Raw genomic sequence first — 136,133 nt, 5'->3', positions numbered from 1 at the left:
ACAAGTGCAGCACTTCGTCGTGCCAGTAGCAGATTAGAGTGGGAAATGATTATTCAAATTAAGCTGCCAGGGAGCTGAAACCACACTGTAATTGTGGATTTTGGGAGGCAGAATGTATGGACCCAAATTCAATGTCAGTTGAGACAAACAGAATGCTAACTGTGGGAAACCACCACGAGAAGTTAAGTGGTTTTAAGTGTAGAGGACTTGAATTTTAAATCCCCTTGTACAATGACAGCTTGGCACTTTGCTTTCAGCTCAGGTTCAGCACGTAATGGGGAGAAAAAAATTCTAGCTAAATTATCAGGGCAGTTTCCGTAGGTCTTGTAGCTCTTTGGATGTGGGTCACAGAGAAGAGAGCAACCTGTCAGAATCACAAGACAAGGAAAGTAAGGAACACAGTGGAAAATACATGGCTAAAGAAAAAATGGTTTCATAAAACAAAAGTGGTTCCATATCCTGTAAAAATCTAGTCTGGAGGAAATTTTTAATAAACATCTGAAATTAAAAAAAACATACATGCTCTATATTTAAAGACTTAGGCATTTCTTGTTAATTAAAATTCTTCTAATTAAAGTCAAATATAGATCTAGGTTTTTTACCTTTTCCTTCAGTGCCATGATTTCCCATTAACACCTGTCTCTTGGTCATTTACATGCTGACACACTGAAACTGTACTTACATTCTGGAACACAATATCTGTTCCTCCATAGGGAATAATTTGATCTGAAAGGTGCCTTTCAATTCTAGCTTCACTATTTGTCCCTCTCTGGCTTCACAGAGCTACATGAAGGCAGGTAGCTTGGCCCTAGCCTTGCTTTGCTCCCTGGAGGGCTGTCCTGCTGCTGGCTTCAGTCAGCAAACAGGTTGACACCCCACACTCTGAACTCCCCTAAGTCACGCCTTGGGTGTGAAAGTGGCACTGATGAGAAGCCTGCAGAGCTCACTCACAGAATGAGTGATTCTTCTGTATGAAATTTGCTCCTGAAATGCATCCACGGGACATGGACTTCTGCAGAGAAGAGGTGTGTTCCTTCCCTCCTCCAAGTTCTCTTTCCTGGAAAGGAAGGAATTAGAGAAAGAAACTGCAAATAGAGAAAAAAAATCCTAGGGTGAAAATACCTGGAATTACTGCTGCCTTTGGGTCAATCTTTCCAGGTTTGAGGTTGTGCAAGTAGCTAAAAAGACATGACAAGAGAGCCAAAATCTTTTAGTCAACAAGGTAGGAGGTAGGAGTGAGTAATCAGGTATCAATTAATACCAAGCATTTTACTTTTTACCCAGCTGGAGTATCGGTAAAATTCAAAGCTGGGGAAAAGATTAGGGTGAGAAGGACAAGCCTTCTTGAGATCCAAGAAAGAGTTTAGCAAGGACAGAGCTGCAGGGATCTACAGGTCCCTCCTTTGGTGAGGATAACAGCTGAACTGGACTCTAAAGCAAAAGGGGCTGCACAAAGAAATTTGCTTTATGTTGTACCTAAATGGCTACTGTATTTTCATAAGATGGGTGTAGGGTATTGATCCCAGCACGAAGAATGAATGCAAAATGGGATAGCCATGCTCTGGCTGGCTTCATCTTTGTGTCACGTTTTAAATTAAAACCTCAGAAAACGATACAGAAGATGGGGTTTGGAGATTCATGCTGACAACTTATGAGCTTTCCCACCATATAAGCTTTCCCATCCAAGAAGGGAGAACTCACATAACACAATAAGAAAAAGAGGCTCCCAAACTAAGACTCTCCCAATGCATGTAATTTTTCTGAAAAGTGTCAACCAGTCTTAGCTAACATTCAGGCTCCCTTAGTCTAGCTGAGGCCAGCAGCATTCAGAGGTCATTGAAAACTGCTTTTCAAAAATCTGGGCACAGACATGCTCTACATATTTCATCTTCTCAGTCAGAAAGTCACAGGCCAGAACCAGAAATATCTCCCCTTTTAACTGGCAGGTAAAAAGGACAGAGGGGCTTTTTGTAGGACATCCTTTAGATCTCTCCTGAAGGAAAAGCGAATCTCTTTGCTCCTTTATCACATCAAAGGTATTTGTGATGTTCTTAGTATTTACAGTGAGAATCTAGAAAACCACACCTTCCATTTGCATAACAATACAAATGACTATTGTGACACTGAGAGAGACTGAGATCCCTGGGGCTATTTAGTCTGGAGAAGAGAAGACTGAGAGGGGATCTGATTCATGTCTATAAATATCTGAGGGGTGGGTGTCAAGCAGAGGGGGCCAGGCTCTTTTTGGTGGTTCACTGTGATAAGACAAGGAACAATGGGTTCAAACTTGAACAGAGAAGATTTCAGCTCAACATGAGGAGAAACTTTACAGCGAGGGTGACAGAGCACTGGAACAGGCTGCCAGGGGGGTTGTGGAGTCTCCTTCTCTGGAGACTTTCAAAACCCATCTGGATGTGTTCCTGTGTGGACTACCCTAAGTGATCCTGCTCTGGCAGGGGGGTTGGACCCAATGATCTCTTGAGGTCCCTTCCAGCCTCTGATATACTGTGATACTGTGACACTTAAGCTCTCTTTTTTCCTTTGTTTTTAAATAAATACCTTCTTTGGAGAGTGCCTCTTACAGATTAGACACTTGAAAAGGGAGCAGCTGCATGGCATCATTTTGATTCTATAAATCTCTATTTGCTCATTTATTGGCTGATAATGCCATGAGCACACGCAGCATCATCTAACCTCTAATTCAACAACTTTGCTTCCACCGTTCATATGAACTCGGAGGAAGGGTGTATGAAAGATGTTTAATGCTAATCCTGAAATGTTTAGTATTTGGAGAAAGATGACTAGCCATAACTATTCTGACTGTGTGTGCCCCTAACGTAGAAAGGCCATCAAATGCAAGATAATATGTACAGGCCGCATGTATTATTTCACTTTATATTTATTTTATTAAAAAAGTCATAAGGTCTATTTTTCTTCAAGTTATGTGAACTATTGTGGACCAATCATGCTGGTTTAATATCTTACACAGCAATTTCTAAATATCAGTAGATTTTTGCTCCTAGTCACCTGGAGCTGGCTTATGGAGGTTGGAAGCCTTCTTTCCTGGAGCAGATCCTCTTCTCTTACACTCACAGCTTTCAGGGAAGCAATCACAATTTAGAGTAACCATGGATCTACAGGCAGTGACAGATTGCCTGTGAGAGCAGCACTGCCCAGTTGTTGCTACTAACCTAAGAAGCACTAGGCATGTCCTAAAAAGCCAGGTTCTGCAGGGAATGATGTAACTTCTAGCCACCGGAGAGGCACTGAAATGATGAAAACCATAACAAAGGACTAATCCAAGCTTCAAAAGAAGTCAGCCCCTCTTGAGACTGTCAAGTTGTGTTGAATCTGTTATCTAAAATTGTGGAGTTAAAGTCAGGTTTTAAACCTGTGAACTCTCTGAAGATAACCTTAGCTTTTAGTTACCAAGGATCTCTATTCAAATTTCTCCATTCCTTTTCCTTCAAACATGGTTTGTTCTTGATTGAGCTAGATTGGTCCTGACTTCTCTTACCATAATCCATGATTCATTCTAGGGAATTCCAAACTGAATTTCATGCCTGTGCCTCTGTGCTTTCAGAGTTTTGGAAATGCCAGCACTTTTCTCATCAAAATTAGTACAAGCAGCACATTGAAATGCTGCAATACAAATTTCTATTTGCAGAAAGAAATAATTTCATTTAAAATGGCTCCAGTTATATTATTATTCATCCCTAAGTGTCCTGGACAGATGCAGGGGGAAGCAGTCATTGAAGTCAATTAAAACAGTGCTACATGTAAATAGCCTGTCTGAAAAGCCTGTCCTTTAGCTGTGGCTAGTATGTTCTTCAGCATATTTCCAGATCTGTTTGGTTGTTGTTTTCCAGAAACATCTCTACATTATCTGAAAGAACAGGGACTGGAGTCAAGATAACCTTTGCATCCAGATCCCAGCAAAACTTTCTTTGGCCATGCTCCAGACTCTACTTCTGATCACTATCACCTTATTGTAGATGTACACATGGTAATAAACACCCCACTCATCCTACATCTGTCTGTAGAAAGAGAATTGTCTGAACTATTTCAATCATTATCTGAAGAGACAGTGTGGATGCTAACAGTTGCTATAACAGTCACTATAGGAACCAAACTCCGTAAGTGTCGCAGGCTTCCTAGTCCTTGGCATGTGAGACAGTGATTTTTCTCACTCTGTGGGGAATAAAAAGCCTTTAGCTAATAATGTTATGCTGGTCTTATTTTAGAGGCATCTTTTGGTAGCATTTTGCATATTTTATCAGAGGCAGCCTTGGCAAAAGTTAAAGTTATGCATTATCCAAATTAAATGTCAACACCTTCTCCTTCCCCTTTCCTTCTTCAAAACATTATTGAGAAACGTTCACACATTGCTGCTCTGCTCCCTGTTGTATCTCAGGAACAGCACACAGCAAGGCAAGAAAGCTCATTACCCAGGAATTACAGAATGGTAGGGGCTGGAAGGGACCTAGGGAGGTCATCGAGTCCAACACCCCTGCCAGAGCAGGATCACACAAAGCAGATCACATAGGAACAACAGCAGGCTGAAAGTCTCCAGAGATGGAGACTCTATCACCTCTCTGACCATGATAACTTCTAAGAATGTCTCTTAAAAACAGTGCTTTTAGAAGAATAAACTCTAGTAAATGTTAATCACCAATGAATTAATGATTATTACATATCAATTAAATTTTAAAAACCCTAAAAAATTACTTTTGATTAATACATCTTGTATAATAAATAATGCATTGTTCTGTAGAAAGAGGTCATGCACTTCTTTATTCATGGTCATGGACTTTGTACTCCCTGTATTCTCTGGGCACCTGTAGAACAGAGATAAAATAAAATCTGTCCAACTAAGGCAAATGAGGAGCAGGGTCAGAGAGCAGACTAAAAGTTCAGACCCCTTGGTGCTGCACTAGAATAAAGATTTTCAGTGGACAGGAGCAAAAAAAAATGCTTGAGTAGAACCTGATGGTGAATATTTTTCACTGGGCCCTGATGTAAATCCCAGTGTACCATTGTCCAAACCCAGTATTTTCAGGTACCCTTCTACTTTTCTGGAAATTCAGGAAGAATTTCTCATGAAAGTTAATGGAACAGTAGATGAGCATTAAATAAATTTAAGAGTGTTAGTAGATTAAATACAGGTGTCACTAGTTTCATTAGGGCAGTGCTGACGTGCACCAGTCAACATGCACCTTAACAAGGAGCTCAGAGGGACTGCTGAGAAATACTGCAGAGGCAGGGGTCAGAGCAGTGATAACACACAAAAGTAATTATTTCAGTGTAGTTGATGTCTACCCATGAAGAAATCTTTGAAGGCTGTACTACTTCTGTATGTTAAGTGTGAAAAAAATGTTTATTTTCTGATCCTTCGTGTCTGCCAAAAAAAACCCTTTCCTGTTAGCCAGTATCTGCTAAAATGCTTCCAAAATCAAAAAACAAGATTAAAAGATAAAAGGAGTCTTTTTTTGGAATGTCTTTTTCTCGTGTTACAGCATCTCAGGCTTGGAGTAACATTGATTTTATCAGACAGCAGGGAGATGTCTGAGGCTCCACCTCATAGGTGGGAGTCCCACACTGAGCCTGACTCTGCTGACACACCCATGTTGGAGGTGCTAATGGGAGCAGACTCACAGCATGGACAGGCACATGATTCTGCCCCTTCATTGTAACCCCTGGGGCAGGAACGGGATGAAAAACTTGGAGGAAATGTTATGATGTCTCAAGAGTTCATGGAAAGGTTAGGGATATTAATTTGCTCCACAAGGACCAGACCTCTTAACTATTTACATAATTTTCCCCAGATGATCCCTCCATCCTTTGTCAAAAAGGCTTGGGGTGCCAACAGACTCAGATTTTGGAGACAACCATAAACCTCAAAAAATTCCAGCCTGGTGGCATATTTTTGGTCTTTTTGAAGGACTTCACTGGGACTGTGGGGAAGTAAGGTCCACCTAGAGCTACCATTGTAATCTCCACAGTATCCCTGTAGAGAATCATGATGGGGTATGGGCTCTTCATGCTATTCCTGAGCTCTGTTGGAGAGCCCCATGCAGGCAGGAGCCCACTGTTAAGCCAGGAAGAGTTGCTGCAACTGACCACAGCTAGCTGCCTTCTAGCCTAGTGCTCACAACCCTCTCACGGGATTTGAGACAAGGCATTAAGCGAGGTCCCAAAGCCACATCTCCTGTTGCAGAGTGGATGTTTCAAATGATAGACTATTACTAGACTAGTGGGGGGTAACAATCTCACCTCCTACCCTTCCCACTCAGAGGAGAAAACTCATGATTCAAGGTTCAGGCACTGAGTGCTGATTTCTCAGTGATGCCTGGCTATGCTTACATCACCTGAGGAAACCATCCCTGCCTTCGGCATTGCACAGCACCTGGCAGAGCTGTGCCTGCAGCCAGAGTCACTCTGGGAAGCCTGTTTTCAGCCCTCATCCCCAGGCTGCAGCCACCCATGAGCTGTGGGCTGATCTTGATAGAGCCCAGCTTCACAATCCGGACTCAGGAGAGCTGTGAGAAAGCACATTGACTAGAGACGTGGAAAATCAAACAGCAGGCAGAGGCAATGTCACAGGAAAAAACCTTGGTCTAAAAATGTGTCAAAATATGAGGAAAAGCAAGGACTCAGAAGAGCAACATAAAGTTTCAGCCCCATTGCAAGGAGGAGTGAAGATTAGTCTTTGGCCTGCCAAGACTCATCCAGTGCCTTGCTGGGGTCGTGGCCTGTTAGCTCAGCAGCTGCCCAGTCTTAGCCTTTAGACAATGGTGATCTGCTTTGTGCTTGCAAGTCCTGTGTCTGTGGGGTACAGTGGTACACTGTTGTTAGTTAGTCTGGGTTGCACAGCTAATGCTCTTCCTCTCTCTTTTCTCCTCAAAGCTCAGGAAACTTTGGAAACTGTCTCAGTCCCTTCTAGACCCAACTTTGCAATGCAGTGGAGGCTTTGCAGGACTGCGCTGCTGAGGTTTTTATTTGCATTTGGGCCTAATGACCTAGGTAGGAGATGAAAGGCAACAGTGACATATGGATATGCAGGGGTGAGCAGAGAGCAATGGGATGTGATAAAGAGGAGCAGAAGCAGACTGAGACAGATTGGTGTTGTGTAGATGTGAAAAGATATTTTAAGTCATGGTTTATATTACATGACTCATCAAAATATTGCTTCTCATGTAAAATTTACATGACACATTTTTGCTTGCTCTGAGATACCACTCAAAATCTTGATCTAAAAGAGCAGTGCTGCCAATTCATGGGCTCCAAAATTAATCTGCAGATGTCAGAAGGACAGTAAAATGGGACCAGCCAACATCAGGAATTCACAAGACCCCTCTGCTGACATAATCTTTTGCAACATTCAGTACTTCGAAAAACTCCCTCATGTAAAGAATTTGAAAAGGTAAACTGCACTCAAGAGAAGGAGAAGATGTCTATGCGCATATTGCAGCATATCCTGATGCAAATGAACAGAATCTGCTTTCCATATTGATTAACATCCTTATACCTAAGACAGAACACATTTAACTTAAGTACACTATGAAAACAGATTTATAAGAAAGCAAAAAGAGAGGAAAACAATTTGCACAAAAGCTTTCAGTTTGTTATGGGAAATGAGTAAGTGTAATAGTGTCAAACCCATTTCCTGGTTCCCCCAAACAAGACTGATGCCCAGACCAGGCTGGTCTTCCTTGTAATTTGATGTGATCAAGAAAAAGTCTTTGGTGAAGGACTAGGTGGAACTGTTCACACTTTTCATGGTGTTTTAATTCCAATGACAGAGAACTACTCCTTTGAAGTTCTGGGTCTTCAAAGCCTGTCCCAGCTACTATCGAAGTTAGTAGAAATTTGTTTTTGACTTGAATAAGGTCTGGCTTAGAATTTCATACTCTGAGGCAGAGGATGCATCTGTCCACGTGTTTTGGCTCTGTGCTACACCAAGCAACTTTAATTGTAACATGGGCTTCAGTACTGCCCTACCTTAATGTGCAGCTGTCTATGTAAAGACACAGAACAGTTATGCTCTGAATTTTCAGTGTAGTGTCACTTCTGTTTTTACTGTGAGTTTCAAGGCACGCATCTTTCTTTGCAAGCCAGTGTCATGAGGTGAAAGAGAAAACAGGCTCCTTTTGAAACAGAAAAGTCCTGAGCCCAAGCTCTTTAAATGTATTGCATCCTAGAGGGAACAAAATTAAAGCGTGAAGCTGGTGTTTAAGACTGTTGAGGAAATCAAATTCCTTTGAAAGCCTTTACAGTAATTATTACAGGTGAGTTTTGTCTCCTCTCCCTGCAGCCCTCTATGTTAGACCTCTGAATAGAAATTAGACTCTGTTTAGACAAATGGATGGAAGCGCTCTCCTCCTAAGGCAAATGACAACAACAGTCTATAGCCATGTGCTATGTTAAAGCTAACATTTTTAAATGGATAGAATTTGGGCTGATGAATCAAAGTCATCTCCAAGAAAAGCCACCAAGAAGATTAAAGTAAATGCCTAGCCAGGTGGATGCTGCTTAGTGCCTGAAAGGCCAAGCACTGGAAAGGGGAGAAGGAGTTGGGATGCATATCAAATGATGTTGCGGTATCTAGTTCAGCCAGTGTCGTTCAGGTAGATGGCCACGATGAATATTTAAAGAGATGCAGCAGGTGAAATGTAAGGGCAGCAGAAGTAGTACTTGTATCACCATGAAGTCCTACAAATATTGCTCAAGACCATAAGTTCAGAAGTTTTAATTTTTAAAAAATATTTTTCACTATCCCACCTAAGAGGATCACAACATCGATTTGATGCTGTCATTTTTACATTGGTGATCCATTGTGCACATGACAGTTACACCACTACATTCATAGTCGTAGAAGGTTGGAAAAGAGACATCTGAGTTTGTGAAGTCCAGCCATCAACCCAACACCACCATGTCCACTAAACCATGTCCTGAAGTTCCATGTCTACACATTCCTCAAACAGCCCCAGCGATGGGTGACTCCATCAGTTCCCTGGGCAGCCTGCTCCAATTGCTTGGCCAGAGCATTAATTCCAGAGGTACATCCCTTGTGAGACATTCACAGAAGCAGCCCAAATATTTTATTGTAATACCTTAATAAATCAAGTCATGTACTTTACAGATGTCATGAGAGGAACATTAGGAGCAGACATTTACCAATCCTATGAGATGCTGTGCATAACTCACCTGAGAGCAAGGAAAGGTAGCTGCTTGAGAGCTGACATCCTTTCAAAAGAGGCAACGAAAAGCAGCAAGCTGAACACCACTGCTTTCTTTCTACACCTACAGACATTCTTTTAAAGTGAATAATTAACTTCATTAGGAAAATCCTCTTACCAGTGCTTGCTAATTCAAGGAGTTTTTTGAGTAAAGTACAGATGAGGACACACAGCATGTGCTTGTAAGAGCTAGGTGAGGGAATATATTTAATGCATTGTAGCAGTCAGCAGCAGGTAACTGGGTGTTGCATTTAGTGCAGGATAAATTAGGTAAGAGGTGAATCCCCTTCGGTTCTAGCCATCCTCAGAGACTAGAGGGACTAAGGGCAGCTCTGAATAGGTGTGACACAATTGCAATGACTCTATGCCTGACAACAGAAGCACAAGAAAAAAGAGGAGCAGGGCCAGGATAAGCCAGAATAGGAAGCCCCAAGCAAGAGGCTTCCCTCTCCTCAGCAAACTTTTCCCTTTATACTGAGCTGTTACTTATGGTCTGGGACACATCTACAGCCAACTCAGGTCAGCCACCCTGGCTGACTGCAAACTACTAACAGCCCTGCAAAAAACTGAACTGTTGCCTTCTCAGGATCACCACTACCTTGGGTTTTCATGCTTCAGCTACTGGATTTTAATAGACATGAGTGTACTATATTCCAAACCCCTTTCAGGTTATTTCTTGTATGTGATCATGTGCTGGCAGCGTTTACTCTGAATGCTCTGAGACAACACAGCCACCATCACAACAGACAAAAAGGGAAACAGGAAGAGTTACTACTTGCTTGTTTTCCCCACCGAAAAAAAGATACACAGAAATTTGCAGTAGACCTGAATCAAATTGTAATCATTTCACACCAGGAATCAGAAACCAGATTTAGGTTTCATTTCCTGTGATTCTCAACAAAATCATCTCATCACCTGCATGAACTGTAAGATAGTAACTGAATGAATACTGAATGAATTCAGTAACCTGGTTTTATTTCATTCAGGTCAAAGGTGGTTGCAGTCAGACGAACAGATTGGCGTGAGGCACAAGGGGAGAGAGGAAGAATTCAGTACCTAGAAAAATCTGTTTAAGAAATCCTGATAATTTTGTTTCCTTTCCTAATCTCACTGTGCAACACTAGGTTTCCATCAGATCCAGCAGCATGAGCCTTTCCAGTGTAATACTGCAATGCAGCACATGGGCAGAAGCATTTAGAACCAGCTACAACTATCAACACACTTGTATTTCACAAGAGCAGCATAAAGTATAATCTCGTGAAAATGCCCTTAGAATTTTGTTTTAATACGAGTTTGGAAGTACATATTACTAATTTAAATGTTTTTCACTGTTTCCCACAATGATAAATGGCAGTCAAAACCCTTTTTGGTGGTGAATCCTATGGATGACCATGACTGTTCATTTGGGGAAAAAAAAAAAAAGAAAAAAAAATCCCTTAATCTGACTCTGAACAAATCCACAACTGTTTATTGTGGCTCTTTCTCCCCCTGTCACTGCCACCAGAGGCAGACAACTTTGCAGGCTATGGGAGCACTATTTAGAATGTGCCATCTAGCTGACATCTTGCTAAATGGGATTTTATAGCCATTAGACACCAAGACACCATTACCTTGTCAGCCTAGTTAGACTTAAATCCTATTGGGATCAGACTAAAAGCAATGGAAACCCCTCCCTAACCAACAAGTCTGACTGCCCTCTGCAGCTCCTGTCACTTTCTAGCCCTTAATTATTCTGCTACACCTCTACCTTTTGTCAGTTCCTCCAGGCTGGAGGAGTGCCAACCTCCAACTCAGCAGGTTTTTGACTCCTGTTGTTGCAGCACCACAACTGGTCCTAAGCACAACCCAGGAGCAGAAGCTACTGGCTGCCTTGTACGTTCATTTTGGAGGCTCCTGGGGGAATGTCACAGCCTAAACACACCAGAGCCTCTAAGACTTTCTCTACCACAAAAGCTTATGATGATTGCCATTTATTGAAGGCTTTTGAGACTAAATTTAGGTTGCTCCCACTATGACTCATTGACTTCACTCAGAACTTCTCCCACATCCTATTCTCTTGTGTGGTTGATGCCTCAGACAATTCAGATATCCTGTTTTCTGCATAATTTAATATTTGATTGCAGTAAAAGAAAGCAAACATTGTCTTGAAGAACAGAAAAAAATGTCATCTAGGGATTTCTCTAATGCCACAAGAAAATTAATCTTTCATGGCACAGCAGAGTAAGAAGACAGTTCCAAAAGTATATAATTAAGAGTCACTCTCTGTGTGGTACTTCAGTTCTTACAAGTCTTGTTTAAATAGTTTTGAGGGTACAGTAGTTGAATTTGAGCTACTCTTTGGCAAATATTGGCTCGAGGAGGAAGCCCTTCTAGAGAGGAAGAGCCCCTGATGTCGTTTCTAGCATTTGTAAACATGAATAAAAGTTATTCTGCATGGATATGAAGTCAGAAATGTACAAGAGAAGAGAGGGCAAACAGTCTTCTTGATACAGTGTTCCTTGTTCAGACCATGTCTTTCTTCACCACCAGGTAAGAATTTTCCTGCAAGTCATTTTTTGAACTGCTATCAAACAACACAGGTAGGGTCCTGTCCCACCAACTTGCAAAGATGACACTCTATTTTCCAAGATGGCTGTGACACACACTACTTGAATATTAAATCGCAGTATTTCAGAAGCCCAAGGTCAGCTTTTCCTTTGAGAGGTTATTTGGAATTCCAGTTCCTTTGAATTGCAGTCAGGAACTCTTTCTCACCAGAAAACCACTGTGCTAGTGTAGACAACAGCAAAGAGTGAATTGGTGCCTGCTGAAAAGACTCCAGCTGAACAGCCATTAACTCAAAGGTAGAAAGTGATTAAATTTCCCAAAAGTTAATAAGCCAACTCATGCAGTCAATACAGAATATTGACAGCCTCTATCCAGCTATCAGCCAACACTTAGAGGATGATGTTGCTGCAGTCTCCAAAGAAAAAAAAATGCATTGCAAAACGTAGCAGACAACTGGGTATTTCTTATTCTTTGCTTAATGAAGTCCTTGAGAAATCTGCAGCCAAGTCCTTTGCAGCTACCATCCATGAAAACACTCAGTTCCAATAGTAGTATCATGTAGGAAACAACTCACTTTGTCTTAGCTCTGGCTCTATAAGACAAAATCAGTGTCAGACACTGAAAAATTTATTCCTGTTTCAATGAACAACACTCACTGTCTTCAAGGTTTCCCACAGGTGAGCAGGATGCAGCTACAGCTAGAGGACATATCTTGTGTACAGAATGACCCCTGGAAGTATTGTCTGACCCACTGATTCAGCATACTCTTGCCCAAGCACCAAATACAGCTGATTCAATACACAACTGGTAGAGGAGCTGCCTCAAACCCACTGAGACACAGCTACTAGCCCATAAAACACATGAGATTGAGCTGTAGCAGGAGATGGCAAACACCAGTCATGAACCTCTCAACTTCAATGAGATCCAAAAGATCTGCAGCCTGTCCCAGTCCCTTTCAGACACTCTCCATCAGCCATGGAAAAAAATCAACCAATTAAAAAAATGAATTTATAACAGCAACAGGCACCTCTTACTCATTATTGACTACAGCCTTACTAGGTTTGCTAGCAACAGATTAACTCCTCATTTTACAGAAGTCAGCTTTTATCCTAATTCTGTCACTTTTAACTGATCTCTCAGCAGGACCAGTCAGTCTCATGATCACCAAGCCCCATTAGTTCCTCACTCTTTTGGGCCCACCAGCATCTTCAGAGTAGCCCAACACTGCCACCAAGCCTATCACACAGCACAGTGGGTCTCAAAGTAATAAAATAAAGACAGGTGAGAAAAAACATGCAAAGATTCATTATAAACAAAATTCTTTTGTCTCTTTCATGTGGCAGACCAATAGAATCACAGAATCACAGAGTAGTAGGGTTTGGAAGAGATCTCTGGAGATCATCTAGTCCATCTAGTTTAGATCATCTAGCTAAAGCAGGTTTGCCTAGATCAGGTTGCACAGGAACATGTACAGGTGAGTTTTGAATGTCTCCAGAGGAGACTCCACAGCCTCTCTCTCTGACCAGCCTGGTCCAGGGTGTTCCAGTACCCTCAAAGCAAAGAAGTTTCTCCCTAAATTCAAGGAAAACCTCCTGTGCTCTAGTTTCTACCTGTTGCTCCTTATCCTGTCACTGGCCACCACTGAAAAGAGCCCAGCCCCACTGTCATGACCTCCATCCCATAAATATTTGTATACATTTATAAGATCCTTTCTCTGTCTTTTTTTCAGGCTAAAGAGCCCCAGGTCTCTCAGCCTCTCCTTTTAAGAGAGATGCTCCAATCCCCTAATTATCCTCATTGCCTTCTGCTGGATTCTCTCCAGTATTTCTCAGTTCCTCTTGAACTGAGAAGCCCAGAACTGGACACTATACTCCAGCTGCACCCAGGGCAGAGCAGAGAGGCAGGAGAACCTCTCTCAACCTGCTGGCCACACTCTTCTTAATGAACCCCAGAATACTCTTGGCTTTCTTGGGCATGAGGGCACATTGCTGGTTCTGACTTGATGTATCACACATCCTTCCAGTCAGTTTTGTTGGTCACTATTGAAGAAAACACACAGAACTGGACGCTTCAGTGAAAAAAAACAAACAGTATTGTTAAATTTACCTTAAGTTAGAAGAACAAGCACATTAATAAATGGATTGACATCTCTGGTGAAACTGGGTAAGTGCTATTCTGTACTTTTCTGAAGGGTTATGCAACTTTAAGGCTAGTTCTTAGGCAGAACTGTTCTCCAGAAGAAAAGCTCTTGGGTAGCTGAATATTTCAGACTCTAACCTCAGACATTTTCTATGATATGAAGGTTTCCTAGGAAGAAAAGTGACTCAAAGTCAGGGCTGCACAGTTCTTGCTGAATCTTAATGAGCAAATTTGGAATTCAGGAACATGAAAAGGGTAGTCCCTGAAGCCTGAATGAAAGAAGCTTTGGACTTAGAGAAGATTTTGATTAGATTTTCATACAGCGATTTAAAATTGCTTGCATAATGCAAAGAACACGGCAGGGTATAATGCAGCATGATTGCTGCTGGCAGCAGGCTAGCAAACCCGAGTCACTGAACACTCAAACTCTTTAGGGATTTAAAGGCCAAGCTGAAATAAAGAATATACCTACATTAAATTATCATATAACTCTGAGCTACAGAGCAAAATCATTTAAGAGTAATTTGACTTTTTTCTCTCACAAGCTGGCAGCTTGTGGCCCTGCACAGTGCATTCTTAGGGTGCAACATAGACAAGCTGCTTAGAGTTACTGAGCAAGAGGGTTTTTAAAGTTTCTAAACTTCTACAGACATCAATATCACAGTGAAAGAATCCTTGAGCTCACTGGAGCACTTTGTCTACTAGGAATCAAAGAAGCTTTCTTGATCAGTGTAGTAAAGAAAAGTGAACAATCTACCAAAACTTACCTGTACTAGCTGCTGAAAAACCGCTACAGAGTAATTCTTACAGGTGAAGCTTGATGTATGCAGACTATGCTCTGCACTGCAAAGCTCCTATCCTGTTATTTCATCTGCTGCAAGTCCACAAATAATCTGCACCACACATCTATATGTGGTGCTGAGGGAAATGTTTGGCACCAGACTTGGTAGAGCTGGATAATGGTTGGACTCCATCTTAAAGGTCTTTTCCAACTAAAACAAATCTATGATTCTATTTTGTAATTTTTCCTGAGCTGTATTATCACAATAGAGTATGGTTGCTGTTTTCACAAGGTCCACCTTTTTATTGATAATTTTGTCTCTGTAATCCTGTAAATTCTACCATTTCCAATATACTTATAAGTTTTATTTTAATATTACACAGATCTACACAATTAATAACAAAAATGACTCTTCAGCTTGCTCGATCAGCTCAGCCAACTGCCCCAAGGATATCAAGAGTATAATGAATTTACACAAACTAGAAATCCAAGGTTTCTGCAATATAAATTATTTTAAGGTGTACCAAATGGGAGTAAGGTACAGAAGAACTCAGAGGAGTTACATTTTCCAGTTTACAGACACAACACAGTATCACTGTAACATCCTCAGCTTTGAAACAAGGGTAACTACTTGTTTAAACCTCACAATGTATTTTTACTTTCAAACTCCAGCTACTAAAAAGAGTAAAAATATCCTGGGAGTTCTGAAAAATTATTTTTCTTAGGGAAAAGATGCTTATATTTAATTCAATCAGGGAACATTATAAAGAGATCACATTACTATGAAATCATTCTGAAAGATCAGAATTCTTTGGATCAACAAAACAGAATATTCTCAAATTAAATGTCTTTCCTCAACATCCAAAGAGACTTATTTAACTCAGCTATTAAACAGCTAAAGGCCAAAAGAAACACCTAGAGCTCTAATCTTTGAATAGTCAACTGTGGCTTTTTTCTCCCCCTGTAATTAGAGGAAATCTAACACTACAACCATACTTACAGAATCAGTGTAAAGATCTAGTGCCAACATTTCAAAATAGTTTCTGGATGAGTTTAACATGACAAAAGCTATCTTAAAACTACAGTGTTGTGAAGATCAAATGAGAAAACAACCTGTTTATAACAGACTGTGCCTGCGTAAGCATACGACCAAAGTAAATTGCCAGTGTGGAGAATTAACAGTTGAGGAGTTTGCTAATGCAATCTATGAGTCAGCACGCAGCCAGCCCCAAGTCCTGAAGCAGTTCCACTGAAAGCAATCAGACTCCTATGGGTCTCAAGTTAAAGAGTTCACTAATAGACTAAATCAGAACTTAATGAGTTTGGTGAGCTGAAGTCACAGCAATTCATCTTTCTTTACAATATCTAAGCATTAGCCTCACAGGGCTCCAAATAGTAAATGCTTTAACTCACAGCAAGCACAAATCTCCAAACAGATTTTTTTCCTTCCCATTTTATTTTTTTTCTGTTCCAGTGTTAAGTGAGGAGCTGAGCAAAGGAACTGGACATGTGAACTGGATAACAAAGACCTTACCAGGGAGAGATTGTAACATTTTCTCTTTCCCCAAAACATTCAACAAGCTGGATAACTATAGAAACCAGGTTTAAATCACAATCAGAATTATATACAAAAATGTTGACTAACAGAAACTAAGTGGCTCTGCATGGTCCAAACAGATCTGGTGTCAGAGACTGGCATGGAGAATGAGGGGACCTATTTCTTCATCTCCAGGATTGCACTTCCTGGCCCTCGGTGTTTGGCACTGCATATGTTGCAGAACTGGACAGTAGATACCTAGAAATTAAAAAGAAGGTAAGAATCTGTTAGAGAAATGTAGCCACATTAGAATGTGGGAGGATGACTGAAAAGTGCTGCTGCATTTCTTAGCAATGCCATTCATAGATGGGCTGTTCCCTATCAACATATTTATGGATAGAAAATGTAACAAAGCTGGCTATTGGGGAGTCAGAGTGCAGTATACCTCATCCCCACTCCAACTGCATTACCACCATCCTTCCAGGAGAGGAAAGGCAAATTTGCTCCTCAACAAAATGAAAAACCACAGATTGAAAAGTATCACTGATTATCCTTGGGGGTAAAGAAGAGAAGTCGTCACTTGGTGAGATCCACTGACCACCGGACATGCTAGCTGCAGATCCATCTTTGGATAGCGCTCCACGGATTTCTTCCAGCTGAGAATATGGCCTGAATACTGCCCACATGAGAGCTAATATGCATTCTTTGGTACATCTGTGGTTAGCTCTGCATGATGCTTTAGGCATGCATTACTTTCTTTTCAGTATGTCACCAGTAACCAAGTATCAGTAACAACTGATTTAATAAGGCCAAGAAATACCATAGCAGTGGAGAATTTGGCTCAGCTATATGCAGATAACTGTGTGTTCATACATGATACAGAATACACATCATCTAATGTTCATGTCATAAAAACCCCATTTGACAAATCACCTGCCCCAGAAAATTGAGAATGTTACAGAGTTTGGGGTGGAAGGGACCTCCAAAGGTCATCTAGTCCAACCGCTTGCAGGGACATCCTCTATTAGATCAGGCTGCCCGGAGCCCTGTCAAGCCTGACCTTGAATCTCTCCAGGGATGAGGCCTCAACTACCTTCCCAGGCAACCTGTTCCAGTGTTCCACCACCCGCATGGTAAAGAACTTCCTCCTATTGTCCAACCTAAATCTACTCTTCTCTAATTTCAAACCATTGTCCCTATTCACTGCAGGCCTTGTAAACAGTCCCTCTCCACCCTTCTTGCAGGCTCCCTTCAGGTACTGGCAGGCTGCTATTAGGTTTCCCTGGAGCCTTCTCTTCAGGCTAACAACTCCAGCTCCCTCAGCCTGTCCTCAAAGGAGAGGTATTCCAGCATCCTGATCATTTTCATGGCCCTCCTCTGGACCTGCTCCATGAGGTCCATGTCCTTCTTGTGTTAAGGGCACCAGAGCTGGATGCAGCACTCCAGGTAAGGTCTTACTAGAGCAAAGCAGCAGAATCATCTTCTCTAGAGCAAAGTGGCAGAATCACACGCTCAGAACATGTTTAAATGTCCACTCTGAAATGAGTGATTTTATTTTCAGATCAGAATCACTTAATATTGTTCACTTGAGAACATATTGATTCTTATTTTTAATTAAACATACTTGAAGTGAGAGCTGGAAGGCAAAAGAATTAATAGAAAAATCAAACAGGTAATATTCCCTGTATGTCTCAAAGCTGCACTGCATATTTAGATTGCAGAAACTGATAAAGTACTTGTCAAACAGCAGCAATAAATTAGATGAACTTCAACTGCAGTGGTCCTAAACTTCCTTTCCTTAGTCATGTACTACTGTGGGCTATCATCACAAATAATGATTGGAGTCACAGAATGGCTTAGGTTTGAGAGAATGTTAGAGATCAACTACTCCAACCTCTCCACCATGGGCAGGGCTGCCTCTCAGTTAGGCTCAGCTGATCAAGGCCTTAAATCACATCATGATTCCTGATAGACTCACACCCTTCCCCACAGATGGCAAAAGGAAATACTGTCCTTTTATTTCTGGAAAAGGTGTCAAAAGAGGTTAATTAAGATAGTTCCTTACTGTGTTAGATACCGGGAGGCACTCTTTGTGAAACATATGCCTGCAGTGGAACACCACCACATTGAAGGACTTGGATGCATCTGGGAAAGAGAAAAATTAATTCCTTACAACAAGGCAGTGAAATAATTCAATGGCTAGAGCAGTAGATGCCTGCATTCTGTTATACACAGACACATCAAGTAACATATCTCTTATTTCCAAATTATTCTGGCTTATTAATAGTTATAGAAACTACAGAGAGTGATGGTGTCAGGTAACGTGCCCCAGTGATGGATTTAGAAGACAATTTGCCGCAACAGAAGTTCAGAAGTTCATCTGAATTCACAGGACAGCTTTGCAGAGGAATTTACATATGGATTACCAAATGAGACTACTACACATTTCCATGAATGAAAGCTAACAATGGTTGCTCTAAAAAAAATTAAAATAATAAAAATAGACAATTTCTTTCTTTTCCAGAAAAACATCCTACCTGGAGGAAGTATTGGAGACAGGCATGATTCACAGATATTCTCCTCTGAAAAAACAAAACAAACCAAACTTGTAACAGTTTTGTTAACAAACTCATGTTTACTGTTTTATAAAGCAGGCATGAACACACTGCTACAATAGAAACAGAGCTTGCTCTTAGAGTGTTTCTTAAGATGCCTAACAGAGTGCATTAAAAATTGAAGAGCAATACTGAAGCAGCATTTCTATTAACAGCATGAGAAATATTTAGGTCTCTGATGCTGATGATGGCAGAACTGCAGGAGTGAAGCTGGTTAGGATCAGTGCTGTAGAGGCACAAGGCACGCTGGAAAAAAAGGAGTGCAGAATGGGTGTCTGAGACCTCTGCAGCATTTTGCAGCAGAAGCTCTGTTCCTCTGTCCTTCTGTCAGCTTTTGCCTCTTGGTATCAACACTCAGCTGGTGTGAATTACAGCACTGCTCACATGCATCATCAGCACCTTGCACAATTTTCAACGATCTTGTAGCTTTTGCTTTGGTTACAGTTATTATCATCTGACTACCTGTGTTGGCACTGAACAGCATTTTTGACTCTTACATACAAACTTCAGGACACAATACATTGCTGGCTATGCAGAGACTGATGAGGGGGAAAAGCTGCATACGGAGTCTTTGAGACACAAAGCTGCTCGTATCCTGCTACACTCTACAAATAACATAAAAGGCTCAGGCTTTTAGGCAACTTCCAAAGTTCACACAGGAACACATCAAGATGGGTTTTGAAAGTGTCTACAGAAGGAGACTCCACAACCTCTCTGTGCAGCCTGTTCCAGTGCTCAGTCATGCTTATAATAAAGAATTTTTTTCCTCATGCTGAGGTGGAACCTCCTGTGCTCTAGGTTGAATCCACTGCTCCTTGTCCTATCACAGGACACCACTGAAAAGAGACTGAGCCCTTTTTCTTGACACCCACCCTTCAGATATTTGTAAACATTAATAAGATGTCCTTTCAGCCTTCTCCAGACTAAACAGCCTCAGGTATCTCAGCCTTCCTTTCCTCACCAGACAGATGTTCCAGTCCCTTAATCATCAGACACTCTCTAGTATATGCCTCTTGAACCGGGGAGCCTGTGGCTTTGGTGTATAAACCAAGTAAAAGACTTGAAAACATTGGAAGTCACCATTTTTCCTCTGTACCCACCATCTACCAGAACACCCTTCATCTGAGTTCGATGCATTTTCTTCAGTAAAGAAAGAGAATCAGCAACGAGTATCTTCTTGCAGCCTTCCCGCAGCAAGATCTGTGGATGCAAAGAACACAAAACACAGAGGTTGTTGAATAGATGGGCACCACAATCACCTTGGCAAGTCTCCACTGGGTTTCTGCTGCCAAACAGAACTGAAGGAAATTTTAAGAATTTTCAAGGTATTATAATGAAGGGTAAGGAGGACTCTCCTGTTATCACCACCTCAAGCTAAATGAAAACCCCACCATTATAAAAATATCAAAACCCAAAAACAATTTAAAAAGAGATAAATCCTTTGCAAATATATTATTGTCATAAATTATGATTTTCCTATGACCTTGTAGTAATAAAATACAATGGAGAGGGATTTTTATAATGCCACTCACAATTGGTTTCCAAACTACTTCAAACCTTCTACCTATATCTTTGCGGTCATCTTTAGGAAAGGCATTTAATGATCACAAATTTGTAAAGACCACAATTCAAAATTTTTTTTAGTTTAAACATATTTCCTGCTGAGATGCCACTTAGTAAGCAGTATTAAATGTCCTTACAACCAATTAGTTAAGCATTATTATATGTCCTTACAACCAACCAAAGGTCGAGAGTTCATTCCTTTTTAGCAAAAGCCTCAGCCTTTTTACTTATTTAATATTTCTAATATTGCCTGGTAAAGTTGTGAAACAGAAAAAAGGAACCAAGGGCATCAGAAGCATATAGAACCTTATGCCACAATACTTAATGAAGCAAGGATGAAAACATGAACAAACCCACATAAGTCTTGTGGAAGTTTTCTTCCTCTTCCAAAACTGATTGGAAGTTTGTTTTCCAAGACAATTCCTCTGAAAAGCGTTTTCACAAGAGATTCACAGTCAGCTCTGAGCTGAATAACCCAACCAAAAAAGTGGCATAAAGAGGCAATGTCCATTCCTTTCTCCTGGTTGTTTGCATTATAGGAGACATTGACCAGTCTAGTCCAAGACAGAGTTAATGCAAATACCTAAAAAGAAGTATAATAATAGACCTTACAGCTGGGTGAACACTGTCCAAACCCCCATCTTTGCACATACACGTTGTGAAGTAATAGGGACACACTGCCAAGAATGATGCACAGTTAAAAGTGGAAATCTCAAATACATTAAAACATTACAAGTGGGTAACACTTCAAGCATTTCAAACTGGCCATGCGAGTGAGTGAATGACATTCTCCAGTATCAGACACATCGAGCTATAAAACATTTCCAGGCACCAGACACTGAATGTGGTCCTACAAGACACACATTTAGAAAATTAATCATTTTTATTTATGATAATATCAGAAACTGAGTATGTCTTTGCCCTTCCAACATTATCCAAGGGCAACAGAGAATGTTAGATTTTATTTTAAATACAGAAAAATGTCACTAGCTTTGAAAAAAATACTAGAACTGTTTTGCAAGGACCATTGAATGAGACTGTCTTTCAGAATGAGTGCTTTTCTGATTCAAAATATTCTCCATCAGGAAATTATATCCCAAAGACAGGTAAATAACTTAGAGCAGATGAGGTTTTGGCATAAGGAAATTAAAAATCCCATGTTTAAGTACCAGGAGCAAAGCAAGCATGGTAAATCAGAGGGGTGAAAGGAGGGAGCATGATTTACTATTTTCTACTTAAAATACAGTGTGCCAGTAGGAAAACTGCTTTCAAAAAAAAGAATAATAAAGATTAGATATCAGATTATTAGATCAGATTATCATCAGGGTCTATTAGTTCATAAAATCTTCATCTATCAAAGGGATAGATGTGAATTGTGTGAATGGATGAATCTCTGCTAGCCATCAGAGTTACTGAGTGAAATGGCTAGTCCACAAAATCTAGAGGTCCTGCATCTAAACGAATTTGGTTTATATTTTACAACTGGGAACAGGGGGGGAAGTTTTAGAATGCCAACATTTTCTAACAGCTGTCATATAAAGGGAGAAAAAATGGACATTGCTTTCCGACATCAGGGAGGTATTTAAATCTTTTTTTTAATTCTATGATTCTATGACTAGAAATAATGGATATGAGCTAGAACACAGGAAGTTCCACCAACACGAGGAGAAACTTTGTTACTGTGAGGGTGATGGAGCACTGGAACAGGCTGCCCAGAGAGGTTGTGGAGTCTCCTTCCCTGGAGGTGTTCAAAGCCAACCTGGACGTGTTCCTGTGTGGCCTGCCCCAGGTGTTCCTGCTTTGGCACGGGTGTTGGACCCAAGGATCTCTTGAGGTCCCTTCCAATTCCTAACATTCTATGATTCTATGATCTCTTGCAACACCAATAAGCGTTTGCTAAATTTCATTCAGGTACTGACTGAAGCTGAAAAGGCATTTATTTTATATATCTGAAAAGTGAAGCAGGCTTACAACTAACTCATAAGTGCACAAATAAGGGGATTTTTCTCTCTGAGACATGGGATACATTGCTTTAGAAACCTGAAGCATGATTACATGATTTATTTCATGAAAGGTTCCTGCATTCCTCATTCATTGGTTCAGACCACTGCATAATCAGACACCACAGACTTAAACATATGTGAACCAGTTCATATTCTTTTTCAATTTAATTTTCATAGAACTGAATGAAAAAGGCAAATACAAACTTAACAAAGATGACCCTTTTCAAATGTACCATTTAAGATCAAACTGTTGCTTGACTGATGAGTTTCAGTCCAAAGAAGTTGCATAAAACCAACATCAGATGCACTGGTATCACTGAAAAAAAGTATCAGTAGTTTGAATTTATATTCTGCATAGCACTGCAGCAGTAAATGCTGATTTTGCTACAAATCACAAATAAAAGCATGACTGCCCTAATTGTATTGGCTAACAGAATTTTTAACAATAATTACACTAGTAAATTGCTAATGGGAACACAGGTTCTGGATAAGTTTTACAGAAGCAATTCCTGTGTGTGCAAACTGAATTAAAGTTACACTGACAACAGCTTCTCAGTTGCATGGAGATAAAGTTGAGTTCTGATTCTGTGCCTTTGAAAATGCTTTTAAATGCAAGCAGTAGAGATGAAAACTATTACATTTTTTTCAGGGTATCCATATGACTTGACTCAATTGGGTTAGCTTGCCAGAGATTGGAATGTATTTAGTAATGCTGGAAATGTTGATGGAAGAATGGTGACTTATTTGCCATTAAATAAAAAAATGTGCTGAGAATGTGTCATTTCTAATAAATAAGTAGGTGTCTCCAGGAATACATCTTCAGGACTTTATAAATTCAAAGGAAGTAGTCTGTGGTTTATTTTATCTACAATTTTATGACACCAAAGAATTAAGTGTTCAGGAGTTAGATATAAAATACAATAAAAAAAGTTTTAGACTACGCTTTAGATGATAAATACTGTAGAAATTCAGACAACTGTAACTTTGTTGCCTATGTCTTTGTAACTTTCTGAATGTTGCTGTATATAAACACTGTAGTGAGTGTTATTTCAGCAGTAAATAAACTTTCATCACTACAATAAATCAGTGTAATTCAATTATGTATTATGCTATTAATACATTAACTCAGACGACGACAAAGAGAAAACATTATAATCACAGAATGTTAGGGGTTGGAAGGGATCTCCAGAGATCATCGGGTCCAACCCCCCTGCCAAAGCAGGATCACCTAGGGCAGGCCACACAGGAACACATCTGGAAGGGTTTTGAAAGTCTCCCAAGGGGAAGACTACACAACCTCTCTGGCCAGCCTGCTCCATCACCCCCACCATAAAGAAGTGTCTCCTTGTTTTGAGGTGGAACCTCCTGTGTTCTAGCTTGTACCCATTATTCCTTGTTCTATCACTGGGCACCACTGAAGAGACTGGCACCTTCATCTTGATACCAACCCTTCAGATATTTATAGAAGTTAGTAAGATCCTCCTCAGCCTTCTCAAGACTAAACAGTAATAGTTCTCTCAGTCTTAAGAGAAGAAAAAAACAGGACAGGAACTCTTAAATGTGTAACTAAATCTTTTTCTGCTTAGAAAAATACTCAAGGGGTATGCCCAGTTTTAAATTCATGGCAGAATTGCATTTCCTGAAGCTGAAAAATAAAAATGCACATTCTTGAAGGCAGCTTAGTAGATCCGTGCTTGTAAAGCAGAGCAAAAGCAAATTAGCACTACGGAACTGAAGTTGTAGCCTAAGAACAAAGTCTCGTGTGAGCTACATCTTATTTTTATCCAAGAGAATACTTAATTCTATCTTAGAGCCATGGGAGGTTGGTTGGTAGTGAACAGATATTAACTCCTTTTCAAAGGTAGAAGTTAACTACATTACATTTGAGCTGAGGTGAGCTTAGAGTAGTGCACAGAGAAGCTGCAGCAATTCATCTAATGAGTGATAATTTGTTAAAGTGAAGCAATCAGTCTGCAATATGCCATCATTAATAAAAAGTTAAATAATTCAGCAAAGATCCCAGATTAAACAAAGAATTACAACCAATTTTGCTGCAGTACTTTCTTCTTGAATTCTTTAATGCACTTCTGGTAGCCACTCAATTTGATTTGCTTGGTCTTGCTGTGATGTGAAGAATTGTTTTCAAACAGACAGACTCTAAAGGCACTGCTTTTAAGTCCTAACCAATATGCACCCCTACACTTACATAAGTATAAAACTATCTTACTAGGGGCTTGCAGAAGGAGGCCACAATTAAATAATCTAATGGCACAGGTGTAATACCTTATGGAGAGCCAATGTGATGAAAGTTTTTGTGTTAGTGACTTGCAAGACAAGCAACAGGTTATACCTTCACCTGTGCTTTTTCTTTGTGGATCTTCACACAAAATATTATTTATTTTTTTTCTTCCTTTGAAAATGGGAACAATAAAACTTAAGTGCATACAGAGCTTAAGATCCATAAAGATGAAATTATAGGAAGTCCTAATCCTAGTCAAAGAAACTTGGATCTCCATATGAGTTCAAAACATCAGGTACATTAGGTAGTATTAATCAGGAATTTTTAAGCAAAAGTTGTGCCAGACCAGAAGAGAGGATTGTGGGCTTCTCACTACAAACCTGCATAGGATGGGACCAGGCTTCACACAAATACACCAACGACTAGCTTTAAGACAGCTAACAAGGCAAGAGTAAGGATGAAGCTAAGGCAGAATTACCCTCAGCAAACGGAGGTCACTTAGATGTTTACTTGAAATCCCAGCCATGTCCTGAAGCAGTAGAAACAGTCCCGCTATAAAATTTGAACTTGCCAATCTAAGACTTCTGAGGTGAGCATGCAAAGAGCTGTGATCACATCTCTAAATCTCATTGGAGACACACCATCTGTTCATAAATGGTGCACTTTACATTTCCTGCAACACTTCACAACAGTCTTATTTTAAGCTCTAGCTTACGTTTCTCTAACGAATAATAGTACCCACCTTTTTTTTCCCTTCTGCCATATTGTTTTGCTGTCACACAAGCAAGCCAAGCACAAATTACATGAAGCTTCCCTAATTTCTACTATTCCTATGAGATCTAAATTTTATCCCTAGGGCTATCAGAATCTACTTTGAAATGAATTAATTTGAAATCCATAAAGCATTTAGATGCTAACAGCAAATAATTTTAGATATCACTCTGAAGGTTAAGTACATCCTTTTCATCCCAAAGTAATTTTGTTAAAAGGTATTTGAAGACAAAACGATTCCTCCCTCCCCAAAATGTGATGACAATGCCATCAGCTTTGTCTGAATCCCCACAATAGACTTTCCATAAGCGTAAATCTGCAGCTATGCACACAGCAGTTTCTCAGCCTGCCTGCACACACAGCAAGAATTACATTTTCATTTCCAGAGAATGAAGGAAGATCAGCTGTGCAAGCAGCAGGGTACTGACAGCAGCAAGATTAGCATGCAACTGGTTAAAAGCAGCATACTATTTAGCAAGTAGTATTTTTGGAGGGTATTAGTATCATATAAAGTCTATTAAACACTGGAAACAATATTACATTATATGCAAAAATGTAGCTTTTTATCGGGGACAGCTCCTTGTGCATAACCTGTGTCAGAAGAACAAGATATGTAAAACGCTTCTTTGAAAATCATCATCTACAGTGGAAGTCGCAATTTAAAGCCCACATGATAACAAAGTAACAGAATAGCCTTGGAGAAGCTTTTCAAATGCCCTTCTGACATCACTGGAGGCTCCAGCAGATAGAGGCTATATTTGGGCTGGTAAGAGACCAGCTGTGACCTTGCTGAAAAAAATGGTTTTCATCAAGCATATCTATTTGCTAGAGATGCCCAAAGGCTAACAGCAGATGGGAAACAAACGTTTATGAGGTTCAGAAAACTGGACTTTCAGCTGCTTACTGGGCTATGTTTTCTTGGACTTCTCATAGTTACACAGGAGTCATTCAAATTGCTCTTTATTCTTACAACTCTCAGCAGAAAGGTGCAGAGCAGCATCAGAGGGAACTGAAGTCTGGGCCTCCTTTGGTAGCAGGGAGCTTTAAAGCATGCCAAGTAACTCTGTTGTTATTTCAGGAACACTGAAGGGTACATTTCTTTCAGCTTCATACAAACATGCATCAGTCAGGTACGGAACTGCAATTATCTGTATAATTGTGCTGGGATAAGAACTTCCATCATCCAATGAGCAGTCCTTTTTCTTTCTTTGCTAAAGGCATTGATGCTAACACATTCCACACAACAGGCATAAATTTTATTGTAAAAGTTCATCTTCCCTTAGTTAGTATGACAACCTACAGCTCTAATACTTTGTGAATGTTTCATGTCTCTTCATATATGAAACAGAATGAGAAAAACCAGTCATGAGACTTTTCAATATTGAACAGTTGGGGACTATAAAATTCTGAATCACCCAAGAACCTTCCAGTTCTGTTTACCAAACTGGCTCATGGCAGCATGGGAAAGATTCAGAAGGGGTAGAAGCCACCAAGAGGAGAGACTATTTGTCTTGATAAATGTCTACCCTTTTCATTGTATTTTTGTGCCAGTGTTAATGAAAGATGTCTCAGCCAAATGACCAGACCTTCATAATAGCCATTTCTTGGGCTGTTGAAAGAGGTTTTACTGTCTCTCTGAAAATGAGTATTGCAGGAAGAAGGCAACATTTACCTGCAAGTTGTAGTCCTGAAGAATTTTCACCAGCGAGTCTCTCAAATTAGGAATCTCCATGCCCTCCTTAATGCGGTGGATCAGAAGAATGGGATCAACATGGGTTCCAATATTGTTCAACAAACCAGTAATAAAAGCTGAAAACCAAGACATAAAGAAATTAAGAAGAAAATCATGCAAAATACTATGATTACTGTGAAGGTAGTGAGACACTGGAACAGGTTGCCCAGAGAAGTTGTGGATGTTCCCTCCCTTGAAGTGGTCAAGGCCAGGCTGGATGAAGCTTTGAGCAACCTGGTCTAGTGGAAAGTCTTCCTGCCCATGGCAGATGCGTTGGAACTAGATGACATTTAAGGTTCCTTCCAACCCAAACCATGCTACGAAATATCTGATTAAGGGATGCTTTGGTGACAAGCTACAGGCTTTGGCTGATTCTATGACAGTTCTGTACTAAGCTTCTTTTACACATCCTCCATGTTTCTTGCAGCTGTATTTACTTCAATACAGGCCTTTGGGGATAAGAGGAAGAGACGGTTTGGCAACTCACAGAACTTCTGGGGTGTCAGAAAGGAGCACCCAGCACAAACCCACAAGTTAAATAATGCATTTCAATTTAATATGAATTGAAGTACTCAGGCAAATAGTCAGAAAATTAAATACATTACAGTACTACTCCATTGCTAGTTCCAGGGTTTAAAAAGCACTTAATCCAACTCTGACAAGTTTCTAAGCATTGGTGAAAATGACACAAAAGAAGTCTTCTGATTTTTGGAGTGCACCTAAGTGGCTCACTAGAGGGATGAAACTCAGGGCTGCATTTTTCCTTCAGCCTCCAAAACTGAGAAATATTACTGGAGTTGCTCTGCATATGGTCAGATGGAACTGAGAGAATTCTATATGCTTTGAATCCCTTCTGCTCTGAAGATGTCACTAACTGTAGCATCCCTTTTAGTGATGGATCACATTTAAACATGGGTAACATAAGAATAGCTTTCTTCTAAAGGAGTAACAGATTTTAGTTGCTTCTTCCTGTCAGAATTAGTGGCCAAGGAATGAAAAGATATCTAATTCTGACACTAATTCCACAAGACATGCAATCCTTCAGAAGACATCCCCAGAGAAACTTTAAAGCCTTGATTTGAAGCCCCAGAAAAGGTTGCAAAACTAATGGAGTAGATAGTTAAAATAATCCCCTATTTTCTCAGTCCTCTTCTGAGTCTGCCTCCTGAACAAAACTGATGTTGCTTATGAGATGATTTCTGATTCCATTCAAACACCAAACTTGAGTAGCTATTCACATAATGGATGAAAGGCAAAACACACTCTTTATTAAAGATCTTACATTTGTGCCACAGAAACAAAAGAAAACTAGTCAATCTACCAAGGGGCAGAAAGGTGGAGGTTCTTAATTTTCAGAACAGCAAAAGGAAAGCAGTCGCAATAAACACTCTACACAACATCCTCATGAAGCCTGCAGACTGTCTTTTGAGACTGTCTAAAAATAAAGCCTCATTCTGCCAAATTAAAAGCACCGTTCTCCCCATTGTTTGTCATTAAGGACCTAACTATGCAGAGTTTAGCCAAATGTTAAATCCCTGTAGCATGTCCACATGCTGCCTTACTGGAAGTTTTTATGCACAGCAGGACAGCTATGTTGCACTCAACAAACCACATCCCTGGCCATCCAGAAATACCTTCTCTAATATGCAGGAGGATCATTCAATCCTTTAATTGCAATAGCTTTCCACAAAAAAAAAAAAAAAAGAGACAAGGCTTCTGAGAAATTATTCCTCTTACGTGGTTTGTCAATAGAATATAAAATGAGGTCTTCCCAAAGTTCTCCATCATCTTGTTCCTTGGCAAATTCAATAGCTTTATCTACATCTTGCAGCTCTTCCATTATCATCTTCAAGGCACTGCGGCTATTGCCCATCCTACCTAGAAGGAAAAAATATAAGGGATTATACATCCTAAATGCCTATCAATGCTCAGGGCTTTAAGAAGCTCTTTCAGTATGAATTTGGTAACTGTGAAGCTGCCTCAGACAAATTCAATGAAGACCAAATCTGATCTAGTCTGATATAGGAATGCAAACCTCTCAGCATCAGTTATAATCTGAACAAATGCTTGGAGAACTTTGCTGGATTGAGACTTGAAGCCTTTCTTAGGGCTGCGTTGGGTAATATTAGGGATTCTGAACTGGAGCAACATCCAGTGTAAGGGTGAGTGTGTGTATGTATGTATGTATACTATGACATGAAATGTCCCCTTTAAGAGCCTGCATGGGCACCCTTAATTTGCAGCAAGCACAGTACAGTTTACATCTGTGGGAAGTGAGAGGAGGGAAGAGGAAGAAGCAGCAGAAACACCAAACTGTTATTTAAACAAATCCATGAGTAAATCCTACTCTGCTCTCAAATGGTCCTCAAAACATCCTGCTTTCCAAAACAAAGATTGATTAAAAAAATTTCCACTCTGTTCAAGACCAATACATAAGTATTTAAACATGCAAATCTTAACCTTATAGTGTCTCCCATTCAGAGGCAGATTCCGTGATCTGCTGGAGGAGTTACTTTACAATTAATTTTAATAAAAAAAGAAAAAAGGCAACATGAGGAAATGTGCCATGTCAGCAAAAGACAAATACTAAGCTTCTGAGATATATTCAGAATAAAATGTTTTATTTCTCCCATCTCTTCAGACTGGCAGTATTACTCTTCTCTTGAAGACTGTCTCAAAAATACCTCCCCTCAACACCTCCAAAATCCCAGAAAAACACTAAAATGCAGTAACAGAAATATATGGAGTTAAGACATCATATGAACAATACTGTGCTGGGTTTTAGTTTCTACATCATGTTATTTGGTTGTACTGACTGCATGCCAACTTTGTCCCTGGGAAAGTGTTTAACGATATTAGTAATATATCATACATTTTTATAGAATAAACTTTATGACAAGATTAAAGGCATATTGTAATTTATCACACTGAACGTTACTTACTCAGAAGATAGACTGTCTCTTCTACAAAGTTCCTCTGCTGGCAGATCTCAAGAGCCTTGAATTTAAGGGGAGAAGGGAAAGAGAATACAGGGAACCATGTAATGTGCTATTTTATTGATCACAAATGATTCAAGAAACTTAAAGATATTTCTCCATGAAGCTGCATTACTCATTTTCAGGGGAATGCGGCTCCCTTATTATGCACTGCCAGGTCCTCTGGCATTAAGAGGAGAAACTCTGTGACATTAAAAAAAAAATTAAACCCCCAAATTCTCCAATATTAAACATATCTGGAGACAGGACAGGCATGTCAGGCTGGATTCTGCCAATCTCCACCTTTAAATCTACTGGCAAGTTCTTTCATCTGTTTCCAAAATTTGGTTAATCTAAAAGCATAAATGTTATCTGCTGTCAAGACTTGCTTCCTGTACATGGACTTCTGAGGTCTCCCTGGTGATAGAAGACTGCTTGATATTGATAATACAAGACTGCAGATCTCCTCAGGGTAAGCAGAACAGTTTGGGAAAGAAGAGAGAGACCTACAAACTTTGTATCAGTGACCTCCAGGAAGACAAAACAAAACAAAAAATCCACTGCCAATATGAAAGAAGGAGGAAGCATTTCTTGTAAACACTTTGCACGATTACCTAAACTGCCTAACTTTTTACCTACAAGTTTTTAAAAGCAGAAAATTGGCAGGGCTAGTATGCCATAAATGATCCCATGTCTGTTTCCAATCTGGAAGCAGAAAGCAAGCTCAAGATTCACAGCATTCCTGTGAAGACAACCATTCATCAATAAAGACATTTGTACTTGGAACCCAAAACTATAAATGCATAAGATACAGCTACAGCAAAAGAGGTATGTAGGAATTTACTTTTCTTTCATTCTCAAATGGGTCACTATGAAGATTAGAGATACAGATAATGAATTTTGAGGTAGGGGTAAGAGAATTACAGACCAGGTAATTTAGGAGAATGAAAGTGAGAATAATACTAATAAGTTAGAAACACAGCTGACAGCCTTTTTCCTCTCCACTTACAAGTTAAACTACAAAGCCCTAGGTACCGAGTGGCTCTGTATGCTACGTGTTTCCTGGCTGCCATGCTCCCTCTAGAGGAAATCAGGGAAGATTCATACTCCTCTTCCAGCTCATTTTATAGAACGTTTACTAAGCTGCTCTTGAATGAAAAGGGCTTACTTTTAAAGAACAAAAAAAGTATTTCTTCCTACTGGGTTTATAACTTCTGCAAAGCAATAATAAGCATGAATATCTTGCCCTGGCTTTTTGCAATTTATACAGGGAGCTGGGATCTGCCTAATAGGAACCGAAAACACTGTGAAACTGGGAAATTCTTAGTGCCCTTACTATTTCCTTAGGACAAAGACTTGTATGTGGCAGCAGGTGCTACTATGTGATATGTATGGTAAGCATAACTATAGAATTAGCAGTGACAGTAAATTTGATTAAGTTTTATATAGTGTTGGTATCTTTCCTACCTTCCTTAGCCTCTTACTGAAACATATTAATGTTTTAAGATAAGGTTAGAATGACACATTTTCCAACATCCTTTTCTTTCACCTCAGTGACTATTGCACCACACCTTCCACAGGCTCAGAGGTCTCTGACACACTTTTGCTCACAGCTCATAACAAAGCAGTGCCAGCAATGTGCTTGCATCATTTACAAACAGTACTTCTCTGCACTGCCCATCACTGAAGATAGGTACCTGGACCTGCAAGAACTAAAACTAGTTTGGACCAAAAGAAAACAAAGAAAGTGCAGGAAAGGTTTTATACTTAAAACCATGCCCATGTAAATAATACATAAGGCAAAAACTAAGAAGGAATAAGATAACTTAAAAACAAATCAAAAGTCTCTGGCTAGAAACCTCTCAGACTCCTTGCCTGAAAGGACCCTTGAGACAACCTATTTTTCTGTGATGGTTTCAACAAAGATCAAGCCAGCAAGCCTAACAAACTATTTTCCAATGTTTCCTGCTGGTGCACAGTAAAGTTGAGAGAAGCATGCCAAATGAGAGATGTCAGCAGCAGCAGTAAATCTCTTTAGAATGTCAGCCACATAAAATGCAATATTCAATATTACATTTAAAACTACTCTGCTGGTGTCATCACTACAGCTGCAGACAGGGAGGCTTCTTTCACTAAGTCTGATCTGCTCGGTCATTAACAGCGGCAAATACAAATAATAGAATAGTGGACCAACTAAAGAAGAACACTTACATTTCCATTTGATTCACTTGAATTCAAGCAGGGGAAAACACCCAAGACTTTCTTAACTTTTTTTTTGTTTGCCTGTTTGTTTATTTGAGAAGCGTGAGCCATCAAGAAAAATGTAAAGAGGTTATAAGAGGTGGAAACTTGGCACTCTGTAAAACTCCAAGTTTACCAGTGTTAAGTGCAAAAATGAATTACTTCTAGCTCTGATAGTTCAATGACTGTTCAACGACTGTATGTATTATTTGAAAGCAACTCAGGACTTTCGAATACAAATCTAGAAAAAACTCCAGTTACAACTCCTAATTTTTCAGGATCTAATAGTGACTAACTAGTCCTACATTCGGCAAAAAAAAGAATGTTGATTCCTTGCAACCACAAGCAGATAGTCAGTCAGGTCGGGCACTGATGAGTTGATATGCTGTTGCTACACATCAAATGTGAACTCAACTTCTGTATTAGAAATCCCCACCGATTCCTGCCCTGTGAGCTCAGAGAGGAAGGTCTCAGCTCTCAGCTAGCTCTGCAAACCAAGCATCTGCAGGTGATGGCCACAAACTCAAAGGATCCCTCCGTTTGCCAGTAGAGGGCAGTACCAGACACAGATAAACATTCACAACGCTATGAGCTACAGGCAGAAAAACCGAGGACCTGTGTTCAGGTGTTGGGGACTTACCTTCTCCAGCGGGCAGTGCGTGCTGTCTCTGAGAAATGGTAGTAAGTTTGGACGATCATATTCAGCATAAAGGCTGATCTGTTTCTCATGATATCGCTGGCCTTTATGGTGGTCTCTTTTGAAAAGCTTGTGCAAATACTAGGAATCAAGAAAGAATAATCAGAACTCAAAACCACTTGCACAGTATTATTTGTTATCTGGTAATAAAAAAAAAAAAAATCTGTTTCCTAATTTCCTCAGGAATGTGCTAACACATACCAAAAAGCAGAGAGATTAAATCCTGATACAAAGACTAATTTTATATTTTTCTGAAATATTCTCAGCACAACAACCTATAAACCAGGTTTTTGACAACACCTAAGTGACTGTCCTTTAACCATCAAGGAAACTACTGGATTTTGAGTTTTATGGGAAACTATGAAGAAATATGTACAAAGAACCTAGAATAGTTATTCTAGGTAACCCTTTGAATAGGCTGCCCAGGGAGGTGGTAGAGTCGTCATTCCTGGAAGTGTTAAAAAAACCAAGCAGACATGCCACTTAAGGACATGGTTTAGTGGGCACAGTGGTGTTGGGTTGATGCTTGGACTTGATGATCTTAGAGGTCTTTTCCAGCCTTAATGATTCTATGATTCTATACCCTTGACCATTACATATAACAATAGATCCATTTTTTACCACATGAAATGTTTTAACCAAAGCACTTTAAATAGATAATGTGGCAAAGCTTCTTTCCTCCCAGATGAGCACAGAAAAGCCTTGAGAATAATCACAAGGGCCACTTTTATTCAAAGGGAAGTAGGCTTCACACTTCAAAACTGATGCATCCTTTCTGTAACAGGACAGCCAAGACAGGCACCTCGGCAAAGGTCTTTGGCTACAGGCTGCACTCATCACAGAGCTGCTTCCTATAATCAGATCTCTAACACATAAACCTGCTCTCCACCAGATCAATGCCCTGAGCCTCACCTGTACACAGCATCAAGTTAAGCTTTCCTTCCTAATGCAGCCCAAGCCCACGGTTACATGTTACGCATTCCACCGACAGCACGCTGAAACCAAAGAGGTGCTTTTGGAATGGCAATGTGGAGCCACAGCCTTACAGTGACATTGTCATTCTGCACATAGAACAATCCTGCAGTGTATGGAAGTTACAGCCCTAGAACAAGCAGTTCGCTGTTTCTGTGGATCACTAAAATGTACTTCAGAACTGCACCCACCATTCCTCCCAATTTTTGTGTAGGGAAAGAGGAGGGATACAAGCAAAAAAGTAACTGGCCACAGAAGAAAAGTGAGGGCAATGCCATAAGGAGTACCTGACAGGATGTTAACAAGCACTGTGTTATCTAGTTCTCACAGGTACACATTTAATTTTTTTTTTATTATTGCAAAAACGCTATGGCCATGTCAAAAATGGATTAGCAAATGGATGGCTCTGATGATTTTGGGCATTTCGATGTTACATGCACTTTGACAGGATAACAACTATGAAAGATATATCCAGCAAAGACTCTTCAGCTCTACTTGAAACCAACAGAAGTATTTACCACATGCTGCAGCTCAGGCCTGTTTTCTAATTCTTCAACAACTCTGTCAATCTGAAAGAAAGCATATAAATTCCAACAAATTAGCAAATCAGTGATGCACATCACATTGACAGGATTGGAAGAAGGAGGGGTAATATAAGCAAGCATTGGACTGCCATCCCAGGAACTTGTACTCACAGAAATTTTATCTTCATTATCCAAAAGCATGTCTACTGCTTTCTAAAGTAAAGAAAGAGAACCCAGTTAAGCAACAGGTGCACACATTTGCTCACACTCTAGAGTATTATACTTGTTCCCTGACGTGTATCAGATGGATACTGCAGACCTACTCTTTTCAGCAACAGTAATTCAGAGAGCAGTTTGCATAACACCAACACTTCTCTGCAGCACAGCATTACAGGAAAGCACATCATGTATTCTTCCAGAATACTTCTAAGTTTCCACACTAACAGCAATCAATACTGCGTATTTCTATTGCAGTATGCCCATTGAATCATGGGTCACAGAAAGCCACTGCCAAATGGTGCAGAAATATTATCTGTCTCATTGCAAAAGGGAACTGCAGGGTGATGTCTGTATAAGAAACACACAACTCAACCTGCCTTACAACCGGATTCCTCCAAACTATCTGCACATTGACATCCTAACACAAGCAGACAAGACCATGTAAGCAGAGCAGCCACTGGGATTCCGGTTCCGCTTCCTCATACACAAGAGCAAACTCTGATTCACATTCAAAAAATACAAAGCCACAGACTCCTGATATGTCTTAGTCTATTTGATTAAAAAAAAAAAACCCACAACACTTTTTTTCCCCATGTAGTTTAGAATGGGCATACCAAAGACAGCTTTGGTACAGATAGCTCCATATTTTATCTCCAGTGCTTAAACAACCACTGCACTGAAAAATGAGCAGATCTACTTGGTTTCCCCTCAAGGATCATACCAAAAGTTATTTGCTGGGCTTTCATAGCCAGCTGGGAAGAAAGAAGATTGAATTCAGCACAAAATACACACTTCTTGATTTTTGGAATTTAGGTGAATACAAACTTTCAGAAGCTGATTGACTGCAGTGAAGTACATTGGCAAGGGCATTTAATGTATATTTAACATAAATTCACTGCCTCCTTTCTTTTGCATATTAAGAGCATTATTTGATTAGAAATGCAGAAAGAATATCATGATGAATGTCTACTTTACAATCACAACAATGATTCTCGATCTGGCACTCTTCTCACTCTGAGAGATAAGCAAATGAAAATAGAAAGGAGAAACTATAAATCGTCCTTGGGACAGTTACATTGCAGTCTGGGCAAACATCATCTTCCTTAGCTTAGAGCATATCCAGACATTGCAAACATTCTCAGCCTCAACACTATCTTTAGCTCATTTATTTTTCATTTGTACAATTTATATTGGAAAGCAAATATAGAATCATTAAGATGACCATACCTCTGAATCAAAATCCATGAGCAGAACAATTTTATCTCTGATAGAACTGAAAAGATTGTGCTTGTGGATCAACTGGAAGACATCTTTGTGCCTCAGGGTTAGGTAAATTTCTAGGGCTCTGCCATAGCGCTGGTCATAAGTATACCTGATAAAAAACAATGTTGTAATACATATGATACTACATATCTAAGTGTAGGAAAATGACCTATGAGGGACAATGTAAATATACTATAGGAGAAAAAGGTTGTTAGGATGCTACTTGATTGCTGTGATGCACTTTTGTTAAAGGGAAATAAAACACTGGGCAACATAAATTTCAACTCTGCAGCAGCCACTCCATTTGTGTTCTGACCTGTGGTACTCTGCATTTTGATGTTCCCATTTTCAAACCATAGGGGAAGCCACAGAGAACACAAGCTTTTGGAAACTAATTGGAACTCTCTTCAGAGGAAAAAATGTTCTGTTAAAACTTTGGGACAGACTGTAACATAGCTATAGACAATAGCCCTGCTCTGTTCTCTTTAGAGAAGTGGTATGGAAAGAACTCAACATTGGAAACATGATGTGAAAACTGAAGAGCTTTACTGCTGTATCAAGTAGCCTAGAATCGGATGAGTTGTTGCACATTTTTCAGTCACATATTTACAAACACAGAGTAAACTTAAAAATACTATTTTTGAAATAGTGGGGAAAAGATACCATTTAATTTTCCTGTGGGTCACTCTGAAATGCACACTTCACAAAAGAGTCTTCCTCTGACAGCATAAAGAGGAATTCTAGCTATTTGCTTTGGAAAGAGGAGCAGTAAATCCAGTCTTAAACTATTTGCTTTCATACTCAGCATATGCTTTATAAAGAAGAAAGAGTTGCTAAACTGTGCAATCAGGACAGTGGAGAGGAGAGAAAGCCCATCCTCTGCAGGCTGCAGCAAAGCAGAGACTCATGTTAAGAGAATAAAGCAAACATTTATAAACTACAGTGTGCTACTTCAAGTTCACTCTTTGTAAAAGCAGTTTAAAAACTGCACTCACAATTCTGCAAGCGTTCGCAGCAGAGTCCTGTTCTGTGGATCTTTCTTCAGGTGATCCACTACAGCTTGTACAATGATTGTGTTGTTGTAGAGATCTCCCGGCCACTCTTTTATCAGGGTTGCAAACCCCTAAGTGTATAAGAGATTGTAACAGAAACAGAAAGAACTGCCTAAGGAACATTTCAAAACATCAAAGCATCAGCTAAGTCTCTGAAATGATACCTGCTGTGCTTCACCTCTAAGCCACTTTCACATGCCCACAGACAGGCACAGGGCAGAACACAGATTTTCCTTCTTAGAGCAGTGTTATTAAGATTCATAACACTGAATCTCTTTCAGGTGCTGCAGGCCTTGTGCATTAAATATATGCTGCATTAAATAAACTAAAAATACCAGCATTTCTAATAAATAATCAATCTCACAGTATGTATGTGCTCTGAAGAACATTCTCTAAAATGTATTCTCTAAGAAACAAACCCAAAATTAATCTTTTAATATTTTTTCATTATTGTGGAACTGTCCATTGATAATCTATTTAAATACAGTAGAGAATATGCTGTCAGAATTCCCCACTGGTGACATTAACTGTTGCATGTGGACGTGTCAGGATGCAGTACCTCGTAGTCACTCTCCAGAAACTCATGCAGGACCATTTCGTAGATCAAAGGTTTCAAAACTGGATCCCGTCTGGGCAAGTAACGACTAATTGCCTATAGGGACAAAGAGAACGAAGTGTCAGAACGGCAAGGACATGGAAGACCCTGATAAACTGATGATAGAGGAAAAAAAAAATGTTGTGAAACAAAAAACCCAAAGCTCTTCATATGGTATTTCATATTATCAAGTATGAATATGTTTGTTTCATATTTACTTTAGGATTGCACACACTGGAATGGTATTACTTATCTGAAAGAACCGTTGTTAGAAATACAGAAGGCAAGACACTAGTTAGAAAGAGAGAATCATCCATAGTCCTTAGAGAAGTTTGAGTATTTACTGCTAGTCTTTTACAAAGCAAAATTCATAAAAGACCTCTCAAAAGAAGGAAGTTCTCAAAATTCATTTAGTCCAGTCTTGATCTTGTATATTTTGTAAAAGGGTAAAAGCATTCACCAGCTGAAAAACATTTCCTTTTGCTTTATGACTTACTGTGATGTCACTACATTCTACAGAGAGTTCTGTTTTGTCAGCTATTTTTACATGCCCAAATGAAAATCAATTTGGAATACATCTTTCCATGGAAAAGAGTGAAGGCATGTGATCTGTTACTTTGCAGGAGATGTTAAGGAACTGTGTTCTGGCAGGCAGTAGACAAGAACCTGCCATAATGAATCAGCTCATACCCTGGAATTTCAGCACAGCATCTTATTAGCACTATTATTCCATGCAACTAGAGGCCAAGGTAATTAGCACCTGCCAAAATAAACCCTACTGCTAGCAGCTGTGTTGGGACTTTGGGTGTTGTAGCTGAAGGCCAAACACTCAGAGATGTTGCCTGTTGCCCACTAATGGCATGTGGTGCAGTAGCCCTTTGGTACTGAAGTTGCTTGAACAAGGCAGGAGAAATAACATCTCACTATAATTTATTTTTTTTGCAGTTTTACAGACAGCAATGGCTATTCACAAAAAATTCTCCTAGGATCCAAATCAAAACAATTGCCTAAGTTATATATTCCTTTACAGCCTTCCACCTGTAGGTGAGAAAGGAAGTAAAGATAAAAGAGCAATAAAAAGAAAAGCAGTGCTGAAGACTTTGCAAAAATTAAAAGTTCATTGCTCACAGGAGACCTCTCCTCTCACCCCACTGTTTGAGCTTGGCCAGTCTTTGAAATGTAGTGTGCTGCCAACATCAGCTCCAATCGTCTGCCACAGAAATCAATAGCTAACTCAGGGCACGGGTCTTGCCAGCTGACCTGAGGAATAGTATCCCTGACCTGCTCATAAAAAAGCCCCTTCTGAACATAAAGCAAGGTAGACATCAGCTGTAGACTTGAAGGGAGAGGACATTCTCCAATGGCCATTTTTATTCCCACTTTCTACCTTCCTAGACTTGCCTGACAGGCTTTGCTGCAACTCCTGGCCATGGTTCAGCTGCACAGGGAGCTGTGGAGCAGTGCAGCTTCCTTGTGGTGTGGGGGCCAGGCTTCCTCAGGAAGAAAATCTTTCCTGCCTCAAGTCCCACTGCTTTGAAGAAAAATCAGAACCACCCCAAAGACTGAGAAGCATCCAAGTTATTTTTAAGCCTAGGCACAAAGGTGAGCTAAGACCCATGCTGGAGATCACAAATTCTTCCTATGAGATGAAAGAGGTCATCTGAATAATGGTGCTCTATGCTATGCTCACCACAGTCAGGTGAAGCCTTTCATGTGTCCTCTAACCAATGTTTTGGTCATTAAAGCGTTACTACCCCTGGCTGATTATCCTGCACCCCTGCTGAAAGTCACTGCTGCCACAGCAGAGTCAATGGAATGGAGAAAATCCTTCATGCCGCCACGGCCAGTGCTCGCAGAGTTGGGAGTTTTCCTTCACATTCACCTTCCTCAGCAGTCTGAGCTGGATTTTACACTGAAGGGACTCAAGCACAAGCACATATTTCCATTAACCTATCACTGCTGGAGGAGAGGAACAGATCATTGCATGGCTCCAAAATCTTGAAACTGCCATAACACAGTTTGCTGGAGGACATTCATTGAAGGCACAAGAGATGTCAAGATACCAAAATTCAGTCTCTTACAGCCAAACAGGACCTTTTAATACAGAACACTGAAAAAAAACCCTGAACCCACAAAACAGACAAACAAGACACTCACTCCACAGGCTTTTACACGGGGGCATCACTAATTAGTCCCTCTGCAGGAGGGCACATTTAAACCTTTAGGTTTAGTGCCATCTTAGTTATTCAGATTAGATTAGAAACATCAGATTTCAGGCAATCACTTATATGCAGTATAAATTCTTCACAAAAATTCCTTTTCAAAAATATACTTTGTCTCAAATACAGTCTCCTCAGCAGGATTTAAAGTTGTAATAGCCCAGAAACACTATAGTGTTTAATACCCTATGGTTGAGATAATAGGAAGTAATTCCAAATAGCATACAAGTGGCTCCAAGCTTTACAAGAACCCCTTCATTTAGATCTGCCTTAGCTTAGTTCATCCTTTATGATATTCAGGTCTCATATGCAATTGAAATAGTAAAATAAGAAAGGCATGTTCTAGAACTGGTGAACCTGCTTTAACAGGGGGTTTGAACTTGATGATCTCCAGAGGTCCCTTCCAACTCCACTCTGTGAACTGCAGCTTGAAGCTGAATAACATAATGGACTGCATCTTATGTTTTTCTAAGTCCCCTTTCAAGGGACTGAAAACAACCAACTGTTTAGAAAGGCAGTAATTCAGCAGAGATGATTTTACAGCAAACCGGCAAATATTTTTGTATTTTACACTCTGCTGGATGACATAAGTGGACTCAAGAAAAACATCCACTGCAGACACTTGTATCTAAAAAACAAAATAAACCCAAAAGGACTAAAAAGCTGTGTATGAAAATTTCACCTGCACTCAGGTCCTTTATTGAATTGAAATAAAGAGAGAGAAACATGAGATTTCATCTCCCAAGGTGGCAAAGAGCACATGAACCCACTAAGAACTCATACAAAAGCCAAGGCTATTCTTGCACTGGAGTGGCTCTAAAACAACAGTCAGACATATCTGAAAACCATAATGCTGAAATACTTTTGCTCTGAACAGAATTAAACAGCTCAAAACCAGCAAGGGAGTGCATGCTGCGAGATCTTAATAATATCTTCTTTTAGGCTCATTAAGTTTAAACAGGAAGACATAAAATTGAGAAATAAATGTACACGTGTTACCAAAGGGAGCGTGTATAACGTTTTGTACTGGTTTGGCAGTGACAGCACCATAGCCTCATGTCCTGGGCAATTTATTAACTGAGACTCCCATATGAAACTTATATAGTTATGGTAGCTGGATTGCAACCAGGGAAAACACAAGACAGGGCTGATTGCTCCTCTTTCTTGCCACCATTTCTAGCACAGAGTATGCTTTTTTCCTGCTGCTCTGAAATTTAACTTCTCTGATGCTTAAAGCTGTGGGTCTGTTACAAGAGACTCGAGTTTTCAGGAAAGGCTGGCAGCCAGAGAGGCTATTTTCCTTAAGAGTTGGGGTAGAACTTCCCTGGACATATTGGAGGAGTGTGAAATGTAAATGGGAAAGATGTATTTAACTGTGAGTATCTTTGCAAGTAAAGGCCTTGGGCCTCTGTCTTCTTTTTGGGAGCTACTAAATTAAAATAGTGCCTGCCTGTGCTATGCCTCCAACTGTTTTAAGGCATGTAAACATATATACATTGATCTGAAAGACAACTGTAAAACTATAGGTCTGGGGCAGGAATTTCAAGGGCAGTGTTTTACCCTGCTACCACTCTGGGCCACTAAATGTGATCCTTTAGATAGTTGGTTAAAACATGTAGGCAATATAGCATGCCAGTTTCTTGAGTGTGGGGACAGAAATTAACTTACCTTTAGCTGACCTATTTCTTTGAACTTGTAAACTTCAAATTCCCAGAGTTCTGTGTTTTTGCCAAGAATTTTCTGGCACTTTCTGGAAGGAAGATGAAAGGGGAAAGAACAAAATTAGCTACACAAAGTAATATACATTTAATAGCATTGCTGCAAGAATTCCTTTCTTTCTTCTCCCTAGACGTTTTCAAAGATGACTCATTTTGGCAATTATTGCTTCAATGAGAGTATACCAGGTACTCCTTCTTTTAGATCTTACAATTTTGTTGCATCCAAGAGGAGTTAACTGCTTACTTTGCATTCACCCTTATTAGCCATATTAGCTTGATGAGTGAAGTTACTAAATCTCAACTGAGAAAAATCAAGCACTTAAAAACATATGCTTACAAATAAATGAAAATACAAATCTTGGGTAATTTCTGATCCTTACTTTAGATGTCCATATTTGACATTTTTGTTTATACCCACATAACTACAAACTACCTTCTGATGGTCTCACATGTAATGATGCACTAACAACACCCAAAGAAAACTTCAGTTTTGAAAATCTAGCATGACTTTGGAAAATCAAGGCTCTTTCAAAAATATCTCTTGCAATTCTAGTTAAACCTTAGGAAGTTTAAGTAACTTTCGAATCATTACAGGCAAGAACATGAAGGGCACAGTAATTCATCTGTGTTTTGAAACTTCAGGAACTCCAGATCACATAGCAAATCAACATCACAAAATACTTCAGAATCAATAATTTGCTTTTGCTTTTTCCCTGCACAGAGACACATGTTAGCCATAGAAAACCTTTAACAATGAGTTACCGAGCAGCCAGGTCATACTCTCCTTTCTCCACTAGGTGATTTATATAGGCTAAGCCAATGTCCTGAAGGGAATAAAAATAAAGAATTAGTTCTAAAAGTTTTGAAGTCAACTACTTGACTGCAACAATAACTATCATTCCAGCTGTATGCACTGCTGTTAAATCAAGCACCGGGCCCTAAATGGATATTTCAAATTCTCCTTTAGATGTAGAGTCCACAGAACAGTCAACAAAAAAATTCCTTGTGTAGACTGCCCAGGGGTTCAAATTCAGATGCTCTTTTAGATAATTCTCATAACCTTATTGATGCTGAGAAGAATGAGCTATTTCTGCATGTTAAGCATTATTCAAAAGACATAGCTGATCATTCAGTGCTTGCATTAGTTACCCCAAAAAGAAAACTACCAGCCATTGTACGAGATACTTTTTCTGTCAACACAAAGATGACAGTATAAGGAAAGATGCTGTAGATCTGTGGCTGTTTAGGACTCTTGCATTCCATTCAAAACATGCAAAGGGGCAATGGTCATTACTGCAACCTGAAAAATCTCCAGACTTGTCAGGGGATGTGAGTGTGGTGTCACTGGTCTGATCACTGCTGAGCAGTGAGAGAATGAGTGGTTTAAAACCCTGTACCCCTAATCCTTATCTTGGTGTTAACATTTTTTTCTCCTCAACATATTCTGTGGTGTTTGCATTAGAGACAAACAGCCAATAACTCTGCTTGTCTATGCCCACACTGAATTTTATTCTCATGAAGCAAATCTCTGCAAACCTAAAGAAAAGGTTTTATGTTTCCTCCTCCTAATGTATTGCCAGGACCACCTTTAAGAATTCTTTACGTCTTTAAGCAAGGGTAACAAAGCAGCTAAATCATACCAACTGTGTGAGAGGTGACAGCAATTAGGTCTTGATTCAACTTCTGGACTACACCAGAATTTTTAAGACATACTGATTCACAATGTGTGTATTATAGCAGTAATCTGGCTAAAAATTAAACACATCTTCTAACACTTTGTACTTAAATCCAAACTTTTATGTAAAGAAGCAGCAGTATTAATGAAATACCAGTGTTTTCACACTGAAGACAATTTAAACAAAAATAACCAAAACAGCGCTAAAATGAGTAATGCTTTTGTGGCTATTACATCATTTAATCCCTTTTGTCTTAAACATACTCTGCTGCTCTGTGCAGGGACTATTAAACATGAGAAGTAACTGTAGAGGAGAAAAATAGCTTCACTATGTAAAATAATGAGAATTGCAAAGCAGCATGAAAAAGTTAGATGTGAAGCCTGCAAGTGAATTTCAATAGCATTTAAATGCTTTTCCAATTGCACCTATTAAACTCCTCCCAAAACCTTGTCACGTGTATAAGGTAAAAGTCATGGAGAAACGTGTCACCTCCCCCATCCAATTTTTAATATTACAATACTGTGTGTGACTTGAAACAACAGTAAATTTAATACAAAAGGAAAAGCAAACAGAAACCCCATCAGCAATCAGAGAAGTGGAAATCTCTTCCTTCTAATGTCAGCGGTGCCTTCACAAAATCCAGACCCTTTTGTGTTGCACATGCTAACATTTCTGCTCTGCAGCTGAAGCCAAGAAATCGAATGCTAGTTGGAGTATGCCTGACAGCTATTGTCTGGTGAGATACAGGACAGGGATTGTACTTGTAGCATCTCGCAGCAATCTAAGCAAAATCAGATATTTTGTTTGGAGTAGAAGTTTTGAGACTTACCAAAATCTTGTGCTTTTTAATGGTTTTCTGACTGATCTCAGCTGCCATCAACGCTTCCTATATTCACAAAGTAGAAAACAGAGATACTAACCAAATGCATAAAACATCCAATACAGAAAGAACTAGAACTGTATAAGCCAACTATTTTTCAGAGCAAGGTGAATTTGAAGCACTAGAATTTTTAATGCCATGGTTGGATGAACAGCTTTGAATTCATACTCAAACAAAAGCAGTCAACCAAAGAGAAAACTACTTTTGTTTCCATCTGGGTTCACTCTCCATTTCTATATTAGGATTGAATCGTAAGATTACAACACAGCAGACAATGCAATCACATTGGATCATTTTCAAATGAGAACCCTTCACTACCAAAACCTGTGAAAAAAATCATCAGGAAAGGTGGTGGGGAAAGGTTACCTTTCACTTTCCCAGCCCAAAAGTCTTCTCCAGTCAGACTGATTTATATTTAAGTGTCATTTGCTGCTGTTCTACTTCTTTCAAAACATACAGCAACAAAGCTGGCACTTTCACAAACAAAATGAAACCTTTAACATAAATCATAACACACAGGCTATCTACCACCTTGAATGGCATTCAAGAAAGCACCCACACAGCTGTCACTTGCAAATTACTGGAGTCTTCAGGGACCAAATGCTGTCATTTACATAAACTGCAGAACTGCACTCATCATATGAGTTTGCTATTCAGATTCAAAACCATCCAGAAGGATTTAAACAAATCTGCATGAGGAATATCATGACTGCGTTAACAAAAGGAGTACGTGATGAATGGATTTCCCACTTTCTTTTTTTTTCTTACAATGGGCAACGAACAAATAACAGGTGAGTAAGAATTTGCAGGCTACTTTATGCATCATAACAAGTGTTCCAAGTCATTAACTGCAGGACATCAAAATCCAGAACACTGGCTGTGTGTTGATATTGTCTGTAAGAACTTATAGCTTTAGGTGTTTAAATACACATGCTTAAACACATCAATATTTATGCAGCCACATACTGAACTGCTTTTTTTCCAAGGGGGAAAAAAAATATTTTTTTAATATAGACTCTTTGCTTTTTTGTGAGTGACACTACTTTCAGTACCAGCACCTGCAGTTTAAGACCACAACACTTAACCTCTAAAAGCTTCAACACTGAAGATAGGTCATGTGGAGCAACACACAGTATCCTAACACAACCTTTTCGTTCTACAATGGAAGTGATATAGAACAGGAAAAATCTATTATGGTCTCACCACATCCATCTTTCTTGCTTTTTTAACTGGGACAGAAAAATATCCACATAGCTCATTAGTTAACAGTTCTGCTGCTTTAAAGCTGAAACTCAGCTTTAATAATTTTCAGTGACAGATAATACATTTCATATCTGCTACTGAGAGTACTATTCGGAGCCTCTAATTCAGCTACCTCACTTGAATGCAACTCAGATGAGTTGTTTCAGTAGGAAGACTAACTCTCCAGAGAGATGAAGAGATGTATAGTCAGTGTCTACCTTTCATAAGCATTTAGTCAATGACTGCAGGAACAGAAACTATTCAGTCCAAATGACCTAGCAAAGTTCATCGCCCCACTTCAACTGCCAAACCAGGAAATCTTGAAGGAAAAAATATAAACATTACTTCATATTTCTTCTTCTCCAGAAGCCAGTCAATGTGGTCATCTTGGTCCCGCTCTTTGGCCACAACCACATCTCTTGGGCTGATGATATAGAAAAGTGATTCACCTTCTGAATACTCTGCAAACGCATACACAGTTCTGTTATTATTATATGTTCCTTAAGTAAAGGCCCGCTTTTTAGTATACCCTTGAGGGGAATTTAAAAAGAGAAGATGTAAAGAAGACAGCAAGGCTACTCTTCCAGAACATGCTTGTTTAGGAGGTCTCCAATAAATTAAAATCAGTTTAAATGGCAAAACATCTCTGAAAAAAATAAAAATCACTAAAGCTTATTGCAAATTCTGATTCATCCACTATGTGTAAACTTTATGATTGTTTAGAACACATTATTATACTTTTAGAGGACTATTAAACTACATAGTCTGCAATAAACTTATCCTCCCCATCAAGGTCAAGGCCATCAAAAGCATAAATGACAGATGACATAACCCCTGGGGACACAGCACATCATTACAGCAATGCACTTGCAATGCTATAAGTTAAGGTTGTATGTATAATGCATATGCTTATACCATAAGCCTTTATTTTTGAGAAAGCTGAAAGCAAAAATATACTTATAGGTAAAATCTAAAATGACTGTTGAGAATAGTTATTATTTCTACAGAACCCAGAAACCTTATCAATATTCTGTAAGTACAGGAAAGAAAGCCACCCCCCATGCTCTATCTGTATCTATGCAAGCATACAAATACACTCCTGAGCTAATAAGCAATTCACAAAATAATGCTTGTTTTAAAGCAATTAAAAAAACCTTAAGACTTGTCAGATTAACTATAATATTCATTAAGCATAAAAGTAGAACTGTGGGCATCAATCTTCAGCCTAGGGATAGTATAAAGAAGTCCCAACTCCACTGATAGCAGTAGAGATGTTTCTGAGATTTATTCATATACACAAAGGGGCCTGCCAAGACTATCATTTGAAGCATGCTGCCAGAAAAGATTCTACAACTCAACTTCACCGATTTTAAAATCCAGAAGGAGTCTCTATGTATAACACAGGCTATATAATCTTCACCAAGGAATTTCACAACAGTTTTCACAGAATCACAGAACATTATGGGTTGGAAGTGACCTGAAAAGATCCTCTAGTTTTGTTATGCATCTTTCTGAACTACAACACATACCTCAGAAAACCATCTCATCTGATTTAAGCTGCTGATATATATTGTGCCAGGACTCAATCTCGCTGCCTGTTAGGTAATTAAACCTAACTCTGGCTGAATTCCAGTTTCCATTTGTTACATTTTGCCATCCTGGGGTCTATTATATGCATCAGCTTTGTGAATACAGGGAAGATAAACAACAGTGTGCCCCTTTTAAGTTGGTCCAGGTGCATCATACTATTGAAACAACAGTTACTCCATCTTTGTCACTTAAGCAGCTTTTCCAGACACTGTACCACTTCATTTCACTATTTTGAAGTCCTTTGTGTCCTGTGGATCACATGTTGAATACATCTCCATCAAAAATACTGCTTTCCATGATACTGGAGAACATGTGAGATCTGTATTTCTGCCTTCCTCAATATTTCTGATTAAATAGATGGCATTACAGATCATGATGTTAAGTAGGCACATTTGTTTTCTTTCATGTGACTGGTTCCTTCCACTTTACACTGCAGTGTCATAAGCAGTTACAGATAGTTATTCAAGTAAATGGTGCAAAAATAAAAAAAGACGGTGAGTTTTCCCAAATCAAGTCTTTTTTAACCAAGTTCTGAAAACAAAACAATATTAAGAACACCTACCTAAATGATAATCTCTACATTCATTTTCCTGAAATCCTCGTACTGTTAATGCATCAGAAGAGATCTCTTCACAGGACTCAGGTAGTGGTTGTACAATATCCAGTCTAGGCCTTGCACAACACTCCACTTCCTAGAAAAACAGTGACATTTTAGTTGCCTCCTGCATGATTCACCTGAGCAATGCCAGCTGATGGTCACCTACAGACAGGGCTGAAATCCAATAGCTGCAAACATTCCCAAAGAGTTGCAAACCACTCAAGTTACAAAGTTGTGTTCCACAGAGTAGCTGTAATTGCATCTCAAATACCACATAAAATCATCTCTACTGTTGGCTTGCTTTCATTGAACAGATCAGTGCAGAGAAGATTTAGACAAGACACAGTTCTAACCCTTCCTCTGAGTTAACTCACTATTTTTTACTCCTGTTCACAGAAGATTTCATGGCTATCACAGATGATCACCAACCTTTGTGTTCAACAAGCAACAGAACAATTTAAGACACATTATCAGCTGATCTCAAGCCCTGAAGGATAGAGCTCTATGAATCAATGATACCAAAATGAACTTGTGGGGGTTTGTTCATTTGTTTTAGCTGGTGTTTAAGTTTGCACTTTTAAGTGTCCAGCAGCAATAGGGAAAAATTAAATTGAAAATAATCTAAAACCCTTGCTGATGATCTTAGAGTAACATGAACTTTCAAGTGCACTGTACATTGTCATGGTAAGACAACATCATGGATTTTCATCTTTTATACAAGGGAAGCTACTGTCTTCAGCTAGATGTAACTTTAATTAAGCCAAGACAATCCCTTATTTTGTACTTTTGGCTGTGAATTCTAACAAAATATAGAATGAAAGAGAAAGAAGGCATACAAAGTGGATTTAGACAGTTCTAGCCTACCCATTTGGCACCCGCACCATCTGAATTTAACTTCCCCAGTGCAAGTGATAAAAAATAGGAAAAAAAAATAAAAAAAAAGCAAACCCCCAAACGAAACACTAAAAAAAAAAAAACAACACTAAAAACCCAAACTAAAAACAAACAAACAAACAAAGCAAGCTACAAGTTGCATTCTGACCCAATTTTTGTATAGTAGGAAGCTGTCATTTGAAAACTATGAAATCAAGGGTAAGAATAGTAGTGTTCCTCAGAAGCCAACAGGATTTGTAGCGAGCAGCACTTCAGCTGCAATCTCAAATAGCTTGGGCTACACGGAGTCAAGACACTACAGAGGAGTTCCCACCACACCAGGACATGGACATGGTGTCAAGGACAAGAATACTTTTGTTTCCTTGCTAGAGTTACTCAGAGTACCGTGAAGTTACCCAACTCCAGCATTTAAAGTTTGTTTTAAAAGCTAATTAAAAGCAAATACATGAAGGAAAAAAAAATTCCTGTGTTCTATTACCTTTATTATATCACCTGAAATTCTCTTTTCATCTTCCCTTCCTGAAGCAGTTGGAATGACTTTAACCTTCATCAGTCCCTACCTCCTTTAAACCAGCCCCTTTCTCATGCTACTTCTTCATTAACAGCAGCTTCCCACCTTCCTTGCTCCCTAGCATTTCAACCCACCTTTTCCTTTCCTTCCCTTATCCCATTTGTCTACCTCCTTTTCTATCACTGACTCTCTCTTACTGGAGAACTACTGTACTGCCTCTCTTGGGGACCACTGCCATGACATTATTATTCTCCTTAATATAAATAAAGAAACAATAATCTGACATCCTGCAGCAGAGCTGGAAGCTAACCTTATTGATTTTAGCAGGCTCAAGCACTTGTTTGAACCTACAGCTTTTCATTGCCTAGCAACTTGTGCACCCAGTTGCTTAAGGTTACTATGGTGATGGCTGCCTAACGCAGAGGTACTATCAAAGTGATGATCAAGAGCATTTGCCATTCTCACACCACAACTTCAAGGAGTTCCTGCACTGCCTTGCCTTTCATTTGGCAATATGAAATAAATGTTGGAGACAGATGCAGCATTTGCCTGTGTGCAGTGAACACAGCTGACATGAATTTAAATTCTGACCTATCTACACTTGCACCTGGGTACACACAACTAAAATCTTGGAAGTAAGAGAGACAATGGTGCCACTGGCTTACAATCATGGACCCCAATCCATAACAGTTGCCCGAGTTGATTAACTGCACTACTCTCATTTCTTCTAAGATGCAGTGTTAGCAAGCCCCTCATAGCTTACAGAGATTCTTCACTTCTTTTGGTGCAGAAATAGCAGAAAGACAGAAAAGGAGAGAAAAAGAGAGGAAGGAAAAAGGACTAAAAGGAGAGAAAAGGACTATCTGGAGACCTTTTCTGCTTTCTGCAAGAAATAAAGGAACCTAAGCAGGACTTCTGAAACCTAAGTTCATTAGCCTCCAGCATCACCTCAACTGACCTTATTTTATACGTCAGAGATGATTCAAGCACTGTTTGCTACCAGCATACTACAAATTTTTTCACAGCTAATCAGATCTGCATGCCTAGCTTAAGGCCCAGCTCACAGGACAGTTTAGTGCTACAAAAACTCCAACACAAAAACAATTACCATCTTTTCAGAGACCTCCTTCACATACGATAGGATAACGAGCTGGTCGCAGAGAGGTGCGAGTCCACTGATATAGAACTCGGTGTCAAACTGGAAAACTGAAATACAGGGAAGAGAACAGATCACTAAATAAATGAATGTGTATCAGCCATTCCCTAAAAAAACACATAACTGATTTTTAGCAGAAATCAACAGAGTGCAGTAGCACTATATAGAAATGAAGAGTCAAGACATGTAAGAAACCTACAGGCTTCCCAGCTGGATCAGCAAGATAAATACTACATTTAACAGATTAAATGTCATTAAAGCTTGCAAGAAGAAATGTTTGTGTTCCAGGATATGCTACAGATGAAACATTTGAAATGAACCTCTAGCAGGATATGCTAGAGATGAAACATCTGAAATGAGCCTGATTTTCAGTAATCACTTCAAAAAAAAGTAAAGCTAAAATCAATCAAATAGGCAATAAATAGAACTTCATTGGTTTGCATATTCACAGCAAGCTCATGTAGCAATAAGAGAATCACACCTGCTACATCCATTGGTATGATTTATGAAAACACAAAGATCATTATTTATTTATCACCACTTTAAACGTCACAGGAAGATTTACGGATACCTTCATTACAGAGAAAATGTGGTTAAATAGCCCCTTTTTTTGTTCATAAAATTGAAAATGTAATATCCTAAATGTGGCCTTGAAATTGAGACAGTCCCATGACGATTCTTTTGAGAGGGTTCTAATCTGTATTTACAAAAAGGCTCATTAAAGCAGATGTCTGCCAAAGAAAAAGTGATTTAGTTTTATTCTGTTGGTTTTATAGTACAGTTCCTCTCTTAGGAGTCCAAATCCAAGTGCTTATGTAAGAAAACCCTAATATCTGTAAGTTAAAAAAAAAACCAACAAAAAAACCAACCAACCAAACAAAAAAAACACCCCCAAAAAAACCAAAACAGATGCATTATCATTTTCTCCCAAAACATGGTTTTATGAGAATCTAAGTTTCCTTGCTTACTGATTACCACGATACATTACTAGTATCTACTATTTACTAGAATAGTGACTAATTATTTTAGCAAAGCAAACAGAAAATGCATCATAATGACAGTAAAACAAATTTTGTTTAGCTAACGTAATAAGAAGGAATAGGAGAAATAATCATCCTCTTGCTAAAGGAGAAAAAACACTGTCAAGTAAAGTACAGATTCGACACCTGTCTCTCAATGAATAAGCAAATACTGGTTTTCTCTTAATGATTGCTGACACTTTGACATCACTGGGGGACCAAAGTCTGGTACGAGGGCAGAGCACTCCATCTATTCCAGGAGAGAACAGGTTCACATTTGTAATCCTGCAGAGTCATTTCGTTCTAGTCTGCAAGACTGATGAGATTGCTTCAACTGTGTCACATGTTGCTCTGAGGGATGATCTTGAACAAACCATGTCAGATATATCTACATAATATATCTTATTCCCAGTTTACAAGTTACTATTTTAAATTTTAAAAGAATATGGAAGGCAGGAAAAGAAAAGTCATGGAAAAGAAAAAAAGAAAAAAAGAAAGGCATATCCATAATGCTGGGTGGAAGAACAAGCAAAGAAACTTTCATCTTTAAAAAGTGACAAGAGAAAGTTCTCAAGGCTATATAAAATATCGTGGTTTGGATTTGGAGAGGGCAACAGCACAGTGAATGGTATATTTAGAAAGATTATGGGGATGGTTTTAAAAAACCATCTGTGTGTCTTTCACTGGAACTTCAGTTCCTCTGCCAGTGAAAATGTTTGTTACACAATGGTGTATATAGGGGCAAGCAGTAGTACTGCTCTGGAAACCAAAAGTAAATAAAAATCATCACCTCAAGCTTTGTTTTTAAATAGAGCTTAGTTTCCTTGGTTTCACTTTCAGCTTTCTCTTAGCTCGTCCTCCTCAAGAGGCCTTGTTGAAACACAATGCTGCTACAGCCTTGAACAAAGAATAGCTGGTGAAGACAGTGCTTTTTGACCTGCTAAAAACCTTTGATGCAGCTAATCAAAAAAGCCTTACTGAAAAAAAATTATCGAAGTTATAGCTGCACAGAACACTAATAGATGGATTTGACTTACTCTGGACACTTTGTTGTGATCAAGGGGGGAAAAAGAAAATTCAATATATAGGCATTGCAGAAATGCTGTTAATTTCAAAAGATCCAAAACAATTAAAATGAAGGTAGCATTGAAGCAAATGGGAATGACTGAGGTATGGCCATGTGTCATACATGTTTATGCCTGTCGTAAGAAAAGATGGAAGGTATGATGACAGTGGACCTACTCTACGTTCAGCATCTATGTACAGCTGTCAAACTAATTACCAGGAAGCAGAAAGAAAAAAACCTGTAATCTTTTTTTCATTGTTCATTAAATGAGATGTATGAAACACAGCATGCTACACAAATAAAACAATTTATGCAACATTATTTACCTAAAATCTATACAGAAACTGTCTCCAGAATTTAAAGATCCACACACATGTGGAGGACTAAAACTAAAAGAAGCCTATTTTAACATGAAACTTAATGTGTGGTGGTGTTTGGTTTTGCATTTTTTTGTTTGGGTTGGTGTCTTAGTTTAGAGCAAGACAGCTTGCTCTTTTACCTCTTTCAAAAGGGTAAAAGAAAAAAAACACTCACACAAAGGATTGAATAATATCGGAAAGTTTAAATGGAACTGTTATTTACAACTACATGCAACAGTACAAAGCTCCATAAAAGTATGTAAAATCCTGAGCTACTAGGCAAGGCCATTGAAGACTAGGTGCCCCATTTCACTTTGAAAAAGCATCTTATTAAATCCAAAGTGCTAATTAGTTCTTTAGGAACCAGCCTTCTCACCGGCTCCAGCTGAGGAAGGATTCCCTGCACAGACCACAAGTTGTCCAGCATTACAGCTTTTGTGCACACATCAGGAATGAGCACAGAGGTCAAGACCTCTTTAAGCAAGATCACAATGGCATTTAGTCCCTGTTACGCCTGTAATTCAATACCGATACTTTCTAATCAATACACTACTTCATAGTGGTAGCTGACAGAGCTAAACCGATACAATCTGCTCAGCTAACATACATTTAAACCTAAATAGAAACATTCCACTGGAGTTTATCTTTGACATTGAATGAAGACCCACAGAGGTAATGAACTGTGACATACAACCACAGACAATGGAAGCCATTGCTGAAGAAAAGCAGCATTGTGCTGAAAGATGTAAATAAAATAAGCAATGCCACACAGAACTCAGTGCACAAGAACTGTATAATCCATCTAATATCTCACACAAGCAATCACAGCACTATCTTCTTTAAAACAAACAGCTAGAACAGCTCAGTGGTGGTTACTTTTTCACATTATGGATTGTCTGGTTTAGCATCATGGTAGGTACTGTATTTACTTCCTGCCTCAGAGCAAGTATAGCTATGTGTCAAGACAGAGTCAGAAGATGAGGAGGACAGGATTCTACATACCTAACGTGCAATGCAAAAATTTCTCCGTTTCCTTATTCACTGGGCTACAAACCACAAAAGAAACATTTATAGACTAATGCCATCACAGTTTACAAACGTATTCTTGTGGAACTCTGAGGCCCTCAGAATGGTTCTAAAAGAACATAAATCTGAAACTGCTGAGATACGAGAAAATACTGTACGTTAGGGGTTGGAAGGGACCACAAGAGAACATCTAGTCCAACCCTCCTGCCAGAGCAGGATCATCTAGAATAGGTCACGCAGGAACACATCCAGGTGGGTCTTGAATATCTCCAGAGAGGGAGACTCCACAAACCCCCTGGGCAGCCTGTTCCAGTGTTCCACCACCCTCACAGTGAAATAATGTTTTCCTCATGTTTATGTGGAACTTCCTATGCCTCAACTTCCACCCATTGCCCCTTGTCCTGTCATTGGGCATGACTGAGAAGAGCCTGACTCCATCCTCTTGGCACTCACCCTTTACATATTTATGAACATTAATGAGGTCACCCCTTAGTCTCCTTTTCTCCAGGCTAAAGAGCCCCAGCTCCTTCGGTCTCTCCTCGTAAGGAAGATGTTCCACTCCGTTAATCATTTTTGTGGTTCTGCACTGGACTCTTTCAGGAAGTTCCCTGAGGTCCTTCTTGAACTGAGGGGCCCAGAATTGGACACAATATTCCAGACAGAGCCTCACCAGGGCAGAGTACAGGGGGAGGAAAACCTTTCTTGACCTACTAACCACACCCCTTTTAACACACCCCAGGATGTGTTGCCCTGATGAGCAGAGAAGTGACTATGAAGTCTCCTGCTCCACTTCTGGTTTTCATTCCAGAAGGAAAATTATAAAAGCAGGTAGGAGGAAGAAAAAAAAAAATCCCACACCACTACACCACTAAACAAGGTAAAATTTACGGTGCATCATGGATTCCATTTTTTGTAAGTCTGTTGCCAAAAATGTTATGAGTAAAAACATCTGAGGGATATTCAGCTGTCCTGCTACTTGAAGGATATTCTTGCCTTGCATAAAGAAAGTACCAGCTTATGCATCCACTTAGGATACTGATGGTCTCACAAAAAACTATACTGGTTGCTGGTCTATCCATTAATAATATCAGATCATCCATCTATCCCTCTGAAATGCTAAGTTGAAATAAAATTGAAATAGATACTATAGTATGACAGCTCCCAAGAAGCCCTTCTATGTGACTACATCAAAAGCTACTGTAATTTATATTGAGACTTGAACAAATAATGTCTCTCTCTCTTCACTCCAGTCTAATACCCATGTTCCAATGAATGCTGCTGACAGCATTTGGCAGAGCTGTTTCAGCACTTTGACCTGAAACCAAAATAAAAATCGCAAGCACATCATTAAGAGGTTAAATGAGATAAAAAAAAACAGTCCTCAAGAGATGATTTAGGCTGAAAATTGAAAGACGAAAAAGTTTCTTCTACAAAAATCTTTTTCAAGTCTGCACCTAAATACTCTGATGACAGCTTTTCTTTCTTTTTTTTTTTCTTTCTCCTTTTTTTTACATCAAGTTTTCATAGACAGTCAGGTAAGACTAGCTCCCTCCACAGAGACACACTTTAGCTGAAGTAGAAGTTGCCTCTCCTGGCTTTTTACTATGAAAACAAGCATATTTAATTAATATCTGAAAGTTACTTACAAGTAGAGAAAAGATTATATAGATCTGAGGCTAAAACTCTAGACTGAACTTCTTGACAAAAGTCTCTCAAATATCCTAGAATTCCACAGTTAATTAGCCTGTTGGGGCTATGTAATCTTTACAAATCACTTTCAGATCTCATTTAATTGCCACTACAGAGTTTAACAAGTCTCCTGGCTGATTTTCAGAAGCTATTTTAAAATCATTCTTTGCTGAAATCAGAAAGCTAAGCATACACCTATGCCACGGACCACTCTAATCTGACATGAGCCAGGATATTGCTTGAATACTCCTGTATCTAATCTCACGTCATTACAGTCAAGGACGTACCAAAGTTTACAAACTGTGGTCTACTCTGGTCTGCAGAATCCCAGAAGGCCTGCTTATCTTCCCAGAACTACCTCTGCATAGATTCATGTTCTTTCAGTCATCACTTTGTTTTAAGTCCCCTCTTCCCCTCCAAATTTTCTGTAAATTTCACTTCAGGCTTTACTTAATATGTAAGTTTTGTCAAGACCTTCCCCATTAATCGGCAACAATGACATTTACTCACATCACCTAGACTACACAAATGAGAAAGCAAAGAAGCACATGAAACCATATAAGGAAAAAAGGCAACAAAAATAATTTTCTAGCACTGTATTCAAGAGATATTTTCTTTTAATAAAGATAAAAAAGTTATGAGAAATGTACTCATATTTGAATAAAGAAGTGTCTATTTTCTCCTGACTACTACACTGATCATTATTCAACCATGATGAAAACAAAAAAGTTCTCTAGGAATCTGCTTGAAGGGAAAGTTAATACATTCACAGTTCACTCAGGGATCTCTGATTTTACATGATCACAGAATTTAAGAGTGTTTACAAAAAAAAAAAAAAAAAAACAAACACCACACCAACAAACCAAAACCCAACAAACTATGCAGGAGGACATTATAACAATCTTACCAACTAAAAATAAGGGGATACTTAAGCTGCTCTAAACTGCAATAGCTTTTCCAGGCTAGAATGGGAAAACAGACCTTTAAAGCTTGTATAATTTTAAAAACCAGCAGATGTCCCTGCAGGGACAGGCTATGAGAGTTGTGGCTGTTCAGCCTAGAAAAAAGAAGGGAGACTTTATAGTGGCGTTCCAGTACCTGAAAGGAGCCCACAAGAAAGCTGGGGAGGGACTTCTTATCCTAGGATGAGAGGGAATGAATTGAAGCTTGATGAGGGCAGAATTAGACTGGATATTAGGAAGAAATTCTTGACAGTAAGGGTGGTGAGACACTGGAACTGGTTGGCCAGGGAGGTTGTGGATGCCCCCTCCCTGGAGGTGTTCAAGGCCAGGTTGGATGAGGTCTTGAGCAACCTGGTCTAGTGGAAGGTGTCCCTGCCCATGGCAGGGGGTTGGAACTAGATGGTCTTTAAGGATCCTTCCATAGAGGCATGTCATGATTCTATGAACTTGTACAAACGTACCTATTTCCACGTAGCGGTTTGGAAGGTCACGCATCTCGCTGGCATGCCGTTCTTTTACTGAGCAAATCTAGGAAACAGATTTGGAGCATCATGATACTGAACAAACTGCAGTTCCTAAAATGATACCAACTTTTTCCCAGAAACTCCCTGGTTTGTTTTTTTTTTGTTTTTTTTTTTTAATTAAGGCATTCTCATTTCTGTATTTTGAAGAAAAAAAAAACAGGCTGTAAAAGAGTCATGATGCATCACTGAAGAAGAAAACCAGACGAGAAAATTGTAGCTGTAGTCCATAGCTTTATAAATATGCTGGAGGAGAAGGAGCATGGGCCACATGAGAGAAATCTGAAAGCATTTCCCTAATATGATTCTTCATTGTAGTATATATGTGAGTTTGGCTTTGGTGTTTTCCCACCGTGTGGGTCTCACTACCTTACAATTTCAGTAGGTACACATAAAGAAATGCAAGTAACCCAAATGTTGTGAAGCACATCTAGTCCAAGGGGACAGATGCCAAGCTTAGAACAAATCTCCTCATTTGTAAAACTCTAAATTTGATTCTCCAAAAGCTTTTCACGCTTCACCTACCTCACTTGACCCTCCCTCTCCATCTAGTCCTACTGTGCACTTTTAATTTCCCACTGTGCAGTGATGTGCCAGTCTGTTATTAGAAAACAGCTAACAGGTTTGTGACAAACTCCTGTCAGGTACTGGTCTGAGAAAATCATAGTCAGTCTGCAGAGCACAAGTTTGAAATGCCAGTTCCCTGCTGAAAGCAGAACAAAACCCCAAGCAGCCTGTCTCTCCACTCCACCCCATTTGTTTTCACCATAGTTGACTGAAATCATGTGGCTGTTTCAGCAGTCACAACCTCTTCAGCCCCCCACAACAGTCACTTCCAAAAATACTTCAGAATAAGTTGTTCTTCCTTAATGCTAATCAAAAGACATTAATTCAACAGCTCACTAAAAGCTTTCCAAAGAGGAAATCTCTGCAAGGCACAGAGGAGAGAAGCGTCCCTGAGGATTACATGTGCTGCATGCTCACACACAGAGATCTGTCTGACCGCTGGGTATCTATCACTCCTCCTCATGAGGGTCAGTCCAATGACATTTCTATGGCAGCAGGAGTTCCGCATGCTGTAGTCAAACTAAATTCTATTTTTTTCGATTGTCTTTGCTTTTCAGAAATAATCCTCTGTTTGTCTGTGATAACAGCAAGCATTTATTACAAAGACAGGTAATTGCACCTTTACTGAATTTCCCCAGCCAATAATCAGCGTTAAATTATCCTTCCAGCAAAGGCTGCAGGGATACATATCTGGGCGAAGGCTTATGTCATCTCGAGGCACGTTGGTAATCCTTTGCTTGGAGATCATGTCAAGTATCTTCACGCCCTAGAAGTTTGAATACAAGAGAACTTTATTCACTATGACAAACTCCTACTCACCACATCCTGTATTATTTTGTACGCTAAGGCAGTCATAGAAGTTTATGGCATAAATTTCAGAGTAGGACTGAGCATGCCAACAGAAAAAGCTGTTGATACAAAGCCTCATCTAGCCCAGGAGGTGACAGAAGGGACAACAGGGTGAGGAAGTTAGGTATTTTAAAGTTCACATGCCAAATGAAAAGATGTAATAAGGGAATGAGTGGCAGATTAGCAACTCCAGTCATGGACCTGTTCAGCTTGTTGGGCTGGTGCTAATAACGGAGAAATAAAATCAAAAAGAAAACAATGCAGGTCTTCCACAACTGCTCCTGTAGAGAAGGAGAAATTTCCACCCTGGAAAAAGAAGAGATGTGAAGCAACAGCTCATTAAGATTAAGTCAATCTGTACTTCTCCAGAAATACATTTCTACTCTTACACTAAAACAGAAAAGCAAGCAAATTTTAATGTATACTGTGATTCTCTTTTCACTGCCTCTTCAGGGAATCTCCTAACCTAACAGAACAAAAAGTGTAAAGAAAAGAAAATTAAAATTATTTGAGAGAGACAAAGAGTCCGTATTTGGATGTTTCCATGACATGCTGATGAGGTGAGCTATAGCCTATCCAACAGCAAAATGGAGATTAATATTGTGTTAGGAAATGGCTTGTTCTTAGAGATCTAAAAACAAAAGTCCTGAAAATAAACCAACGTATTTTAGTATATTTTTTTTCTGCTCACTGAGCTTAAAGAACAACTCTCATGATCACAGAAATGGGGATGGAAAGGACCTTCTAAGGTCAGCATCCAGGATGCCATTCCCTTTTAGGATTTTTCTCGTGATAAAACTGCTTTAAAAGATTCCTCTGTCTGTTCCTGATCTGCCCCCCCCCTGCGAGTTTCTATGTCTCCAGCTGCAGTTTTGTCCTTTTTTTTTAATCACAAGGGGCAGTAAGTGCTATGGGGGTGGGCCAGGTTTTTTTTTTTCCAGTGATCTTTGTCACTGAAGAACTGTGAGCATGGAACACACTCTTATTGGCATCTCTTTGGTTAAGAGCCACCAAGGTTTCAGAAACCAAATCTCTATGTATGACAAAGAAAGACCTTAAGATTTGTCTTTTCTAAGCTCTCCCAATAAAATTTGCAGTCTTGCTTGAAATGCATGTTAAAAATTGTCTTTTATTAATTTTACCACTTGGGTTTTCAGATAACTCTGATCTGTATCACAGCTTCTGATTTTCTACATGGCAGCACATCCTACATGGGATAGAATAGCTTATGTTTAAAATGCCTTTCAAATCAAGAGCGTAAGATCCTCTAAACTTATGTCATTTGCATTATGAACTGAGAGAACTTCCACTCAACTTCCTACCACAAAGGAGAAAAAAAATAAAAAACTTCAGATAGAAGGTAGGCAGCAAAACATCTCTAAGGATTGGTATGTATCTTACGTATCTCAGTTTGTAAAACTTCCACTCTTGGACATGGATTGAGGAGAAGAGCAGCAGCAAATATGGGCTCCTCAAGCATCTGACAAGCAGAATTAGACTTTGCCTAAATGACCTCAGAATATCCAACATCTAAAAACCTCACATAAAAGTGAGCCCAAAAAAACCCATCAGAGGCATAAGAAAATAAAAACAAGGTAGTCATGCACAGACTGTAAGAAGTAAGGTTATGAAAGATTTTCTTTGACTTTGAAAGAAGAAACAGGAACAAAAAAGCTTTCCAGAGAATGGAATTTTTTTTAAAAAGGTAAAGGGGGAAGGGAAAGGCCAATAACCAAATATATTAATCTTTCAGAGGGCAAGTGTCATTTCATTTTTCATTGAAAGATAGGCCCTGACCATGGCTTTTTGTTTCTGACAGATGGCTCTCAACATTTTATTAGTATTCTGTGTTCTGATGTGGCACATCACCTCTAGGGAACTGTCCTATCTATTCCCAGCAGAATCACCTAGAGTATATATTTTAATTGTATGGCTCTGAAAAGAACAAATCCTTTAAAAAGGTAATGATAGGTCAGTCAAGTACTCATTGAAGTTCCAATTCTAATGCGGTTATTAAAGGGGGTTAAATAAACAGAAGTCCATCTCTAACAATTTCATATCAAACTGGTTGTGAGAGGACTGAAAGAACAATGGCTTTAAAACATTTCAATAAAGCCTTCTCTTCCAGAGAGAAAAGCAGCAGAAGGAAAAAACCTTGTATTTCAAAAGTACTTTCAGCACATTTTAAAATAAGAGTTTGGAATTTAGGCATGATACACACTTTAAAAACACATCCCTCACTCTTGAGCTTTAAAACACAGACCTTGACCCATCAATTAGATATACAGTGATAGGTGAAATGCAACACTCAGCATGAAAGCAACATTTCCTTCTAAAATATGAATTGCACCTAGAGCAAAAAGGGTCTATTTTCTTGTAAGTCTAGTCTTTTTTACTGACCTACCAAAATGAGAAATTATTACTCTCTCTCTTTTTTTTTTTTTTTTTTTTAATTACAATCTGCAACATTAGAATTGCATATTAGAAAATCCAGACATCTTTGTTGATTTTTTTTTCTTCTTTCAGGGACTGGCAACATTCTATTATTTATATGAAGAAGAGTTACACTGGCAACCCTTCCTTACCCATTTTGCTTCAATAAACTGCACTGATCAAAAACTCTGCCATACAACAGTGTACAGCATTCCCAACAGTGGTATCTGTAGCCACTCAATCTCTTCAGAAGTGGCTACCATATGGAAAACACTGACTAGCCAACAGCAAATGCTAGAAGAAATGGGATCTAAACCACCACCCTTTAACACCTCTTATACTTGATTCTTCAAATGTCCCATTTTTCAAAGGCATATTTTGGCAATTAACATTGAAACATTTTCAACATCAGTGCAATGCAGCAGTATTTTTGTTCATTGAACTGAGGTGACAAATACTTACCATATTATTGGCCCAAGCAATTAAGTGTCCTCTCCATTTTACATTTCTTATATTTCCTTCCCCTTCGTGTAAAACCGAAGGCTTCCATCTATTCATCCAACCTCTCTCATATAACAGCAACTACGGAAAAGTGCAACAAGAAATATTTCTCTGACACTTCTGTATGTAAACTTAGGAGGTATTTTTTCGCTTCATTATCCCTTATTCTGCTTGGATTCAAGGCCAATTAAAAATACACACCTATCACAAAAAAAACCAAAAGTAAACATTTTCATAAGTAGATATGCGTTGAGAATGTCATGTACTACAGAATTAAAGTTATTTTATTAATAATATTAATGAGCAGGCCATCCATCAAATTTCTCCAAAGAGTAGTAAGTACAATTATTTCTATTTTAAGGACAAAAACTTAAGGCGTTAAAGAACTTAAGCCTACAGCACACTAGTGACAACACTTCAGAAAGCTGGTAAAGAAACCTGGCCTGTTCATATCTATTCACTGATCTCCTGATAGGCTCCTTTTTCCCTCCAAAACCTGGGTAGTCAAGAAAATTATCAAAGTACCCCCAGCCTATGACCTTTTTTTTCGCTTGGTTCTAAGGAGAGCTACATGCCGTCCCAGTGCTCCAGAGATGATGTTTGTTAATCCTGCAGGTGCAAACTGCACTGTACCACAAACAATGCTGATTGTAAAACTGGTGCCACTGGGAATCCTGGGCTCTGCAAATAAGGAAGTAATTTTAGCATATCTAATCGCACAGATGTTATGAAATGCTTTGCGGCAGCAAAGAAAAACCCAGCTACACAGAGTTTGCACAAGAGTCTTCCTCTTTTACGAGTTCTTGTATGGTTTGGGAAGTTAATAGGCTTCTAACACGGAATCACTTTGAGTGATGCAAAGTGTGGTGCTTGGAGGGCTAAGTAAGAAGCTGAAGCACCTACAAAGACAATACTTTAAGTCCTGCCAACTTCTGTATGAGTATGCTCATGTACAACATATGCATAACCTGAACCTGACCTCACGCAAGTGGACAACGACCATTAAGAGGTGCAAAACGGCTACCTGCAAGGACTGTCACAATCCTAACAAGCTAAATCAAGCACCTGTGTTGCTAATATTTCCTGTCTAAGATCCAGCTGTAGGTGCTTTTTATATACATGGTCTGCCACCACCTTGTTTTATGTAAAAACACCAAATATTAGGACACTGGTAGTATAAAATAACATCTTTTAGCAAAATAAGGGATTTTTAACAGCAATTACAGCCTTGCCTGTCTCTCCTAAAGCCACAAGATGGCACCAGAAGACAAGGAATTTCTGTAAAAGTTTCAAGCAGTCACTATCTAGGAGAATCTATCAGAAACTTGAGTGAAGTGTCCTGCAGACACCAAATTTCTCACTCTTGCTACTTTAACCCAAAATAACTTTCAATCCTTCACAACGCTGACATGAAGGCCCACCTTTTAGACAATCTAGGTTGGTTTTTTTTTCCACCTACAAAAGGCCCCCCAATAAAATTCTTAGAAAATATACCATTTTACAGCAACCGAAACAAGACGAAGAAAACAGGGCTAAGATCCACGGTCTTCAGGAATCTCCATTAGCAGGCTGTGAGGTAGATATGAAAGACAGGAACAGCCCTCAGCTTAAACTAATTAGCACCACTCTGAAGCTAAGAATGTCACTAAAAACTAAATGCTCTGCTCATCCAGACTTGAAAAATCCCTTTTCTCCTAGTGCACAAATGCCTAAGCAGAGGTTCAGTGGATAAAGAACTGTCACTTAGATGCTTATTCCAATACAACCCAGTAAAGGCAATGTTTCATCTGGACTTACTGGAGAAGGCCATGAAAACTGATGCGGATGATGTAAAATGTTAAAACTGGCTGATGCCAATTCTATTAATTGAACTTTGAATCTTTTTTGCTTGTGACTGAATCACAACTGAAGTTTAATTATTGCACAGAAGATGCAGAATAAGCGTGAATTGACACTTTGCAGCTATTGTGCTGTTCATGGTGTGTGAACATCAATGCGTTTTCATGACTCCCTACCCAAGTAAGAAACTGTAAAGAAACTAACCTGAGAAAGAACCAGGTGGAGAGAAAATAAATAAAAAAACCCTGCTTCAGTCTATGCTCAACTCTAAGCACGTGCTTAATTAAATTCTCAGACCAAGGCAGTAGAAGACAACAGTCTGATACTGCCTGTAATAGAGCTGGAAGGTGAATCTGAATCATTGCAGCACCCAGTATTCCCTGTCTTCTATCAGCACGTACAAAAGACCCAGCACTGAAGCCAAAGGAGACTCAACATCGTGGTTTAAAACAAAAATCTCCAAACATGCTTTACTAATTTATCTGCAGTGCAATGATCTGCATTTTATTTATATACATGTGATTTTTTTTATTCTGTCTTACAGTAATGACACCTGGGAACTGAGTTATGGACTCCAGAACTGTGCTATGTGCTTCGGAACAGGTATCCACTGAATGCACCTCTCTCGAAATGGAGCAGCTTAATTTATTTCTTAGTCTTCCTTCCTGTCTTCACACTGAAATGTTTATCGTACCAGAAAGCCATTTAAAACTTTGAGAGAAGCTAGACACATAACCAAAATTTGTCCTTTCTGGAGGGGTTCCTCCTACTACCACCCTCTCTTTTTTGTACAGGAAAAATATTTTAGGGCTTTATTTCCCATAAATCCCCTATTTTGGCAGTCAGCATTCACAAAACTTAACATTTCAACAGAAGCCACAAACCCACTTTCTTGCATCTTCTGCAATACAGTTTGTATTTTCCTCTTTCTGATTTGCTCAACTAAATCTTTCTATTCCTTTGTTACAATACAGTACTGCTTAGAACACACTTCCAGCATCTCTTCCACGTACCACAACATGGTAATATAGTTAAAATAAAATAAATTTTGACTTCAAGCCAAAACCTCCTCCATAAACAGCTCGAAACTCTATTTTAGAGCACACCCACTAAAGAGAACTTGCCTAGTGCTTGGATTTAGTGGAGCCTCTCATGCAGTTAGCATTACCACTAATTACATATAATCCCAGTCTTTATGTACAGGAATTCTCGATCCTCTGAACAAAGATGCCAATGACTGCAACTTTGGTAGTATCAATACAGGGAAGGAATTCAATTCAATTTCATCCCACTACCAAATATCACCTTCAAAACGCTGAAATAAAAGATATCTGTCTTTACACAGTGAAAAGTTTCAAAGGGAACACACTTTTCCTGGAGCACCAAGCACAGCATCCTTACTTTGTTTCAGCAGAGCACTTTCTCTGCAAAGAGCTGGAGGAGTCTTGCAGAAGAAAAAAGCTGAGACTTCAAATTGTAATTGAAGAGTCACCTTTCCCCATTGCAGCACTGTTGGATTAGGTTGTATTCCACAAAATAAAAATGAGGAAAAAAAATCCTGTATTTTCCTTGTCCTGTTCTTTGTTTGCCTGAGTGTGAAGATGTGTTTACCTGTGGCATTTATTCTGGTTTTTGGTACTTGTGTAACCAAATCTCCCCTTCACTCTCCCAGGCAAGATCACAAAAATCTAAAATGCTACTGCCATGGTTACAAGTGATCAGTAGAGAAATTTATTGTTTTCAGCATAAACCAAGCATTTACAGGCATAGCCAAGATTAACAGATACCTGAGAGTAACACAGAACAGCATGCCACATGAAGACTTACTGTTTAATCGTGCATCCCTAGGAAAATATATAGCAACAATAAAAAATTATCACTTCTGTTTGGAATAGTGATGGACTGGATGAGCTCAAACGAGGCAGAGAATAATGTAAACCTCAAGTTTTCAACTGAAGATGAATTTTCAAAATACTGTCACCAAATGCTGTTGTCTAAGGAGCTGAGGTGTGGATGGAGGGGCGGGCAGGAGGTGCAGTCAAGGGAAATCAAGCAAGGAGGCACTGGCAGACAACAGCACTGGGAAGGAAGGGATGGCAAGTGAGACACAAAACAGGAGCTGCTGCCCCTGTTCATGCACGGAGAAGCTAGAAAATTTGAAATGTTTAATACAAATAATGCCAACTGACTTTTATTAGGCTGTACTTTTAATAACTCGACTGCTAGATTCCAGTTGTCACCTATTCACAAGCAGCTACAGAATTAACACCTCAGAAAGTAACTCTGCAGCCTTGCAAGCAGAGACAGCAGCTCTCACACATTTCATATACTTAGATCCTCTGCTTGCCACCTCAGGCAATGAAAAAAGTTCTCTACACAGACGTTTGCAAAACACTGCTATGCACACTATGATCTATTCTCCTTTTACGCAACCAAATTTATTTGTTATAGCACAAGGAACATGTTTTTTGTTTCATGATAAAGAAGAAATGCACACCCAAATAATAATGAAGAAGAAATGTAAGCCAAATAATCTGCTTATGAAGCCAGCAGCACATTACTACATATCAAAGTCTAAACCAAATAACATGGGATGCATCTGGGCATTATACATTCCAGCAAGCAAATCACAGACGTGTATTAGCGTGGCTTGCTTGCTGCTACAGCTTGTTTCCTGCTTATGATAAATTATCCGATGCATGGACAGAAATTGCCATTGTATTTACTCTTTCTTCACTTAAAGCAGACCTTTGAGTATTTACTGAGTGACATTTTATAGCTCACAAAGCAATCTGCCTTTCTTGTCTGGTACTCTTCTACCCAATATAATGCCAAACAGCTGACTATCTGCTTTCTAAAAATGGACTGTGCTGCAAACAGCATCCTGATGATTTAATAATTTGTCAAAGTAGTCCAACCAGTTATTATGGAGTATGTATCACAGAGTTCAGAGGTAAAGGTCATCTAGTTACTCAAAAAGCAAAGTGCATCTGCTGACACTAAAAAGTAGACAATTAAAAAAACCCAACAACAATCAACCCTGAGAAGTTCCCTGTTAGACCTGACTTTAACATGCACATTCTACTACCCATACTGGCAGTTGCAGATCCCAGTGAATGGCATTTCTCTTCCCACTTGTACCTTTTTTGCAATCACTATTGCTTCTCTGTCTATGACACTGCTCCACCCGTAGGGGAAAGGAATTTAAATCACAGAATCATAGAACAGAATCACCCAAGACCAGACTGCCCAGAGCCCTGTCAAGTGTCACCTTGAATATCTTCAGGGATGGGGCCTAAACCACCTCCTTGGGCAACCTGTTCCAGTGCTCAACCACCTTCATTGTAAAGAACTATTTCCTAATGTCCAACCTAAATCTGTTCTCCAGTTTGAAACCACTGACTCTCATCTCTCTCTACTCTTCCTGTCGGCCCCCTTCAGGTATTGGAAGGTCTTTATTAAGTCTCCCCAGAGCCTTTTCTCCAGGCTGAGCAACCCCAGCTCCCTCAGCCTGTCTTCATAGCAGAGAGGCCTTCGTTTTCGTGGCCCTCCTCTGGATCTGCTCCATCAGCTCTGTGTCCTTCCTATATTGAAAGCTCCAGACCTGGATGCAGTACTCCAGGTGAGGGCTTCCCAAAGTAAAGTGACAGAATCACCTCTCTGGATCTGCTGGCAACGCATCTTTTGATGCATCATTAAAAATATGTTTTTACATCTATTTCCACCATATATATATAACATGAATATATTATGTAGATCTGACATGAAAATGAGACTGCTGTGCTGTATCCAGTCACAGGGTAAATTTTCAGTTTTATCTTGGTTCCCTAGCCATTGAAAGGGTTCATATTGGGTATTCAAATCAGCACTTAATATACAAAATGAATGTTTTAGTGAAATGAGGAGGCTCAGTCCTTTAAGACACTGAATAACACTCTCACACAAAACTCATTTGCTTTATCATGTTGAGTCGCCAATACCACACTGGGTAGACAACTCTCCAAAGAGCCTTCATTAGCTCAGATTTGGCAGAATGACTCAACCACTTCAGAGGATTCACTCTCCTAGGAATTTTACTACCAAAACCTTTGCATATGCTTACTGATGTTAACAAAAACATGAAATAGGGACTCTCATCAACGCCTCTGCCAAGAAAGAAACCTCCAGTTGTCTCAGTCTAAGTTATCCTTACATAAGATGCAGTTAGCTGGTTCTGAAGTGATCCAGCCTTGAATCTGGAACTGAAATATCCTTCAGTTTTCTCTCCTTGTTAGTTCTGCCTCTTTAACCCTCTGGATATAACGGGTGCTTGGACTTTGCAATAGTGTTCATTTAGTTGATGTGCTGGGAAAGACCAGTGCTGTTAGCAGTTAACTAAAGAATACCTTGTTTTCAGCTCTGCCACCCTCATTTAGGTGCTTTTACCCTGTTATTTTTTAAGAGTAGACCCTTTTTTAAAAGGTAGAAGGTTATGTCCTTCAATTGCACAGTATTTGTCTTTTGCCTTGCTTTGAAGCTGTACTGTCTTCTCTGGACAGGACGGGTCTGTTATTTACAATATACAGTATTATTATTTCAGGGTTACCATCATCTGCCAAGTCATCACAATGTTGTTGTAGTTAATTGCAGAGACAGGAGGAAGGGAGCAGGAAGCACCTCTATTTAGTGTGGTACCTGCTGCTCCTCATTGTGATCACGTCAACATTTTCACAGTACCTTGTTTCTAAGCACAGATAATACTCATTCATTGGGGAAAAAAAAAGGAGGTGAAAAAATGTTTTCCAACCCAAAATAGAAGTTAATTATATTATCCTAAGCTTAATCAAAGTTCTTTACTTTTAAAATCTCCTTCTTTAGTAAGCAATTTAATCAGTTCATAATACAATTTAGAGAAAAAATTGCTCTTAAAGCACTCTGGTACATGCCTAGTTAAGCAACTGTATAAAAAAATGCACAGTAAAGTTAAGCTTCCAACAGCCTGCAATGATTTAAACAGTTACCCCAGGGAGCACTGCTCTCAAGTCAGCTTTAGGCTGAGCTGAGTTTCTAAGACATGGCAAATCTCAGCACCACACAACAATTCACCCACCTGTGCTCGGAACCAAGGACCTGCACCGAGCATCCCCACAGCTTCCATCCTCCTCATTTATTTTTTAAAGAGACTGTTGCTCACTTTTTACCATTTGCAGAATTCTCTATGAACTGAAAATTGCTTTTTTAAATACATTTTATATTGTTATGAAGAACAGTATACTTCTCAAAACATTACAGGAGGTGGTACCTTACAGTTATAGCACCCCCACTGCACTGACTAAGGATCCTACTGAGGAGATGATTGGCTATAAAATTAATAAGCAGATATTCAAGTGTGTTATTTGGAAAGGAGACAAGAGCATTAAGGTTGCAGGGGCAAGTTCTTGCTTCCTGTGTGCATGTTTGGTATGGCTTCTTTATTTGGTTTCACTGTAAACCAAATTCAGCATAAAACTCAAGTAGGAAATTGGTAACATCCTTCTCGTATTCTGAGACAACAATCATGTTTGTAATGCAACTATAGGGGGTTGAGGAAGGGACTAAATTTCTTTCCAGGTGCTTTTATCTCCTCAAATTATCATAGCAAACCACCTTTAAAACCCCCAACATTTAAAACACTAAATGCATTACTGTCATCATCTCCCAAAACAACAAAAAACAAAGCCTCCATGACCCTTTGGGTTCTAAGTTCACACACTATGTTTTTGAATGCAGCTAGGTCAAGGGGCATAGCATGAGGGGTTTAAGCGAAGCTTTTTCTCTTAAGCTTGATTCAAAACGAGATTAGCCTTACCTCTGTCCTTACTGCATTCCCTTCATTGGTGCTGGTGGGAAAGACAGGCAGCATGCCTCCCACCACAGCCAGCTATGAAGCTCCCACCACTGCCACTACTATCATCTATGAGGTTGCTCTGTCCACACAAAAGCTAAAAGTGCAGAGACCTCAGGAGCCACAGGAGGTCCCATCCCCCTCACTGAAGGAGCTCACCCAACTACAGAACCTCCAGACACAAGGAGAATGACTGAGGTGGTATGCTTTAGCCTGATTCTCTGTGCTTTGACAGACCAATTCCCTGTTGCCTACTGCCCCCATATAGCTCTTTGGCTTTATCCTTAAGTAGAGGTTAAATAAAAAGCAGAGATGTTTTTCAAGGCCTTTTTCTTTTTGGAACAGAAAAACTGATAAATACATAGGGAGAATTTAACTTTCTGAATTTTCACAGAGAATTTGTTGTTACCTTTACAGACACACATATGCTCCCTTTGGTGGAAAAAAGGGGAAGGGTTTCTACCACAAGGCTAAGAGGTTTTATTTTTTGGTTTTATGTACCAACAAAATCAAATTACAGGTGCCAAGGGACATTTATTTCAATGCTAAATATCTTATGTTAAGATGTCAATTAAAGTTTTCCTGAAGTGGAAAGTTCCTCAACAAAAAAATGAATGCATTAAGAATGAGTATACCATTCCCCAGAGGACAGAATATAAAACAACCTGTCAAGTAATCAAAGATAACCAAAGAGAATGTGTTAACTCCCTGATGTTTTTTTCTGTTCGGCATCAGGTGAATGCAAGCTCTTTTACCACCTGACGGAGCCCTGTTCTATTAATTCCCTGCTTCTCTCTTTCCATACTCCTTTTATCAGCACTAAAAAGCTTCACAAACTGGTGGCTGACAAAGACATACACTGACTGTGCATTATTTTAAGGACAACACCAACTCCGACCAGGCAGCAAAAGCTGTCAAGCATACATGCCACTTAAAAAGCAGAATAGAGCACAGCTATGCTTTGAAACATACTGAACTGTTAATGAAAATTAAGTTCAGCACTAGAAGTCTGTATTTCTTACATGCTGGCAAGGGAGAGCCATGGCATTCAGTTTGATGCATCTGTAAGTGAGGATTGTTCATCCTTAATTCATAAGAGAAGGCAACAGGAAAATTCCATGAATTCATGTTTACTTAAAAAAAAATGTAGACAGAAGTATATCCACTCTGAAGCTCACTTTGTTGCTGCATGCTTTTAACATAAGAAGTGCACTTCTTCCCACCCCCCACCCTCAGAATTAGTCTTAATTAAGAATGACTATGCATAAAGAGAAGGAAAAAATAGAATTCTTTGCTGTATGTATTAAAAATTCATAAACACAGCCTTCTGAGCTATTTTAAAAAGCTGTTTAAAGACAGGTTAAGTTCATTCAACTGCTTACCTTTTTCCCTCCTGTTACAAACTGCTTGAAGTGGGATCTTACAAAATGAGGATGAACAGCAACAATCTGAAGGGAGGGGGGAAAAAAAGGAAGAGGGCTGTGGCTTAAACAAGAGCTTACAGGAAGCACCACATCACTTTTTAAACTAGATAACCCTTTGCCAAGTACTAAGTATTATAGCCAAGTTCTTTCTCTGAACTAGAGCCTAGTTGTTTCAGATATCTCTATTTGTTTTTCCTAGAAAAGGAAAAAAAAATATATAGTATGTGACAAGTCAGACACCTGACACTGAGGGCCACGTTGTACTGAACGACTTTTTTTTTTGCACAGCAGGCAGCAGAATTAGCACCAGCAGAACAGGACTGCCATAAACAAGAGTTACCCCAATTAAGTCTACTTGTGGACCTGCCTAGAGGGCACACACACCTCATCTCTGTTGCAGGATTACCTCTTGTAGTACCAACACACCTTAAACAGTCTCTTTGCCCTATCTGTTACATGTCAAGTGTGGGAGATACAGATGTAAGAGCAGTAGAGCCCTAGGAAGCAAGTGATCACATCTGAGGTGTGTGGAAACTTAGCCTCAGAAGATCTCAAACAGCAAAATGCAATTGTTTGCCCACACCATCTTTCCTCCTTCAAGAAACATTTCATTTTAGGAAACATTCTCATTTTTAAAAGTTAGATCTTCCCATACACCAACTAGATGTGCTTCTTCAACAGCCAGATGCCACACATCTCTCAAGGAGAGTATAACTGAAGTTTTCCCTTCAGACAGAGCACAACTGAAATCTTCCCTTCAAAGAGGGTACACCAGCATCACCACCCATTGTTTTATCCCAAGGTAGGTTTAGCAGATATGAATTGGTTGCCAAATATTGACCTCACAGTTAGCAGAACCCTCAAAATTTGTATCACAGATCTACAAAGCAAGTAATACGTTCAGACAGGTAACAGCTGAAACAGGACAATTTCTCTTTCACTTTGCTTTCTCTATTTGAAAAACTCAATAATCTATACAAACCCAAGATCAGCTTTGTTCCTGCCTAACCAGATCAAAAGCTTTTTTATTGAGATAGATAACTATTTTCTACTGACTTGAATAGCATAACAAGGAAGTGATACTTCTCTCTCTCATTTAGATTCAATGTGACCTTTCTGTTATTAAAGACGATGACAACACAATTACTGAAGATTAAAACAAGCACTTACTTTAATAGGACAGTCAAACGTTTCATGAAACTCTTCCGCTGAATACAGTCCAAACACCTGCACCTAGAGAAGCACATAAAACACACCAAAAATATTTACCTAATAACCACTTGACAAATAAAGGTCAATGTAAATCACTAATAGCTACAATATTTATCTGAATGCTATGAGTTATTTTTCTTAAAGTGAAAATGATGTATTTAACAATGAAGAGTTAATTGAGGCCTCTTGAGTGTCTACTATAGCATGTCTCAAATATTTGCAGCAGTGCAAAATACTTATTAGAGTGTTTTTCCCTTTTTTCGTTGTTATTTTGTTTGGGGGGTTTTGGGGGAGCTTTATTTTGCTGGGTGTTTTTGTTACAAATGCAGCAAAAAGCTAAGTCTTCTTGCTTTAGGCTGATCGAGTATGTTTAACAGATACTGATTTAAGTAAGGTAAGAGGAACATAATAACATTTGGAGAAGATAAATTAAAAACTCTTCCCTTCTGAGAAAGAATTGTACATTTTTTTTCCCCTCCAAGCCATACAGGGTTTACATAATAAAAAAATAAATTTGTGACAATAAAGCAAAACCAGCCTGAAAACCAAGTCCTGTTTCTTGGCATCCTCTCCTTCTCCCAAGTGCATCCAGAGCTATTTTGTTTTATTCCATGGCGACTGGAAATGTCATTCTCTGAAAACTCCTCCCTTCTCATCTATGTTGATGTTTCAGTACATGGTTACACTGAAGTTGTAACCATAGGCCATTAGGATATCTATCAGAATTAATCCATTTGAAGAAGGTTTAACACTAAAAAAAGCCCAAAACAACAACAACAAAACCAACATTTCTACTGTCAGGAGAATTAACAGATTTTCAAATGTTCTCTTTACTTACAGAGCAGGTGTAGAAGTATCAAATGCTAAGAAATATTATTAGGCTTAAATGCTGCAACTACAGAATAGGCTATCTTGAGCTTTTTGTAAGGACAACTCTCTTTGGGGCTCATTTTCATCATAATTTTAAGAGGTTACCACCGACTGACAGAAGCTGTTGGAACAAAACCATCCCAGCAGGGATGGATACTGCTGGTGGGAGAAGGGAGGAAAGAGAACATCCCATCAAACAATCAGTGGAAAACTGTATCTGACAGCAAATCTACTTTAGAAGGTTCTTAGACAGGTTTAGACATTCAACTTTATTTTCTGGAAAAAGGTAATTCCCTCCAGTAATTCTAGTCTGCATGCTCACAAATCAGCCTCAGTGGTCTAAGAGACTTTTTAACCTTATTTCATTCTCTCCCATTGTGATTCTTTCAGGGAGAAAACAAAAAAATAATAGCAACAAAAATTAAAAAACCCACAGGAGAAAGATCTGCAGAACAAAGTCAGTAAACACTAGTAATGCACCACAAATAGTGAGGCTTAATGGCTCTAAAAAAGATCAGTTCAGAGGACAAGAACCTGCAAAATTCCCAGTCAGGGAGACAGAGTAAAAAAATTAGACTTCAGGTAAACTACAAGAAGAACTAAGCCATCCTCAGAGTGCCTCAAAGTTCAGCAGTCTCAGTGAAGTTAAAAACATCTCAAACCACCTCATCTCCCTTTCAAGCTTGTCTCCTGGATACATCTCCTAAGCAGCATTATCAGCTCTGTCCATTACTCATTAGTGAATATACTGCCTCTAACAACACGCTTTAGAAATACTGCTGCATGCACTGTGTAGGGCTGAGCTACTGCTCCAAAGGATTAGAAAATCAATATTTGGAGACAGTGAGATGTATCACAAAGCTGTGATTATGTAAGCCAACCGAAGGGTTGTATTTGAGTTGGGCCTGGCTGTAAGCCTAGAAAACCTTCAGGCTGATGTCTAGAGGATTTTGTTTTCTGGGTTTTTGTTTTCATCAGCTGGCACAGCATATCCAGTGCAACAGAATAAACTAAGTAAGAAACAGAGGAAAGAGAAAATAAGACAGAGCTAAGAAAGAAGAAATAGAATAGATGTCATTAAAATACAACACTACAAATTCTGTGGAAGCAGAATCCTTAAAACACCAACAAAACACCCCTCTCAAAACTAATCAATCAAAATTACCATTAGCAACAGGGCCTTCACCGTTTTCACAATACTGCATCAAACATGGCAATGTGATATTCTTTTATGAGTATGAAAACAAAATGGAGCCAGTTAACTAAAGAGAAAAAACAACTCAGCATAAAATACATTCTATTGTGTTTACTCCAGAGACACTGTATAACAGTTTACTACTTCTTAATACCTTTTATTCTTCAGAGAGAAACTGATTTTTTTGATACTACAAACCTATATTGGATGTGTCTGTTTCTACTTTCTATGTCCATTCGGCTCATGATGGTTTTGGGTAGCTGAAAAAAGGAATGATGATAAGAGTCCACTACATTTTGCCAGTACTGTCTGATTTTAAATATCCAGAACTCATCACACCAGTGCATCTGGACTTAGCTGTTTCTTTGCTTCGACATGTAGAAGAAGCAGTCAGTCTTCAGTGATCAAAAGGCAGGAAAAGAACCCATTTTACCTAAAAAAAACATTTCTTGGAACATGATCTGTGCAGTACTTCATGGATATTCTTAACATAGATGTTGTTAGAGGCACTAAACGTGGCTCTACAGCAGGCACGAACATGTTTTTTCCAGACAATTCATATTTCTTTATATAAAAAAACAGAAGTTACAAGCCAGCAAGGATGCAAATTATATTGCTGTTATGTGATGATGTAGTGAGCTTTAGCAGAATTGGGAGTCAGAATCAGATTTTTCAAGACAGCATTTAATTAGGAAAAAAAATAACCTAAAAAAGCTTCCACGATTCTGAAGCTGCAAGTTTTCTTCCCCTTCTATTTACTCCAGCACCAAAGTTCTCCATTTATAGCCCAGCTGGTGGCCATACTGGAATGGTGGTGGTTTTGATTTCTGTTCCTTTCCATGCCAGCAGTGACCAGCTGCATCTGTGTCCATTGGCAAGGAAGATTTTCAAAGAGCTAAAGGTATAGTACAGAAAAGCTGCAAATGACTCCCAAAGCACTTGCAGGTCATGTCTGACATACAGGTGACAAGTTTTGTCATTAGGTCTGGATTTCACCCAAAAAGAGGAGGGTTAGAGACTCACACTGTGCTGCTATGCCCCTCATTCAGTGTAGCTAGTCCAAGCCTAGTCTGAGAACAGGGAAAGAATGAAGAGAGTAATAAAAAAAAAAACATTAAGACAGCAGAACAGGTATGAGGAGGGGGTTCTCATCATAAGGTCTTCCTTCAAGAAGACACATGGTTTCCATCTCCATCATATTATATCCATTTTGATATGGAAAAACACACTCCTGCCTATTGTAAAAATGTATTCCATGGTCTAGAGGATGTACAATGATCAGAGGGCTGGGGAACTTTCCTTATGACCACAGGCTGAAAGAACTGGGGCTGCTCAGCTGGAAAAGAGAAGGCTCCAGGGGGACCTTATATCTACATTTCAGGTATCTGAAGAGGACATACAGGAGGGCTGGGGAAGGACTGTTTGGAAGTGCCTTGTAGTGATAGGACAATGGGGTGTGGATTAAAACTGGAACAGGTCTTTTTACTATACTCCCTTTCTTTTTTGTTGTGTTTTGGTTTTGTTTGTTTAGCTTTGTTTTGAGTTGGGTTTTTTTGCCTTCCTTTTAACTAAGAAAATCAAGCTGTCCCACTTTTTTCTTATTTTTAAAAAGGATTTCACTATTTTTACTTATTTGTCTGAGTTAGTAATGACTTAGAAACCACTTGTTCAAGTGTGTAACGTCTTATAAAATGAATGCTCCCACTGAAATAAGGAAGGAGCTACAAGGAGTGGAAAGTCACTTTTTTGATATGACCCAGAACCTAGAAGTGCTACATTATCTGGCCAAGAATTTCTGCCATGTTCTTGTACAGTAACACAACATACAGGACTGGACTCCTCCATAGAGACACCTTTCAGGGTCAAGTGCAAAGTAAAACTTCTAAAACACCTGGATCTTTCAAATCTCCAGATGAGCTCTTCAGTGTAGAATATGGTGGTACACCAACATCCATAGACTCTATGAATGCAAAAATGATTAATATTGTACTTATGATACTCCAGACCTGCATGAAAACCATTACCAGAATTAGCCCTAGCTTGGAGATCAGAGTTCAAACTGCTCTGTATAGTATGTAATGTCACCTGGTGGATCCAGTCTAGCTGTTTCACTATATTAAGACAGATTCATTATTTAAAGTAGTGGAGTCTTTTCAAATACACAGTAGGGATTACAGATTTTTGTGTGATTCTGAAACCAAATACATTTTTTTTTAACATTAATTTATGAAAAATAGTCTCACTGCAACATCCATATTTCAAGTCAGTAACCCACAGTCATATCTGAGAAGCCCTAATAGCAAGTGCTTCCTTTCCCCCGCCCTTTAAAACACCCAAATCAACAATGCTAGCTCAACATTTTTATTACCTTACACAATTACTGACCCTTCCCTTATCTTGCTTAGACAATTAGGACACTCTTGCTGTGCTTCTCACAGGCTGTAAAATTCTACAACCCACTTTGATAGGCACTAGTATCCCAATTATTGTGTCAAGATACTGACATCAAGATAGCTCTGAGAAACAAAAGGCATGGATACACAAACTGGCTGCCTCCCTGTGGAGGGGGAAAAAGCCTACCCTATTTGGAAAGAAAAAAACAAAAGTATATACAGTCTAGAGGGGTTGCTTCCCCGTTTTGCCTTCTGCAAAATCCAATTTTATTTTTAATTTATGGAACTTCTACTGAACTGGATGCATCCGTCAGGATCACTGACATTCTTCTTCCCCTGAAGTCTACTCTCCAAGAAACGTTCTCCTCAGGAAGTCAAACAGATATTGAGAAATGATTTAAATGATTTTTAATGCACTGCATTTGTATATGAGCATTATATTAAAAAAGATGCTTAAATACACCCTGCGCATTAGAGTTTTATCATTGCAAACCAACATTAGAAAATACTGCCATCGACTTAAAAACAAAAAAGACATTCTAATAAGTGGAAGATCAATCACCAAAACCACTAAATGTCACAGCTCAACATTCCAGAGAAGCACTGATAATTGTTAGTTATACACTGCACAAATGATGTATGTCCTCAGTCAAGGAAGTAGGTGCCAGTTTTTTAGGAAACTGTACATATATTGATTTTACATTTATTTAATGTGGCTGTTGTAAGACACTTTATTCTTCTGATAAACTATGATTGCTTATCAAAAGATTCTATAATTCAAGAGAAACATTCATAACGTGTGTGAAAATGAAAACCACCAGCCCACAGAAATCATGCCCACAAAATCCAATTTTGTGGATTTATAGCAGAAAGGCATTAAACTACTGTCTTGCAGGAACAGCAGAGTAGTCACTGAAGTATAACTGGCACAGCAGTAATGATTAAGGTGACATGTCCTCCTGCCACAGCTGTTAATCAGCTTAATACCAGTTACATTATTGACATTCTTGTAATTACTTTTCCTACAACACATTTGTGCAAAATATATTTGACTTTAATTTTGAGTATTCAAACGAGAGGTCAGTTCTCAAAATGGATGGTCAAAGTGGTGGTCCCAAATGCAGGAATTAAGCCCTGAGGTATCACAATTATCTCAAGTGTACTACCGAGGACTACCTGCTACCTCATTAAATATAGAAATGGGTTTGTTGTACCTTGCCATCTTCTGAACAAACACCCATGTGTTCTCCACTTTCATCCAGGCTGATCTGATTTATCTTCACCGGGCTCTAGAGAAAGAAAAGAAAGAAACAAAGGAAGAAAGAAAATACTCTTAAAGAAAGAAAATACTTTTAAAGTCAACTTTAAAAGTTACATCACCAATCACATGCTTTAACACCCCCTGCACTTACTGTGAAATGTTTTGTGCATAAATGTCGAGTAATATTTAGTTGCCTGAGTAAAAATTAAAAAAACCCAACCAACCAAAAAAAACATAGGGCAGGTAATTCTATGATGATCCCAAAACACAGCCTTCTCTTCAGCCTTCTGTCTAACCCAGAAATTTGACATTTTTTGCTTCAGGGCTCTGGCACACTTGTGAAGTGCCAGGCTCCCAGACTTTCAGCACCTGCACTTGTGCACCTCAGCTGTTTGTGAAAAACCTCTCCACCATCAAACTCAACATAAAACACATTGATCACACAGGCATCAAGACAATTGAAAATTCTTCTGGTTTAGTATAATGGCTATACTGGAAATTGTTTCTTCCTTGAAATCCCTTCTCTTGATTTCATTTTTCCCTCTAATAGTTTCTCAGGTGTATTAAAAGGTATTGAAGTGCAACATAGGTGTACTCAGATAAATACTGAGGAAAGCCTGAAGGCTGCCCCAATTTAATAAGCTTTCCTTTCCCTATCCAGATATACTTTTGGTTCTAATCTACAAGACGACAGGGCATCTGATACTATTTAATTTAGCTTAAACATCTATCCTTACCTTAAGTACTGAGGACTAACTTACAGCATCATTTGGGTACTGCAATGCATATCCCCTCACATACAAAATCCTATCCAATTATATTCAAGTACCAAGACCCTTCTTACATACTATGATCCTCATTTCACCCTCTGTAACAAATATCTCATAATTTCAAGCATCATTGAAGGATTTTCATCTAAGTAAGTCATCTCTTACACATTTAAGAACAACTTTCCTTACTCTCATAAGATTTGGAACAGATCGAAACACAAAACAGATCTCTTCTGTGGTTCTGAGCATGATAAAAGAGAAATCCATTGTAGGTTTGTGTGAAAAGAAAGTGTCACTGGAACAGAGCTGGGGTGGTGGGGTTACACAACTGTGCCTAAAATATCACAGATCCTTGTATATGCTATGGTAGTTGGAATTACATAAAAAGCACACAATAAAAAGTTATATAAAACCCACACTGTCCAGATTATCTACTATCTACAGGGGATAAAATCAGATCTTCTCAAAGCCTTTGGAAAGCTTTTCCCTCACAATCTTTCACACACACACGAAATTCCAGCTCAGGGAGATTAAGTTTTCCTCTCTTCCACCTTGAAAAGTGTTGTGTGTCCAAAAAATCCCTTTAACAAATACGCCAGTACATCTCCACCATTCTCCCTGCAATAAGGAACAGCTCTGGCCCTCAGAAAGGACAAACACACGAAGTTTGAGCTCATCATGGAAGTGGCACATTTTTTTAGTTCTGGGCAGCATTTAATTGCCACAACATTTTCACAAAGGTTCTTCAACCAGAAAGGCAAAGAGTCCATTTTAAACAGCCCCATCTTGACATAGGGTCATAGACTACAGTACAGTTTTCAGCTAGCCATATTCTTTTCATCTCTCCAGCACCTACATCAGGGCTGATGTGACAGGAACAGCAGATCTAGCAGCACTCTGGTGTGATGGGTCTTTGCAGAGACACTCTGCTGCAACAAAAAGAACAGAAAAGGACACACCAGAAGAGTCAGCAGCTCAATCCTATAGTTCACACTGTTCCCATTTTGCTGCCAAATGGTTTTGATAAAGTTTGATGTTGAAAAAATGAAGTGCAAGAAGCAGGGAATGTGGAATTTACCTGCATGCCATGTGACACACTTTGGAAATTAAATATGTGATTGCGTTCAGGTAACAAGACAAGGCAAACATCTAGCAAGGCAAAGCATTTCCTTACACATAGAACGTTGGGGGGCAGAGGGAGGAAGGCGATTCCCCATTATATGCATCTTTCCCACATTTGAAGTTGCACACAATAGTTCAGAACTGTTTGTTGAGTAGGAATTTGATGATACAGTATTTCATAACACTGTACAGAACTGGCAACTTGTTACAAGCCTTCTGCACGCTCAACATCTCTATCAGTTTCTTTTAACTTTTCTTTTCTCCAACTTGATTTTTTCCCTGTTGCCTGCATCAATATTCAGATGACAACCAGGGAAGACAAATAAATTCAACTGAAAGCAGACCTGATCAGTTACACATACATCTACCTAAGTTCCAACAGGAGAAGCTATCCTAGGTGATGTACACAAGGCACAGGAAACAGAGTACATTTTTTTAGCACTCAGGATGAATTAGCACTATTGGCTAGTAGCCTGTTGACTGATTTTACCAGTCAGAACTTTTTATGGAGCTCAGAAAGTGATGACAGAACATGAACTTGAAAACACGCAAGGCTGAATATGAAATGCATTCTAAACTGAAGTTCCACCAATGCCAGGATCTTCTTGCTCAAAGTTGAGTAACAGTCAAGCCTACCATTTCCAGAACTACGTTTGACTGTAAAAATGTTTAAGATTTTAATTAAAACTATGCAGAAAATCACAAATAAAAGACTACAGATAAAATTAGAACATGTGTTATCTAATCTGAAGTGATTCTTCTAGAATGAGCTTCAATTCATCTTTCCATATCAATTATTTTTATAAATACACTGCTTTGCCAGTCAGCAAAGTTACTTACTATTTAAAATATAGCTGTATTTGCCAACACCCTATGAGTAACTTGGATATTTAAAAAAAAAGAAGCACAGATAATTTTGTGGGTTAGCCTCCCTCAACACACTTTATTTGTTATTTTTAATAAATGTTTTCAATTCAGCCATTGACTTACAATTGTCTTTCACTTGTGGGGTTTTTTTAGCCCTTATTCTGACTAACCCACTGAAGAGTTTAATTTGCCTAGCAAAATAAAATAGGTTTTGGGTTTTACAGTACAGGAAAAAATCTCCTTCTTGCAACAACTACTTTTACAGGTGGACAAAACATGAAGAAACATTCAAGGTTTAAGAGCACACAGGCAGCCACCAGCTCATCACAATCCAGAGGACTGATCTTTTGATAGTCAGAACCAGGATATGCTCTGGGGTTTGGTCAGCTGACTGTCTTAAAGGCTTTTTTAATATGTGAGGAAAAACCCTAGTTTACAGGCATCATTATTTTTTAAAAATTATAATTAAGGGGTTCCAACAGCAATCTACGGTCAAAGAGTCAATCTAAAAATTAGGACCATATATTCCATGTAAATATTACTTAATTAAGAGATGATCTAATCTTAAATCCCATGTCATAAAACCACAGGCAGATGCAGATAAAATGCTGAGGAATTACTAATAATTTAATTAGCAAGACACTGGTTATTTTTTATTTTGGTTTTTTACTCTAACCAAGACCAAGCTTTAGGCCTACCAAGTAAAAAGACATAGTATCTTTGTTGCCACAATGATACTTCCAATATTGTATTAATAACAGTAGCAGACATAGTATTTCTAAAGCAACAGAAGTCAAACCTGGCAATAGGGAGGATCCTGTTAGGTAGAAAGCACTGAAATGATTAGCCTGGAAACAGCTTCAGAATTTCATACAGTGTGGAAGTTCTGGTGAAAGAGGAACAAACGCCTTCAGCCGAATTTCCATTAGCTGCAGTTTTCTTTCTGATGGAGACATGTTTGGAATTCTGGACAACATAAGTAAGTTTGACTGTTCAAAATCAATAATGTCAAGCTGACACTATAGAACAAAAAACTGTTACCTTAATGGAAGAAAGAAAAGTTTAGGGAGAGGGAGAAAAAGCTAAGAGGCACCTTGCACATAAAGATCTAAACACAGGCTTTTGCAAAATCCTAAAATTAAAGGAAAGGAAAATCAAATACCAACCAATGTACCCTGTGTGATAATCAATTACCTAATGTAGAATTCTTGAAATAAACACACTTAGTATGGATTATGTCAGCTCTTCAATTAGGAGTAAATTCACAGCCACTCAAAAAGCTTCTTTTAATTGTGTTCTTCGTGGCAACTCCTTCTCCCCCGACGCTCACCATCAACCCACCTTACACCATCAGTCCCCCAACAGTGAACCTGAGAAATCAATCTGCTAATGTATAATTTGTAAAGCTCCTCTGACTAACAAATGGATAATTGATTCTTTCAGAAATGCTGCATCCCAATGGATATGAAGTGGATTAACAAGAAACATAAGACCGGATTTCACTCCAGTTCTGTGAGAAATGCAATATTTACCAGCTAGGAATCTAAGCGTTTTAATAGTTGCCTGTGACTTCATGCCTTTTAGCCATGGTTAGCAGGCAAGCAACACACGCATTAGGAGTGTGAAAAGCAAAGCAATGTTCAATCATACTTACAGAAAAGCTCATTTTACTTCAAGAGGTTCCCACTGCTAATACAACCCTCTTAAGCAGTGTTTTCATCCATTCTTTAAAAAGAATTTTCAGAAACTTTCCTTAAATTAGGCCAAACATTTTTATTTATCTATGTATGCTCACACATATGCACACCCAAAGCAGAAAAACACCCAAAGGTCTTTTGTGCTACATTAATATCAATCTGAATCTCAATAACCATTGTGTAGCTGTTCCCCATACTAAGGAAAATTCCAGGTATACAGACTTTGATTTGTAATTGAAAGTAAAAGAAAAAAAAAAAAGTCCTTCAAGTGCCTACTTGTCAAGCACTCCTGTGTTTCCATCTGCACGAAACTCACATTAAACAAGCATGTAAAACTCCAATGCACATCACAATGACCAATCCATCCACTGTTAGGAGCAAGGCCTGCCATTTTGATGGTCTGTGTTACTTCCACCATGGTGAAGGCATCCAAGTGCAAAATACTGACTTGTAAATAGAAACTATCTCATTTATTGTCATAACTAAGTCAAGATCCTTCCAAAAATACAAGCTTTGCTCCAGGTAAGATGAGGAGCTTGCTTTGAATAAAGCCCCAAACCTTCAGCTTTTACATCCATAAGTTAAGACATTGTCTACACATCAACATCAATATATTTGAGAAATGGACAACCAAAACCAAACCACAAAACAACTAGAGAGGTACTGAATATTTTCTTTCTCCAAGTTGCCTTCCCAATTCAAAAGTATACCCTCAGCCCACCTAGAGGAAAGCCTAATTTACCTAATTTGTATATAAAAAAAAAGGTGTTCTGTTTTTCAGGGTAAGTGATAGGAGGCAACAACAAATAAATAGTGAGAGGGTTTTCAACTACTTAAAAAACAAAACCAAACAACAAAAAACACACACAAAAAGGACAGTATGCAACAGCACAAATGTATTACATGTTGTTTGTCCCACTTGCTTTTACTTCAGAACACTGATATCCAGAGATCTCTTGCACAGAGAAACTTTAAAAAGATGACATTGAACCCATGCACTTTTCTTTTCCCAGATACTGCACTCACTTATGCAAAATTTGCATATTTACAGAGGAAGGAAACCCAGAAAAACAAATTCTGGTGCCGTACAATGGTTTATCTGTAACAAGATCAAAGCACACACATACCTACGTGGTCACACACAACTGAGAAACATAACGTGGTGACACCAAGGTTTTAACTGAACAGGCAGCTTTAAAAGTTACACAAAAAGCTGTTCACTACTGCCTGCAATAGAAGCAGCATATTCTGAAACTACATCACCTAAATTTTCATTTGATGAAAGTTTACTAATATCCACACCAGAGAAGGTTTGTTCAGCCACGCTGGCAGCCTACTTCTGGTAAGTGTGGATTCCTGCTCCACTGCTTTTCCTATAACACTCTTGAATCTGTCATTCCCCAAATGAAAAAGGGGAGATTATATTGGTTAGAAGGGAGGGGAAAAGCTGGAGAGAGTGACAAGGTCTGGGACACAGGAAAACAACAACATTAACTTTTTTTTTCTCTGTGAGAAGGCAGACCTACAAAAGAGAAAGATCTCAATAGCTTGTCTATAACAAAGGGAATATGAGGACAAGGAAGCTCTCATTTATAGTCTGAGAAATTGAGAAAGCTCAAAAAGCCTACAGTGATTTCAGTATTTTCCACATCAGTGAATCCCTTAATCTTGTTTGTCAACTACAGGGACTAAGAAAAAGGCAAAAAAATTAGCAAGGGATGTCCCTAAATCTGTGGTAGTTACTAGATAATCAGAATGCTTGTCTAGGAATGATGGAACTATTACTGAAAACAAATCTATAATGAAAGCCTGCACTGCTCCTCACAGGGTTTAACCATTAGCTAGTTCCTGACAAATCCAAAGGAGAATTTCTTTTCTGTTAAAACACTGGTGTGTAAGCAGATAGCCTCCCTGGAGCTCTGTGCCAAAGAAAACAAGCTACTCCCCTTTCCTCCTCTCCCTGGGGCCCATCTGCTGTATAACTGAAGAACTTCAACTATGGTACATCCTAAGCCTTCCTCTACTTCTTTGTTCCTATCGATTAAAGCCACTTGAGAACATGAAGTGGTATTTGCCAACACACAACCATGTGGAGGGCTGAGGTAGGGCTGGAGGCAAGGAGTATATACACTTTCCTTGGAAGACTCGACACAGTATGGGAGAAGACTCTTCCAGGCGATATAGAGATTTACCTCAGTTATTTCTCTAACTGCTTTCTTTTCTGAACATTTCCTCAAGCACAAGAAACTGGATTTAGTAGAATTCTGGTCCTCAAATTGGGAAAGTATAAGATTTTTCTCCATTTCTTGATATGCCAGTCACATTTCAGAGACATGACTGATGAGAAAGGCCAATCAGGTCATACAGCACAAGTTCTTGTCAGGACAGGTTTTCCTTTTTGAGATTATTTTATTGCTGCTTTGACCAAACAACTTTTAGAGCAGTAAAGACGCTCTTGACTATTCTCAGAATCTTAGCATGGATCAGGTTGGAAGCGACCCTCAAAGGTCATCTTTTCCAAGCCCCCTGCAGGGAGCAGGGGCATTTTAACTAGATCAGGTTGCTCAGGGCCCCATTAAGTTTGACCCTGAATGTCTCCAGGCATGGGGCCTCTACCACTTCCTCTAGGCAACCTGTTCCCATATTTCACTACCCTCATGGTAAAGACCTTCCTCCTAATGTCTTCTCAGGGGTCATGGACATCATTTCCAGGAAGGTTTTCACAACAGCCAAGATGTTCCTCCCCCGAGTAACCTAACATGTGACAGAAGACATGACGATATGGAGCTTCTCCATACACTCTATTATGTAGCCATTATTTTCTCAAAAACTACATACTGTCTTTCATCAGCTCCTGTAATCAAAAACTACACCAAGTATTTTTTCCACTTATTTCAGCCTGTCAACCATTGCATGATGTAAATAGTCATATTCTTGGCATAGTTAAATATTACACTGGGTGATCAGTGCTAAAAGTTCAGATAACAGCTAGAGCTAAAGCGCCGTTTTCCATGTAAACACTCAAGTTATCAGGACTGGTATAGAATGGCATAAGTCAGAGCTGGATGTAGTAATAAACACATTTCCTGCTTACTGAAAGCATTGTATTCTCTTTGGACATCAACTCTGGAACTTCCTTTATTTGCAATTATATCATCTGGTACAATCTCACAAACCCATCAGAGATACTGAGCAATGATCAACGTTTGGTGTCTGATTCTTGACAGGATCCTAAAAACAAGTGCAAATCAAAAAGATGGTGGGGAGAGAGGAGAGTACTCACACAAGTAGAAACTATGGATCATGAAGTGCACCGTAACTTACCATAAGCAGCGCATTGTATGTCACATCCTCACTGTGACAGTAAGATAGGGAAAGTTGAATGTGAAGATGAATTGATCCTGTGCAACTTCCTCAATATATTTACATACATAGAGGCTCTATTTCAATACCAGTGAAGTGTAGACATGATTGCTTATAATAAACTTTATTTCAAGTAGATCAAAAAAAAGCAAACAGATTCATTCATTCCTCCATCTTTACACTGCTCGTATTTCACAACTCCTACCTTCAAAACAGCCAAGACCTGCCGCAACTACAGACTTCAGTTAGCAGACAGTTTGGGGTTACAGTGGTGGATCTTCCAAAATCAAGTGCTGATTTCTGGCATTTCTTATACTTTTATTTCTCTGTGTTACAGGACACTGAGTGGAACTTAGCTTCCTCAGCAGTATCACAGTAGAGACTGCCAACTCAAAAGTAGGTACTTCTGTCAGCAGCCACTCTAAGGGTATTAACACCCAAGACTGGCCAAATATGGACTAACCATGTTTAGCATTCCATCAGCAGTGAAATAAACAACTGCTGTACACACTGTCATGTCTTTTAAAACAAATAAGTCTCATCCTTCAGAAAGGAATCTTTATTAGGTTTACAGAGTTCATTATCAATAATATCTTACCCCCTATGGGAAAAAATACTTAGTTTTGCCTTCATGTTTTGTTTATCATATTATGCCCCTGTTATGTCACTCTGTGTTTTTAATAGCGCTGCATTTTTATTGTTAATGGAAACAAAAGGGCTGTAGCTCTATCATTAATGTCAACTTGTATAAAAAACACTGTCCTCCAAAACTCAGTTGCTTTGGACTTCCTAACTAGGAAAACATTTTCTAATGCAAACAATATTTTATTAATGCCAGAACTCTGAATAATTCTGACAAGCAAACTGCTATTATTTTGTATACGTGCACGTAAGTGCCTGCCTTCTGTACGGAGGAAAATGCCATCCAGGTGCAATATGCCATTTGAAAGAAAAACAGCTCTAGGAATCAGCAGTATACCAGCTTCTTAGGAATCAAACCTTTCCAAATCCTCTCTACATTTTTAAAGGTTGTTAGGGTTTAAAAACTGCAAGTTTATGTAACCAGTCTTTTATGAAAAGACTTCATCAGTGCTACCTGAAACTAGCAGTTTCACTGCTGCTAATAAAAACTCCAGAATAGCTTGGCCCAGTGGTCCAGCAAAGAGCATTTAAGGGGAGGTATGAGAGAGATTTATAAACTTCTGAGATGACTGGAAAAAGAAAGCAGTGAATCACTGAACATATGTCTCATGCCAGTCAACATCATGTGGTCAAACCAGATGGGACATCCTGATAGTGAGAAGTTCTTCAAATACCAGCAAGGAGTAAAAAGACACAACCACCTAGAAACATCTAGAGTTTTTCTCTTGTTAGGGACTAAGTCTCTGAAAGGTACAGAAAAGCATGTTCCTTGTTTAATAGTGTGAAATTTGTCGGAAGTCTTTTGAGACCTTTTTTAAGAGCCAATTACACTCTAGAAAAGTAATTTTCCACTTAAACCAGAGATGAAAAAATATTATTGTGCATGATGCTTTAACATATGTTTGAAATTATAAACTGTGTTTTAGAAATTAGAAACTGTTTCCGTGTTTTTTCTTAAAAGCAAACTTTACTGCCTACTATTGGTGTCAAATAATAGTGCACAGGGTAATTTTTTTTAGGGAAAAGGTCAGTAACAGGTGCATATAGCATGCATTCAAACAGCAAATGTTACCTGACCTGGATAGTAAAAGAGCTAGAAGATAAAATAATAATAATAAAAAACATTTGGTTTGATGCTTTTGATGTTTCTGCACAATATTCCATGTAATTTTGTTCAAAAATGTTTGAAAGACTGACATGTAAATTCAATTAGCAGAATTACAGTAAGGTCCTTGATCTTTCACAGAAATAGACTCAGAGTTCTTACAAGGTCTTGTGAGAGAAAAACAACAACAAACAAAACCACAGGAAAAACCTATTTGAATCTTGGCCCTTTCATTGACCAACGATGTTGTATTAAATACTACAGTAGTAATGTCCTTTATTTTAGCATTCTCCAACAAAGAGATCTTTTCTCCCTGTAGTTTTTCTGGATTTCAGTGTTTTTTGAGAAAACACAGAGTATGACAGGACCCTACCAAGTCAAGAGAAATGGAACTATTTGCTATGTCTAGATAATTGTGACAAAATAGCATTTAGTCACAGCCTTTTACCTCATTAAGAGGTGACACTAACAAGCTCTTACTGAAATGACTGACATTAAAGAGGGCTGCTGAGGTACCTTAAACGTAACACCTTTAGAGTTGGTCATGAAAGGCAACTGGATGGACAACAGGACACCCACTCTGCAGAGAAGTGCTTGATACTGGAGAACTAAAAGGAAACTTCTTCCTATGCTTCAATGTCAAAAAAAGAGGAAAAACCAATAGGCCTTTGGAGAGTAATGAAGTTGTTGAAATATTATTCAGTGTAAGGATGGGACTGAAATCCTTCTCAAGAGAAGGTATGCTGCTAGTGAAAAGAGGAGGCAGAAGCAATTGCAGTCCCAGAAAGACCAGATCAAGTACACAGGCATTATACTTTAACTGAAATCATTTTAAGCTGAAGCATACATGTTGCCATTTGTGACTGCACAAGCACACATTCAGCTTGTATGAGCTACCACAATACAAGAAATAAATGGCTGGACCATACAAGATCTTCTGTAGCTGGATTCATACTTCCAACTAAACTTTTTACATTGATCTCCACTAAGTTACAGAGTTAATGCAAGATAGAAGCTCGAAAGAAAAGCTGAATGAAATGGTTGTGCTTTCCTCAGCTTTGAGCTTATTAAAATTAATCATACAAGATACTACAATTGCATAATAAAACTCCCATATTTCATCCATACTCTAAGCAACACATCTAGTAATAATGAATACCTTCCAAATACAGCTGATCTTTTTAAGTAAAAACATAAGTAAAACTCCCTTCAAAGGGAAGGGATGTGCAAAGATGATGTGCAAAACATCTATGAAAGGTTTTTTTGGTTTAGTCATGTCAAACAAGAAGCTTCTCCAGACACCACAATTTTTGCCACTCTAAGTAAGCTGCCTTACTTCTTGCCCAGCAACAGAGAGACCCAGGCATACCATGATTCCTGCTAAGGAAGGGTCCCAGTGTTCAATAACTCTACAGTTCTCACTGGAAACACTCCAGGTCTCAAACTAGCTAATACGCGCCATACCAGAACAAACACACTTTCCAAGTCTTTATAACTTCCAAAAACCCAGACTTCCACAAGTACTGTAAAAAAATTCTGGATTTTCAAATCATCTGCAGGTAGACAACAAGCAGAAGAAGGTCTACTAAACTGAGTCTTGACAGCAAAGTTCCAAGAGAAATTACATCCCTTTTCTCCAGTTTTCCACTGAGCAGAGCCAGAGATTAACCTAAAGCATTAAAGCACAGGACTGAATAAGCCGTTTGGGTGTGGGGTCCCTGTGGGATAACTGCCCGTCTTACCACAGGACAGGAATACAGGTTAAATCTAGTGCACTTTGGGAGAAAGGCTGAGATGCTTACAACCAAGAGCTGTTAATGTTATCTAGGGTAGTTGAGATCCACAGAGCTGACCTGCCAAAATGACTGGAGGGAGTCTTGTGTGGGTAAGACTGTCCTGTTTTGGCTAAAACTTATGAGGGAAGGCAAAAGCAATGAAATCAAGCAGCTGCAAAACAGATTTTGAAGGCTATACTGACTGAGCAAGGACTTTTGCCTAATTAACTGCAAAATGAATATTGAAGTTTACACCCCTAAGTATGGTAATGAGCCAAATGAAGTTCATGCTAAACAAATATGACTATGTTACTCAACTCTCCGCCCCAATCATGCTAAACGTCAACTAGAAAGCAGGAACAGCCAGGCGTAAGGTATAAAAAATACAAGGGAGAAAGACTGAAGATTTGTCAGAGACAGGGATGGTTAACCAGCTGTGCTCCTTTTCCTCCAATCCAGAGGGGGACAGCTTCTTGGTAAGAACTCTGCCTTACATATAAAGCCTAACTTCTGCTGCATTTCTGTTGTATATTAGCAGTATTGTAACAGCTTGTACCTCCAAATGTGTCTGATGTTACCCTGGAAGTACTAACTCCATCACCTGCAGTCTGTGCATTTATCACCAGCAATTCTGAATCTGTTCTGACACTGCAATAATCTATATTTTAACTTCTCCGAACTGTCTCAGATAGAGTCCTTGTTGGGGCACTGAAAGGGCCGAATGTTAAATGTTCTGTTTCAGTAAGAGCCCTGGAGGTCTAAGACAAGCAGACACTGAATGAGGTCTTGCCCATAATGTGATAGTCCCACAGAGGGGAAGGAAACCTGTCCCCTGTATAGATGCTCATTCCAATCAGAAACATAATTTTTACTTTGGTTTTTGGAGCCTACATTTATAACAGCATGCTTGGTTTTGTACAAAACACAAGATTTCAGCTTCAAATATAACAGGCACAGTGACACCCTGCAAATACTAACACACAGCTATCCAGATCTTTACTCCAAATTGTGTTGCTTCAATTCATTTCTCGACTTAGTCTTCTTTCATAGTCTGACAGTGACAACTAAAATGATGCAGTTAAAGTAATAAACAGGGAATTTTAAGTAGCCTGTCAAAATAAGTGTCATCTATATCATCTTAGTCTAAAACTCTCATATAAAGTTCCAAAGTAACTTCTTCATTATACAACCAAATGCTGAAAGTTACCTTCCCCATTGCAAGGTGCTGCGTTATCTTGCACAGCAGTTAGCAGATCCTTCCCATCAACAGCACTTAGTGCTTAACATCAGCTGTTTCTTCATTAGAAATATGCTTTTCCTGTTAGCAACTAAACTACTTCAAAAGCATGTCAAGTCAACAGAAACCCCTGACATTTTGTTTGCAACCTGCTGAGTTACCAGCAAAACCAACGAGCCAGTGACTGACCTTCAAGCAAACAACATGCTTGCTCCAGAGGCTGGAGAGTGATGTAACTTCAACAACCCAAGCGCAACATGACCATCACAGAAGGAACTCCCCTTTATTTTTTCAAGGTAGCAGAGATGATTTAGTGGTTTTGGATTTCCACCACTTTGATTAAGGAAAAAACAAACATAAAGAAATGAAATAGGTGACGTTTCCCCTCCTCACAGAAGATCACTGGCACCAGCCAAGTCTTCTTACCATTTTTGCTTTAAGCTTGATGTTTATTAGAAGACCAGAATGGGGGCAGGTTTTCTTGCCCTTTGAAAGGTTTTTGATTTGTTACTTAACTAAACATCTTTGTAAGGCTTTCTTCATATCTACAAGTCCTTAATCCACAAGATGTCAGTTGAGGCAATAATTATATTAATAAATTGTAGACAGTCTAAGAAGAAAAGAAAGATAGAGAGACATTTGGAATTAACATGCCGTGAATCAGTCCTGCATCATCCTTTGTCAGTGGCTTTAGCAGGCTTTTCCCCCACCCCTTCTTGTTGCCTTTTAGTAATAATTTTCAGTGCATTTGACACATTTCATCTCACTCAATGCACTGAACCCTAATACAAGAGAACACCAGTTTGTCAAACATATGTTATTGGAGGATGCATATCAGTTAATCTTCGGTGGCTGACATTGTCAAAGACAGCCACGCTAGCAAGAGCTAAAAACACACTAGGCAAGGAGGAATCGTGTGAGAGCACAAGCATGGCTGGTGAGATACCAGCACCACCCAAGGCTAAAGCTATCAAATTCCTGTCACTCCATTCTCCCCAACCCAACTCTCCCACACATTTCCAATGCCATAGACAAGGCTAGTGATCCACCTGGCTCAGGATCCAGAATCAGGTATTTTAAGAGCAAGACTCTCTTCTGAAGATGTTTTAGCTGTCTACATTAATTTCACAGAACTCTCTGCAAATATTTATTTCATGTTATTATATCATTTATTGTACCATGTTATCATGATGCTTGATAACACTTTGATGTTTTGATAATACTGAAATGAAGTTTTATGTTTGAGAACTGAAAGGGTTATCTAACATTAGAATACTCTGCACAGGGCTGTGGTGGAGGCGCCATCTCTGGAGGTGCTTAAATGGTGTGTGGTCCTGGTGCTTAGAGTCATGCTTTATTGTTGACCTTGTAGTGTTGGGTTGAAGGTTAGACTAGATGACCTTGAAGGTCTCTTCCTACTAGATGTATCTTTGCAGGAACTAGGGCCAGTATTTGCAACTCAGGATACCCACAAGGTTTTGCTGCAATGGACATTACCAGTTGAAGTCCTCAAAGGTTGTTTTTTTTTTTTTTTTTTTTTAAACAACAAGCAAACAGAAAAGCATGCAATAATAGCAGAGCTTCTAGGGACACCAGGCTTTACACTTTAGTGTTTCTCACAGCTGTTTTTAGCAATTTAAAATGCTAAATGCATTCAATCTTAAACAGGAGGCCATCATTCAAAAATTGGCCATTTTGCAGATTATGCAACATACCTGTGGGTTTTCTCCCTCAAGGTTCACAGGAGCTAAAGAGATGATAAAGTAATTATGCTGCAAATCCTATGAGATCAGTCTCTATTTCTGTTATACAATTTGGCTCAAATCCAGATGTGAACCAATATAGAAAGGAAATTATTTATAATTGTTATGAATATTCGTATTTCTTCAATTTTCAAAAGCATTTACATTACCATAGTTACTTGTGATTAGAACTATGGTAGTAGTAGTGGTATTTTCTACATATATTTATTTGTTGTAAATATATCTAATTCTACATATATTTAATATGAACTTGCCATTAAAATACTTAATTTTTAGAAAATTAAAATAAACCCCCCTCTCTCCATTCTGGTTTATTTCACATACTAACACTATTTCAGACCCAGTGACTTTTAAAATGTCCTGTGCATGTTTTTTTTTTTTTCTACTTACATACTTAACAGATTTAGATGTATAGAAAAAGTAATTAATTTTTTTACTCCCCAACTTGCCTTTAAGTGAACCCAAAACCCTAAAGCCCTGGAAAATACAGATAAAAGACTCAAATGCAGGACAATTCATCAAATTACATAACCTCCAAAGGGCTTAATGTTGCCATCCTCACTATTAATTTCTGCTATCTCACAAGACAGAAAACATCTGCTGAAAAAAAATTCTTCCAAAAAGTTGTAAAAGACACTGTCCAGGTACACTGTTTACTGTGAATAATTAAAAGTTTTCAGTGGTAATATTGTTTGCTTTACAATGAGTTTATTTTATTCACTCAAAACAATTTGTATACAGTACTAATTTCCAGAAATTCACAACAAATACTTCCAATCTACGACTTTATCTGCCATTCCACCTGAGAAAACATTTCTCAGAAGGAATTTGCTCATTTTGCACTCAACAAAGAACCAGGGGAAAAAAACACTAGAGAAAATACTCCTTGCCCCTGCACATTTACAAGGAATGCTCTGCATCTGCAGGACCTCAGGAAGTGATTCACTTTATTCTCAAGAAATGGTTAGGCTTTATTTGGGATGTTCAACATGGCAATGCTCTAATGCAAATCCCCAAGGATGAGAGGCTGTAAACAGATGTTGATAGGACAGAAGAGAGGCTAGATCTCAGCAAACATTTTAATAGCAGTACCTCTAGTCTGCAATCCAAGATTTTGTAAAGTTCAGGTTAGAAGGAAAATATTCTGACATACAGCAGTCAGTTCAGAATAAATTGTCTACAGGTTCAACAGCTGACAACATTCATTCAGAAAACTTCTGCTTAATCAGTTGAGAATGGTAGAGAGCTGCTGTGTTTCTCACATAGGCAGTCCATTCTGTCCTACACACTTACTAGTCAGTTGGAAAACTTTTCTTTTAAAAGACAGGTACTCCTAGATCAAAATTATTTTTCTTCAAACTATAAAGAAAAAAAAGAAAAAACAACCAACCTGCACCCTTTCCAACTGATGTATGATATAATTTATCTGTTGCACTGGAGACACGTACATTACAAAGAGAGACAGAAACATTAAGAACAGAATCCTAAAAACATTTCTTTTCTTATTCTCTATCTCAAAAACCAGTTTGTACTCAAACAATAGTTTAAAAATAAATCATTGCCATCTCTAGAAGACAACACAGCACAAAAATCTTCATCCTGAAGCAGGCCAAGTTTGGGAAAAGGATAACCAAATAAGCACTGTAGAGTAGAAAGTGGTTTATATAACCCAACCTTAACTTTGTCATAAGAAACTACTCTCCCAGCAAGCACTTGTAGAACTTTTTTAAAGGAAAAGCAAAGAAAATTATAGCAGATTTGGGTGGCTGCATATAAAGAGGATGCAGGGGGCTTGTTATAGAGACATGAGGGTAGGGCAGTGAAAATTCTCCACTTTGACTTTAGCAAGGCTTTCAACACCATCTCCACAGCATCCTCATAGGCAAGCTCAGGAAATGTGGATTATATGAAGGGACAGTGGGGTGGAGTGAAAACTGTCTAAAAGACAGACCTCACAGGGATGTGGTCAGTTGCACAGAATCTAGTTGGAGGTTTGTAACAAGTGGTATCCCTCAGGGGTCAATTCTGTGTCCAGTCCTGTTCAATGTACTCATCAATGACGTGGATGAACAGATAAGAATGTACCCTCCCAGCAAGTTTGCTGATGACACAAAGCTGGAAGGGGTGGATGACATATCAGAAGGCTGTGCTGCCATCCAGCATGACCTAGACAGGGTGAAGAGCTGAGCAGAGAGTAATCTTATGAAGTAGCATATATGTTAAGTAATCAGAACTGCAAAGGAGACACTTCTTTAGAAATGCAGTCAGCATCTCCTCTGTGGGGCTGATGAAAATTTAAAAGCAACAGAAGAACATAATTAGCTTGACTTTTATTAATACACAGTAAGATCATTGTCAATCTGACCAATGCTATGTATAAAATTTCCTCCAAAGGATGTGCCTAGGTTTTGGTTGTGACATCCCCCTAGCCCCCTTCACAGTTTCATAATTAGATTTTTTCAAAAATACAAACAAAACCTTTGACCCCTCCCACACAGCCAGCTGTGTCAGCTTTAGAACATATGTTGTATTTGCCAACATGCCAACAGCTTGTGATGGATACTCTGACAAGTGCTGACGCTGCTATGAAAAACCAATGCTTGGCTACTAGATTTTGTGATAATGGCAGGAAAAAAAAATTGTTAATTCTCTTCCTCCCACCACTCACAGAAGACAGGCAATTTCAAAATGAGATATTAAAAAGCAAAGTAAAAAAAAATTCAACAAATGCCCACAATTAGAATGAACACTTAATACTCTAGATTAGAGCTTTAAATGTAGGATTTCATTCATCCTCTAACACCAGGAACCACAATAAGGGAAAAGTCTGCTGCTTCTCCTTCAATCAATACAACCTCTTAAGAGTCCAAGCTCCAAAACATTCACATAAAATATTAGCGTTATGTATTTGCAGAAGATAAACTGAACCAGCAAGGCAATCAATCAATTTTCAATTACTTGTAGCAACTAGATAAGACGATAGTGCACACACTAACAGCTCACAATAGTCACCTAATGAGCAGGCTCATGCCTAGCGGAAGTCACAAGCTTCTGGCTTACGTAATTAATAGCAGCCATTTACAATCATAAATATGTATTTCCTCCTCTGTCTCCATGAAGAAAGTTTATTATATGTAAACGGAGATATGCTCATCACAAAACCCATCTGCATAACTTGTTTTTGCAAGGGCCATACACTGCCTGTTCTGTTATGGGGAGGAAGTTCATGAAATGCATTAGCAAAATTTCAGGTGTGTCAAGAGTATTATTTATTACTTAATACAGGACAGCATTTTTGCATCCCCAGTGTTTTGAATAACGCCATACTTACAACATCAAACTTCTGTGTGATGTTCCCCTGGACATCAAGCAAATAAACTTTGCCATAATGTGTTCCCAGTGCCAAAAACTGTAAAAGAAAGAGACTGATGACATAAACACAAAAACATTGCAACTCAAACCACAGCAATGCTAAATGAACTTCAGGATGTTTAGCAGACTAATGATTAGCAGCACCAGAGTTAAAAAGAAAAAAAAATTAACAACAACAACAACAAAAACACACCACCTTCTACAGACAAAGGTTATTTTAACTGCCCCTAAAGAATAGAACAGGGCTTCAAGCCCATATTACTGTGATACTGCAAGTTAGCTGTCAGAATGAGTCATGAGGACCCTCATACACTGACAACTAATGGTGTGTCTGCAGTCCGTACACACTGCTTGATAGACTGTGGCAGCAAATTAAAAATGCAGTGTGAAAAGCAAGGACCAACACAGACCTAAGAGGGCTCCTAGATCCTTTCCACAGCTTTGTTTCAATCGTAGTGATTTCCTTTAAGCAGTATTTTTAATTCTCCTTCATTGTTCACGTGAAAAAGCATTCAAACAAAAGGCCATTAGTAAGCCACTGGTAAAATATTGCTGAATTATGGAGGGTCTCTGGCAGTGCATTTAAGAACATGGATCAGCACTAGGTTTGCTTTCCTTCATGTGGTAACACTCATACATTGAACACTCTCAAGACAAATACACTTTTCCTTGGTAATCTCAGGAATAAAGAAACCTCCACACAAATGCATGCTATCACAAACTTATTTTGATACAAACAAGAAGGGAATTGATTCTGAGAGATCTGCTGTTAATTGAACCATGTGAGCTACACCTAAACAGAAAAGGAAGAACTTCAGTACTATTTGATTTATGACAGAGGTTTCTTTTATTGCCCCCCTCCTTTCAGCATTACTCAAATAGTCTAGGCTCCTCAATTCTCTGTATTTCACTGCATGTGACCATGCTTCATTGCAACCTATAATGAAATGCTCAAATTTACAGGCACTGCTAAGCGTGTCAGTCAGGCAGCACAATCTTTAAAAAATAACCTTACAGAAAGTCAAGGTTTAAAAGGATTTATCAAAATGGAATTGCTTAAAATGAAATTTCAGTTCAGGCACTTAAAATATGAAGCTACATTAAAAGGAGTCAAGAAAGGGAAAGAAGGGGTTCATTAGAAATTCATCCCCTGCAATGCCTTTCACTCCTGCAAGGTTGCCTTTTTTCAGGAAGAAAAAAGTCCCCCGGGTAAAAAAATCAATACTGGTTAATAAAACATCAGGTGTGCAGACATAACTAGGTATGACTATTCCACTGCACAGGCCTGCTTGAATGCACCAGGTGCCATGACGATTAGTCATCCAGTGCAGACAGCAAGCCTGGTGAAAATATGATGCTTTAGCAGTGAAAAGAGAAAAAAAAATAATTCAGGGGGGAAATTAGTCTGAATATAGAAGCCAGATTTTCAGGATTCCCGACAAACTTAAAACTGTTTTAATCAGAGGCATATTTTACACAGAACTGTGTAATTTCACTAATGATGACTCCTTAGCAGAGCTTTTCCTGCTCTTGCAGAGAGAAAAAACAAAACAAATCAGAAAACACTCTCACAAAACCTATAACCCAGCTTCATTTTCAAGCTCTCGGTTGCAAGAGACCTATTCCTGAAAGACTCCAGTACCTGGCTTCTAACAATATTGATCCTTCTCATAAATACTGTTTCTGGTTTGCTGGAAAACTAGAAGTGCTGGGATACTTAAACAGCTTTGTTGTATTGTCACACGATACTTAAAGCTCTATCTGTGCACATCCTTACAGAAAAATCCTGTTTAACTCTCAGCTTTCAGAATTTACCTGAGGCTCAGGGTAAAAATGTGACACAAACAGGCCACAGACCAGGAGGAAATGCTTGCCAATTTTCCAAATATCTGTGTAATTCTAAGTTGTCAAAAACACTTTAAAAAGACTTATTGTTTTCATTCACACAGTTAAAATACAACCTTCATCTTAAGAGCCTCTTGAGCCATGGCAACGGACCTTTGAGTAAAAGATCCACAGCACAAGTCAATACAAAAAATATAGCCAAATAATAGATCCCTCAACAATAAATGTTAAGGAGCTATTACTGGCTGTTAGAAATTATATATTCAGAAAACAGCCATTAGGTTTCGCATAACAATAGTTAGTTCACTCATACTTCAAGATGCTCTTCAGCATTCCCCAATATTTTAGGGTTCTTCAGTATTTATAAAAGAAAATTCAGGAAATAATAAAAATAATCAATTATTTAAATCATTTATGCATAAAGTTTCTTCCTTGTAAGAACAAAATAAACATTCTTTGTAAAATGTCTTTTCTTCGCACCATCCAGCACTTTCTCTCTTTTAATCTCAAACTTTACCAGTATTACAGTGTGTAAATTCCCTCTCCTTGTTTTTAACATATTGAATCAGGGAAGAGGAATAGGGAAGTGTTAGTATGGTATCTCCCAGAAAAGCCCCAAACAAACAAATTGCTTTGTTTTACACTGTATTTACAAAAACGTAGATGTCTTCCACAGCTGAATATATGTATACTACGCTGGCCCCTGGCATGGTCAAATTTGTCTTCAGTAATCCAGAGAGTACAAATAATTTCAGTATAGGCCAACTTCCTTTCCAAATAAAGGAAAGTTGGGACTGCATCTCAATACTACTTCACACTACTGTCCATAATAAAAACAGAATCAGAATTTTCCTAGTAGCTTATGGAAACATCCCACCTAACAAATACTGCACCTAGAATTCTCATCTCATTTGCTTACTGAGAAAGTGTGGACTGTTCAACACAGGTTTATCATCAATTTTGTTTATATTAGTGCTAGCCTGCACTGTTCCTCCAGATTTGGCAGCACTTTACATAGAAATACACTGATGCACTACAATCCAAGATGTGAATATATATGTACGTAGGTATGTATACATATATGTTTGTGTGTGTGTGTGTGTATATATATATATACATACATGTGTGTGTGTGTAAAACCAAACAGAAGTTCTGTCTCTGCCACCAAATCCACAATACCTTTTCATGCACTGTCATGCAGCTGGCTGCATCCTTCTGGAGAATTTCAGTCACTCCATTAGAAAGCCGTTCATACTTCAGCTTTGGTTCTTCTTCACTCTCATCTTCCTAAATTTTTAAGAGTGTAAGGAAAAGGGAGCAAGAGAAAAAACAAACAAGCATTTAGAGGTTGAGTCTAAATAAATTAAAAGATATCTCAAAACTATCACACGGCAACAGGCGAAGATGAATCATTGCTATCTCTTAACAACAGCCATTACAATCAGAAGCCAAACTTTCACATTTTTATCACTGAAGGGGGCTTGGGTTGTGCATTTTTTGCTAGTGGTTTCTCTGTTTACTCAAAAATTCCATGTGCAAACACAGACTACATAGCAGCATATCAATTCAGCTGTAAGAGGCATTTAGTATCTAAAAAGCAGGAAAAAATGTACATATGTACTTTGTGTTAAATAAAGTTTGTCATTCACAATTTAGAAGAAAAATACAAAAGGGATGGAAATGAAAAACTGGACAATGTATGCCACTGTAGCCACAATTAACTCTAAGCTGAAGCATGCAGGTTACAAGAAACTTCAAGACCTTTACAAGACGCTGCACCTCTGAAGGAAGGATAGAGGCAAAACGCTGCAAACAAAAAGAATCCACTAGGAATAAGTTAATTGCATAAAAAGTGCCGATGGGTTTATGTTAAAAAAAAAAAAAAAAAAAGAGTATAATTCTGTTGTTGAAAAACTGTCTGGGAAAAGTACCCAGACAGCATATTCCTATGGATCATCCATATCATCTGTATGTTAGGAACATTTCCTGGTCAATACCAAAGCTTTCTTTTCTTTTTCTTTTCAAGCATGTTAGATATCACCAACCAATGACCACTTAGATGCAAAGAAAGATGATGCATCAAGTGCACAGAGTGAAGAGAAAAGAGATGGAGCTAAAAAACACAAGCAGCAAATTCATTGATCAGATAACAACCAACATGTCACTCTCTGAGAAACAGAAACTCCAAGGTGCAGAATAGCTCTCTGGTCATAAGCATCTATCTGTAACAGACAGACTAGTGAAGTACGATGCCAGAGAGAGCTTTCATAAGCCTCAGTAAGCCTCAGTTAATAGTATACATGCACAGACACACACAAACAAACATAGAAGATTTCACCTCAACATGAGGAGAAACTTATTTACAGTGAGGGTGATGGAGCAATGGAACAGGCTGCCCATAAAGGTTGTGGAGTCTCCTTCTCTGAACATATTCAAAACCCATCTGGATGCATTCCTGTGAGGACTACCTTAGGTGATCCTGCTTTGGCAGGGGGTTGGACTCAATGATCTCTGGAGGTCCCTTCCAACCTCTAATGTACTGTGATACTGTGATATATCCCCTGGTCCTCACTGGGAAACAGTGTATCTGCAATAACAGTTTTCTACATTCACTATTAGTTCTAATGAACATACCAGCACTGAGTGTGGTTCCCACAGAAAACATGTCTTTTATTCCTAAGTAACCAGAACATACCAGTGTCAAACTGTAGTAAAAAAGCACCTTTACCTCCCACCAACCTTTCCAATCTCTAGAACAGAAAATCAAAATGCACCGTGTCAGCCTATGGCAGAAGAACTGTACTTGTGCAACGTTTTCTTGTAGTTAATGATGTGAAAAATAAATTTGGAAGAGAGACATGTTAACTGGTTAATAAAACATACTTTGTTCAAATTGCTTTTGGAGTACTGCAGCCAGTCTTCCCCAAGATATGTATTATAGCCATTTACCATATGTGCTTACCATCAAACATAGCCTCATACAGAACATATAGAAGCCATACAGACTTAGGGAAACATTCAATATTTAGCCCCATGCTTATATAAAAATGCTGCTAAGAGAGGCTCTTTTAAAATGTTATTGAGAGTTTTATGACAGAATACAGATGAGATTAATATAGGGATGTCAGCAGTCCATGACGTAGCAGTCTGAAGAGAAGTGTCAAAATGTCCACCAAGAAACAATTTTATTCATTAAATCTAACACTGAACAAAGTTGTTACTAGACAGAATGACAATGTCAAATTACAGGACCATATATAAATCAGCCAAATTCCTTGTGCTTACAGATCCTTAACAAATGACTACAGCGTGGAGGGAGGAGGTAAAGTCAAAGGAGAAAGTGTACATGTGATGGAAGGAGGGCATAAGGAAGCATGCATCCATTGTACAGTGATTAATACATTACTGCATTTTATACATTGCTTACAAAGATTGCACTTGAAACGTGGGTAATCACTGAATAAATCCATAAAAAGTAAAAATTGAACTCAGGTCATCTAGTTTTTGTAAGATCCCACATGTAACTGGAGTCTGGACATCCAATGTGCAACCAATGTGAAAAGGTAATTCTAGTCTTTTGAGTAGTTTGTATAAAAGCATTCATCCATGGACCATTAGATAAAGTTACTGTAAATAAGTTTTGCCTGTCTTATTTATGAGTGAAAACTAAGTAATTTTTTCCTACACATGCATACACAAAAAATACACACTTTCAAAAGTCAGTGCACTGAAGCATTCTGCCAGGCTTAAAAAAAAGTAAATAAAATGAAAACTTCCAATATTAGGTACAATGAGGATGTACCCATTTCATGCTTTCTTGACAGGTATCTTTGATGTTAAGTAAAAGTCAAGCTAAAGGTGAATTGGAGTGGGGTGTGGGCACTTCACTGCAAACAAAAATGAAATTAAAAAGGTGATTTGCAAAAATGCAAGATTTCTCTACTGCTTCAGACTGCACTTGACATACTCAATGCATCTGATGATCTCTTATTCAGAGCACCAGAGTTTAATCATTGTAAATGTATTTTTCTATGAGGAAAAGCTTTTATGCAGTCTGAACTTCTAAAGTAAACACAAGCCAGTGTTAATAAAAAGCAAATCAATAATTTTTGTTAAATTTTAATAATCCTGAAAACCTACAAATACAACCATCAGCAGCCTGAGTTGAGTTGACAGTTAGCTATGTTTCTATGACAACCTAGAGGAATAGTGCAAGTCCAGACTTGCAGCAAAGCTAAGATATAAACAGAGTGACATTTACCCCACACAGGAAAACTCACAACTTTTGTTATTTAAGGAAAAAAAATAAAATCAATTGCTCAACTGACATGGATTTTTACTAAGTGCATGGCACTTTTAATTAAACAGAAGTCTTTCAAAGCATCCTAGAGGATTCTAAACATTTGAAAACAAATTTTATAGCATTGCTTGTTGTACCACTGCCTACCTCTTCTTCCATATTTTCTGCCCAAGAAAGCCCAAAGCTAAACAAGACCAATAACACTGAATTTTAAAATTCTTGACAAATGTATTAAGAGAAAAAAAAAAACATATATATACTGGACAAAATGTGTAATATGCTTCACATGCAGCAACCTTAAATTCTGAAAAGAAAGGAGACTCAGAGCTGTCCAGAGGAAGCTACCTTCACACTGTTGTAAAATAAATCACAATCGTTTTTCAACCACAGCAATGCTAATTTGAAACACATATTCCGTTTCCTACTTATATTTTACTACTGAATCTATCAGTTAAATTGCTCAAACTATGATGTGAAGAACCTGTAAAGAACAGGTATCCATAAACATATCCCTAAACTCTTTTCCACTTGAATGAAATACTGCACCCAGAGAAACTTACTACAAATCCTGTCCTATTAAGAGCTCTTCCATTTGTCACTGATGAACTCCTGAATTCAAAACAAATTCCTTTTCCTAAACCTACCACCTTGCTACCCACTCTTCTTCTGGAGCAGATTTACAAAACTAAGGAGAGCTGCAAATGTGCAATATAAGGTCTCAAATGGCCAATGTCACTGTGAGTGATGCTCACCTGCCTTTATAAATGCAGGTTTGCAACCTTCTTTCAGATACTCTACCCATATTTCCTTGCCTTGCCTACAGGAACAACTGCAGTGGAATTATGAGTAGAAAATATAATCTGAAATCAGTCCTCACGAAGAAAATTTCCAGAAGAAACCTGTGGGCAGTTCCCAGAGTTACTGCATTAGCCCACATTTGCTCCTGCAGCAGAGGATCTGCCCACAGGACAGTCTGTCACATGAACTACATGCTCTAGTGATTGTGAATACTCTAATTACGTTACGGGCACTGACAGCAAAGTGTCATCCTTCCTGCATGATTTGCCCTCCAAGTTTTCCAAAGCCTTTATGGAAATAAACGGTGCATACATTATAAGGCAAGTGTTCTTCCTCTTTGCTGCACATCTTCTGTCCAGTTTCAGTTAGAATTCCAATTACTAGAGCTGGCTATTCTAGTCATGTTTGAGCCTGCAAATTTTGACCCTGGAAAGCATTAAACTCTAATACCTGAGGTCCATCACTCAAGCAACTACAAAGCAGCTACACTCATACCCTACTGCAGCAAGGCCTCAGTGTCACAGATCTTCCTAAAAAACGTATCTTGAAAAACAACAAAAGACAAAACAAACCACCCACAGCTCATTTTCATTTTTTCATGCTTTCTTTCAAGTTAGTGTCAATTTCACAGGCTATTAAAAGATGTTAAATTAGCTTGTTGTTAAATTAGCTTAAATGCCACTGAAAGTGTTGTGCCTCTGTGTATCTGAATAGGCAATGAATAGTACACATTCTAAAACCTCATTTAAAAACAAACAAACAAAACAAAACCCAACCAACCAAACACAAACCCACGCGACACTCTGCTGCCAATGTCCAAACCAAACATAACTGCTAAAAAAAGGAGAGAAAGCTATGTAGCAATTTGTGACAGCAACTTCTCCTGGCACTTAATATGGGCCAGATCTTTGGAAGTCCATGTAGAACTTGCTGTGAAATCAGCATTTTTATGTATTTAAATAGTCATCACTATCCCCTAGAAGAAAAAAAAAACAAACTAAAATAATTAAAGCTCAGGAATTATAAGCTTAAACACTGTATGAAAAATCTCCAGTAGAACCAAAGAAACCAACTCTATTTATTTCTGAGTTAAAATAAAGGTTCACAGAACATCCTTGGTAATGCAAAATGGAATGAGCACATCCTTGGCACCTTGATGGGGTGAGCTTTACTTCATATAGAAATTCAACAACACGTATTAATAAATAAATAAATAACCTGAACCCCCAGGATGCTGCCTCCAGGAAGAATTACTTTTATATGCACAGAAGCACAAAGTGTAGCAAAATACACAGCAGAATTCAACTGCCAAGATCACCTTTTTTGGTCTTCATGTCTTGATTTGATCCAAAGCACATCTTTTAATTTTGTTACGGAAACGAGGTCTTCATCAGGGGGTTGGATTGGTGATCTCAGTTTTCATTTGGAAGGTCTATGGGCCAGTGGACTAAGAAGGATTTCTTCTACAAATCTCTTCAGTGGTGTGGGAACAACGAGTATTTACCCAAGTGGCTGGTACCCTGCTGAGAAGCAGAACCAGTGACTTTTAACCACACTCCTGTGAGAAGCCCATTATCAGTGGGGATTTACATCACTGTCCAACCCCCAGGCCATGTGCAAACATTTTCTATCACCAACATTGCCTGGAAAGGCAAGATCTGTAGGCTATGTAAACCTTAGTTAGGCCAAGGAAGCCTTAGGCCAACAAACACCTTACAAACCTTAGGATAACTGTCACAAGATTGCCACAAGGAAGCCTTTATCACCCAACAAAAGATACAGCTAACATTTTTCATTGAATCTTCACCTCATTACCACACCGGGGAACTGAACTATATGGACTCTAATGCCTCCTTTGGCAGCACTACTATTATTATTACAATTTTCAGTCTTTATCCTCTCCAGTTCAGATCCTAGACCTTTGTTAGGACCTGACTATCTCCCTTCAAGCCAGGTCAAAAAGATACTGAAGCAATGATTTATGAATGAACCCAACTTGAGCTTTGCAAAACCCCACTCCCCAAATTCTTCAGAGAAAATACCCACCTGGGTCCCTCAGACAAGTAGATTCACTATTACAGTAACCCGTCACCTCTAGTTCTCTCTACCCAGATCATATTTAGTCTAAATGTGGTCCAGATAATCTGGTAATCCAGATGACCAGGCACAAATCTCCACATTCTCAGCAGCACTTCAGGAATATCCATGTGCATCATCCTTGCTTTACCATATTCCACACAAAGATATCCTCTTTTTCTAATAGCTTTATGTTAAACCACTGAAACTTCCTGTATTTTTGGTACCTAAAGGCATTAATGAGGCCTGACAAACTGTATAGCTCCCCCTCCCTGAAAATAATGCCTAAATGTCTAAAGTTTGGACAACTTTGGTCAGCCAGAACAATGGCCAGTTCCTTCAGCCTGCTTGGGAGGGCAAGGCAAGATGCAAGCACAGCAATCAATTTACTGCAGCAATGCAGGGCTGGATCTGCTAACTTGGTGACAATGGGATGCAAATGAAAACTGAATTGAGTGACTCCACTCATCACAATGTTACAGCAGGTAGAGGCTGAATGGGGTGTCCTGCCTTCAAAACACCAGTCAATCTCACCAACTACCCAAAGCCAACAGGTTAAGAGTGCTGCCTCCCAGTGTCACCCTTAATCTCCACTTTTAAGACTTCCCCCTTCAACAAGCTAGAGAAAATGTAACATAGCTCTTCTCAAACACCTCACAAAACCCTCCTAGACTGGACTTCTATCCCAATTTCAACACCTTCCAGTGTGCTTTCCAGGAAACCCATCTTAGAATCATAGAATTATTATGATTGGAAAAGACCATTTATATCATCAGGTCCAAGTGTCTTCTTACTCTTTGAAGACACTCTGAACTAGATACAGTTCCAACTTTCCTTTATTCAGAAAGGAAGTTGGCATATACCGTAATTATTTTATATCCTGGATCAGTGAAGACAGACTTGGTCATGCCACGGACCTGCTTAGCATATATTCAGATGTGGAAGTCAGCTGAATTTACTTTCTATCTATGCTGTATTAACAGAATTACAATATTCCTTTTTGGGGGGCTTCTTCTAGGTTTTTTTTGGGGGGGGTTGTTTTGTTTAATATTGGAATAAATAGTAAAAAACTATTCAAGTTTCTAACCTGTATGAGAATTAAATTGTATTCTGCAACTATTACTATCCAAGACCACAAAAGGCATGAAGACTGAAATTTCCAAACCATGAAAACACATTTGTGGCTTATGCAGCTAAAAATATTTTTCCCTGATTCTATGGTGAAAATACAGTAATGTTAGCTCAGTGAAGGAATTGAAATGAATAACCTCCCATCCAATTCCTTTATGATTCCTCATAAGGCAAATCACCAACACTTCCCCAGTACCTGGCTGTAAAATTCGTAAATATGGATTAGGATGGTAAAATTTCACACTGCAGTTTCTGTTCTCCCCATGCATTTTCTGCAGGGATTTATTTAATACCTTGACCTCTTTGGGAAAATGCAGACATTCAACAAGAGCAAGGAATTAAGATGATATGGCTGCCTGTGAATATGTATCAAAATGGGCTGCATTCACAGTATGAAATGGCACACAGATGAAAAGCGAAGCAGAGAGCATTTTATTTCTTTGCAAAACTGTTGTGGCAATACAGAATGTCACACTGTATTTGGGGAACACAGATTGAAGATTCGCTCCTACAGGTCTGAAAGAGCAGGGCACCAGCCAAGCTGTGAAGTAGAAGCAACACACAGATGACACACTGGGCATGAGCAGTCATCATAACTGGCATGTTAAAAAAAAATAGTTAGGAGTCCATATAGTACAACTCCCATCAACAACTTTTATGGCAAAGAACACTTGAAAACTTTCAGCTCCTCTTCAGTGTTCCAAAGAACAGCATCCACCCATTCACGAAGTGAACCATACAGAGGCAGCACAGGATGGGCTATTTTATCTCAAATGTCCAAATTCAATTCCAGTACTGGAAAATCCAAACGCAGTTCAAACCTCAATGAAGCTACACATGTCCACTTGTATTTCCCTTCTGCTGAGTAAGGAACTTGGGCAAACATTTGTTTCTCTTGTGAACACTACTCAAGCAGCCTGGTTGCCACCTTGTGATGTACTGCAGATGAAAACTCTACAGTGCAGTTTTGGGGACAGCAGTTTTTAAACTTCACCCACTCACCACAGTGGATGAGCCAGATGGGAAACAGCTGAATTTGCCTGCTCCTTTCCTTTTTTCAGCCCAGAGTGTTATTCCACCCAGATGAATACATTTAGCATTTTGGAAAAAGCCTCATCTGCATACTTGGTAACCACGCTCGCTTTGCTATTGCATTTAATTTATGTAACACGCACAGCAGCATTTTTACTTTTTATGTATTCCACAACACAGAGATAGAACAGGCACTTCTGGTTAATATTAATAGCTCATTAAATGAAGTATCTAATTTTCACTCAAAACCAGAAGGTATTAAAAGAATATAGCAATAATCCATTTCTCCTGCAAGTCAATCCTCTAACGATGTATATTATAATGTTAGTTACCAGTCACTGCAAACTTGTTTTTCAAATTAATGTATGAAAAGATTCCATTTAAACTTCAATAAATAATTTACTATGCTCATCCTACTGACTCAAATTGATAAATTATTTGCATGATACATTTTCTCATTAATAAGGAGAAGATCTTTCTACCTGGAATTTATACATCCTTCCCTTCCATTCTTTCCATTTAAAAGGCCAATTTCACTTAAAGCCATGCAGGGGGGAAGCAATCTCTCTTCAAATTGCTCAAGTGTGCTAAACAAAATATGCTTTTTTGAACATTTTTCTTCCATTTTATATTCTTAAAACAAATGGAACAGAAAAAAATGGCAACCTAGTGGAGAGTTTTTCAATAATAAAGAGGCACAATAAAGTTCTTTGCCAAAGGTCAGACAGAGACGAAAAAAGGCAAGCTGGACTGGGGTGCAGTAGCCAAACCTACTTTTCAGCCATTTATTTTTTGTTGCAATGGTGTTGCCCCTTCAAAAGCTACTATCCACAGGAGGACTAACCTCTTCCAGCCCAATGCTCCATACTCCATGTTAAGAGAACATTTTGATGAAAACAGACTATGACAAGGAACCTTTTTTACCAGATGCTTTATTTACTTGAAATGATTTAATTGCTTTGACCTAATACAGACCCAATCTACAAGACTAAGATCTGGAGCGCACCGAAAAGGAAAAGAAAACACCAAGCCTTTTTAGCTGCCTGTTAAGCTTTTCATTTTTTTAACTGTGTTTCTCCTCTGATCAGTTTTTAAAACCTTAAAGAGGAAAACCACTATCAATGTAAAAGTGTATCACTAAAGGATATTTCTGAACCACCATAAATTGTTCGAGCACTGGGTTAACTAAGAATTTCTACAACACTTTTCTCTCTACAAACTCTCACAGAATTAATGTAATGTTTAAATAACTACAAGAATAAGCTAAATACGTTTGACTGGAAATGTATGGAGCATTGATGACTAACACACATAAACACCTAGTAAAACATATACAGCAATGTACATATTAATGCAATTTTTTTCCTAAAAAAACACAAAGAAAATTATTTAAAGTATGTTTTTGCAGAAAATTAGCATCTGCACTATTCTGCTTTTCGTTTTGGTGGTTTCCTTTAACAAGCCACCAACACAAACCTAAAAATGTACACTATAGTGCAGCACCTACAAAAAAAAAAAATAGATCAGTAAAACTCCTCACATAACCACAGGATCATCTCATGGGACACAGCACTCATTTTATGACTCCAGTGACACTTGTTATTGAAAAGGTGCTCCCTGTAAAGATCATACTGGACAGGGCATTCCACTCACAGACCCAGCAGTATGTTAGAAATGAGCAGAAAACTTTAACCATATCCCAAACTTCATTTTGATTCCCTCAAGTAGGAAGTTTCTGTTTTTTGATACATCATAACTTGAATTTTATCAGTACCTCACAGTCACAGTCACATATTGGGTTTGAAACCCTGTCTTTACTTCTCAGAGTAGGAAATTGTTGCTCCATTTCATGAGAGCAGGCAATAAAGAAGCAGACCATAATTAACCCATGCAGAAAGGATGAACATAATTAACCTGCACAGGAAGTCTGAGGTTGAGACAGAAGGTGTGGGTCCTGGGACCCTGAAGCACATTTCCCAGCATATTTCTGCTCCATGCAAGTTACCTGAAACAACTAACTTACACAGACCAGCAATTTTCCAGAGTACAAGACATGCTTTTATCAGTACAAATCAAGCCTCAATGGAAACATTCTGTGCACCACATACAGAGTGCAAACAAAAATAGCATTCACCTGACCTCACAAGATTTCAGTGTAACATAATGAACGGTGACTCTGCCATACTGTGCAAATACAATGCACTGTAAATAAACACACTCTAGAGCAACATAGTGCAGAGCAGCATGGAGGTTCAGGGAGACTCAAGCTGGCTCTTCATAAGCTGATACAGAACCAGTTTCTCTCTTCACAGAATGTGACTCATGAGCACATTTCACAGTACATGCTGGTGTGCACAACTGCAGTGCAACTATTCCATGTTTTAAAGATCACTTGCTTTAAATTGAAATAAAAATATTTAAATCACTTCACAACAGTTACGCAATATAGCAAAACTTTCAATGACAAAACCACAAGCTGAGTAGCAGCATCAACTTAAATGCAAGCAAAATACCATTGCACACTTCACCTTATCACCATGTTGCACTGCTACTGAAGCTTATTTACTAGGAGCTACTAATGGAAAGATACTAGAAGAACTGCTACATAAAACAGAATCACTGTGTGTTTGTGACCATCCTGGCCTGTATCAGAATAGTGTGGTAAGGAGAACCAGGGAAGTGACTGTCCTCCTGTACTCAGCACTGGTCAAACTGCTTCTCCAATACTGCATTTGGTTTTGGGCTCCTCACTACAAGAGCATTTTGTTGCTAGAGTGTGTCCAGAGAAGGGTAACAATGATGGTGAGAGTTCTGGAGCACAAGTCTTACAAGGAGCAGCTGAGGGAACTGGGGTTGTTTAGTCCGGAGAAAAGGAGGGTGAGAGGAGACCTCATTGCTCTCTACAACTGAGAGGTGGTTGCAGTGAGGTGGGAGTTGGTCTCTTGTAACAAGTGACAGGTGATACGACAAGAGGAAGTGGCCTCAAGTTGTACTGGGAGAGGTTAGATTGGATATTAAGAAAAAACTTCTTCACCAAAAGGGGAAGAGGGGAAAAAAAATTATCCCACAAGAAACCAAGCAACATCCTCTGCAAAAAGATTCTTGCTGAATCCACCACTGCAGTCTCTGCAATACCCACTGTCTTGTATATTAGGATTTCTGCCTCCTTAGTGCTTAAACCTGGATCTCATGTATGAAGATTTGTCCCACTAAAGAAAAGAAAAATCTTCCCAACAGCAAGTCCATCGATGTTTGGAAAGTCTAGAAGCCACTATCACTTCGTTATATAATGGGTGAAAACATTTTTATCAAGGTAATACCCTGCTCTGTGTCACCTGTCCTTGCTGGTAGCTACCACTGAAGCTGTAGCCAACCTAGAGCACACTGAAGTCTCTCTTTCCAGATATCTCATGGTTCCCTCAAAGAAGACATATTTGGAGTTACCACTTTGCTGTTTGCAGACAAATTCTTTAACCCTCAATAGCTCCCTTCCTCTCCTCACCCACAACCCACTTTTTCCAGCATCTACAGCAAGGTAGGTAGACCTCTCCAGAACAGGAGAAAAATTCTGACAAAATGTCATGTCAAGAACAGGGACTCTACAGAACATGATTAAATCCAGACTATAAAGCTATTACAATAATACAGTAGTTACCTGAATGTAGTATTACTGCATATAATTACATTTTCATTTGATCAAAACAGAAGTTGAATTTGTCTCTTAACGTAATTAATTTTACTATTGTGGGGTGATCTTGGGTTGTCTGTCTGGTTTTTTTTTTAAACCTAAAGAAGCTTCTAATAGCAAACAACATCTCCTTTTTAACTATTTAAACCCAGATTAACACCCTTGCTACATAATACCAGCAAAACCTCTAAAAGCAACTAATGAGGCAGCATTTTTCCCTCCAGGCTCACAAAGAACTAGCATTCAAGCAGATTCAAGCATGAAGCTTTTTAAACAAGCTTACCTCAGATTCATCTGTTGATTCCTCATTAGACCTGGTTTCCTGAAAATGACACAAAGAAGAAAATAGCTAAATACATACGTAGCTGAGCAGTATTTTCCCTTTTTAAAGTATTTTCATAATCTTTATTAAGGAACAGAAGTGGAAGCAACTTGAAGTTCAGAGCTTCCAACCTTTCCATTCATACCCAATTCATGCCTGTACTTGCAATCTAGTGCCACAATGACACTCAGTGGCATCAGTTGACTGTGATACTACTGTCAGTTACCCTAAAAGAGTGATTGGATCATCTGAGAATCTGTCCCTATTAAATCTTCTCTCCTTCCACAAATGGTAGCAAATTTTGCAAAGCCACCACCCCTGTCTTGACATGCAAGTCAGAAGAGCATTTTCAAGTTAATCACAAACTATCTTCAGTTTTCAACTATACAGCTGTTAAGAGGTTTATTTCTCACTTAAATAATTTTCAGCCATTTTCCAGAGAAATGCGGCATTTAGCAAGTTTTTCCTTCCCATCCCATGTCAATCCAAGCTACGTGGATTTCTCTTGCCTTTGAAGAAACTGTACCTTTAAAACATCTCTCTCTGGCATAACAACAATTCTTACTGTCCTACCAAAAAAAAAAAAAAATTCTAAGTCAACTCCTGCTAATCTCTCACCTGTCCACTGAGAAAATCTGCTGATGCAATGTCTCCTCAAGGAGGTCAGCAAAATGAAGATTTACTTAACGTATTTATCGTTATCAATAGCAATAAAAGGTTGCAACTAATACACTGACAGTCAATGTAAGCATTTTAACAAGAAAATATGATACAAACAAAGAACAAGCAAGAGAGAAGGCAGCATTTCAAATCTTAGGAAGTACTATTTGGACAGCAAGATAAATGGGTACAGAATACCACCAGAGAAGGAAAAAAAAAAAAACAACCAAACCCCACAACACACACACACATAAAAAATGAAGATACAGTTCTGAGTAGTTTAAAGAAAAATGTAAAGGGAAGAAAATTTAATGCACTAACCACCAGTGTCACTTTTAGTTTGTTACATTTATATAGTTTTTGGGTTTATAAAATGCATTGATTGTGACCTCTAGGTAAAAAGTAAGTATCTTCTTTGCATCAGTGGAGGTTCATCTTTAGTGACCATCAGAACAGACAGGGGGGAAGAAAAGCAATATTTCTGTTTGCTACTTGAAACTCAATGCAAGGTGTTACTGTGTGTTTCCTCTATTCTACTGACTACAGCCAGATCCGCCTCTAAATCATACATCCCATAGAAGGGTTAGCTGTGTAGTCTGTATTCATGACATGAGTTGGAAAACTGCAAGTAGAAAGAACATGCGAGTCAAGGGAAGATGGAGTAAACCCTGGCATCCTTTCTAGCTTAAGTCTGACTCTTTCTCCACTGGTCTCACAGTCTCTCTCCACAAGATGCTATTACCTTTCAGGAAATTACAATTTTATTACATATAATCTTTATGAATCTTAAAATCTATTGAACAGTAACCAAACAAGAACAGAACTAAAATATTGTGGTAGAACACTACCAGTTTATTGGACATTAAAAAAACCTTGTCTATCTCTCCTGAAAACCAAGAGCTGCTTACTCAACTACTTTATACACCAAAACTATTATCACTACCACTTTGATTTTTCATAAAATTCGCAGATTGTAACCAGAAAAATCTATTTTAAAAGTGACAATAATCTGTTCTTCTAAACAAACAAACAACAAAAAAAAAAAAGCAAAAAAAAAAAGAAGGCAAATACAGCAATTGGCATTTTTGCTGGCACACAAGACTTTCCAGTGCTACACCATTTAAAATTCTTTTCCCCCCACAGTTCTAATTGCTTTGGCTATTCAGGAGAACACAAATGTAAGGAAAGTCCATGACAATAATTTTCAGGATGAGCTAACACCATGTAGACAGACTCATACACTTGCAGGATGGAGTAACAGGCCACTTGCTGATCCTTACCTCCACCTGAGTCACTTAATAAATATTAATCCAAGTTGCAAGCTGTTAAGTGTAAGGGAATCCTTGGAAAATACTGACCTACCAAACTAGGGCATTCCAGAGGTTGACTTAAATAACTTTTTCATTTTCATTTCAAGAAGGTTGGAAGAGACCTCAAAGATCATCGAGTCCAACCTGTCACCCTAAACCTTATGACTACCTAAACCATGGCACCAAGTGCCACATCCAATCCCCTCTTGAACACTTCCAGGGATGGTGACTCCACCACCTCCCTGGGCAGCACATTCCAATGGCCAACCACTCCCTCTGCGAAGAACTTTCTCCTCACCTCCAGCCTAAACCTCCCCTGGCGCAGCTTGAGACTGTGTCCTCTTGTTCTGGTGCTGGTTGCCTGGGAGAAGAGACCAACCCCCTCCTGGCTACAACCTCCCTTCAGGTAGTTGTAGACAGTAATGAGGTCTCCCCTGAGCCTCCTCTTCTCCAGGCTAAACCTGTCTGTGTGAACCATTAAAGTATCAACGTTTTTATTGAAGACACATACCCCAGTATCCCTACCATATTCACAAGCCACTGCAACTGCAGCTACTGAATTTCACAAATGGCATACAAATTCACGCAAATGCTTCATGGCCTCTGTTTTACTGAAAAAAAAAAAAAAGCATGCAATAATTCAGAAGGAGCCTTGGCCTAGGAAAAAAACGCAGAAACTGTAGCTGAAGGTGCTTAGAATTGTCATTTACCTACTAACTCACTTCTTTAACGATTTAATATGAATAGCTTTTTGCCTGAGTTCTCCCATTCAGAGATGCAAAGTGGAAGAGTAAACTGTAGTTACGACTGCTCTGGGGTTTGCCAGGTTCTTCTCTCTCTCCAAACGCATCAACCAAGAGGATTATCCCCACTGCTACTTTTTAGGCCTTGTAACTGTGAAAAGGAAAACCCTCAACAGGGATTTGTAGACAATCAGAATTCCAAATCATGTAGGAATAGCTGTTATTGGTAGGTCTCAAACTCTAGAGGAAAATCAGCAATACACTTCAGCCAGCTGGCAAATTGGAAAATGCATCGGGTTGGAAGGGACCTTTAAAGGTCATCCAGCCTAACCACCCTTGCAGTAAGCAGGGACTGTTATGTTAATGCAGTTGCTCAAGTGGCCTAAGAATGGAGAAAGGGAACGCAGATGAGGAAACTACAGAAATATGAAGTGATCTCTCACCAGACCAAACATACCTTCTCAATAAATTCTAAAGCTAACTTTCCAATATAATGGATATAGTTTTCCATTCCCTGCTTTCACAAGCATCAGATGGTATCCACTGCATGTTTAGGCCCATAAAGCTGATGCAAGGGGAAAAACATGAAACCTGGATTTCAAAGAAACCTATGTGCACAACATCTATATCCCTTTCAGTAGGGATGCTCCCCACAGGAAGTGAACAGAAATTAACAAGGTAACTTTTCCCCTATAGTCCAAACAGAGGAAAACACAGGCTGCTCTAATCCTTTACATTATTAGGGAGGATAAGAAGACTTGTCAGAGTTGGTTTTATGTCAAGAACTCTTTCAAATGCTGACACAGCTAAAAACTCAGCAAAGCAGTGGATGAAGCCTCCCTTAAAGAAGCCAATCCTGCTCAATAAAAGTCCTGATAGCAGGAAGGTGGAAACTAGACATCAATTTCCAGTTAAGGCAAATTTCCTTGAGGTAATTCTAAAAGTCTCCCACCTTCAGGCATTCAAGGTGGACAAACACCACACAGCTTAGGTGTGTGCTCAGCAAAGAAACGTGGAACGACTGGGAACTTTATTTCTTGCCTTTTTTTTTTTTTTTCCACCTCGGGAACGAGTGGTTTAAGCAAGCAGAGTTTTAGGAGGAATCCCCTTCAGAGAACCACAGGTCACAAGCATAACTCCTCAAATTGTGTCTCAGAAGAAAACCCCCCGGTTGAGATGGACCTGCTCATGCCTCCTCTGCCACTGGGTGAAGGACACTTTCTCACCTATTTCAGACGAACCCTTCAACTCCTTAATCCCGACTCTACAGCGGTGCTAGCTTCATGCCTTAACCCCTCCCTCCTGCCTAGCCCCAGCTTCCTGCGTCGGGTGTTATCTAATGAGAGGAGCCCTGAAGGCTTGCGCCCCCTCCTCGCTCGTCTGCACGGATTTTTAGACAAAACTCGAGACACAGCCTCGGGCAGCCCCATCCGCGCAACGCAGCGAGGGAGAAGAGGTCCCGCAAACGCTGCCTCCCATCTTCTCGTCCCCGCCCGGCGCAGCAAGGCTCCAACCCGCCACTCCCGCACCGCCGCCGGCCCCGGCAAGGCGCGTAGGGCTCTTTGGAAGCCTCTGCCCCCGTACACTCGCGCTGTCCCTTCGGCCCCCTGCTCCCAGGGGCCGCCCCGCTCCCTCGCTTCCTCCGCTCCTCTGCTCGCCCTCTCCGGCGGGGCAGTGCCCTCACGGCCTCTACCTTATCCTCCGCTTCCGCCATGGCTCGGCCAGGAGGCGGTCATGTGAGGAGCAGGAAACGGAGAAGGGCGGAGAACCCTGGGAAATGTAGTTTCGGAGGGTATGGGTTTTCTCCTCCCCTCTCCCCCCTACCCCGCCGTACTCCTTCCCCGCCCTCCAAGTTCTGGGTATGGTGGCAGTAGCTTACAACCTACACCAACAACAGAGGCGAAGCTGGGCCAACATAGAGTCATAGAATGGATTCAGTTAGAGGGGACCTTTAAAAGTCATCCTGCTGTGAGCTGAGACATCTTCAACAAGACTAGGTTGCTCGGAGGTCTCTGGAACCTGACCTGGAATGTTTCCAGGGATGGGGCATCTACAACCTGTCTGGACAACCTCTGCCAGTCTTTCACTACCCTCAGCGTAAACCTGACATCTAGTTCAGGTTTTCCTTCTGCCCTCCTTAGTTGAAAGTGAGAGACCTTTTTAAGCAGAATTCCTTCAGTTTCCTCTAGGAGACACTTGCACCCAGCTATGACAAAATTAAAGGTGGCTACCGTGGTGAACAATAAGATGGACTCCGTTTAGCAAGGGTTTGGGTGCAGTTGAAGCTGCATGCCACTTGCAGTGTATTAGCGTGTGTATGTTTAGCCTGTATCTGGGGCTAAACTCTAGCAGTTGCTCTCCCCAGCAGGGCAATTAGGAGAGAAGACCTGCAGGGTGAAATGAAAACAGATTTCAAGAAACAGCCAAACTAATACCAATGCCACTATAAAGCATACAAAGCTACACTCAGTCCAGCAAATACATGGTGGTCACAACAGACAGGAAAGCAGTTCTTAGGAGAATGAAAGAGATGAGCAGGAGGAGCCCACGCAGGAGACTGTCATCAGCAAACTTCCCCCTTTATAATGAGCATGATGTTTATGGCTGAGGATGCACCAACTCAGGTCAGCTCTCCTAGCTGACTCAAAACTGCTAACAGCTTTCAGACAATGGCTGGTCTGTGATTCTGTCCCAGCAAAACCAGGACACTGTGTCCACTGCCATGCTGTAAGCTGCCATTTCTCCAGGAAAAGGCCTATTTATTGGTGCCTGTCTGACATGCATTTGATCAAGCACAGCACAGGTCTGGTTTCCCTTTGATCCTCTAGTAAGACATGTAGTGGCCTCTGTCCTCTCTCTACTTTTTTTTATTTTATTTGTAAATGTTGAAATTGCCCTGACACTAGTGTCAGGATAAGGATTTTAGAAAGCCTAAATATCTTCCTAAAATTCTAGGACCTACTGCATTTTCTCTTTTCAAACTTTAAAACAAAACTTGAGCACCTTGTCACACTCAAATTAGTTTCTTATGGTTAAAAACACACCTAAAGTTAAAAAGCAATAGGCAGTACTTCACATTACTAGGATTTTGCCATTGGAGCTATTCCAAATCTAAGGTGGAGCTACAGTGTTAATGTACCTAGTTGTACAGCCTAAAACTACCATACTAGTTTCTATCCTTGGGATCAAAGCCAAGAATTTAAAAATGTGCAGGTCAATCTTGGCAATAAAAGAGAAATCCCAGAATATTATGCTGAAAGACCAAAAACCCTTACAATTAAAATTAATTGCAGAGAGCATTACCCTGGGTGGGGAAAATCATGTATACTGTTGCCATACCTTTGGAAGCTAACTGCCAGAATTTCAAGTGAGAAGGGAGAGAACTGTCCTTTATAATCACAATGAGACAGTGACATTATAGGGGAGCGAGCTATCAAAATTATCATTGTAAGTACAAGAATATATGAATTTAACTATCATAAATATATTTCATTTGCAACTAACATGATATAAGAAAACCTCCTCTTCTGAACTGTTCCTGGATGTCCATGGACTATCAGGGTACCGTGGAAAAGGAGCATGTGAGTATCATCCTGGCCATGTAAGCCAAGGGATGTGTACAGCAGCCATTGTATAAAATACTGTTGACACTTCAACTAGATACATCAGTAAATTTCAAGTCACTATTGTTGGAAAAAATATTAATTCAAAGGGGAAGAGGGCAAAGGACCTCTAAAACGATCACAGAAATGTTGGGCCTATTCTACTGGAGAAGACTGAATAAAAGAAGGACTTGCCTTTTTTGGTCTAGAAATAAATAAAAAAAGCTGAAGAGGAAGAAGAGCTATTGAGGTAAATGGTATGAGATCAAATAGATACCATCTATTTTCAGTGCATTTAGGCTGGAAATGAGAAGTAGATTCCTGTGCGTCAGACGTGTGGTCTTCCAAAGAACCTTGCTGGCAAGAAATTTAACTGATTTCAAGATGAGACTTAATAAACTTATATAAGAGACTGTAAGAGATGTCTGCTGACAGCTGTGTTGCTTATCCAGAGAATTCATTCCGGTCCCATTGTGACCTTCTTGAAACTTAGTACTGTTCAAATCAATGAAAAGCATATTGTTGCTGTCAATGGAGCCAGGATTTGTCCTGTGCTGTGTAATGCACCAGCTGTCTTATCTGGTACTTGAAGACTGTGTGTTATCCAGTGAAAGGAACCTTCATCCAGTATGGTTATTTTTCTCACTTTCAGGGGAAATGAAACTGCATAGGGGTTTTAGGTTTGAGTTTTGGGTTTTTTTTCTCCAACAGAGACATTTATTAGCACTTTTAAAACTAAAATGAACAATAGTAACTGACTTTCTAAATGCCAAGATAAAGAGAGTGTAAGGGAAAAGATGGCAGATCTTGTGGACTTTTCTATTATAACAGCTAGCAGTGCACATTTGTTACGAAGAGCACTCAAGGAACAGCTGTTCTTGTTTTCATTGCACATAGAATAAGTGGTATAAATAATGTGATTTTCTTACAGAGTGCTACTTATTTCTGGCAGAAACACAAAAACCTACTTTTTTTCTTGTTTAAACTTAAGGTATGCATTCAATCTGCTATGATTATAGGTGTTTATTCTGTCAAGAAAATGTAATATGCCAGCATCTGATTCTGCCACCCTTTGCACACCCACTCTCCAAAAGTGCTGAAAGCCAGCAAGAAGCAATGATGTCAATGGGGTTAAAAATCTTTCAGCACATCCTGCAAAGCACTTAGTGTCCTGCAGAGTTGAGCCTGAGAACATCTCAGTCTACCTTTGTAAAAAAAAATCTTAAGTGTAGTTCAGCACAAGTGGAAAATATAGCACTGCCTAAGGGAAATAAATGTTGTGTCCTAAGTTTATAAGCCATTTTCTATATGCCAGCACACAGATCTGAAGTTTGGGTTAAGTCAGTTGCAGAGCTTCCAGCTGATGGGAATTCTGCAGGAAACTTCTAACAGGATGCTGATACCCTCATTCAGCTTTCTAAAATTCAAGTTTTTGCAGGAGTTTCTGATTTATCTTTTGCCATCAAAATTAGAATTATAATTGAAAGTTGGACTTTGACCAACATTCAGTTTCCAAATATCGATAGAATTTTTATCGCTTCCTGACTAACTGTGAAACAAGTAGCAAGTATCCATGCCATTTGGTAGAGATTATTTTATTTCAGTCTCCAAGAGCTCTCAGTTTCTTTCAAGTAGGACTGATTCATCCAACAAAATGTTCTGCTGAGTTCTCTCTCACCACTCTTGCCCACCACTTATTCACTGGAGAAAAAAAAAAAAAGTGGTGTCTTCTGTGAGTTAAAAGCATTTTAAAACACTATACTGGATAAAACATAGCTAGTATTGTTGTCAGAACAATAGAAGTTCAAAGGCTTTCCTCTTTCTGTTTGTTTGCTTGTAGAAATAAACTTGCAAAGGCTTTGCTTTTCTTTTTATTTCTTCTTACTATCAAAGAATTATTTCTGTGAAGATATTTTCAACTTGTACCATAGCTTCCATAAATGTATAAATGTTCAGAAACTGCATACTTTAGAAAATATGCTATTTCACCTGTTAGCATTATACTGCTTTGCAGTTGTTTTCTTTCTTCTTCTGAGTCCACTTCTTTCTGAAATAAGTACCAGAACATTGACTATAAAAACAATTTCAATTTTATAAAATAATAACACCCTTAAATGACTTGAAGTTAGATAAACTGTGTTTATAGAGCTAGGTTTATATGCAAATCTTCATGGGATAATCATTAACAAGGATAAAGAAGTCTATTTTTGTCAAACTGAGTGTCATTATAACTGTCTTCAGTCAGTGCTAAAGATCACCCCAGTGGAATTTGTAGCATTGACAAGAGAACAAGCGCTGGAAGTATGCATTAGCACTATCACAGAATCATAGAATCGTTTGGGTTGGAAGGGACCTCCAAAGCTCATCTAGTTCAGCCACCCTGCAGTGAGCAGGGACATCCTCCGTTGGATCAGGCTGCCCAGAGCCTGGTCAAGTCTGACCTTGAATATCTCCAGGGATGGGGCCTCAACTACCTCCCTGGGCAACACGTTCTGGTATTCCACAACCCTCATGGTAAAGAACTCTTTCCTAACAAACAATCTAAATCGACTCTTCTCTAATTTCAAACTATTGCCCCTCATCCTATCTCTGCAGGCCTTTGTAACGAGTCCCTCTCCAGCCTTCTTGGAGGCCCTTTTCAGGTACTGCAAGGCCACTGTTAGGTATCCTCAGAGTTTTCTCTTCTCCGGGCTGAACCACCCCAGCTGCCTCAGACTGTTCTCATAGCAGAGGTGTTCCAGCCCCCTGATCATCTTTGGGGCCCTCCTCTGGACCCAGTGAATCAGGTTCCCAACCTTCCTGTGTAGAGGGTTCCAGAGATGGATGCAGTACTCCAGGCGAGGTCTTACCAAAGCAAAGTGGCAGAATCACCCCTCTGGATCTGCTGGCCATGCTTCTTCTGATGCAGCCCAGGATGCTGTTAGCCTTCTGGGCTGCAAGCACACACCGTTGGCTCATGTCCAGCTTCTCATCCACCAGCACCCCCAAGTCCTTTACTGCAGGACTGCTCTCAATCTCATCATTCCTCAACCTGTATTGATATCTACGACTGCCCCAACCTGGGTGCAGGCCATTACACTGTGCCTTTTTGAACCTCATGAGATTCTTCTCAGCCCACTTCTCCAGTCTGTTCATTATGGCCCGCCACTGCAGCATGCTTCAATTAGATCTAAATGATCAGCTGTTTTTTATAAAAATGAGTGGCAATAATATCAGAATGATTATTACCAATTTTTTAAAATAGGTGATTTGTGTTCCTCGACATTTAAAGACTTACGGAGAATTATTTTCAAATCCTTCAGGAATAACATTTCCCTTCGTGTTTTCTTTCTTCCTCTGACCCTCACTCCCTGTGTTTCTTCTGCTCCCTTTCTTCATCTTCCTTCTTAGGCAGTCTTTATTGAAAGATACCTTCTTGTGCTGTGCACAGCACACACAGAAGATGAAAAAGTGGGAAGAACAGTAAACAACATAAGGCCAGTACAATTATCCATTTATTAAAGATAAACAAGGGCTAGATATAAAGGAAGAGGTAGTAAGGGACCCTCTTACAAACCTTATAGTTAAAGATATGAAGGGCCTAGTAGAGAATGAGCAAGTCTGAAATTGAAAAATTATTATACTATGAGAAAATTTCATGGACCTATAGATTATGAAGTCAGATGGGAATAGCAGTGTGATTTAATCTGAACTCCTCCCTAACATGGGCCATGAGATTTTCTGGAATTAATTCCTCTTTGAACCATTTTTTAAAAGAAAACATACCTTGACATAACATTTCCAATTACACAGAACTCCCTCCATTTCTGATAAGTCATTTCAAGGGCAGTTATAGCCACTGTTTGAAAAATAAAGAACATAAAACCGATGTCTTCCCAGGCCAGAAAACTGGTCCATCTAGTTCAGTGCTTGGTCCTTGATAGTGGTGATAAGAGGTTCTGTTTGGAGAGAGCACATGCCTCTGACCTCTACTCCCTTTGTCATAACACAACATGGAATTGGGGATATTAGAAGGCACGTCCCTGAGTTCTCCTTCTAGTATCTGTTAACAAACCTGCTGTTGATGATTTTGTCTCATTTGGATCTGCTGGTATTACTTGCCTTGACAATCTCTTGAGGAAAGGAAGCCCTGAAGTTTTCTGCCTGCTGCTTACAGAAGTTCTTTTTTTTTTTCCCCTGTTTTAAACAGCTCTGTTACAGTTGTCCTGACAGTTTTTATAAGTGCTTCTAGTAACACTGCAGGACTAGTTATAATAATGAGTTTTTTTCATCTCTGTAGCAAATTTGAATTTGCCTTACTTCTGCTTTGAGCCACTCCATTATGTCTACTGTGGCACCATCTGTCAGCAGCTTATGAAAGTTATGTATTAAAAGTTTTCCGTTGCCCATGTGAATACTTGTAGCCTAACACAGAATCACTTAGTTATTTGCCAAATGAAAAAGGAAGATGCCACTGATTCTTTAACAAAAGATGTCTTGCCTCCTGCAAATAACTTTTGTGACCGCTGCCTACTACGCCTCCAATGTCTTACCATCTTGCTTAATTTGTGCCTAGTGGAACATGACTCTAATGTTAAACTCATGTAATACACTAACTTCTCTTGCATTTATTTTATTATTGTGAATAACTCTATCATTTTCAGCTGTCATTTTATTTCCTCTTTGAAACAACATACCAAACTGAAATTTATAGTTGTAAGCCTATAAAGGTGCTTTTATGTCTTCCTCAAGGATATTTTGTATTTTTTTTGTCTTGTTGTAGAGTCATTCTTTTAAGACTTCCCAGTTCCTATTTCTGCATTCCTCCTAGAGGGTTATTCATTGGTTTCATCTTTTTAAAAACACCTTTAGTGTTTGTTTTCAGGATGAGACATATTCCATTGTCATACTTAAATATGATTGGAGTCATGAGCATTTTAATGAAAGAAATGACTCAGACTTCATCTAATTTAAAATTACCACATAATGGTTAGAACAATCTTAAGATATTGTTTGGCCCAAGACTCTCAAGAACAAGCTTTAAATTTAATCCCTGTGTTCATATTTAGGTTATTTTAGCTTTTAGCAATTAGATTTCCTTCCTATGTGTTCAGTAATGCTGTCTTTCTTTATAAGTGAGACCAATTTTAAAAATAAAATACATATTTAAGTAGGACCCCAAAACATGACTCTCAGATTTTATAGTTTTTTTTAACATTTCTGGTATTTGAAACAGAAAATCCAGAATCCCTATTTCTAAAACTTCAGTCTAGGTTAAGATAATTTTTAGAGAGGACATGTCTAACAATGTGTCCTTAACAGAACTGTTTATCATGTGTGTTACTGGCACAGAGAAGTCCTTGTCATCACTTGATTATCATGACACTTCCGTCTGTATGCTTATTACAGGTTGCACTAGCAAGACAATCCTGTCTCCCAAGATGGTTGGCACAGTCTGTCTTGATGCATTGTGAGTTTCAAAGTTTAAGCACCTGAAATGATATGAAAGTAGTTTTTCTGTCTGTCAGGTGGGTGTCTTGAATTATGCTGATATTTTTCATGTCCAGGAAGGAGACACAAAGAAATATGCAAATGCACAAAGCCATCTGAGACAGTGATGGAGGACTGTCTCAAGAGGAAGGATCCCCTCTTGGTGGGGTATGCTGTGATGTTAGCAGTCTGTAGCAGAACCTGGAGCAATCTGTCACAGAAAATTGTAGTTTTCTCACTACAGAGAGGAGCCCTCATGTAAACAGCCATGTGCACAGCTTTTGTCATCCAGGCAATGAGATGGAGATAAATGGTAGACACTGGAGACAGAGTGAACCAAGCTGACAGTATGGACCCATGCGCACAGTTTTGTGCTCCTGTGGTCTTTCTGTGTATAAGTGATATTACACAAGTATTCTGCTGCTATTTTCCTTAGGCTGTTCCAAATCTGCCTGAGTCTCAGTAACATGCCAGAAGATGGTGTAGTACTGATTTTCCCCACAGCTTTGTAGGATGTGCAAGCACCTATTTGAAAAGCATCTAAACTGCAGTTACCTGAATTGATACTTCACACAAATCTCTCTTTTCCTAATCTTAGTGAAATTCCTCTGTATAAACTCTATTACAGTGTTATACAGACATGTTGTGGATATATTTGATCTAATTGCATTTTAAAGAAAAAGGAAGCTGCTGGAGCAGGTCCAGAGGGTGGGTGATCAGAGGGCTGGAGTACTTCTCCTATGAAGACAGGCTGAAAGAATTGGGGCTGTTCATCTGGAGAAGATAAGGCTCCAGGGAGACCTTATAACTCCATTTCAATATCTGAAGTGGACCTACAAGAACGCTGGGGAAGGACTGTTTAGAAGGGCTTGTAGCAATAGGATGAGGGGCAATGGTTTGAAACGGGGGCAGGGTAGATTTAGGTTGGACATAAGGAAGAAGTTCTTTACAATGAGAGAGATGAACTACTGGAACAGGTTGCCCAGGCATGTGGCCTGGAGGCATTCAAGATCATATTCAGTGTGGACCTTAGCTGGACATGTCCCTACACACTGCAGACTGGTTGGACAAGATGACCCTTCCAACCCAATGCAATCTGTGAATCTGTGATACAGTAGAATAAGATTAATAGAACACAAACAATCCTTCTTTTAATCTTAAATTTCATGCCTGATGAAGGTTTTGCTAATTAAAAGTGTTCATTAAAAATGTTGGCCATAGCAACATTTGTTCAAGAACCCTGGAGAATAATTTTGAAAAAAAAAAAAAAAAACCAAAAAAACTTAAAGGAGCAGTTTGCTACCTAAATGACAACATTTACATCAAATAAAATCCTGAAGAAAATGCAATATGATATATTTATATCTCAGATAGATGAGTTGTCACCAGAATATGAAGCTTCTTTATATTTGACTTGGGCTGCCTCACTACTGTGTTTTCACAATACAGCAAAATTTGTTTATTTATGCCACATCTCATCTGTTCTTCCTTTAGAGGTCTTTTCGAAGCCTTTTCCACCTGAAACCAAAGTGATACCACTTTATGAAGTAAAAAAAAATTTAAAAAAAATCAGTTTACATGTATTTTCAAAATAAGCTGTTCCCTCCACACACCAAAAAAAGGCCCTATTAAGTAATATTCGCAAAAGCAGCTGCTTATCCCTGCTGCTGGTGAAGTTGATAAGAGTTTTATTATTGATTTCAGTAGGAAAAGATTTGGACCAACATTTTCAGGCTTTTTGAAAATATCACCCATTATTCTTTTAAAGAATTAGTATATATAAAACAAATAGTTAAAATATTGGCATATAGATACAGAAAATTCCATTTTATTTTCAGCTCTGTTGTGTCTTGCCTTTGACTCTCAGGAGCCAAATTGCTAAACCTTAGTAAAGAGCTCTGCTATTCTTTTTCTTCAGAAGTGTTATTTCTGATAATTATTTTCCCTCACTTCTTTTGATCCGCTCTGTTGCTGAAGGTTTTTAATGGAGTCAATGTTAAATAGATCATTGGAAAATCCATTTTGTATTTACAGTGAAAAACAGTTTTCTTCTTCTTCCTCTTGACATACACTTAACCTCAAGGAAAAAATACTTAGCTTTCCACTTACTTAAATAGTGTACATAACATACAGGAAATGATTGATGAGGTTATCAGAGTTCCTACCTCAGGAATACTATATGCTTTTCATGCATAATGTTCTGGTTATAACCATAGAGCATATTACACTAACATTTTGAAGTGAATTTTCAACTTTTCCATCTTTGTATATATATTTTATAATACTGCTTAACAGAGATCCAGAGAGTGGAAGGAAGGAAAGAACTAAAAATGTGGAAAGGGAGGAGAAGCAGCAAAATAAATTAAGCCACAATTAGACTCCTGCCAAGCAGATAGCTACTGATGTTGCCTTTTGACAAATGTGACATGAAATTCTGGTTCCACTAAATTGAATAAGGATTTTGTAATTCATCAAAAAGGGATTATGACTTCACCCAGATATTCCATATTCCCTGTTAAACAGAGAAGTGAAAAATTCAATAGGTATAAACACATGAAATTAGAGGCGTGTATCTGGCTACAACAGAAAATTAAAAATGTTCATGTGCTTTATGATGAACTGTAAAGTTGACTTCATCTCCAGTTATTACATCATAACTGGACCATCTTATTTAGGGTACAGATCCAGCAATTTCATTCATGAGAGAAGTTCAGTCAACTTTTCTGCAGCCCAAAACCTTCAATTATACTGTAGAGACTCTCTAGCTGGTGCCACCACCATACCAAGATGCTACACTGCTTCAGCAGAGGTGCACAATGGGTCCTGGACAGCAGAATAAACCCTTTATAGTCTGAAAGAGCCCAGCTTTCTTTCTACTTGTATGTGACATTCACACAAATAATAATTTACATTTCAGGCCCTTTTCACACTCACAGAAAACAATAAAAAAAAAGGCTTCAGTGTAACTGAAGATCAGACCATAAGTTTATTGTCATCAGGCCTTTTAATCACAAATTCCTGTACCTATGAAAACCTTTCCATTTACAGAAAACACAATCTTCACTGCATGTTCTGTTTTCTGGTGCTCCAATCATAACCTGGCTAAGAAAAAAAAAAACTCTTAAAACCTTTCTTTCATTACATCTTCAGCTTCATGTATCAACCCACTTCTTTGCACAGCTGTTTTCCTTGCCATCTCTTCCCATCCTCTTACATCCCCTCAGGATTTGACCCTAGATCACATAGCTGAAGTCTGAAAGTTCACCCTGGGACAATGCTTGATTATGAAGCAATGTCAGAGAAGCAATCCAGGTCCCTGGGGTGCAGGGTAGTGTCTGTAAGTGGTGCCTGAGGTAATATACAGATTATTTAAGTATCTGCTCTTACCTCCCTCCACCTTGGAGTGGAATACATCTTTAGTCAAATATGTTCTCAGTGAATTTTATTTTGCTGTGGGAAGCCTACCTAACTGGCAATGTATCAGCAGGTTTCATTAAATTCAAAGTAAGGCTACTGAAGTTGTTATCCAAAGGCTGTGGATTAAAAAAACACTGCACAATGCACCAGCCCCTGACATGACAACAAAACTAGTCAAACAATAGTCCTGCTGAAGTCAGTGGTCCCTACTAAGGAAGTGATTCAACCACAAAGCTTTTAAAAGATACAAGTATTTCACAGAAAAAAAAATACCACACAGCTTTTATGCATATTGTTCCTACACATCAATCTATAGAGCATGTGGCTATGGTATAGAAATGTTAACGAGAGGATCGCTCTCAACTACAGATGTTGATATATACAGCTGCCACATGGTAATAAAAGTATGATATCCTCCCCAAAAGTCAGCTTTTGGATTTGAAATAAATTCTTTCCGTTCTTCTCATTCTTTAGCCCCCAAGAAGGTATTTGGTGGATAATAACAGTTTTATGAGCTATTGGGTCAGATATTGAAGAGAGCTATCCATCGCATAAGTGTGCGCAGCAGTACCAGAACTCCAGCCCTCACCTTCCCGCTTCATTTAAGCAGATTTTTAGTATGGTGGTAAGAAACAGCCTCAGTTTTATCTGTGTCGGGATTGCTGTCAGCAGTGATAGTGACAGGTCACACCAGCAACCTTTCACCACGGTGTTCACTGCCAAGCCAGAAAATACCCACAGTGCTCAAAAACTGTTATCGTGTTTGCTTCATGCAGCATTGACAAGGAGCAACTTCACATTTTTCAAATGGGGAAAATGAGGCATAGAGCAGTACTGGCTCATTTTAAACAATGCAGTGTCTCCTGATTCCCAGCCATACGCTTTGGTTATAATACAGCCCTTCCACTCTTCTTGGCCTGCCTCAAGTATTGCCCTTTTCCATTAAGCAAATATTGATTTTGTTCTCCTGCGTGAAAACAGAGCAGAAATTAACATGGCTCTTTTTGGTTACTTCATTGTTTGTGAATCACTTGGGAAAAGTTAACTGCTGTTGCTCATCCAATGGGCACTCACAACCCCTTTTTCCCATGGTGTCTGTTAAACAGCAGCTATTAAGAATGTTCCTCTGTGACAAAGTGCCAGGCTTTCCCTTTAACTATTTAACATCACAGAGAGTATCCAGCTTCCAACGTATAAACCAGATGATACAATTTAGAAGAGACAGGACAGGAGCACTCAAAGACCCTGTTATTTATTTTATGAGCATCTGACTTCTTATTATAATTAGCCATTTATATTGTAGTGATGGTGATAGCTTGCTTATTTTTGTCTGAAAGAACAGACTTCTAAATCAGCACATCAGCACAGGATCTCATTTGAATTCTGTCTAATCTCTTGAAGTAGCTGGGATTAGTAAGAGATGGGGAGGATCAAAAGGTGATAGGAAAAGATGCAAGTGAACTGCCATGATGAGAGTTGATGGTGGCAGGCACAGCACACTTGGGTTTTGGAGGTTCACTAATACATTTAGCAGTAGTCCTGGGGGATGAGAATACAGTCCTGCTCTGTCACGAGATACATAACATGTTACTTTGGAGTTTAGTCAGAAGGGAAGCAAAATTACTGGACTAACAAGCCTAACTATTATTTCCTAAGGCAGTCTCTGTGAGAAAACTTGATTGAGATGATGCTATCGAAAGGGAAAGCCATGGGAGCTGACTGCTATCCTGTGATGTGCCACAGACTCACTAAATGATAGGGGGAGAATTGTTTTGCTGTTCTATACCTCAGTTTCCCCATCAATGAAATAGAAGTAATGAAATGTACTGATTGTTGTGAAGTATTTTGATATCTAGAGATGAAAAGTCCTAAGAACTTGAGGCTCGATCCGAAGCCCTTTGAAGTCCTCAGAAGGCCCTTGATTCAGCTATCCTAATTTGCATTTGCCTTAGTCTGCAAGTCACCCAACAGTCTCCTGAAATTTGGAAATGTACCATCCAACACATTTCTTGCAGACAGGAAAATAGATTCTTAAGTAATCATTATCATTATCTTTGACTATTTAACTATTCAGCTCGAGTTTACAAACCAGCAGTGCAATGTATGCATTTGGATTATTTGTAATATTTTACTAGATCAAGGTGAAAACTTAGAAGATGGAGAAGGAAAAAACCCAGCATGTTTCCTTGACACCAAAGAACGAACTCTGACAGAAACAAGCTTTTTTTTTTATCTTTCTTCTCTGAAGATAGATGAAAAAGATCAGGAGAAACTATGTCTCATTAGAAGTAAATGCAGTCTGTGGTAATCCATACTAAATTTACCAGGTCGTATCTTCTTAGATGATATTAGGCACCAAAGGGCAGCTAGATTGCAAAAAAAAAAAAAAACAACCAAAAACAAAACCCCAAAAAGCCACTCACTAAAAGTATTTAAAAGTTGGTGCTTGATTTTTTCAATGTAATAAATAAAGAGGCACAGACTTTCCAGAAGAAATTTAAATCTTTCAGTGTGATAGGTAAGGTGAGAGAAGGTTGTAAGACGAATGACAGTTTTGCTCATTATTCAACAAAGCTCACAACAAATGAAATGGGTGCCTTCAGAACATACTTGGTTTTCTTTTTTTTCCTGGAGTCTAGGCACCTTCTTTTTGCTAAAAGAGAAATATTATCTTTATGAAGAAAATATTTTTCCTAATCAATATTTTTTTTAACCTCTGGGTTATTACTTCCTCAAATCTCTTTTTAATTTTTTTCTTCAAGATTGGTCTATGTACTTTAATGAAAAATCTGCAGAACAGACACTTGCTATTGTTCACATTAAAGCTTTCAAAGGTTATTAACTGTGATGGGGCATTACTTGTCTTCAGCACATTTTTCTGTATTGTATCACGTTCTTGGGATGTATGTGTGTGTATTTATATAATTGGGAGCAGAAAGAATTAGCTGTTGGCAGCTCAGAAATATCCACATGCTGGTTAAAATCAAAGATTCAGGAAATACACAGTTTGTTCTTGCTATGTCACATATTCCCTGCATCTTGTATATGCCACTTTGCTTCTTTCTGCTTCACTTCAGATATCTGTTAAATGGGATTAATAACATAGGGACAATTATGTATCTTTCTTGACCATTTCAGAAAGCCTGGTGTTTGCTGAAAACTTTTACATTTAAAAACTTCCCATAAAAAACATAAGCCTTCAGTTTTCTTAGTTTCACTTTCAGAATAGAAAATATTAGAAATATAATATAGAATAGAATATATAGAATAGAATATAGATATAGAATAGAATATAGAATAATATAGAATAGAAAATATTATAAATATTCTTCACTTTCAGAATAGAAAACATTAGAAAGAATATAAGAAATTATTTACATCTAAAAAACCCTTATGCCAGCTAGTAATTCTCCAGAAGCGTTTCCTCTTCTTATGCCAGGTCATTATATTGCATCACGAAGCAGCTTAAATTCTCAGAAGTACAAAATTCGAGGTTGTTTTAAGCAGGACTTTGACTGTTCAAGAACTGTTGGAATTAGCCCAACACTATTTCTTTTGGAGCCCTTCTTCCAGACCTAATACTAGTCAACGAGTATGAATGTATACCCTCTAACTAGATGTAGGCTGTACATCAAAATAGAGCCTTAGATGTTTTATTATTTCTTGAGCCCTGGCCAGAACAGAATGATGAACACTGTGTTTGAAACTGCTGATGCTCTTGAAAAACCCTACAATAAAATATCTCTTGCTATCTTTTTCACTTGATTACCAAGCTGAAAGCGAGATTTTATAATAAATGGCAAATCATGATCACTTTCTTTTCTGTGTCTGTCACCTATCTTATTTGGAGAAACTCAGACAACTTGCTGCCTGATTATTGGGCTCAATGCCAGCACACTTGTGAAATTTTGGGGTTATCTCTCATCCTGCTCTCATGTTATCAGTGTTCCCAGTGCACTTTTCAATCCTCTTAGAAGGTACATTCTCTAACCCACCTGAATTTGGGTGCACAGGTTTAATTGAGCCTATGTCACAAACTTGATTACTTGTGTAAAAGTATATAAGCAGCTCAGTTCTCCCCACACTCAAACACTTTTAAATTAGAGTCATGTCTTTAACTACAGTGGACCCACTTTTAATGACTACTGAAGCTAAGACCGGAAAACTGGTTGTAATAAGATAAAAAATGAATGTGTAAGTGGAAATGCATGATAAAGTAGTATGTGACATCACAAGACTGTCTGGATTATAGACAACATTTCCTAGGGTATTCCTAGGGTAAACATGAGCTGTTTTGTTTTGTTTATTTGTTTTTTACTTATGAGTTTGGGAACTTTATCAAAATGAATAATATTGCTTTAAAACATACATATAAATGATACAGGAGGACATTTCTTCTTGTGAGATCTGAGCTGACAGACGTAGTGGACAAAGTTGCTGGCACTGCAGGGAAGAATGGAACATTCCAACTCTATATCCAACCTCTTCTACAACTTGAGGCTGTTCAGACTAGAAGCCAATTTTCTATAAAATTTTTGTTTCAGGATTGCTTATATGTAAGAGTTTGCCACTTTTTCTTACGTTTATGATCCAACGCTGTTAAAAGTAATAAAAATGTTCCCATCAGTTTCAGCTAATGTTGCATCAGAACAAAAGATAATAAAATAGTCAGTGGATGAATTTTTCACTCCACAGTCTTTAGAGTTACTTAATATTTTGGAGCTTTAAGTCATCAGGGAGGAAGAAAGTTTCTGTGACATTAATATCATGGGCAGAATAACTTCATTAGCAAAACTTACACTATTGTTCTTGTTCATGGTATGTTGAACACTATGTTGGATTGAGCAAAAAAACTTTCTAAATAGAAATCTGTAGTGCAAAAACATTTTGTAGATATCAACAGATATCTTCATGAACCTCATGTTCCTGAAATTTACCAGAAATTGGTAATTTTACAATCATTCTTACCATACTGTCTGTATCACATGACAGATTTACTTCACTGCAATACTGCCAAAACAGATTATGTACAACATGGTTAATGGCTCAAAAAATTTAGTTTCTGATCTTGTGGCTCATGGAAATGCAAATGGCAGGCCCTTAGAAATGTGAAAGTTAAGGCTCCCAGACCACTAAGCAGCATTACCCTAGCAAACACTGTTTGTTTGGGGTTTTTTTTATATGGTACTTACCATTCCACTTGTACTGCATCTGCTGCAAACACATGGCTATGTTAGCCAGGGGAGCACAGGATCCATTATAGCTACAGTCACAATGATTAACAGATAATTAATCTTTTCTTTTGCTTTCCTGTTTTCCCACTGCATCCTACTTGCTTTATTTCTGCTCACATAGAGAGTACTAATTCTAGTATCAAACTGATCATAACAATGAGTAATAAAAAACAGTACTGTCCTTTGAAAGTTTTCTTCTAAAGCACAAAATCATGTCTGCTAGTGAATGAATACCTAAGACACAAGCTTACTGAGATTAGCATCTGTTTTCCTCTAAGACCTTTCTTCCAAGAAAAGCAATGTAAGAGTACCTTCCAAGGTCAAGTTGAATGGTAGAAAATCTCCAGGTGACAGAGGTGCATAGGATAACTGATACAGGCACATGCTGGAGAATTGGAATCTGCAATGAGTGAACATCCACCTACAGCTTTTCCCTCTGAAGCATTAATATAGGACCACAGGAAGCTTCTGTTTTTTCAGTTTCTCAGGAATTATAGGCTGCTTCTGTATCTTGGCGGTACATAAAACAGAGACTGAGCAATGCAGATGTATATGAAGAGCCTCCTTCTGACATGCTGAGCAGTTAGGGGATGTTGGCACCTCACACAGTTGGGCCTCAGAAGAATATATCCCCATGACTTTGCTAAACTTGGATATTTTCTGAAATACATGTTATGGAACAGCTATTCTAAAAAGCTCAGTATCAATACATGTTTTTTTTTTTTCCAGAAGAGAATTGTGTATGCATAGGAGGTTGAAGAAAGAGGTGAGGGAGCTTACTGGCCCAATAAAAACTGCTATAGCCAAGTATTTATGTTCTGGTTTAAACATACATAGAAGATGTAGACAAATCCACAGGTTAGTAGAGCTCGTAGAGGTCTTGGTCTTGCCTAGACTGAGGGTGGAAAGCTGCCCCATCTCCTGGATTTCAGAGTATCACAGTGTATCAGAGGTTGGAAGGGACCTCAAGGGTCCAACCCCTCTGCCAGAGCAGGATTACTTAGGGTAGTCCGTACAGGAACGCATCCAGGGGAGTTTGGAAAGTCTTCAGAGAAGGAGATTCCACAACTCCCCTGGGCAGCCTGTTTCAGTGCTCTGTCACCCTCACTGTAAAGAAGTTTATCCTCATGTTGAGGTGAAATCTCCTGTGTTCAAGTTTGAACCTATTGTTCTTTGTCTTATCACTGTGAATCACCCAAAAGAGCCTGGCCCCCTCCACTTGACACCCACCGCTTAGATATTTATAGACATGGATCAGATCCCCTCTCAGTCTTCTCTTCTCCAGACAAAACAGCCCTGGGGATCTCAGTCTCTCTTCATAGGGGAGATGCTCAAGTCCCCTAAGCATCCTCTTGGCTCTCCACTGGATTCTCTCCAGCAGGTCTCTGTCTCTCTTGAACTGGGGAGCTCAAAACTGCATGCAGCATTGCAGGTGTGGTCTGACCAGGGCAGAGTAGAGAGGTAGAAGAACTTCCCTAGACCTGCTGGACACCCCCCTCTTGATGCACCCCAGGATCCCATTGGCTCTCTTGGCCACAAGGGCATGTTGTTGTTCCATGGAGAACTTGCTGTCCACCAGCACTCCAAGGTCTTTCTCTGTGGAGCTGCTTTCCAACAGGGCAGCCCCTAACTTGTACTGGTGCCTGGTGTTATTTCTTCCCAGATGTAGGACCTTGCACTTGTCCTTATTAAACTCCATGAGGTTTCTGGGACATTCAGTTTGCCTCCTCCCCATCTGAGCACTGAGCTGCTTCTGATACTTTGGACCCCATCCTCCAATAGCTTCCAACCAAGGTCTGACAAATGCAGAGAGGATTATGTTCCAGAGTAATATAATCCAGATGTGTATGCTTGAGCACAGAGAAAGTCAGATGTGAAAGTCTGGGAAGGTTTGTGCTTTGGCTGAACAAGGACTAGAATCTCTGCTTACTTCTATATCATGCTATAGTATTCTTTTTTCTCCTCATTAATCATGTTAGAGTAGCAAGATGGGTCTTCTCTTTGGGTCTGACCTAAAATCCATTGAAGTCAGTAGATGTAACTTCTATGCAGCTCCCCTGTGGTTTGTAATTTAACTCATTTGGGTTTCAACCCAAGTAAAACAAACCCTGAAAACCATGAAATCATGTATTACATTTCTACTTTTGCGTGATTGCCTTCTGCCCCTCACCCACTGAAAAATTCCCAATGCAATGGGATGGGGTAGATTGAGAATTAACTCTAAAAAAAAAAAAAAAAAAAAAAATCACATTTTCTCCACCATTGAAAAACACAGTTTAAGCTCATGTATGGAAATGCTGCAATTTACAGAAAGACATTTCAAATGCATGCCTCATTTGTTTGCTTATTTAAAATACTTTTTCTGGTGCTGTATCAATTTGATCCTTTGATATTTTAGATGAGACAAGGAACATTTCTGCAGCAATTCTGACTAGCAGTCTCACTAGAGTAACATTGCAGTGCAGATGAATTATGAAAACAGATGGTGGCCAATGGCAGCTGAATTAAAAATAACACCATTATTAATCTAGCAGCATTTCTACAGAGCTCTTTACCTACAGGTTTCAGCAATTTATAGATGTATTTTTAAACTGAGGACTCTATTTTGCCTTTCAGCCACATTAAAACCATAGCACAGTCCTGGCAACTGTAGGAAGCAGTCTGTGCTCCATCTGTTGTGCTCCACACCAAGCCAGCTCTGCTGGCTTTTGACAGCAGGTGAGATGGAGGTATCATATGTTGAATAAAGTATGCTTTGCAGGAGCATAAGTCCTAACCATGCTGCTCAAGAAAGGGAAGGACTTTTGGGAAGCATTGTTCCCACAAAGCAGAGAAATGCTTCCTGTCGTCTTCAGAAGAGCAGGAGATCCATATTCTTTCTCTGATCATTACTCAGCAAGCTCTGTGAAACACAGGAGTAAGGAGACTTCATCTGAATGAAACGGTGGCTACCTGGGTCCATCAGTCTGAACTGTTTTTTGAGATGTTGAATTACTACCGACTTCAGTTTTAGGCTATATCTTTCTAGATGCTTGTGTGGTTTAGTGGTGGATTTGGCAGTGCTGCGTTAACAGTTGGACTTAATGACCTTAAAGGTCTTTCACAAGCTAAACGATTCTGTGATTCTAAGATCTCTGTACTGGTGTTGCTGTGAGAATTAAAGACCACGTTTGAAACATCTGTATACAGAGCTTTATTGCAGAATGTCATTGATGGTGCTGTAGTTTGCATGTGCTAAACAAACAGAGAAGCAGATGAACAAAAATTGTGACTCTGAAAATGAGAAATGACAAAATGAAGTTCACTGTTATGTTATGGAAGCATCCTGGGTAGTCACTAAACCTAAGATTTTTAGATCTAAAAATGAGTATTGTCTGCAGGATAGAAAAGATCACTATTCTTTTTCTGAAGTGGGAACTGGAACTTTCTAACCATTTGCAATTTGACTTCAGACATTCATTTTATACTGCTCTTTTCCCTTGTATTTTCCCTGGTATTTTCTGCAACCTCTAACCAATTCTAGAATGTGGAAAATAAAAACCCAAACCAAACCAAAAACCCCCACTAAAATAATTCTGAATCTTGCTGTTAAACTATTACAGAGAGAAGAGGCAATTATATAAGGTAGTTGTTCTGCCTGTAGAAAGAGTATTTACTTTCTTCTTCTGCCATATCTCTATTTTCTTGACGAAATGACTTTATCTTGCAAGCATAGAAACTTGTTCACTTAAAGATTATAAAGAAAAAAAAAATCACTGACAAGTAAAAAATAATTTAGTACAAATGATACTCAGTAAGGTTAAAATCCTGCAACTGAAATAGAATACATTTCACTAATGTAGAACACAGAAGTCTTGATGTTTTCACTGTGAGACTTCTGCAATTTTAATTTCAATAATGCTATTGGGTCTTTATTTGCCACTTTAACTGACTTTTTGCTAATGCTCAAATACTGCAGTCAAGGCAGCAATATAAAGCCAAGAAACACTGTTTTACTGTCTTTCTGTTTTGCTCTTGTATTAGTGAAGTCTTTCCCAAGTAGTAAGTGTCATGATTAGATTCAAACCTTTTAACTGGTTCAACACTAACTGTGATCGAAAATAGCACCTTTCAGTTCAGGTGTCTTGGACAGTAACTAGACTGCACAGCTGCAATTTCTTTTAACCCTTCACCAATGACTATCTTCAAACCAGAACTTTAGAAAAGATCATCTGTACATTCCCCCCCTTTTTTTTTCCACTACAAAACCAAGTGTTGAGATATTTTAAAAACTCTCCTCCAAAATAGTTATAAGACGGGCTACAGATTGTTGCTTAAGTGATGCTAACTCTGTCATCTTCTTTTTCCGAAGTACTAAATTATGCCAAAAAAACCCCAAACCCACACACACAAAAAAACAAAACACCAAAAAAACAGCTTACTCCCTTTGTCATTCTTTCTGAACTAGAGCAGAGTTCATTTCAACTCCAGACTTACAAAGCTGCAGGTTTTGAAAAATCAGTCATTAGCAGCCCATCTTTCATATGCCTAATATTAGCAGTGCTGTCAACACAGGTTACAGATCATGTTAAGGAAACAAGGGATGAGCTCCTCTCCCTGCCCTTCAGCCTGCCTGTGAGTCTACCAGACCATTATCAGTTCTAAGTGAACAGTTCTGTGCTTCTGCTCCAACCCAGAATATCTATGTGTTTCTTGGCCTGTTAGATTCTTGGTATTCAAGGTACACAGTAAAACTGAGGATGATTATACACAAGACTCTTCATGAAGGGACCCTAGACCAGACTTTGATAGAAGTTATGAGTGCTCTGTGAATTTGACAGGACTTGAAGTTCTGAAAGACAAACTACAATATTTTATGTAACCAGTTGCTGGAAACATATTTTATATTTTTTTTCCCTGAAAAATATATTTACTATATCGATAAGTGAAACGTGAACAAAACAGCAAGACCAAAATGTGTCCCAAAACCACAAGCCAGGAATATAGAAATGGCTTAAATAATAAAACTATATGCACGTTTAATTTCTCTATATTTTTTCCAGGCCATATAGCACAGTGAAGGCATATTTTCAAGCTTTATCTACATATATCAGTATTAGAAGTATAATTTTTTCAGATGAATTCCAAGATTCCTATTCAATAAATACTCCTGGAACTGGAATTTTAAGGAAAACCAATGACTGCAAGGTACATTTGTCTGTAGGCCATTCTGGCTTCCTGAAGAATATAGTTAAGTGCTTCATTAGCTCACACAGCATGTTTTTTCAGCAGTAGTTACTCCTAGGTGTTTAGCAAAAGAGTATCAAACAGGTACATAAAGAGCAATCCTCCTGGCCTCCTACAAGGAAGAAATTAGGCTCTGCAACCAGACCACTGTATTCTATACCACTTATCTTGTATCTCTGGCTTTCATAAAATCCTGTGGTAGTGACTTCGATAATTTAATCACATGCTCTTTACTACAGTAGCTTTGGGTGTTTGAGCTATATTATTTGATCACATCACTTGCTTTTCTTCAGCTCTTGTATTTTAAGGAACAGCAATCAACCACTCTTT

The 136,133-nt window shown here is 38.9% G+C and overlaps 1 protein-coding gene across 2 annotated transcripts; it reads right to left on the bottom strand.

The window, feature by feature from the left end:
• Positions 1-16,163: 16,163 nt before the first annotated feature.
• On the bottom strand, positions 16,164-98,007 carry VPS41 (VPS41 subunit of HOPS complex). Of its 2 annotated transcripts, XM_054384849.1 has the most exons (27): positions 97,975-98,007; positions 94,910-94,987; positions 77,191-77,265; positions 71,477-71,539; positions 70,265-70,330; positions 61,142-61,261; positions 58,017-58,163; positions 56,771-56,837; positions 50,141-50,238; positions 47,592-47,721; positions 45,785-45,900; positions 44,147-44,203; positions 42,404-42,465; positions 41,592-41,673; positions 37,669-37,761; positions 37,053-37,180; positions 36,022-36,166; positions 34,747-34,788; positions 34,570-34,620; positions 33,023-33,160; positions 30,109-30,163; positions 28,904-29,044; positions 27,107-27,243; positions 19,959-20,058; positions 18,781-18,825; positions 18,309-18,388; positions 16,164-16,501 (listed from the first exon to the last, which is right to left on the bottom strand). In XM_054384849.1, the coding sequence occupies exons 1-27, from the start codon at positions 97,990-97,992 to the stop codon at positions 16,421-16,423; spliced, it is 2,415 nt and encodes an 804-aa protein (XP_054240824.1). In that variant the 5' UTR covers positions 97,993-98,007; the 3' UTR covers positions 16,164-16,420. The 2 variants fall into 2 exon arrangements, with proteins under 2 accessions (XP_054240824.1, XP_054240825.1); XM_054384850.1 differs by lacking the exon at positions 77,191-77,265.
• Positions 98,008-136,133: the final 38,126 nt, after the last annotated feature.

This window comes from Indicator indicator, chromosome 11 (assembly GCF_027791375.1).
Source record: "Indicator indicator isolate 239-I01 chromosome 11, UM_Iind_1.1, whole genome shotgun sequence".
In the NCBI taxonomy this organism is placed as follows: domain Eukaryota; kingdom Metazoa; phylum Chordata; class Aves; order Piciformes; family Indicatoridae; genus Indicator; species Indicator indicator.
This window is presented reverse-complemented; position numbering and strand designations above follow the sequence as displayed.

Excerpts from the sequence above, each read along its gene's own strand:
- VPS41 (XM_054384849.1), bottom strand. Across the intron at positions 70,331-71,476 it reads CGTTTGACTGTCCTATTAAA|ATTGTTGCTGTTCATCCTCA; the intron begins GTAAGTGCTTGT and ends CCCTCCCTTCAG. Across the intron at positions 36,167-37,052 it reads CTGCGAACGCTTGCAGAATT|GTATACTTATGACCAGCGCT; the intron begins GTGAGTGCAGTT and ends GTTTTTTATCAG.